This window comes from Myodes glareolus, chromosome 11 (genome assembly GCF_982192425.1).
Source record: "Myodes glareolus chromosome 11, mMyoGla1.1, whole genome shotgun sequence".
NCBI lineage: Eukaryota > Metazoa > Chordata > Mammalia > Rodentia > Cricetidae > Myodes > Myodes glareolus.
This window is the reverse complement of record NC_142036.1, coordinates 52,063,834-52,198,064: the sequence shown is the minus strand read 5'-3', so window position 1 is coordinate 52,198,064 and position 134,231 is coordinate 52,063,834. Positions and strand designations below refer to the sequence as shown.

Genomic DNA, 134,231 nt, shown 5'->3' with positions numbered 1-134,231 from the left:
TGCTTCCCCATCCGACCACACAGCTCACCTGGTTCGAACTCTTCTCTGTGTGTGTCACCCCTGCCAGGTCAGTCTCAAAGGCGGCACCAGCGATGGTGCCTCTTCCATAAGGAAGCAGAGAGGAGTGAATGCTAGCGTTGAGGTCCATTTCATCCGTTTCATTCTGTTAAGCCCAGTTCAAGGGTCTCAGAGAAGGTGTCCCTGCTCAGTGAAGCCCTTCTGGAGGCACCCTCATAGACACACCCAAAAAAGGAGTTTCCATGGTGATTCCAGGTCACATCGTGTTGAGTAGAAGAACCGTAATTCCATTCATGCAAAGGACAGATGCAGACTGTGAGTATTAAATTCAGCTTAGGATAGTTGCTGTCCTTGGGTGAAGACAGTGGTCACGAAGGACTTCTTGGCTGTGAATAATTTTTTTTTTCTGAAATGAGTATGTTACTTGGGTGTGCTTCACTGTGACAATTATAGAGCTATGCTCTTAAGAAATATCCCCTCTGCCACATATTGTATAATTTAATAAAAAGTTTGTGAACTTTTCTCTTGATCCTGCCTTTCCATCAAGCCAGCACTCCACCTATCTCTTTCCCTTTAAAGGATATATTCTAGAAAGAATGGTCTTTGCTCACACTCTTGAACCCAACCCAGCAAGGCTTCTGGCCAAGATTCTACACGGCTGACTCTACTGAGATCAGTGATGACCGACATATAACCAAATCCCATGGCCAGCGTATCAGGAATGGTCCCTACAGGATTACCACTCTCTCCATACCCACCTGGCTTCGACACTTATTGTCACTCTCTGGGGAATGATGAAGCCTAGTAGCTTGAGAAACCAGGGACATGCTGCGGTCTCCCTAATTTATATCTTTAGTCAGATTTCTTCTTGTTACACGGTACCTGTACATCCAATTGTCTCCTGAGTACTCTCATTTGGCAGCCTAACAGTCGTGGCAGACCTAATGTATCCCAAGCTAACTTCCTGATACCTAAGACAATCTTCTCAGGTCTACTGCATCCCCCTAGGATCCCAGACTCCTCTTGGGTTTCTTTTTTCTCCACGACCAAATAGTCAGAAATATCTGACTATTCAAATACCTTCAAAATACATCAGAGTTTTCCCAATTCTTACCTCCTCCACTCATACAACCCTGGTCCAGACAATTATTTCTCATCTAGATAACTTCAGCAACTTTTCAAAAAGCTTCTGCCCTTGCGGCTCACAAGGAATGGTCCTAGATGATGCTAATTCAAATCGACTCATTTGGCTGCTCCTAACGTGCTCCATCTTACTTAGAAAAAAGGCAAATTTCCAAGGGATGGACTTCAAAAGCTTGACCAGTAACCAGTCCTCATCTTCCAAAACTCTTCCCTGAGTGCTTTGTCTCGGACACACTGGGTCTTATCTGTTTCTCGGACTGAAGGGCTAAACAGTTGGGCTTCCCATAGACTGTCTTTAGAAGGCTTTTCCCCTGATACACAAGTCCTGCTTCTCCTATTTCTTTAGATGTTTACTCAAATGTCACCTATTATTTTAAAAAAAATCTAAACTTTCATATAGACTTTTAATACTCTTTCTTGGCATTATTTCTCACACTCTGTGTGTGTGCATGTGTGCATGTGTGTCTGCCTGTGTGTGCATGTGTGCATGTGTGTCTGCCTGTGTGTGCATGTGTGCATGTGTGTCTGCCTGTGTGTGCATGTGTGCATGTGTGTCTGCCTGTGTGTGCATGTGTGCATGTGTGTCTGCCTGTGTGTGTATGTGTGCATGTGTGTGTTCATGTGCTTACTGATGGAGTGACAGATTATCTTTCTTCCGAAGTAAACTGCAAGCTAAGAAGACAGGTTTTTGTTTGTTTGTTTGTTTGCTTGGTTTGGGTTGGTTTTTTTTGTTTGTTTGTTTTTGCTTGTTTTGTTTTTCCCCTTCTTACTTTTTAATGCTCTGGCCCAATGAGTAATCAGAACACATCCAAGTCAAGGTCCACCCGCCTAAGGTGTTCCAACCATTGCCGTCACCTAAGCTGTTCTTCTCCTGTAGCGGTCCCCAGAATCTTGGTTTGCTCCCGCTGGAGAGATTTATTGATTTTGATGATCAGTCCAGTTCACACTAGCTTCACCGGGACCGTTTGTCACTCTCTCAAGATCTTGAGGAATTTGCTCCTTGGCGAAGACCATAGGAAGCTGACTCAGAGGACAGTTCTTCACCTGACCCACCCACACATGTGATCTGCCAGTCCATCTGCAAGGCTCAGGGCTGCTTGCTCGGCATGCCCACAGATCGCAGCCTGACATGCCAATGCCGGGCAAATGCCATCTGCTGGGTTTATATAAGTCAAGATCTGGAGCAATGTTCAGTGTGAGATTTGCTGCCCAGATAGAATCATTTTCAGATGGGAGATTAAGCTTTCTGTTCCAGGAAAAGGAGGAATTGCCAGGAAAGATATTATTTCTCTGGGTATCAATGAACCTTATTCCAAAATACATAAACAAAGATGATAAGTTTGTTTCACTAATGTTTTCCTGCATTAAAATTGTTGTTCAATTTGCTAAGGGTAAAATACCATCTTTGAGAAGATGGACCTATTCATTGGATAGGAAAATTATTCATTTTGTTGGATTATCAGCCTGTGTGCTAATGATTCAAGCAAAATTCAGGATGAGGACAGAGAAGTGTTCAGTGCTACAGACTTGGCAAGCTTAGTAACATTATAGAACACTCTTCTCTTTCACGGGGAAGGAAGACATCTGAGCCCCCCACACCCTCATCCCCACCCCATGGCAGAACAGAAACTCTGATGTGTATTTCTGACATTATTCTGACTAACCCAGTGCCTTCTTGAGTGACCAGAGAAAATCATTACTAAAATAGCTGCCTGGAACTGAGGATCTAAACTGTCTGTTTTGTCTATAGCAGGTTTTCTCTTGCTGAGTTTACTCCCTTAGACAGACAGTAAGCCTGTGTCCTTGTTCTTGCTGGCTCTCTGGTGTCACATGGTGAGGATTTACGCTAAATAGTGCTTTTTTTTCTTCAAGGGGACTAACACCACTGTTTTCTCTAATTTATAGTCTTTGAAATAAAATCAGTCAATACAGAAAAGGATAGCAAAGGAAATAAAAATCGCTGTGATTGCTCTCTGAAGGTCAAATAGTTAAGACATTCTGGGTGCCCTTCTGTATTTTTTATAGTCTTTTTTTTTTTTGAGAAAAAAAGAGAAATGATCCTACTACTTATTCCAAATCAGATTGCCTCAGAAACCAGAACGCTAAGTTACACTGCATAGCTGTTTGAGTTTCAAAGAGAATCCAGTCACTCAAAGTGAAAGAAGATCAAGACAAAGAAGAAAGAGAATTGGGTAGACATGGGAGCAGAGACCAGTCAGCGATGGATTATTGCGAGAATCCAGAGAAAAATGCCTGTGCCGCGGAAGGGAGACACGCTTACAACGGTACTGAGGCAGGAGTGAGCCGAGAGGGTTGGACAGCAGCAGGGGAAACTGAAGAGCCAGCACAGGACAATGTGGACAAGGTGATATTGCCAATGGAAATTCTTTTTTCCCATTTTTCCACCCTTCTCAGCTTGATGTTAGCACATATTTGAGATTCTTCTAATATTTGCATTTCTAACTTTTCATGAAGATAGATTTGGGGGTGACAGTCTTTTGAGATAATTATATTTAACTATAACATAATAGCATGTAAGATTTATTAGTTATCCTTAAGTTAGCATACAAACTAACAGACTTTACTAGGGCATCTTCATACATATAAGTTATAATACTTTGTTTCAATCTATTCCTCTCTCCCATGCTCTCCCCAATGCTCCCTGAACTCCTCTGGCTGGTACTCTTCCCACATTCTGTTTCCTGTCTATTCTCACATCGCATGAATTCCATTACCCTGTGCCCCATCCCTTAAGGTATCTTCCTTCTCTTCAGAATATCCCTTCTACTTTTGTTATATACACAAATAAAGATAGATAGATAGATAGATAGAGTGAGAACATGCACATATACACATATTTAACATTATGAATATTAGAATGCACATATAGATAATGCAAACATACATAATTGCATATCTAGGTTCCACATATAGAGTAAGCATGCAGTATCTGTCTCTCTGGAACTGGCTTGCTTTGTTTAACATCCATTTTCCTGCCAAATCATGATTTCATTTATCTTTGCAAATGAATAAAATCCCATTGTATGTATACTACATTTTCCTTATCCATTCATGTGCTGATGCACATTTAGACTAGTCCCTCTTCTTAACTGTTGTGAACGATGCATCAATAAACAAGGCTGCACATGTATCTCTCTCTTTCAGTTACTACATTGTATTTGTTCAGCATGCAGGTTTGCTCATGTGCGAGCTTGTGTGTGTACAGGTGTGCATGTGCACGCACGCAGGCACGCAAGCGTGCATGCACATGAGTGCGCATGTGCGCATGTGTGTGTGTGTGTGTGTGCATGTTTGCAGACAGCTTGTGCTATTGGGTTCTCTCTCTCCACCACATGGATCCCAGGGATTGAATTCAGATCAGCAGCTGGGTAGCAAGCACCTTTCCTCACTGAGCCAGCTCACCAACCTGAGCAGGGATTTTTCTTTTTAAGCCCCACCACAATAAGATTGCTTTATCTTCAAGTTTTAGAGAAATTTCTATACTTATGTCCATAGTGGCTGCACAAATGTCTATCCCCACAAGCAGTGCACAAGTGTGTCCCATCCCCCCCACACTCCCATTGCATCCTCATAAGTATTTGCTGGGTTTTCCCCCCTCTCTTGATGATAGCCATTCTGAATGGGATGAGATAGAATCTCCAAGTGGTTTTAGTTCTCATTTTCCTCATGGGTAGAGATGATTTTTATTTTACAATTATTGTCTACTTGTGGCAAATGATGTTGGTTTCTCCTTTATAGATGTGAGGGAGGTTTTCTTTTTAAAGAAACACATTTATGTTTTTAATGAATTTGACATACAGAAAAACAGAGATGGGTATATATCATTTAGTGGTAAGAAATGTGTTTAGCATACAGATGCCCCCTGGATCTGATGCCCACCATGTAGAAGACGAGGAGAAGGAAGAGGAGGAGGAGGAAGAACAGGAACATATAAATGTGTAGAGGAGGTAAATCATAATAGTTGATCAGTGAGTACTTGAGAAACATGATTCTATTTTTCATAAGGTATTACCTCTACAGCTTATATATTTATAATGTGAAGTTTTAGTCTTTACGCTATGTAGGTTAATAAGAATTATAGGGTAATAATCATCCATGTTTGTCAAACTTACAGTCATATTAATTAGGTTTTCTAAGTGTGCAGAGATATGTTCCAAATAGGTGATTTTCAAACACTTTAATGGCCTATAGAATATGGCATGTAAAATGTTTTTATAGCTTAGAAAACTGTGGATATGAGACACATCTTCTCCTGGCAGCATCAATCTACACCCAAGAGGACGATGGGCACTGAAGACTATATAGAGTTTTTTTCCTTTTGGAAAAACTAACCTATTGAGCAAGAAACTGTTCTTGCTTCAACTGCTGACATTAAATACATTATCCATTCTGGAGCAGCAGGGCACAAAGTAAAGCAACTGCCAAACTTTTCCAAGACAAAGTAGGACAATCCTTCAACTTTCCTGATTCACAGGAAAGTCTGTCAGATATGCTAGGTTTGTAGGCCAAAGATGAATGTCCCAACTTTACAGAGGAACCTTGGGTGGCTGTCTAGGCAGCAAGATGTTTCTGTCATTTCTTAGAGGTTTTGGAAGTCATTTGCTTGTACTTCCTGCTTACTCAAGTAATATTATTTCCTTCTCAGGTCTTTGATGGAGTTGAAGATTAGATAGTTATAGTTTTTCTTAGTTATGATAAAAGGTAAATTAGATATAAAACTTTAGACTCACCAGCATAGAATAGTTAGCTGAGTGTTTTCTCTGATTTTGTCAAATACAAATAGACTGGATATTATAACTACAATTGCTTGATAACTGTTTTGCCTTATGTAATTTTACTATGTTAATTTAAAACTTTCCTTTTTGATTAGACAGAAAAGGGTAAATGCTGTGGGCTGGTCCTTCTGTATGGTGTGAATGTGTGTTGCTCTCATTGGTTGATATCAAAGCTATTTTGGCCTATGGCAAGACAGGATAAGGTCAGGCAGAACAATCAAACTGAGGACTCGGAGGAAGGGGGCAGAGTCAAAGACATGACAGTCAGCCTCCAGAGCAGCAAGATATACTAGACTACAAATAAAGCCACGTGGCAATATATAGATTAATAGAAACAGGTTAATTTAAAAGTAGGAGATAGTTAGAAATAAGCCTGAACAATAGGCCAAACAGTTTGTAATTAACATTAAGATTCTGTGTGATTGTTCAGGACTGGGTGGAAAGGAAGCAAAAGCACCGCCTCTGTTTAGTAACTAGATTTGGAATTCCTTTTAGGTTGTTAAAAATTTTGAAATGGTAATGTGTTCCCCATAATCCCCAAACTTAAGAGTTGGAACAGAGGAAAGGGTTTCAAGGCTATCCTCACATATATAATGAATTTGAGACCAGCCTGGGATATATGAGACCTCATCTCAGAAAATAAAATAAAATAAGTAAAGACATAAATCAATAAAGGACTGTTGGTATAATGTAATTAATTATGATTTTCAAAAGTTTGGTAACAGTGAACGTAAGGGATGAAATGGTCTCCCTCCCAGAAACACAAGAGGGAAAACATTCTGGCCTGGATATCAGAAAGACCCAATTTCTAGTCTCAACTCTTATCAACTGTCCCTGTTACTATTAATTAAAAAGGTCATTTAATTTCTCTGAGGTCTAGTTTTTTTTCAATCTTGAAATGAAAGGAATAGACTAGATTGGTTTTTCCCACAACAAAAAACACAATTCTTTGCAAGAAGAACAACTTTCCCCAATGTAAGTAAATTGAGCCTAAACAGACCCTGTCTCTAGGTTAGGAGTGGAAGAAAGGATGGGATAGACCAAACTACTAAAGTACAGGAAGCCACACTCATGAAAGAGATGCTTTTCCAAAGAACATAATCCCAGGGAAGTGCTAAGGTACACGTGGACCTTGAAAATCTGGAAAGGATCGAAACAGACAAGAAGAAACCACACGCGTGAGTTCAGAAGCGCACGGATGTCACAGCCCAAGCGAGCCCAACTTGTTGAACCAGGGGAGGGAGAAAGAATGCTGCCCGCTCAATGATTTGTCATCTCCAGGCCTGAAGAAGCACCTGCTCTAGGGGCCTGTGGCTTGTGCTGGGTGTTGCCACGTTCCTCAACTGAGGTCAAGAAGTGTAGGTTTTAGTTGGGACAGTGAGAACTCCACTTCTGAGTGACTTTTCTAGAAAGTGGGAGAGAGAACAACAGCTAGAAGGCAGAAGCAGGGGAAAGGATCTGAGGGCCACATTTGGCTGGTGCTATAAAAATTTGCTTGTCTGCTTATATATTAGATGGTATTCAAAACTAAATATTATAAATGCTCCCATAAAACTTACCCTGGCTTATCTTTTTCTCTTTTTGACTACTCTAGGTGGAAGCTACCATTAACTCAACACTCTGAATAAGATATGTTCATCTGAGAGGGGAAAGGATAAAAACTACTGCCCCTAAAATAGTAACAGAATAAAACCAAGCCACAATAAACTGAATAAGAAGCATTAGCCCTAAATGCCGAAGAAAAGCATAGAGCTAGCCGCTCTCTCCAGATGTCTGAGGATGGATTAAATGACTTTTGGAGGTGTTCTTTGGGGATCAAAATGCCCTAAAAAGCTTTTTGATGAACACATTTGACAGGAGAAAAAAACTGAGCTCACTTACCTATTTTTAAAGACTGTGTTCCCTGTCCATTGATGACTATGTGCGAAGACGTTTTAAATAGGTTTCCTTTCCACTCTCCATTACTTGGGAAGCAAATAGGTAATAAAGTGAAAAGCCGTGGATGGAAGGAAGTGCTGTGTCTAAAGTCACAGGAAAACATTGATCATTTTTGAGGTACCAGGAGATGCTGACGACTGGGCTTCTTAAATGATTTCCTAGTAACAGCTTCGTAAACAAAAGAAACAAAAAGCAGGCAAAACAAACAAACAAAAAAGCATGCTGAATCTAAGAACACGCTGTTCTTGACAGAGCATAGAATTCTCCAGGCTTGTATTGTAAAGGGGTCAGAAATCAATTCGGATACAGAGCTGCAGACATTCTGAGGCTGCAGTGCCCTGCTGAGCACCTAATCATTCCCGGTGGGAGAGAGTGTGCTCTTTGTCTAGGGAAAATCAAGCAAGTGTCTGTTACACAGGACAGTGGATTCATCCACCCATGAAGTAATCTCAGCTCTTGGGAGGTGGGGACAGGAGGACCAGAAGTTCCAGGTCACCCTCAGCTACTTACCAAGTTCAAGCCCAGCCTGAGCTAGCTGAAAGGTATTCTTCTTCATGATTTCTGCACAAATACAAAGATGCTGAGAAATTAAAGTAAAGCTTGTATGTTGAGCCAAGCAGCGTGTTTTTCATACCCAAAGCAGAACCCACAGACTTGCCGTGAATAGTGTGCAGGTTATAGCAATTATAAAAAGAAAATCAGTAAAAGCCTCACATATCAGAACTTCCAGGGTAGTTGCAGGCATTTTAAAATCTCATGCTATTAAATCCCTGAAACACAAAACTGAGCATGAATGTGCAATTTACCACGAATATTCATTTCTTAACTCTCTTCTTTATCAGAATTGTACACTTTTCCCACTCTCAAAGTGAGTGAAGAGACTGTGATCAATCAGATCCCCAAACATAGCCTTCTGCCCTCTACTACAGCAACATCACATCTATAACCATACATAGCCAGAACACATACACCAGAAAAGTGAGACAGAAATTCCCTGATGTTGCAGCAACAGGTTTCTCAGCATCTTCTGTATTAGATACTGAGGCTTAAAGGTGTCTTTGGTATTTGGTTTTCTTTTTCCTCAGAAGAATAAAAAAGTATCTTTATTACAGTAACTAAGCTGGCATTGCTCATATTAAACAAACAGGATGTCTGAGCCGTATGCATAGCAAATCTCAGCATGACAAGGCAGAGCAGACATTCAGAGAGTTCTAAATCGCAGGTAGATACAAGAATGAAAAAAAAGAAAGAAGCAGGACATAGTTTGTCAGAAGTGTTTTTGTATGTTAAATACTAAATCAGTCTGTGTGTGTGAGAGGGAGGGAGGGAGAAAGGGAGAGAGGCAGAGAGAGAGAGAGAGAGAGAGAGAGAGAGAGAGAGAGAGAGAGAGAGAGAGATGCAGATTCTAATAAAACAAAGAAGAGACTTGAGGATGAACAGAATCAAACCCCCTCCACATGGAAGGTGCAAATCCCAATATTTGAAAGGGTCAGACTCAGCTCCCTCTGCAGAGGTAGTTAGCAAACACCAAGTTAGACACAAGATAGACACCGAGTTAGACTCATGGTGCTCATGTCGTGAGGAGGCCCTCAGCCTTGCTCAGCTCAGGGACAGACCTGAATGTTCTGCTTTGCTAGGCCTTCGCCTAGGTCACACGGTGGTTGGATATGCTTATATACTTACTCCTGGGGTGGATGGTGCCAAGTGACTCACCTTGCTGAGTCATCCCAAACTTGCTGGGCATGTTGAATTACTGATTTAATTAAAGTGCCCTCAGGAGTGTTTAGAGCAAGGCCCCACCCTCTCCCTTCTCTGCTCTGGGTGTCAGAGACACAGGCAGGGCTCCACACCAAATGTGATTAGTATGAGACAGTCTTGAGTAGTTTCTTGTTTGCTTATTTTTAACTAAAAGGAGAGAAATCTGGCCACTTTTTATAGGTTTGACAGAGGAAAACTAAACTACCCAAATTTTCTATCTATGCAAAAGAGAACGCTGGGAAATAACCAAGGGGAAGCCAATACTCATATCCTTCAGCCCCCCTTCTAGGTGTGGGGAGATCTTAGCTACTTCTATCTTTGAATTGGTCCTATAGATACCAGAGTATAAGAAAGTTCTAGACTTAATAAGGTTTTGAACTTGTAGGGCTTCTATAATCCCCACACTCTAAAGATAGCGACAAGGAGACCGTGAGTTCTAGACCAGCCTAGGCTACATAACAAATTCTGTCTTGAAGCAAAGCAAACAGAACAAAAACAAAACCTTGAACGTCTATTAAGTCTTTAGCATTAACCAAACATGTTCACATCAGTAACTTGTTTTTGTTGTTGTTGTGTTGGGTTGGTTTTTTTTTTTTTGAGTGTGGGGGGGTGTACAGGTTTCACTATGCAAACCAAGCTGTCCTTGAACTCAAAGAGATCTGTCTGCCTTGGTCTCTGGAGTGCTAGGATTAAAGGGCTGGCACAACCATGCCCTGCTGTATATTCATCTCGCCACTTCTGTATCAGATGAGTCAGGATTATTCTCTATCTAAACAGTTTTCACTGTTCTTCACTAGTGTGGACAGAACTCTTCACGAGAAATGTTGCAATAGAAGCCACCCACTAAATCCCCAGAAATATACACTCCACCCTACTCCAAAGTGTACAGAAGAGTGATAGTCTAGAGAAAGTGAACACTCACACCTTTTCCGAAACAGGAAGTGGGCTACAGAGTAGCAGAAACAGGAAGCTAACGCCTTCCCCTTTCATTTTCTCTGAAGCGATGACGCAAGGCAGGGATGCAAAGCGTTTTAAACCCCGTCACTCCCCCTAGAAGAACACACGATTAAAAACATCAATGGCCAGAATTATAAAATAGGATTTTCTAAATGTTATAAGAGATGATATTCAGCATGTGGTATGCACACAGGTGTGTACTAAGTGATGGAGCATGGGGCTTCTTTAGATTATTTTTCAGAGTTACTCCTATTGTACCCTACTCAACAACAGCAACAAAAAAGTCTTGGGTTTTAGAACATTGTATCACAGAAGAATCACTCATGATACATCATCATATCTGCTTTGGCCATTACCATAAAGCTGATAAGCATGTGCTTGCTCTCTCTCTCCCTCTCTCTCTCTCTCTCTCTCTCTCTCTCTCTCTCTCTCTCTCTCTCTCTCTCTCTCGTGTGTGTGTGTGTGTGTGATTTTAAGATGCCCACAAGACAATTTGATTGTATTGGTTCTAGTCTCTCTCTCCCTCTTCCTCTCACCCCTGATGCTATTGACTTATCTCTCAGGCTGTTACCCCTTTACGTATCTCTCTGCACGAGGCAGTCATTAAATACCTTCTGCTTTCTCCTACTGTACATTGGCCCTCCCTCATCCCACTCCCGTTAAACCTCCACTTAGGAAATATTTCTCTCCCCTGGACGCCTTTCATATCCACTTTTCCTACAGTTTGTGCCAAAATACCTCATTACAAGTGTTTGAATATTTGCTTTAAAAGTCATTTGCTCATGGCTCCTTGTGTGCATGCAGGAGTGAAAACCTGGAGCTGATCCAAATGGTTTTCAGTGGGAGATTAGTTAAATAAATGACAATGACTTCATGAAGTGGAATACCTTAATACGGCCATGTAACACACGTCTGCTTCTTGTCATGTGAGGCTATTTGTGACTTTTCTTTCTTTTTCTTTTTTTTTTGCTTTTAAAAAGTGGGTTACAGATGGTATGCTTAATTCAAAGGCATTTATAAGTATACATATTTTCATGGACATGATTTAAGACGAATTTATTCTAAATCATCCGGAGGGGTGGCCTCCACAGAGTGAAACTAAGAATTCTTTAATTTTATTACCATTTTTTTTCCATATCTGTAGTTAGTGTTGTGACACACTGTGCAGGCTCACATTGTAAAATAATGTCTCTAAATTATAGTAATATGTGTCCCTGCTTCTCCAAGTAGGGTCCCAGGGACTGACTTTGCCTACTGCCTCAGGACGGTCCCTACTCTGTGAAGTAGGAAATGGGAGAAAGTGTCAACCACGGGAGGACAGAAGATCCATGGGACCTTTATTGGCTTCCTGCCTTCCCTCTGCACTATAGATTCTGTAGCCAACACAGACAGACACAGTCTTGGAGTCCAGTATGGCTTCTTCCTTGGTGACAAAAGCAGAACGCGTCATCTGAATCTCTCAGGGTCACCTAATTCTGCTCTTGACCTATGCTTCCCAGCGCCCGATTCCCAGTGCCTGATTTATTAGGCACAGCTCAGATGACAGTATAAATACTAGCTGAGGCTATCACTGAAGATCATGGCCGGGGGGAGTTCATTGTATACCCAAGATGAGGGTATCCCAGGTGATGTTTAACCCATTTAAACAAACCTACTAACTATAGTTCATTTAGTAATACTCTCAGTGTGTGAAGTTGTATAAACAATTGCAATAACTTCTGATTACTCTTATCTGCTCAGTAAATGATTTAACGACCAAGGAGACTTGCTGCTGTCCGTTTGTTTGCCTTATAACAATCTTGGAGGTAATAAAGCCACACGTGTTAATGAGTATTCGGTGATTCAGACAAGGAACGTCTCACATTGAATAAGCTCAATTTTATGACAAAAATGGTTCCACCAATCACTGCCACCTAGAGCAGTGCATCGGGCTTATGCACTGACTTCTGGTTAAACTGTATGGATCAGGCCTGTGTGCCAAGTGCTAAACAAACTGGTAAAATGGGGAGAAAAGATGCCGTGTACATACTTCAGGTCCTCCAGGGCTGTTGTAGGCAACAGACAGTCGAGGAAACAGTTGTCTTCTGAGGAAGTAAATGCTGTGGTGGTTACTCCTATTCTCTCTGTGCCAGTAACTCCCAGCCCCCAGCTTTCTTCCACATACTCAGATATTTTCATGATTTATTTTGTTTGTTTGTTTGTCAAGACAGGGTTACTCTGTAGCCCTTGAACCCATTCTGTAGACCAGGCTAGTCTTGAACTCACAGAGATCCACCTGTCTCTGCCTCCTGGGTGCTGGGATTAAAGGCGTGTGCCACCACTGCCCAGCATTTTTTTTAATATGTAACCTAGGCTGCCCTCAAACTCATGATCCTCCTGCTTCCACCTCCTTCAGCAAATCCTACTGGCGCACACCCCCACAATTGACATTTCCATGTGCCATGTTCCTCAGCGAAGCAGAAGAAACTCGAGTATCTGCACAGAGTTTAGGGCGTGGAGAGATGCCTTAACTGGTCAAGTGTCTGCCATGAAAGCGGGAGGGTGTGAGCCTGGATCCCCAGGACCTACATTAAAGAGCCAGGCACTGTGATGCCTACCTGTAATCACAGCACTCGGGAAATGAAGAACCTGGAGGTCCCTGGCCATCCAGTCTAGTCGAATTCTTGAACCACATTCAGGAGTCTCAAATAATGATGATGGCGGTGATGATGATGATAATGATGATATAAAAAGCAATCAAGGAAGAGACCCAGCATGGACCTCTGATCTCCTCACGCATGGGCATGAACACACATGTGCATGCAATCACACCCACACCCTCACCACAAACATAGAATCAAAAGATATATGATAAAATAAAATGTCACACAGGGGAGAGAAGAGCTCAAAATCTTACCAAGAAACACCAAGGAACCCTCACTCTAGCAACAGCAGGGACTCATCACCTCCCCAAGAGTGGAGGGACAAAACAAAAAAGCAGCTAGGGTGCAAAGGCCCTGAAAGTCCCTGGAACACAAGGTCAGGAGTCCCTGGAGGAGCCTGAAGGGAGGCTGCTCCCGAGAGCTGGAGAGACAGAGAAGGGACGTGCAGTGCTACAGACAATGCCCGAGGTCCAAAGGGAGGAGTTGCATGGGCTTTCCCTTCCTTCTGTCCTCTGATCCCTTGCCAGGGCCTCTCTTTGCCAGCTGACATGGGAACCTGGAACTAGGCAGTGATTTCCAGTGGCACACGCAGGGCAGAGACGGAGCCAGGAAAATAATCTGCAGTCATCAGGCCCAGCCATTACAAGCCTCATGTTCACCTCAAACATTCGAAACGTGAGTGTTCCATTTGAGGGTGAAATGACCTCCTCCCCCCGCCCCACAGGCTCATGACTTTGAACGTTTGGTCCCTATTGGTACTCTTTTAGAAGGCTGTGCACCTTCGGAAGGTAGAAACTAGTGGGAGGAAGTGGGTCACTGGAGGCAGGCTTTCAGATTTCCTAGTTCAGCTCAGTTTCTGTCCTCTGTCTCTGCTCCCTGATGAGTACCATGACTCAAGTCATTGCTGTGGGTCCTCCTCTTTGGAGTCACCTGCCACCGTGCCTTCCCCACTGTGATGGACTGGATTCCTCAAACTGTGAGCTGATAGAAATACTTTCTCTCTTACATCGTTTTTTCGGGTAAGCGGTCACAACAATCAGAAAAGCAACCCACTTCCTCATAGCCCAGCCCTATTTCCAGAAATCTCTTTATCGGACCCTGTTCCAATATTGCTGCCAACAATGCTCAGGTCAGAAGCATGAATATCATTCATTCCTGATTCCTTCCGGTCTTCACTTTAACAGTGAGCCGTCTAGTCCTTCAACCTCTGTGTCCTTAATCTCAAACAGTCTGTTGTCTTCCTTCCAAACCTCACAGTCTCCTCTCAGGTGACCTTCTGTACATAGAGACTGCTCGTTCATGCCCCGGCTGCCCAGACCTGAATAATCACACAGAAACTATATTAATTACAACACTGTTTGGCCAATAGCTCAGTCATATCTCTAACTAATTCTTACATCTTAAACTAACTCATTTCTATTAATCTGGAAATCACAAGGCTGTGGCCTACTAGTAAGGCTCTGGCTGGCGGCTGGCATCTTTCTCCTTCAGCAACTACATGGCATCTCTCTGACTCTGCCTACTCTCTCTATTTATCTATTTCAGCCTGGCTATATTCTGCCCTGCCATATGCCAGAGCAGCTTTATTCATTAACCAATCAAAGCAACACAGGTACAGAAGGGCATCCCACACCTTCATCTCTAACAAGAGGCTCCTTGCCCAGCCCCCACTGTTCTGATCACCTCTTAGTCTCCTGACAGTTCATTTGCCCAGAGAGATCTTTATAAAAACAAGTTGGGTGATGTCAGCTTCTTGCTTAAAGTTCTTCCTTTCGTTCAGCCTTGTCTGCTTGCTCATTCATTCAAGAAGTGTTCATGCAGCGCCTACTCTATCAGGTAGTGACTGGGAAAAGTGAGGGGATGGTCCCTACTTTGAATAGATAGCCATGTTGTCATTACCCTGCAGCCCAATTCACATCTCCCTGTTTCCTCTTCCCTAGTCACCTGCTTCCCCCTCACTACTTACTCCTCATGTAGTCTTATTTTTTTTTCACATCTAAGATGAATCTTCTTCCGAGGAGTCATTTGTCACTCTTCAAGCCTGGACTTGTGTTCCTTCTCTGTGTCCCCATAGTACCTCATCCATACCTCTTTTATGTGCTAACTGTGCCTTATTATAACTTGCTTTTACTGCCTAATTCCCAAAGTGGTATATAAATTTCCTGAGAGCAGGAGCTCTATTTTATTTGGTGTATTTTAATCACCGAACACAGTTCTGGGCATATCATATCCTCCAAAACTCTTATTAATTTAATTAACTCCTAAGTGTAAGAGTTGATGGGAAGATGCCCTGTGAGGGATGATGTCTCACCTGGACCCAAGGGGTGGTAAAGTGATAGGAAGTTTGGAGAAGACTTCTTTGAGAAGGGAATATCCAAACTCTAGCTTGAAGGTTAAGTTAGAAAAGTTGTTGGGGTTTAAGACATGATAGAGGAGGAGGAATGATGGCTCCCGGTCTCTGGAAAAGAGAGGAGGTGACAAAGTCCAAACACAAGAGCAGAGCTATGTGCTGGGGGCAGGAATGGCATCTCTGCCTAGACAGAGGAAGTTAAGGATGGACGCAGATGGCACTGGCTCAGTCAAGAGGGTTTCAGGAAGGCCAGTGAGTTCTTCTCCAAACACCTCCAGTCTCCGTGTGAAGTGCTGGCACTCATGGCCTGTGATAGGAGTAAGGATATGATAGCCGAGACAGTAACCGAAGAGGCTGGGACCACCCAGACAACAGAAATTCTTTATATACTGAAAATGTTGACCAAGTTCCTTGGCGTTACAAAACCATAAGGTAAAATACAATGAATGTTCTACAGCATGACATGGACCATAATTTAATCTTTTAAAAACTTCCAGTGCCTGTGGATTACTGGGGCCCCTCAAGTTACGTTGAGATTATAGCCCGATAAACCCATTGCAATTGGAAATACCCTATATTGTAAATGCATTTAATACATACAACCAGCCAAGTGTCCTACCTAGTGGCATGGTAGACTGGAGAGTGTTGGTTGTTCCCCTCCTGACCAGGAGGTTTTCTGGCAACTGTGCTTTGGTACTCCCTAGTCCTACAAGAGAGTGCTATATTACAAACTACTAGCCTGGGAAAGATCAAAATTTTCAGTGTGATTCCCATTGACTATGTATTAGTTTGAAAAACTTTTTTTAAAAAGAGATTTATTAATTTTATTTTCTGTGTATGAGTGTTTGGGTGCATGTACATGTGTGTACCACATACATGCCTGATGCCTGGGGGAGGGGACAGAAAAGGGAGTTAGATCTCTTAGAACTGGAGTTACAGATGGATGTGAGCCACTATGTGGGTACTGGGAATCGAACCCAGGTCCTCTGTGAGACCAGCCAATACTCTTACTGTAGGGCCGTCTCCTAGCCTCTGGAATATGCCTCACTTTTACACACTTTACTTTGTAAAATCAAACACTGCAAGGTCAAGTCATTGTGGGTCATTTTTATTTTTACAAATATCAACAAAATGACAGTTTAAGTGGCCTGAAAGTGCAAGGGGAGGACAGGAAGTGCTGGCTGTGGAAGCTTCTGGGTGAGAGAGTCATACCATCCCACTGTAAGCAAATGACATCCGGTACAATAGGAAAAAAAAAAAGCTTTTCTCCTCCACTCTTCTCGGCGCTCTACTGCTGACATCAGACGTAGGAAAACACACCGCTTCTCTTCTCGACAGTCACACCCCACAAAGAACATGTCTGTGACCAAAACGCACGAGAATGCACCCATGCCAGCAGGATTTGGGTCACTAGTTGGGTGTTCTGCACTCACCTCCGATACCATGTGATGCCATCAGATCCCAGAGATGAAGGGTTCAACCTCACAAGCCCACTCCCCACTTCATCCACAAGCAATTAGTCCCCAGGTTGTCAGAGCGTCTGTGCCGCATGTCAGCTCATCAGAAGTTCCTGCAACCCCCTTCCTTTGGCTCAGTAATTTGTTCCAGCAGCCCAGAGAACCCAGAAAATGGCTCATTTACTGTTGATTACAAAAGATATTTTGAGTGCCACAGATGAACCGCCAGATGAAAAGGTATATTAAAGCAAGGTGCAAAAGGATCCCAAGGCAGGGGCTTCTTGAAATTGTTGTGCGGTGCCCTCCTGGCACATGGGCACGTTCACCCACAGTGAAGCTCTCTGAACTTCATACTATAGGCGACTTAGTGGAGGCTTCCCATTGGCAGGGTCAGTTACCCTTCCTCCCCTTCCTGGAGTATGGGGCAAAAGTAGGTAGAAAACTCCAGACTTCTATCTAATACTATTTGATATTTCTTTGGACCATCAACAAGAGTCACTTTTTTTTTTCCTGAGATCCAGGAAACTCTAAGAGACAGGTGGTTCTGTGTCAGAAACCAGGGTCAAAGACCAAACAGTAAAACAAATGATCTGCCAAAGACCCTAATCACTCAGGAAATTACAGGGATTTTAGGAGCTCTGCCATGGAAACCTGGTCAGAAACCAGATATGTATTTTATGTAACCAAGCCCCTTGTTCACAGGTGTGAATCTGGAGTTTCCGTGGCTTAGACTCCAAAACTCCACGTGTAAAGAAAGGTTTCGGCCAAAATCATTTGGGTCTTAATTTTTAGGATTAACATGTAAGAGGTTTTTTTGTGGGTCTAAGTAGTATACTAGAAATTCTGGTCAGAAAGTAGTGTTTTTGAGGATGTTTTGTGAGAAATATTCAAAGAATTTTTTAAATTGACACAGCTTCCCCTTCTAAGCCATAAAAACCCCCAGGACTAAGAACACATTGCAGCTCGCATACACACACACACACACACACACACACACACACACACACACTCACACACCCTATCCTAAATAAGAAAGGATTGGATTTAGGGTAATCTCTTCTGTAAATTAAGTTCTTTAGTGTGGCTATTTCTGAAATATGAAGTTAAAAGTTTCACTTTGTAAAAATGTATAGTAACAATGTATTAAAAATTTTTTAATCTACTGGAGTCTTTGTGGGCGACATTCAGACCTGCAGAACTTTCGAGAGATCTCACTTTGTGTGAAGGAAACCTTTTTCTTTGTGACCTCTCTGCCCTTTCATGTCCACCTCTACTTTTTCATCCAGTTCCCTCCTGGGAGAGAAAAAGCAATCAACCCACTTTGCACTTAGAGGTAAATACTTATACTTACCCACTGTACCTGTTCTATATATGGTTATATAACGAAGAAACTTCTTAAAACATGAACAAACCAATGGACATTTACTTGCCTGAGATCAACAACAAGGATGTGACAACAAAGCTACAACCATCACCAGGCTGGTAAGCTCACTTAGTCTGGAAATTGGTGTAACTCGCTAAAGCAGTTCCTGAGACTGGCTTCCTGGCAGCATCCTTTGAGCCGGAAAGTTTCGGTAAAAAGATTTCTTAGGAGAGCTGTAAGGAGATGGACATGCAAAGAGAGGAAGGCAGATCTGGGGAGTGGGAGAAGCCAGGGCACAACCTGTTTGTCTCTGAGCTAGAGGCTGGGTTGACCTTTCCAAGTCGTTTCAGCCCCGGGGAGGCTGTGCCGTGCCATCTCACTAGCAATAGGCTAGCTGTGGACTGCAGTCTACCCCATCGGAGGTGGTACAAATTTTGCCAAGGCTCTTTTCTATGGCTAGAGACAGAGCCAGAAGCTTCCAGTTGGTATTCTCAGCAGCCACAGTTGAATGTGCCATTATTGGATGGAGAAGGTTGGGGTGGGAGCATTGTGTAAAGTAGTTCCCACGTGAGTTTCATGTAGGCAGCTCCAACTGCAGAACCCCTTGAGGCCTAGAGGTCCTATGGTTCATATGGTCTGTTTCACGGTGGCCACAAACCTATCAAGCAACTTTTTAGACGGCCTGAATTCTTTACAGCCTTGTGCCAGAGCCTCCGGAAGTCTGTGCTCTGACTTTCGTTTCAGAACTTGTCATGAACTTCAAATAACACTTTTTCCACCCCAAGTATTTCTGACATAGGCATTTTAATAGTGATATTGACCACAAGAGGCCGAAAGTATATTCTTGAGTGGAAAAAAAAAAGATAGCTCTCAAGTATTATAATGGTGCGATTCTCTCCAAAATGCAAATGATAATCTTATTTCTTCATATTTCATTTCTCTTATTGGATTTCCTTGCGCATCAGACTAGCAACATTGACATTTGTGCTTAATGGAAAATGCACAAAGGCACATAAAATCAGTGTGGGAAGCTGACGAAAGGAGGGTTGTGACTAGCCGACTTCCTCCTGCTTACCACCTGAGTTCGTGACCTTAAAGAAAAGATGTGGCTCCTGTGTGCCTGTTTGCTACTATTGGATGCCTATCGGATGCTATGCATAATTTTTTGTGCTGTTTCTCATGGACTGGATTTGGAGGATGAAATAAGATGAGTTTTAGCCAGGTGGTGCATGTCTCTATCCCAGCACTTTGGGGCACAGGAAGGAGGATTAGGAATTCAAGGTCATAGAGACTCAACAAGGCAGTGTGTTCAAGACCAACCTTAGCTACATGAAACTCTGTTTCCAAAAAAAAAAAAAAAAAGTTTTATTTAACTCTACAAGTCCTTTAACCCATCATTAATTATGTCAAGTACTAAAGGGAACTTTTCAAAATAACTTGCCATCAACAAATGACTTTATCGCAAGCACATTCAGCTCAAGGCGCTATGTATGTTTTATATTGTGATGCTTCTGTGCTGACTGATCTGATCCTGTCAAGTCATTAAGATGCTTTGGTCTGGGCTGGAGAGACAGCCATCGCTTAGGAGCACTGACTGCTCTTCCAGAGGGCCCAGGTTCAATTCCCAGCACCCACATGGCAGCTCACAACTGTCTATAACTCCAGGATCTAACAGCCTCACACAGACAGAAATACATACAGGCAAAAGACCAAGAAATTTTTTTAAAATAATGATAAAAGAAATACTCTTGGAACTTTTGAAATGAAAATATCTTGATGATGTTGGACAATCTAAAAAAAAATTCAAAATTTTCAGATATAATTTTAAAGAATGCAACACTATTTATTTCCTTAGTTTAAAAGACACACACACATACACACAATGATGATGATTTGGAATAATGGGTCTTAACATTTTTTAGAAATCGATATAAACCTTGGGAATACTCAAACAATTGCTGAGACTGCCGTATGAATGTAGAGTACGCAATCATGAAGCAGATCCAGTATTTTGAAAGAATTGCCATTGGTCTGTGACTGACTTCGGAAATGTGTCTGTGAGTTGTCAGATAACATCGAAAAGCAACTAACTGGAACATAACAAACAAAAATTTCCCCTGCTGAGTGGTTAAAGAGCTCTGACAAGGAAAGTTTTCTAACGACAACTGTTTGTTAACCCAGGAATGTCTGAAATCGCAAGGACGGGGTCCTGCCAATTCTTTTGAAACTAACAACACTATAGCATCTGTATGGCTTAGCCAGGCTTGGTGGACAAGGCCTGTGATCCCAACCCTTGTGAGGCTGAGTAGGAGACAGTGAGCTGGCGGCCAGCTTGAGCTCGAGAGTGAGGCCCTGTCTCAGACAACGGCAAAATTTTGGTTTGATGAAACTGAAGTACTACTAGGGAACTAGATGGTTCCAGAACAAACTTTGGGAACTAAGCTTTAAAGTTCTTGTACTCAACTTTATTGTACATCAACTCATTGAAAAAATATTAATTCACAACTCGGTCACTTTTGCACTACCGATAGAAAATATGACTGTTTTAAAGAAAATACAGTGTTGGCAGAAAACACTGTCCAGTGCTTGTTCTACATAAAGAAAGTCAAATAATTTTATGGAACCAATTGTCAGCAAGATTTGTAAATTTTTTGATATAATTCATTTTTTTTACTCAGTGAAGAAAATGCAGATTTAGCAGAGGAAATTAGCAAATGCAAAATACCATTTAGGTTTGCAATTGCATCTTTTATCCAGTTAATGAAGTACTTAAACAAAATGAATTTTGAGAAGGTGCATATTGGCAACCTTCATTGGAAAACTGTTCAAGTAATCGGATGACAAAAACAGTTCACGCTGTATAGAAGCTAGAGGAAGCCGATGGTTCACATAAGTTAGGAATTTCTAATCAGAAAGCATGCTGGAATAGCAAGGGTTCAAACACGCCCAAATCCAGACAACAGTACTCACTGTCTTATAAGCCAGTACAATATTTTGCTAGCAGAAGTGCTCCCTTCCGTTTAGTCAGGAGTTCCCACCCTCCAAAAGAACCCTGAGAACAGCAGAGGCGTGGCTCACATCCATTAGTTCTTTAGTCTAGGACTTTCACTTTCCTAATGGTGCCTGGGTGCTGCCAGGTAGGGGCTCTGCTGAAACTAAGTATCGTCAGCTGGAGGCAGGTTCTAGTGTTGCTTGCCCCAGGCCTGGCAGCTCACTCCCTCACTCCTGTAATCCTAACGTTTAGGATACCAAAGCATGAAGGCTCAAGAGTTCTATGGCAGCCTGAATTCAGTGATGAATTCCAGGTCAGCCCTGATCTCCATAGTTAGATCAGGCCTAAAAAAAAAAAAGTAAACTTTAAAATGCTGTCGCATTCAAAATGTTCTACACCGAGTACAGCTTCTCGCCATCCACTGCAGCTGCTTGTGATCTTGTTTGTTTCATTGTAACTATTTAGCAGTCCTGACCACAAAGTGGGAAGGGAAACAGTTTATTTCTTCTGTATCATATTTTATTAGAGTCCCTCAGCAAGACTTTTTAAGCCCTAACACATTTTAAAAGGAAACAGAATTACTCTGCTCAACTCCTTAGCTTTTGTATCTGCATCCTGTTTATACCAAGACTTTCCCCTATAGGATAAATTGCCTAGAGAGTCAGCTGGGTGCTCCCACTGGATCCTTCTCAGCATGTAGGGACCTATCGATGCCTGAAATCTGACAATTAGCATTATTCCAATTATTTTCCCTAAAAGCATAATATCAGTATCTGCATAAATCAAATTAAATGCACTAGACGCAAATAAATTTAGGTGACAAAGAAGTTGTCTGTATCTGTCCATAGCTGTGTTGGAGTCTCAACTTTAGCCTACTTAGATTGCATTGTTACATCCTCGTGATCATTGCAAAAGATGATGCATGTCTAGAAGACAAAACAAACTGTAACCAACAGGCAGAAGATCCAGACATATAGAATCCCTCTTTCCCCAGATATTCTCTTTCTGTGATCCGACTTCTCAGTGCACTCTGTCAAACACTGTAGCAAGACTGCTTTGAAAACCAAACAGGGTGATGAATATGAGAGGATATGAAAATACCAAGTATTATGATCATATGTGAAAGATTTGGGATTTTGTAGGTTAACAAAATTAATCGTGTCCACCTATCTAGTTCTGATTTTTTTGCTGTGTGTTTCTATGTCTTGTCCCTCTAAGGACTATGTGGGATCACTCTACCTATTGACTGCTGTACTTATTTAAATAGTGGTACTTGGGTTGAACCCAGAGTTCACTCATGCTGGACAAATGTTCTACCACTGAGTCACACCTTTAACCCAGGACAAACTATTTTAGAAGTGATTCATCTCAACTCTCTGATTTTTCAAATGAGGAAAATGAGGCCCGAAGGAGGGAGGGCCATTTAGATTGTGATTGGCAGAACACAAGTTCCTGGTCCACACAAATGCTCACTTTACTATATCATAGACTAGCGCTCTCCAACACATTCTCCCTCACGTTCTGGGATAGCCAACAGTTGTCCAACATGCTTACTCATCAGACCTCCAAGGAAACTGTGTCATTCTTACACCATCCCTTCTTTCTTAAGCTTCTACAGTGTTTGTGGAGCCCTGTTTTTAATAACAGCAGCACAATGAAAGAAACAACAAGATCACAAGCAGCTGCAGTGGATGGCAAGGAGCTGTACTTGGTGGAGAACATTTTGAATATGACAACATTTTGAAATTTACTTTTTTTTTTTAAAAGGCCTGGTCTGATTTTTTTTTCTCCATCTTGAGGTAATACGCAAGCTTCATATTTCCAAAAAGTGGTTCCCAGGTTTCCAAACCATGAAAGAACATGTCTATCTCGATGGATGCTAACACACACTATGAGACCCTCCCGTGTGTCCGAGGTGTCTACCTTCAATTCAGACTGTTTGCCTTGTAATATTAGCAGCATTCACTCCCTCAATGTGGTTTCGCCAGCATTTGAGCAGGGAGGAGGCAGCTTCTAGCCTCCTCTGTCTGACCTTTCTGTTTGCTCTCTCTGTTTCCGACCAGTGAGACATCATTCTGCTATCTTACCTCTCAAATTTTCCATCTTGCTTGTGGACATCATTCAAGTTGAATATTTTGGTTAGTGTAGTGATAGCACACCAGGGTTTGAAAAGCTCTGGGGGAAGAAAAAAACTGAGTGCCAGGAGTTACTCTGCCACAGACAGAACCAAGATATACAACCAAAGGCTATGGCATAGACAAAATCTGGGTGATCAACAAACTCATAGTCTAGATGTAGCCTGATAGGCTCACATCAAAGATAGGAGCAGAGGTTAGGAGAGCACTCGGTGAGTAGGAGGCAAGACTTTATATGCGATAAAACAATGTTTACTTTATGTGAGTTTGATGCATTTGAGGTATGGATCACTATCACAGCACCAATATTACCATGTTTTGAGATGCTTTCCCATTTCCTTACCACGTACTCTTGTCGGCTCCCTCTTCCTACAGGCCCTATGTTAGCTACCTCTGGGATTGTCTTTACTCCAGCTGCAGATATCAAAGAAACACTTTAGCCAGGCCTAGAGGCCATCGCCTGACCCTGAACCTAGTGACCAAAGACCTTGTTAATGGGATACAAGACCAACAGGGTTTGGAGAAATGTGACACAGATATCTGGAGTCAGAGCTTCTGCTGCCTGGTGACACGAAGGACAAGTCAGTTCAAGGGACCAGACATTTACCTTCCAAAAGCAAAACAAAAACCAAGAAACGTCAGTAACTCACAGGACAGTCTTTTGTTAGTCACTTCCGGTCTCAGAAGAGTAGACCAAAGGTGATGTGTGGAGCTGAAGCCAGAACTTAGAAAGCACTCATTAAGAAGTGGATATAATTCCCAAGGTCCACCCCCAAGCTCGGCACACAGCGTATTCTTAATTTTATTGTCTCTATCCTAATATTAAGACCACAAGAGAACTCTGCAGAGCTTTGGCTTCCTCAGGACAGTCACTTACGCAGGAGGAACCGACCTGTCTTTGCAAGTCCTGGTATAAAATTAATCAAGTTCTCGTGAACGGCTCTGGTTCTTCACAGGCAAGTTCTGACACACTTAACCAGAGGAAACTTTTTAAGTTTTCCGACGGAAGAGCCAAACAGCTAATGGTTCTGCATTACCCACCTAAAAGAGGAAAAAAAAGAAAAAAGAAAAAGAAAATCAAAGAGAAACTTTATCCACCCGATATTTGGAAAATATGAGTTGCCATTGGCTCGGGGCGCATGGAAAGAAAACCAAGCTAAGATAAATATTAAGCAATATGAATATGAGACCCTTCTTTCACTTCTGCTTTAATTATTCTACTACAAATTTTATTTTAAATGCTTATTCTGAAATCCCAGATGACTGGAAAAAGAAAAAGATGCAACTTGCAGTGGAAATTAGCATCTAGAGGAAAGATATTTCAGGATGTTCTCGTCACCGGCATTCTTAATGTTTGGGGAGTATTTTTCCTCCCGATGGAAACCATAGTTGTTTTGGGGAGAGTGATGATGTCACACAAACAGCTTTTTAGAGTGAGCATTTCTGTCCTAAGATACCTTCTGAGTTTTCCTTATTAACCTTTCATCCCCTGACTGCCTGACTTACGACGTGGAGTTGGGGAGGGGGAGGCTATCCCTGTGCCATGGAAACAGGGTTGGATGAAAATGCACAGGCATTCTGGAGCATTCGCCATCTAACAAGAGTTTATTATTCGGAGATGTCTGGCCAGATGTTCAGCAGACTGTGTGCAAAGCTTCAAGACGCTTTTCCTCTACAGACAGGAACAAATTTCAAGTTTGGCTTCAAGTCGGTGTCAACTACGTAATGTTAATTTGTATAATGGCGGTGACATTCTCAGATTCTAGCAGATGGATTGGATTCTTTAAAACTCCTCCTACATTATAAAATTCTAGAGGGGAGGGCTGGAAAGATGGTTCCGTGGTTACAAGCCCTGGTGGCTCTTTCAGAGGACCGGGGTTCAATTCCTAGAGCCCACACGGTGGATTACAACCTGTAACTCCAGTCCCAGGGGTCCCATACACTCTTCTGGCCTTCACTGACACCAGACATGCACAGAGTACACAGACATACACATAGACAGAACACCTATACGCATAAAATAAAAGTAAATTTAAAAAAGGATTCTTAGAGTGGCAGTATGCTTTTTACAGTTCACTGTAAGAAAACTCAGATTAAATTTAAACTGATTCAAACTGCATTGTGAAGTTGTCAATCATCTGCCATGAAGAAATTTAGCATTTTTTTCCAGCTGAAAATAATATGTGTGATGCAAACTCGGAGTCTTAACTCTGTGGATAGTGAAGACTAGAGAAAGTAAAAGCTAATTTTTAAACTATGCGGAAAGCAATTCTCTCTATTTGTAACTCATTTGAGGTTGAGAGCTTTCACAACTAGATAAGGAAATTGATATGGCTTGCCCAGAGGAAACTATATCAGCTTTGCCTCTCTGTAAAAATGTCTTATGTAAAATCTATCTAGAAGAGCGTATTTTAATTTGAAATCAAATTCAAACAATCGCTATTTATAAATATCAAGCTGTCTTAGTTAGGGCTTACTATTGTGTGAGGAGACACCATGACCACAGCAACTCATAAAGAAAACATTTAATTAAGGGGGCTCACTTACAGCTCAGAGGTTCAGTCCATCATGGCAGGGAGCATGGCAGCATGCAGGCAGGCATGGTGCTGGAGAAATAGCCGGGTGTCCTGCATTTTGCAGGCAACAGGAAATCAATTGACACAATGAGAGGTATTCTGAGTATATGAAACCACAAAGCCCGCCCCCACAATGACACACTTCCTCCAACAAGGCCCTACCCACTCCAACAAAGTCACACCTCCTAATAGTGCCACTCCCTACGAGATTATGGGGGCCAATTACATTGAAAGTAACACACAAGGCTTACAATAACTGTAAATATCTCTCAGCTTCACACTTCTCTTCATCAGAGGCCAGGAGTGAAGGCAAAGGCTGTGATCCTAACTTTTGGGAGGTAGAGGTGAGAAAATCAGTAGTTCAAGGCCAACCTGGTCTACTTAGAGGGTTGAGGCTAGCCTGAACTACATGAAACTGATCTAATATATATATGTGTGTGTGTATGTGTGTGTGTATATACATTATATATATATATGTACGTGAACTTATAAGAGATAATACTCAACAATATGGTGTGTAATCAGTTCACAAGTGGATGATGTGTACTACTTTATCATTTGTACATAAAGGAACGAGCAGGAAATACAGACTAATAGGTTATCTCTAGATCACTCATAAATGCTTTCCACCCTGCCCAGCACGGGCCTGATGTTCAGATCCACTTACATGTATATGTTTCCTTGTGAGATGTATGACAATTTGAAAAACCTTACAGACTGCATAAATGTTAAAGAAATTAAGCAAAAGATATGTCATGAGTGCAGAAAGTACAATTAAGCAATGATCTATTTTATCACATATTACCATAAACATGTATAAATCTTATTTAAAAGTTAGAGTAACTTTTTAATTGAGGCATATGAACCTAAAAAAGTACAGACACCATGCATGGCTCCTTCCACAGTGGAGAGAAATGTAAATAAACATAAAGATGCAAATTAAGTCAGATCTGCATACAATGTTCAGAAGTACATATGGTCCTGGCATAGCCTTGTGCAGCCTCCTGCTGCTACCGATGTGCGCTCTGGTGGCAGAAGTGTCCGATTAAAGAAAGCTATGTGAAGATGACTATCTCTATGTGAGCAGTGAATTGTGGCTTGCAATGGAAAATGGTCTTTCATAGGTGCGGGGGTGGGGGAGATGGCTCAGTGGTTATGTGGTTGTTGGATAAGCATAAGGACACGAGTTCAAGCCCTCAGAACTCATGTAAAGCCGCATGCGATACTGGATGTCCATAATCTTAGTATTCCTATAGCCAAGTGACAGCCAGAGACAGGAAAATCCTTGGAAACCTGCAGGTCAGCTAGTCTACCATAGACCGTGGTAAACAAGCAGAGAGAGACATTGACTCAAACAAGATGAAAAGGGAAGACCAATACCCGAAGTTACCATCTGATCTCCACATGCACACACCACACACACATACGGGGGGGGTATACAGAAATAAAACAAAATAAATATTTAAAAAACCGAGTTTGTGTTGGGCACCATTGCTGTCATGAGTTGGACACACCAGCTAGAGAGGTTCGGAGAGGTTTCCTGAAAGGATTTGTTCATTTGCTGTTCTTGAAATGCCACCACTTAGAAATACACCCTGCTGTTATAGTGGTGTCAAATAGTTGATAAACCATTTTAGGGTGCACCACCATAATCTGGAGCCTTGAACTTTTCCAACACAGCTATTACAGTAGCTTGAATAGGAAAGGGTGTGGCGAGGTCCAGAACCCTGCTTCTCCTGCTCCCTAACCCTCAACTTAGTTTTTTTTTTAACCTGCTTAATCATTAACTTTTGATGTATACTCTGATCATAATTTCTACCTCCTAGGGTTATCATGGAGCTTGGGTGGAAAAACAGCATGGGCAAAATGCATACCCCAGGTTTAGAATGCTTAAAAAGAAAGAAAGAAAGAAAGAAAGAAAGAAAGAAAGAAAGAAAGAAAGAAAGAAAGAAAGAAAGAAAGGGAAAGATTGCATTTGTGTATCAGGTACCAATTCTAAATTATAGAACTGCCAAGATGAAAGGGTGTTCTGGCCCTTGAGTAATTCTCAAATGGCATGCAAGCTTGCAGATTAAACTAAACTTACATTTGACTATAATCAAATGGTTTCTTAAATAGAATAGAGGGTCATAATCTAAATCTACATATTGGTGTGGTGTGGGATCGAGGACAGAAAGTGGGGAAGACAGACTCACAGACATGTTCCTTCTGTTTGTTCACATGCTACCCTATAGATAGTGAAGTCGTTTACTTTTAAAATGGGTGAATTTAGCAATTTAAAATTAAACCTATAAGTGAAGAAATATGGCGAAAGCTTACAAGTGTCTGGGCCAGGAGGGCTGTCACCTATGATTTTCAAAGATGGACCGCTCACCCCTTTCTCTGTGCCTTCCATTTCTAGAATCCTCTTCAGCTGTGGCATTTGAGAATCCCCTGGCTGGCTGTGAGGTCAGAATGATATCCAGGTATCACTTCCGTCTCCAGTCAAAGAAACATTTTACCAGGCCTCATCTTTGCAAATTTAAGTCTTCTGCTTTATGCACCAAGATTTGAACCCATGGCCTCGAAAGAATATCTCACTTTTTTCCTTTAATCATTAGACTTAGTTTCATAGAGAAAATGTAAGCTTACCCAACAATTGAGCTGAAAGTGTGGAGTTCCTACAAACTCCCTCTTCTCTCCCATATGCCCCAAACCCTGCTGAGTTGTCTTGGGTCCCTTGCCAGAGAGGGGTGACTATTTCGTGTGGGTCTGTTTCTGGGCTGTCAAGTCTTCTAGTTCTGTTTGTCTGTTCTTTGTCAACACCGCACTGTCCTGATAACAATAGTTTCACGGATGGTCCTGGTCAGGTAGCGGCACTCTTTTGAATCCACTCATCTTCTCCTGTCGTCTCTGTCCTGGCCTTTGCTGCTTTCACTTTGTACTAGTTTGCTGATAATCACGAAGTAAATTGTCAGAGGTTTTACCAAACTGCACTGAATCTACAGACCAGCTGGGTTAAAAAAAAAAAACAAAACAAAAAAAACAAAAACAAAAACAAAAAACTGACTTCTTAACAATGGTGGATTTTCCCATTCATTAAGGTGAAGCGCCTCTCCATTTCTTTAGGTTCTGTTTGTTTTCTTACATCATCAGATTTTTGTAGCCTGCCTCCTGTAAGTCATAGACGTGTTTTCTTACATTTATTCTCTGGCATAGCTCCGTGTTTAAGTGCTCGTATAAATGATACTGTTTTAAACTCAAATCTAATTGCTTATTTTTTTCTAAGCATGGAAGAGATTGTTTTTCATATTAACTGTATTCTGTAACCTTGTTATAATGGCTAATATGTTTTGGGTGTCTTTATATGTGTGTGTGTGTGTGTATGTGTGTGTGTGTGTGTGTGTGTGTGTGCATGTGTCCACCTATGCATGCATGTGTGGAGGCCAGAGACTGACACCAGGAGTCTTTTTATACTACTTTCTATCCTTTTATTTTTTTGAATTTTGAGACAGGGACCCTCACTGAGCCCGGAAATCTGTCTGTCTAGGCTAATTGGCCAGCGAGATCCCAGGATCCAAATATCTGGGCTTCCCTAGCCTAGGGTTACACTAGGGTTACAGGTGTGTGCCACCTTGCCCGGCCTGGCTGTTCTATGGGTTCTGGGGTCAAAACTTGGGTCCTCATGCTTCTACGGCAAGCATTTTATCCACTAAGTCATATCCCCAGTCCAGTATTCTACTTCAAAAATTTTCGTGGTTGCCTTAGAGTTTGCAACATACATTTATGACTAATCCGGGTCCACTTCCAAATATTATCCTGCCTCACTGGTAACGCAAGCAGCTTATACCAGTTTCCCGTTCCTCCCTTCCATCCATTTTCACAACGGTGGCACTCATTCACTCTTCCCAAAGCAAGAAAACAGAATACTTTTCCCTTTAAGAGTTCTGGTGTTAGAGCAACTAAAGGTAAGGAAAAAAGAGCCTTTTCTTCTCCTTTCCTTGGTTTCTTCTGTGCTTCCCTGCCTTGGTTTTTTTTTTGTTCTTCTTCTTCTTTTTTTTCTTTTTATGAGGTTTCGAGTTTCTGATCCGTGCTGTTTTCAAGATCTTTCCACGTTTCCCACAAGGCAGGTCTGCTGGCAGTAGCTGGCCTTAGTTTTGCTTGCCTAAGGAAGTCAGCTGGACTTCGTTTCGAAGAAAGGAAGGTACTTAGACTCTCTTATACTTTTGAAGGATAATTTCATCAAGCATAGGATTTGGGGTTGTTGGGAGGTTTTTTTTTTTCTCCCAACGTTTTAAATCTTTCATTTCACTGTCTTCTTGCTAGAATGGCTTTGACAAAAAGGTTGGTGTAGTCTCGTCTTTGCTTCTGTGTAGATAAGCTGTTTCCTCTCATATCCTTTTTTCCCAGTCTTTTCTTTCTAGCTCGTCTTCTTTTGAGTCTCCAGATTAAATACACTATTCCTGGATGCAAAGCATTTTTTTTCAATTTTTGTGGTTAGTTTTTCTGAGAATCCAGCATCTATGGCTCGATTTTTATCACTAGGTTTTGAAATTTCTGAGCTTCCGATATCCCCCTTCTGTTACAGTTTGGTTTTGGTTTCATATTTTGTCATTGTTCTATGCCTAGTTGTTGGGAATTATTCCTTTTTTATTTTTTTTGGTGTGGCATTTCAGTTCTAGAAGTTTGTATTGATATATCTTCTTCAGATCATGGATTCCTTTTTTTTTTTTTTTTCCTGGGTCCAGTCTGTCTATTGATGAGCCCAACTTGGGCATTCTATTTTCATCCCCAGAGCTTACAGTTATTCTTAAGCTTTCTTTACTATGCTTGCATTGCTCATCTGATATTAACTACTGCACATATTTTCCATTACAGTCCTTAATGTATTAATAGGTTATTTTACATTTCTAGTCTCTTTTACGTTTAAGCCTGATTCTGTTGTTTGGATTGTCATTTCAGAACTTGACTGGTGTGTGTGTGTGTGTGTGTATGTGTGTGTATACTTATAGAGAATGCATATGCATGGGTGTGCATATGCTTGCAGAGGCCATAGGTTGGCATTAGGAGTCTCCCTCGGGCTCTCTCTACCTTATTTTTTGAGACAGGGTCTCTCACCAATTTAACTGGACTTGCTAGTCAGCAAACCCCAAGACTCCTCCTGTCTCTACCTTCCAGTTCTGGGGTTACAGAAACATGCCACTTTTTGCATGGGCTGTGGGATTGAACACAACTCCACATGTTTGAGCCATAAGCACTTTACCAACTGAGCTATCTGTCGAATCCCTTCCTCTTTCTTTTTCCCCTTTTCGCCTTGGCACTTCTTATTTTAAAACAGATCTGCTATATTAGGAACGTAGTAGACAGACCTATAGTTTACAGTTTCAGTCTGACTGACAGTTAGGCTATTACTATTTGCTGTAGCAATCAGAGACTAAACTTTCCTTCAGTGTCTATGTTTTCATTTGCCATGATGTCTTTGGGTGTCCCTGAACACTCCTACTATAGGGTGAGAGGCTTGAGTTCCTTTAGTTGTGCCCTCCTGCTGTCCTGTGCTTGGGTCTCAGTCCTGTTGTTACTCTGAGCCGAGTATTTCCTCTCTCCAATGTGCAATGTTAGAACTGAATAGAATTGGTATTTTCATTTGCTTAGATTGGTTTGACTTTGTAGGCCCCAATTGGTAAGGGACTGATAAAATCATTTTTTTCTGGAGGGCTGTTGAGCCTAGTTGAGGAGAAATCTAGAATTATTTGGTTCTTATTTTTATTTTATTTCTTTATTTTCTATTGTGTTCTAAAGGTGGGCATACAACCTAAGGGTTTTATTGTGACACTTTTATACATATGTGTCATCACACTTTGTTCACCACCTCGTTGCCTTTCCCTAGCTGGCTTCCCTCCTTCCCACTAGATCTTCCCACTGATTTCACGATGCCCATATTCCATTGCCCTCCCTTGTTCCCCCTCCATGCTCCTTATGGACTCCTTTTAAATCTCTTTCTTCTCTCTCCTATACGCACCATACGTGTGTGTGTGTGTGTGTGTGTGTGTGTGTGTGTGTGTGTGTATGCATGTTTGCCCCTTTTGACAAAAGCAAAAGGATATTGCTCTCAGATTTTCATATCAAGATCTGGTTGTGTTCCTAGAGGGAAACCCAGCCAAGTTAGAACAATAAAAGTGAAGGAAAGTCCAGAGGTGAGAGCATATGGACTTGCGTTCGCGAGGTGCTTTACACTGAGCCTGGACGATTCCTGGACTCGAGTTGCAAGTGCTCCTGCAGCTGTGGTTCTGGCTCGGCTCCAGGTAAACTGTGAGCTCCCAGTGCGCTGCTGTATGGTTTTATGTCAACTTGACCCAAGCTAAAGTCATCTGAGAGGAGGAAAACTCAAGTAAGAAAATGTCTCCATAAGATCAACCTGTAGGCAAGTCTGTAAGGCATTTTTCTTAATTAATGATTGATGGGAGAGGCCCTAGCCCATTGTGGGTGGTGGTATCCCTGGGCTGGAGGTCGTGGGTTCTAAAAGAAAACAGGCTGAGCAGGTCATGAGGAGCAAGGCAGTAAGCAACATCCCTCCATGGCCTCTGCATCAGCTCCTGCCTCTAGGTTCCTGCCCTGCTTAAGATCCTGTCCTGACTTCCTTCAATGGTGAGCAGTGATTTGGAAGTGTAGGCCAAATAAACCCTCTCCTCCCCAAGTTGCTTCGGTCATGGTGTTTCATCACAGCAACCATAACCCTAATTAGGACACCTGACGAGCTGTGATTGTCTATATTTGTCCGTCTAACTTTTGGGACAGTTGTTCCTCTGTGACTTCAATCGTGATTAAATAACTAAAGATTTCAGTTTAATGAGCTTTTTTTTCCTTGTCACAAAGATGGAAATGACAGTTATGGATTTTACCTTTTGGTGTTGTTTGGTTTTAGTGGTCCTGGATAGCAAACCCAGGACTGCTAGGCAAGAGCTCTACCACTGAATTACACCCCCAGCATGCCCTTTTCACATGAGGCAGAAAACAGGAAATTCCCTTAGCATTTCTTAGTGAATTCTTTTTGAAAGAAACCTATCTGGGCTATTCAGTTAGTGTAGGGGGAAAAGCACTTGTTATGCAAACCCAGTGACACTGGGTGGAGAGAAAGAACCAACTCCTGAAAGTTGTCCTCTGACCTCCATGGGAGTTGCTACCTGAATTAGAAAGCATTACTTTGGACGTTTTCTATACGTTCTATTTGTATTGTCTATAAATTCAGACAAAAATACATCTTTCCTTTGTTTTGATTTTTGTAAAGAAAAATGTCTAATGCCTTAATTTTCTAAACACATTCCTTCGGAATCATTTACTTTTATTATTGTTATTCTTGTTACAAATACATAGAAGAAGAAGAGGAGGAGGAGGAGCAGGAAAAGGGGAGGGATTAGAGGAGGAGGAAAAGGGCCAGCAAAAGGCAATGCTCAGCCACGAATCATTCGGTAAAGCACATCTTCCCTACACAGTTGGTTGTATTTTAAACTGTGGGCTCCTGGTATATTTCGCTTGCAAAAGGCTCATTGCTCAGTATTTTTTGTAGCAATTTAAATTCCAGTTTTACTCTGACTCCCCGTGAATCACCGCAAAGTGGATTAAAGGTCAATGAAGTCATTTTGCAATGTTCTTTTAAACTCCTTAGCAAATTCTGCAAAGTGAGTTGGAGTGGACCTTGGACACTGGTAAAGATTATGAAGTGATGAAATAAGACTGCTCACCCACATGTACTTATTTGGTAGCAGCCTAAATGCATGTGTTAATAGGTAGTTTATAAAAAGAGTGATCTTCGTTTTATTCAATAAGAAAATTTGCTTTTTAGGATTCTGTTGTTAGTAGGCCTTTCTGAACTAGAAGATCATATCTGGCACCTTTGTAATTGTGTTTAAACTACTTGGCTAAATATTACTGGTCTTCATATTTGTATCTACTTATAGTCACACACAAAATATCATGTCTTATATGTTTTTATACAAGAAAATGGAAGCTTGAGGAAAATGTAATATATATTCAAAAATATCTTGTTCACTGAATTATCAGTTTAGACTTTTTGAAATAATAAAAAATACTTTCAAGTGAGTTAGACCTGCTAATACACAATGTTCATATTTTTATTTTTAAAAGATTATATTCTACAGCTATGCTCCCTGGCCAGAGCGAATTGCTTAAGAACATAAGGAAGAAAATGACTGAGGATTTCAGAACTGCCATTTTTGCAGATGGAAATGCTCCGGGAAGCTATGATGTCAGAGAGTCTAGAAGCATTTTCACTAACATGATTGGCATTTTTGAATAGTTGAAACTGGTTAAAGTACAGAAGCCCAACTCATTGCTGCTAGCAGACACATGAATGTGGGGATGGTAAAAAGAAGACCACCAGCATCCATTGATGGCTTCCTATTGCCATCTATTGTTTCCAGCACTTTCCATGTGTGATAATCATCCATAATTCTGTAGCACAAATACCATCTCCACTTCACAAGGGAGTAAACTGGGGCACAAAGAGGGCTATCAGATTTTTGAGGACTGTCACGCATAACCAAGCTCACTCTGAATTCTGGAGCCCAGAGTGTTCCACTAAAAAAATAGTTTCATGATTAAAAGCAAAAGGAAGACAAGTAAATGTTTTTTGGTCTTTTCCTCTTTTAAGATACTTCCTTTAGCTCTTTTGGAAGGGTATAGTGTTTTAGACTTCAAACAAAAATAGTATTAAAATCAATTTACATATTCTTAGCTGTTTGTTTGAAGCTAGGGAGGGTGTTGCACATGCTAGACAACTGCTCAACTCTTGAGATATATTCCCATCTGTAATCGTTTCTTCATGGGTCGATTGAGACGCGTTATGCATTGTTTATTGTCTTTCTGGACTTGGACATTATGTATATTTATAGAGGTCATTATTTTTAGATTTGAATATAATTTAAATCTACTACAGATACCTACATAAATATGCAACCCAAAGTTAGATTGTAAGAATGTACTCATAAGGCAAGGATGAGATATTAAACAGTTTAGTGTCAGATAGAAAGTCTCAAGCAGAGCCATCCAGACTCAGATGTGTGCGCGCGTGCATGTGCGTGTGTGCGCAGTGTTCCTTTGTTGGGCTCAGGACACATAAAACAACAACAGAAGCCCATGCTGACAGGCCTAGAATTATGCTTCCAAAACCCGACCAAAAGTGCTTGTTTTATTCCATAGCTCCCTGCATAGCAGGTGGGCAGTCCCCTATCTAGGTCTGCAGGTTAGGGGACGCGTTGTTCTTCCCTTAGTCTAAACAGTGAACCAATCGCAGTCTCAAACGACTCTTGCACCTTTTCTGTATCCATTTAAGATTATCTTTGTCTCTTTAGAAAGCAACGTGGAAACAAAGTCTCTTAAAGCCTTTGCTCTTCTCCCACTCCAATTCCGGCTTAGATTTCACTTATTAAAGCTGTTGCTTGTTTGTAAATGCTTAAGATAGTTTGTTTTAAGATGACCCTGCAACTTCACTTCCTTTGAGACATTTGGCAAGAAGGATTTGTTTTAAATTTTTAGTTGCTTTTGCTCAGTAATCCAACGTTGGCCCAGAAAATCGTAATGACGTGGAGACTTCCCTTGTTCTGTGACAGGGCGCAGAGCCTGAGCCGCCTCCGGGTCACCTGGAAAGGAGGGACCCCACTCTAACACCGGGGGGCTGGCTGCCACGACGCAAAGTCGGGCTTTTTTATTTTTCTGCAACTGGAAACTCAGAAGGCTTGGGCGGCAACCGGGTCCAGCCCCGCAGCTGAGGAGCGAGCCAGCCTCAGATTACTCCAGACAGCAGGGCGGTGCGAGCCAGGCTCGGACCTCGGCAGCCCCCTCTCCCGAGCAGCGCCTCCCAAAGCCAGACGCCGCTGCCGCTGTCGCTGCCGCCGAGTCCCCAGGCCCGGGCTCAGCCGCACCCCTTCGCCCCTTTCTCTGCCCTCCCCAGCTGCACACAGACAAGCACGTGAGCGGGGCAGCGCGTCCCAGCTGGGGCTCAGCTGACCGCCTGCCGATTGGCTGAGGGCAACGTGGGCTGGGGTGGGGCCTGGCCGCCTGCGTCGCTCGCCATTGGCTCTCGGGGAACCCGCCTCTGCTCAGGTGAGGCGGGTCCGCGGGCGCGCGCCTCCGTCGGGCTCGGCGGCGGGCGCGCGCCCCCCTGGGCTCCGCTCCCTTCCCCTCCCCTCGCCGCGCGCCCGAGCGCGCCTCCGCCCTTGCCCGCCCCCTGCCGCTGCCTCAGCGCCTCAGTGCACAGAGCCTCCTAGTCTGAGGGGACGCGAGGACCGTCCTCGCTACCGTCGTGGGCAGTGGCTGGCCAGGCCCTGACAAGCGAGCCCGAGGAGCGCCTAGGAGCCGGAGCCGGAGCCCAGCGAGCGCAGCTTGCAGCTCCCGCCTCGCCGTCCCGGGGGAGGGGGCGTCTCGCCTCGCACCCCGCCTCTGGACTTGCCCCTTTCTCTGCGCGTGCGGACCGAGCCAGCGCTTAGGCCGTGAGCGAGCCCGGGGGCCGCCGGCGGGGTAAGGCACCGCGGGCACCGATTCGCCATGGAGGGCGCCGGCGGCGAGAACGAGAAGAAAAAGTAAGCCGGGCCGCCGCGTTCCCGGGGGCTGGCTTTTTTTGTCTCCGCTCCCCTCCCGTCGTCCCCCCCCCCACCTCCCATGCTCGCGCGCCGGGCTCCCCCGCGGTCCACGTCGCCATCTTGGCGCGGGGGGTGGGAGTCGCGGGCCCAGCGCTCGGCGGGGCTGGGGTCTCCACCCCGGACGCCCGCCCCGCGCCGTCGCAGCCCAGCCTGCCCCGCGCGCCTATCCGGCCGAGCCGGCCAGGACCGAGTACGCCCCTCGCTTCCGCGCCTTCCCGCCGCTCCTGTCCTCCGCGGTCGCCGCGGTCGCCGCGATCAGCCGGCCCCGGGCGGACCCTGCGCGCGCTGCCAGCTTCTTGGGGTCGAGGCCGACCCGGGGCTCCCACCCCCGAGCCGCCTGGCTGAGCCGCGGCCGCCGCCGCCTTTGTACGGCGCTAGGGAGTTGCTCCGGGGGCCCGAAGATGCTAACTTTCTAGTTTGCACGTGCGGCTCTCGTTGTGATCTGGAAAAACTTGCCGCCTCCGGAGTAACGGGAATTTGGGGAAACGGCGTCATTTTAAACAACTTGCAGTTTTTACAAACTTGTGCCTTGCATCGCCTGACAGGAGAGGCCGGACGTTGTGTGTGAATGTGTATATGCCTCTTTCACTCCTGAAAACAGCTTACTGATAGTTTTGGTTCAACTTAGACCGGTAATTTAATGAGATGGCGGCGGGGGGGGGGGGGGGGGGTTATAATAAAAGCAAATGAAACACATCAGTTACAATGTTGCAAATGTGTTGGAACACCTGAAAAGAATTGTATCAGGAAACGTATCCGAAGTGAGAAACTGTCGGTGAAAACTTGCTGTAAGTTTATGAAACATCTTGTGGTTGGAGTCTGAGGAGCACCTTCTAGAATGAAGAGTGCAGCTAGTGGTAGTAAGATCGACCCCTGCCGCCAGCACATAGTTCTGTCTTCCTCAGGATTTTAACCTTGAGGAAATCATTTTAAAGAGGTGAAGGTTTATAGTAAGAACTGTGGTTAGAAGACTGGCTTAATGTACTGCTAAATCCTTCCAGTCTTCTGGAAGAGATTAATTCCCCTTATCCATAGCAGCAGAAGAGAATTGATTCGTTTTCTTGCTGTTCTGTGGGTCCCTTATCTTGGTCCTTACTCCATAGAAGGTTCACAGAAGGTTTGTATGCACCAAAGGAAGCATTTTGAAAATGTTTTAAAGTGAGCCAACAAGTCGAGACGAAACACCACGAGTTACCAGAATTAGTTGCAATTAATTTGGCAGAAGTGACTACAATGATTTTGATGAAATGATGGGGCTGCTATGATCTAAACGTTCGGCAGATTGCTATTGTGTAGTGCCAACTTACTGTCCTTATTAAGTACGGAATTATATGTAATACAATACACCAAGTTATACACCCACTGGTTATTTGCAATGTTGGTTTTTTTTTTAAATCAAAAGTAATTTTATAGTGAATGAGTGAATTGGCTGTTGTGCATTGGGCACAGTTCTAAATGGTTTTTCCCCAGATCCATCTGTTAATTAATTTTTTCCATTGGAGATGTTAGCTGCTTTAGATCAGATGGGATTATATTTCTTAATATAGAGGTTCTTAAAATCGCTAAAAGATAATAAACATATGAGTGATAGGTCACTCAGCAACTCTTAGGTGCTGTTTTTTAAAGATGTACTTTTGAAATCATAATTTATTTGAAACATAATTGAAAGATTTGGAGGTAAAGATTTTCTTTCTGCATTTTTTTTTATCTTAAATGAGCCTCTCAAGTAAACTTGGGAGAAAGAATTTTGCTTTTTTAATAGTAGGTATTGAAAACCTAAACCTTGAATATTTGGAAGAAAACAGAACAGAAAATGCATGATGGATTTAACAGTGGGTACGAGGTGTTGACTCCTTAGTTGTTGGGACTGCACTTGACTGACTTAGCATGCATATGGATTCTTAGATTTCAGAAAACATGTCACGCTCATTCTGTTTCAAACTTTGAGTAGTTATTGGCTCACTGAAGTAAAATCTCTAAGAAAGATACTTCTTGATTTCCTCTTTTAGCTTTGCCACTTAAAATCAAACTCATTTAGCTATAGTTTTTCTTATTACAATTTAGCTTTCTCCCTTGTTTGAAGAATCAGCATTCTCAAGATTTAAAGGGTAGGGATAGATACCCACAAGTTGGAGTCCCAAGCCTTTCCATTTGTGATCCCTGGCAAGTTAGCGAATATTTTTGGATTATATGCCTCCCCACCCCCAGGTGATAATACTACCTTTCTGAAAATGAGGTAATGGATTTAAAGTATTTGGGTCAACATGGAATGGGAGTCTTTGTAACATTCTGTATTCTTCAAAATTGTTGTTAACTGTTACAGTTCAGACTTCTATAACCTTTAAACCTCTCTCTCTCTCTCTCTCACTCTCCCTTTCTCCCTCCCTCCCTCCATATATATCCATCTATATCTATATATCTTCTGTGCCTTTATGTATTTTTTTTCTCTATAGCTCAAAAATTGAAAAGACTAGTATTGAATTCAAAGGTTGAAAGGGGATCTTTCCTGTTGAAGCAGTATCCCTGGGCCATGGCAACTATCATCAGTTGTTTCACTGAGCATATGACATACTCTAGGCATATGCTCATATGCCCTCATCACAATTCCTCTTCTGAGTGTTTCCTCCCTAAATAGGTCATTTTGAATTTACTCTGGACTCTAGACATAACACATACTCTAGTCGTGCTGTTTATTTCAGCAAGAGAGACCTAAGGTAATGTAGCTTTAGGTTTTAGAACTGGTACCTTTTTTTTTCTGTTCTGATGCCCTAGTTTTGAGCAATTATAAATGCTGATTTCTGTAGGAACTCAGTAACAGTAAGGTGCTTTGCTTAGCCTACCTCAATAGTTACGACTATTGACCTTCGTCTCAAGGCAAGGCTTTGAGTTTGTATTGGTCAGATGTGTGCAGCTCATTTGTATGAAATGTGGGTTAATACATTCTCCCGTTTAGTGTTTACTGAGCTGACAGGGTATTTTAACATTCACTCCTGTTCACTCCTATAAGCACCTTGTGCAGTCTAGAGAGTGCCCCAACTTTCTGTGGCTTAACTTCTATTGTCCTTGTGGCTCTGGTGTCCATGCTCAAGCTTTTAAATATTGTGCTTACATTCCAATTTTTTGTATGCCAAGGATGGTGTGTAGGAGGCTAAGGCAGATTAGTCTCTTGACTTTTTTTAATATAAGAATTTAGAGTAGTTTATGTTGTTTGGTTGTAAGATTATTCCCATACACGAATATTAAAGATTTAGGTTAAACCTCTAAAAATAGTTTTTAAAAAGATGGGTATCTGAAACACTGCATCACTTTTTTATCTAAGATTGTTAACAAAGATCCCTTTCCTTATCAGGAGAAAGTAATCCAAATATAGATGTGGGGCTGAACTGCCTTTCTACCAAGAAACTGATTTTAACTCAGAAGGAAAAAGGTACTTTGTTTCAGTCCCCCACCCCCTTTGGGACTAGATAGCAACAGGTGGGTTTTATCTAGTTTTTTGCTGCTTGTGGTATAGATACTTATTTGCATGTTTTCTGCTTTATTCTGAAGGGTTTAAGAAGGAATTTAACCAGCCAATATTGTCATTGCTGAGCGTTTTTGATAAAAGTGTAGTGAGAATGTTTCAACTAACCGTAAGGTTTTAATTTTTAACAATTTTTGTCTCCGTCTCTTGAAGTGAAAAAAAAAAAAACAACGAAATACTTGGTATGTGCATTGAATTTGATTTAACATTCATGTTTTCTCCAATAAAAATTAACAAACTCATCTGTTTCCTAGGCATAATCTTTTAGACAAATATAAAGAACTCAAAATTCTAAAGCAAATTTAAAGATATTATTCCAAGACAATCTCCCTATAGCGTTTGAAGTGATTGTGTATGTTTTATTTAGTTCTTTAAAAAGACTTAACATTAAATATACTATTCTAGCCATTATAAAATTTATCAATGGCAAATTTTGTCATATGACCAATCGTCTTGCAAAACTGAATCTTTAGCCATTTTACAACTCCCAGCTTCCCACACTGGTGCCACCATTCTCTCTGAATCACAAACCTGGCTGCTCTGGATACTGCATGTAACTAGAGTCATATGGGTTTTGTCTTTCTGTGAATTTCATTTCTGATGATGTCTTTTCATTCATGTAGTGGTATGTACACAGTTTCCCTTTAAGACTTTCTGTTTATGACTATGCTGCATTGTTTGTTCACTGATACTTGGATTACTTCTCCTTTGCCTCTGTTGTGCTGCTGAGAACATACATGCAAATATCTCATGAAGGACCTGTTCCCGATCAGTCCCGCTAAATTATAAGACAACGAATAAGTTTTTGAGGAAATATTCTTTTCAATAGTACACAAACATTATTTCTCTAGTGCCTCCCTAGCACTTTGTAGGGTTGTTTGTTTGTTTTTGTTTGTTTCTTTCTGGAGAGGAGGCAGGATATTTGTTCTTTGTGGTGGTCACCCTAATAAATATATTGAAGAGATTTTTTTATTGACTTGTGAATGGTCAGTAAACATGAAGCTACTTACAACAAAACAAAGCAAAATGTCAGAGAACAGAGAAAGCTTTAAAGAATAATGTTAAATACTTTTAAAATGGGAGTGAAATTTTTCTAGTAGCTTAGAAAGAGTTGATCTACTAAAGTTTTCTCAGAAAGGAATAGTTAGTGTCAACTAGTGTGTGCTTGTTCTTTTGAAGATAAAGCCTCTTTTAAGATAGTAATTGAAATGGTACCATTTTTATAAAACAAAATGTTCTCATTTAATTGTTCTGCTCATCTCCACTGTCGTTTATTAATGTTTTCCCATTAAATTCTTCTTGACCAGAATACTTAATATAAAGATTATTTTAAGGTATCATGTTGAAATTTTATTTTCTTGTTAATGGAAAAAAAGCTAGTGGTGGAACATAGCTTCTGTCTGCTGTCCTTGGTTGATTAGAGCTGTCATAATTAGACAAATCAAAAGTGTTCTTTAATGTTGCTGTTGTCACTGAGTTCCTAATAGTTTGTGAAGATATGTTTGTCCAGCTAAAAACACTGGTAAAAGTAAGCAGTTTAAGGGTGGGAAATTGGAGTCTTAAAATAGTTTGATATGTTGTATGGGTCTTATAAAAGTAGACACTAAACAAGTTCCTGTAAAGAGACCCCTTCTTTTATCCACTGTAAAATTGGGTATATTTTTCTATAGGCAAAATCTTAAATATACTGGATTTGAAAAACATCTAATAGGAAATACAGTTACCCATGAGCCCTAAGTATTTGAATGAACAAATGAAGGAGCTAATGAATAATTGAATGAACAAAGAGAATACGGAGGATTTTAAAGGGTGCTTTTTTTCTTTTTTGAAGTCTTCCTATATCCCTTGATTATTTTTTCATAGGAATCTTATGATTTGGAATCCTCATGCTACTTTTTCAGTCTTCAACTTTAATTTTCTCTCATCTTTTTGATTATGTTTTTATTTATTAGAACCAAACTAGAGAACATATTTTGTTAATAAACATAGCTGTGCAATATGTTCAAGGCCTGGGAAGTAAGTTAGTATCCTTTAAAGTATGTTAAAAATGTCTCTTTGTTCTGTGTTCTGAGTAAAGCAGGCATCTGTGTGTGGCTGAGTACTGTCTGCCAGGTAAACATGTGGAACGTAGTCACTCTTGTCTCATCTTTAGCAGACATTTGTTATGTGCGGTAGTACATCTCCATTTCAAGTGGATAAGTGCGTATTTTCTGGAGACTGACTGACAAGGATTCCATTATGTGCCACTGAGTGATATTTAATTTCCCATGCCTCTTTTTACCATGTTACAAGCATTAAACAAATATGCCCTTATAAAAATATGATACATAATAAATAGAGTATTAATGATTGTTGTTAACTGTGCAAGTATTTTGCTGATTGAATACAATGACTAAAATAAAATTGCTCTTTTAAAAATTTCATCTATTGGAAGGGTCATCCATAGGACAACCTTAGTGTTACAGGCTTAAAATTAACAGGCTACTGTTGGATTCTGTTTGCTGCCATCAAGAAGGCAATCAATTCAGTTCTGCTATAGTAAACAAAGAACTTTCCAGAATGTCTTGAAGAATTTGGGTAAGACTTCAGATCTGGCCTTTAGGTTTACATGACCGGACTATAATGCAAGCCTTCTCAAAGAACATTTGAACTTTTTTCTTTTTAAAAAAAATTACACGATTACTATCTATTTCTGTTTTCATTATAATTATATAAATATAAAATTATAGAATAGAAGAAAAACTGAAAGTTCCCCTCTTTATTACAAGTACTACCAGCTTGATGAAGCAATTGCTCCTAAAGTTCAAAGTGTCTCTGGGTTAGGGATAAAAAAAAAAAAATACGTTTAATGTGTCTCTGATAGATCATTTTAATTCACATAATTCCCCACTTACATAACTTAAAATATATTTGTTCTGCCCAGCTTTGTTTTATATATATTCCTTCATTTAATTTTGTTTTCCTATAATACTATATCTTAACTATCTTTCATTATCTTTCATTGCTAGTTATAAGAACTACTTTATTCCTTTTAACTACCATAATATTTAGTTAACATGGATGTACCATTACTGTTTTGCTGTTATGAACAAGACATAATGACCAGCCCTGAATTTAAATGTGTAATCTTAAAATGCTTGTTCAAAATCATAGCAAAATATAGTGAAATACCTAAAAGTATATGGAAAATATGCTTGTAATTTTGTCACTTAAATATTACTGTTAACACTTAATATTTGTCTCATGTATATTTATGTGTGTATACACAAATGCAGGTATGCTATTGTATTTATATATGTATACATGTGAAAGCCAACCTCCAGAGTCATAGCTCAGGAACTGTGAGGCAGGGTCTTCTACTTGGGAACTGGGGCTCGCAGATTAGGCTAGGCTGGATGTTCAGTGAGCTCCAGGGACCTGCCCATCTCTGCCTCCCCAGCACTGGGATTACAAGTATGCAATACCAAGCAAGCCTGACTCTTCTGGGGAGTGAATTTGGGTCTTTATGCTTATATTTCAAGCACTTTACTGATTGAACCATTTTCCCAGTCCTCCCCAATTTGTTTTTTTTTTTTCTTTAAGCACACAGATATGATTTCATTAGCTAAATTATGCAATTTGGTATACTTTAATATCCTTTTTCACTTTCGTTAGCGTTTCCTGTTTATGTTTTAATCATGTTGTAGTGTAGGTACCCTAGAGAGGTGGTATTTCTTATGAGTTAAAGCACTCCAGTTAAGAGTATCTGGGTTTATGTGGGGTAATGTGCACACCTGTCCTAGCACTCAGGAGGCAGAGGCAGGCAGTTCTCTGGGAGCTACCCTAGTCTACATAGGACAGCCAGAGCTATATAGAGAGACCCTCTCTCAAAACAAGCAAAACAAAACAAAAAGAATGCCTAAGTTTAAAACTCAGTTTTATTACTAACTAGCTGGTGTGACCTAATAGTGGTATGGTAGTTTGCTGTTGTTATTTTGGTATTACGGGCAGTTGCCTTTTGTTAGATGTTGTCTCTAGATTGTGTTACTATTAACTGATTAATTGTAATTCATAACTAGGAATGCAAAGACTAAATTGACTTGAGATAATCCCCTAATCATTTCTTCCTTTAATTTTAGGCCTTTGAGGTGAGTATAAATTTATTTACAGGATAGAAAGACTTTGGCTTACAGTTATAAGAAAGTTGAAAATAAAATTATTTGCCAAAAACTATTTAGAAATTGGAAGTGGTGGTGTAAGCCTATAGTCCAGCAGTCTGGAAGCTGAGGCAAGAGGATTGTCAAGTCTTGAGGCCAGCCTGGGCTATATAGTGGCCTTGTCTCGGGAAATCAAAACATGAAATAGAAAAAAAAAATTTTTTAGTAGAGACTAGCATATCATCATCATTATCCTGAAGCATATACAATCTTTAATAGTTTTTACCTTTTACCCCCCAAAACATTAATATTCAGTATTTGATCCACTGAATTTTCCCTTTTCTTGAGTAAATATGATACAATTTTGAAATTATCTTTTCAAAAGCACATGTGCCTTTAAATAGTGCAAATAAATACCATTTAATATTAATATGAGATTATACTCCTAATTTTGAGCTTTCAAACCGTACAGCATATTTAATGTTGAAGTTTTACTTTGACACATAATTGATGACCTTTAGCTAGAGATCAATTCATTTCTATCAATGAGTAAACATAACCCACAGTGAATAAAGATTTAAACTCTATTGGAGTCTGTTTACTTTTAAATGTGTATAGTAACATAAATCTTTTGAATGCCTTTGGAGTGCCAAATTTCTACTCGGGAATATTAGTTACATGTTTCAAACCTGTAATGTATGTATCTAAAGACAAAGATGATGGCACCTGACCTCAGCAACTGCTGAAGTATAATATTTCTTCAGTTTTGATTGATTGTCTATTACCATGCAAAGTCCATAAGCTGTTCCCAGCCCGGAGTTCTTGGATACTGCTGAACCTTACTTAAGTTCTCTTCCTTCCTATCTTCTCCACAAATTTTACTTAAGCCCTGATAAGGGTAACAGATAATGGCAAACTACCGCCTCCTCCTATATTCATAGCAAACATTAGCATTACTTTCTCCCAGTGGTCTCATGGCTGGTTTCAGGATTTTGTTCAGTAAACTGTGCTAGCATTTAAGCCAGTCATGGGGGTGATTATACTTATTTGTCACCCTAGCCATACTTTGGTATTAAAATTAATATTTAAAAAAAGCCTTTGGGCTAGGCAGATAGCTCAGTCAGTACTCTTTGTAGAGAATTTGTATTTAATTCCTAGAACCCCTGTTTAAAAAGCTGGCTATGGTATATAACACATACTTGTAGTCGCAGCATTTGCGAAACAGAGATAGGAAAGTCCTTGATGTTTGCTGGGCCAGCCAGTCTAGCCTACTTGGTGAGTTCCAGGTCAGTGAGAGGCCATGTCTCAAAGAAAAAAGTTGGATGGTATTTGGGGAACTACATGAGTTTAATCTTTAGCCTCTACACACATGTATACTCCCACACATGTGTACCTACACACAGACATAGAAAACTCTGGACATTAGGTACAGATATATTATAATAAAACATAAAGTTGGGGTTTGATTATTCCCTTTGACATTTAAGTAGGAATTCTCTGGATATATTCAAAATCATTTGAGTTAGTTAACCCATTTTAAAGATATTTAATGAAACTTAAAAGGTTTTGATGGATAGAAAAGATTTGAGAACAATACAAATACACAGAAATTATGGTTAATTATTTCACTACCAAAAGACCCTTGTTCACATGAGTACATATGTGTGTTTAAAATGTAGAATAAGAGTATATCTTTTGTTTCAATCAACTTTTAAAAAAATCTGTATTTTTTTTTCAGTCTTAAAAATGGAGAAGACTTTAGAATTGTGTAGGAATGGCAGGGTTAAACACGATAATAGTGTTGCGTATGTAGCCAAATATATGGCTTTCACTTTTCTTTTGATATTTGATATAGTCTGCTTATCGTTATCACCTTCATAGCAAAGCCAATTCTAAATTCTAAAAAAAAAAGAAAATAAATAAATTAAAAAGACAAAATCATCAGAAGGGTAGATGCTTCCTAAAACTGTAGCTAGGATGTAATTTACAGGGGATTATTGAAGGTTAACTAAAAATGTTTGCTTTGATGTGTGTAGTAAACAAATACTACCAATAAATATTGTTGTTTGAAAGGCTAGATGAATATCATTGCACTGTATAAATGTCCTTATATTCCCATTTGACACATCTAGAGTAAATCTAAAGCTCCCTGTTACTAACAGAGGTAGGATTAATAATAGCCTTTAATTTACATTTCTTAACTCTAAGAAGTGGAATTACTGGATCAAAAATATGTCACTTTATAATAGTTCCAATTGCACTATTTACCTCTGAGAAAGTTTGAACTAGTTTACACTTTCCCCATTTTCTTTCTTTACTTTTTTTTTTGATATGTGTTTTGTCTGTATATATGTTAAGTACACCATGTATGTACAGTGCCCATAGGGGTCAGAAAAGGGCATTGCATCCTCTAGAACTGGAGTTGCAGATGGTTGTGAGCTGCCATGTGGGTGTTAGGAGTCCAACCCAGGCCCTCTCTAAGAGCATTGACTGCTCTTAACAGTGGAGCCATCTCTCTAGCTTTAAGAATGCCATTTTCATGAACTTTATCATCTTTAATATTTAATTTGAAACCCTAGCAGTGTTCTTTTTATTGCATTGATGAAATGCAACTGGGGCTAATGTAATGAAGAGAAAGCAGTTGTAGCTCAATGCAGCTTAGCTTGGTTTAAGAAACAGTTAAATTGAGAATCTCAAATTCTGAATCTTCAGAATTGTAATCCCTGGCTTTATCTAATTGTTACTTGGCATGTGTACTTCTGTATTTGCGTGTTAGTGTCACACTGCCCTTCACAGACTGCTTATGTAGAATTAGAGAATGTAGCATTCTCACATCTACATGCATATAGTTTGTGATTTAAAAAAAATGAAAAGAAACCCCTTTCCTAATGTTTGAATATCAGATTCCTGGAAGAATGCCAGTTTGCCCTGCTTGAGTTATTCATTATTAACTGTGTGAATGGGATTTTCTGACTACATGAGTCAAGTATCTCATTGTAGGTTTTTGGTTGTCTGTAAGATTATTATCACCTCATACATAGGGCGAGACTGTGACCAATACTGGCATTGCAATAATGGGCTGTGGGTTTTTGTCGCAAATGAGCCAAATTTATATTCTGCAAAGTGTCTGTCAAGCATAGTATTGTGCAGCTGTTTCTTTAAATATTTTTTCTTATGATTAGCAGACTTACCAAGCCTTTACTGCTATTCCATCTTCTTAGGAATTAAAGTGGCAATAACATACAGTGCTTTGTCTCTCTAGGGTTTCACTCTTTTGTACTTTGAAGATTCTGTTTAAAATCATTAAAGCTTCCCCCCCCCAAAAAAAAAATCCCAAAAGAATGAGGCTCTTTGAGCCAAGTTAAAATGAACTGTAACCATGGTAAAGTAACTAATGCTCTTCTTCATTTCCCATAAATATCTAGCTTTTGTGTATTAAATGAAGGTTTGTTTTGTTATGTAACATATCCTATATATTTTCCATAGTGATACAAATAAGGGGGGAAATTCTTAGTGGATTTTTGGCTGTTAGAGGGCAGGAACTTAAAGATATTTTCATATTCTTTTAGTATCAAGAATCCCATCAAATAGCTTTTAAACTTAACAGTAAAGTTGGAAATTGCCTGTCTTTATAGATAACACAATTACAATAGTATTTTAAATGAATTCTTTAGTCCGTCTCCACTATGAATGGAGTAAGAGATATTACCTTGTTAAATATGAATAAGTTTTTGTGTGTTTTTATTTTTCTTTACGGACTGGAGAGATGACTCAGCAGTTAAGAGTGCTTTGCTTCTCTTTCAGAAGACCTGAGTTCAGTTCCCAGCATTCACATTATGCGCACTCATGTCACCTATAACTCAAGCTCCAGGGATTCTGACATCCTCTTTTGGCCTCCTAAACACACCTAAACACAAACACTTGTGCACACTGCTGTGGGAGTATCTTCCGCTGCTTCAGCCAATAGTCACTGAAGCACAAGCCCACGGTGCTGTGGGAGGGCCTTCCGCTCCGTCAGCCAATAGCCGCTGGAATACCAGCCCACTGGGGCGTGGTATATTTCTCTTTTAAAAAGAGCCACAGATCTCAGCTCGGGCCTCTTGGTTCCAGCGCTTGGTCCCGGCTCCAGCGACTAGGCTCCCTTCCTGACGGTTTATGGTGTATGTAAGTTTTACCCCCCAAAATAAATAACCCCTTAAAGCATAACTGGTGTGGGATTGATTCGCCGTTATTTGGCGCCCAACGTGGGGCTCGAACCCATGACCCTGGGATTAAGAGTCCCATGCTCTACGGACTGAGCTAGCCACTCATGTCACCTATAACTCAAGCTCCAGGGATTCTGACATCCTCTTTTGGCCTCCTAAACACACCTAAACACAAACACTTGTGCACACACATTACAAACACACACACACACACACACACACATCTTTAAACAAATGTTTTCTATACCTGTTGATCACAAAACTACTATGGCCTGTATTAGCTATGAAATTATTCATGTATTACAGATATTTGTATTTCAGATTCATTGATAAACTGAGTTATTAATTAAGCTAATAATTTTGATGGCTCAGGCCACAATGGGATAATTTTAATATAGTTATTTTTACTATGTTCTTTTTAGCACAGTTTTATTTTTAAGCTTGAAACATAATGACCTGGATTTAGATTTTTGACATTAGTTTTCAAGATTTTTCAAAATATATTTATACAGGTGTAAGAATTTTCAATAGTCAATTTTTTGACTCTATTATTAGAATTTTCTTAGAGACATTAAAAGCTTTCTAATATGACGAGTCTCATTTTTGGAAGCTGTTACTAGGAAGTTTATTCCCATATTTGTCAATTCTGACAAATGTTCAGTTGTCTTCTGGAAGAAAAATGATCCTTGTGAATTTTTCATGCCCAAGGCCATCAGTCTAAGTATACTGCATTTTTAAAAAATGTGTAATCTGGAGCTGAGTGTAGTGGTACATGACTGTAATCCAAGCACTGAGGAGGCCGAGCTGGGAGAATTTGACGTTCAAGCCCAGCCTGGACCCTATCTCAAAAGTATGGGCATGGGGGTGGGGATCCCAGATTAACCTGGGCTAGAGCATGGTACTGTCTCAAAGTCTCTGGATGGATGTTGGTGGTCATGTCTTTAATCCCAGAATTTGGGAAGCTAAGGATTGCCACCAGTTCAAGGCTACTTTGGGCTACAGAGTATATTTCAGGTCAGCCTTATGAGACCCTGTCTTAAATAAACAAAGTAGCCTTTTTAGTAATTGATACCAGTCTGATCACCTCAAATAGACTTAATGCAGGGACATAAAACTATGTAGAAATCGGACTGGAGAGATGGCTCAGTGTTGGAGGAAGGCCGCTAGTTAGTTTCCAGCCGCTTAGTTCCAAAATAATCACACAGAAACTATATTATTTAAATTACTGCTTGGCCTATTAGCTCTAATTTCTTATTGGCTAACTCTTACAGATTAATTTAACCCATTTCTATTAATCTGTATCTGCATGTGACTGTGGCTTATTGGCTTAAGTTCTGGTGTCTATCTTCAGCAGGGCTACATTGCTTCTCCTCTGACTTCTCCTCCTTTCTTCCAATATTCAGCTCAGTCTTCCCCGCCTAATTAAGCTCCGCCCTACAGGTCCAAAGCAGTCCTTTATTAATCAGTGATATTCACAGCATACAGAGGAATCCTACATCAACTCAGCAGTGAAGAGCACTGACTGCTCTTCCAGAGGACCTGGGATTTATTGCTAGTGCCCACATAGTGGCTCACAGCCATCAGTAACTCCAATTCCAGGGGTTCTAACACCTTCTCATCTCTTCAGACACCAGGCATGCATGTATACATGCAGGCAAAATATCCATGCACATAAAATAAAAAATAGGGATCACTTATAATCCAGAATATACTTAATTGCCACCAAAATGAAAGCAGTTTTGCAACTCTCATAAAATTCACCTTTAATGCTGCTTTAACTTCTTTGAATGAAGTCCTGACATGTTGTAATTTCCATTATTCTCTGAAGTTACATAAGTTATCAGATCTGTCTTTTAAATGTCTGAAGGTAACTCTTGTGTTCCTTATTGTTAAAGGAGGGGGGAAGTCCTCTAATTTTTTTTGATCTTTTATCTTAAAAATTACATATTAAGTATCAGAAATGTAGAAAGGCATCGACCATTTTACTAATGGAGGCATCTGTTTTTCACATGGAGTCTGAGACTACTCATTTGATAATGTTACCATTTTCACAATCAAGAAAATGAGATCAGAGGGTTATTACTCAGAAAATTTACTAACATTGTTTGGGAGCAATTAGTATAGATGGTGAGGAGAGACTCTTGTATTATAAGAACTTCTTTGTCATCATTTATAACATCTTCATCATGGTTAACTTTTAGAACTAAAATGGGAAACAGTTGGTGGTGGCACACGTCCTTAATTCCAGCACTCAGGAGGCAGAGACAGGTGGATCTCTGTGAGTTCGAAGCCAGCCTGTTCTACAAGAGCTAGTTCCAGGACAGCTAGGTCTGTTACCAGAGAAACCCTGTCTCGAAAAACCAAAAAGGGGAGAAGTTCTTCAAGGTATGATTTCTGTGTGTATACTTTTAACATCATATTCAAAGAAATTTTAAAGGACATATCTTTTGGATATATACACAAAGTTTAGTTTCTTTGATCTAATCCTTTACTGTGTCATAGTATATAATCAAATAAATTGAAAGAAACTGTTTGCTCTCTGTATCCGTGGGTACTGTATCTAGAGATTCGGCCAACTAGGGATTGAAACGTTTGGGTAGAAATAGCATGTCTACTGAACAACACAGAATTGGTCATCCTACAGTGTAAATAGGCTTAGATACCTACTAGTGGCTATTGTAAATCATCTAGAGAAATGTTAACATTTTATATGAGGCAGGAAATTCTGCAGATAATTGGTATCTTTAATATGGAGGTGGAAGGTTTTTTTGGAAGCAATTCCTTAGACTAATAGAAGGATGACTTTTATGCAAGGGGGTGCTGTTTGCCCTTTGTAGCCTTGGGTGCACATCTATAGATTCAACCAACCTGGAATTTAAACACTAGGGGCCAGGTAGCCTCTCTACTGAGCTCCCACTGTTCAGTGGGGAGTAGCTAGAGAACTGTTAGCACAGCTGTTACCAGTGGACCACCAACTCTTAGACAGTTGCAGCATTCATAAAGGTGTTTAAAGGTGATTTTGTTTTTAATTTAAATCTTTGTGTGTAAAGCCCTTTCTTCCATCCCCAGCAACACACACACACATAAACAAACACACATGAGTTTCAAAGAATTGGGGGAGGAACCCACAAAGTTATTTATTTGAGGCAGTGTGGTAGTGGCTCATGCCTTTAATCCCAGCACTTGGGAGGCAGAGGCAGGTGAATCTCAGTGAATTCGAGGCCAGCTTGGTCTACAAAGCGAGTTCCAGGACATCCAGGACTGTTACATAGAGAAACCCTATCTCAAAAAAAAAAAAAAAAAAAAGTTTTTGACTTCCTTTGAACCCTACTTATAAAATAATATTGCCTCATATATTTTATCAAATACACATACATTCTAAACTGTTTTTGTCATTGAGTGTTTTTGTAGTGTATTTCCAGCAATTAAAATTTTACACTACATAGTATTTTATTATATATTTAGTTGCCATAGTAAAAAATATTTTGTCATTTTTCAAAAATTAATGGCCTATCTCTGTTCAATTTGCTATAAAACTGGTTCTTAGCTAGTAACTATCTTACCTAGTTAATAACCACCTGTTTAGTTTTATGCCTGTTGAAATTTGATTTGTAAGATTATCTTTTTTTGGATTATTACTAAATAGTGACACAAAATGCTTCTTGATCCATAGTTATTGAATCACTCAACAAATCTTTGATCCCTGGTTTACTTATCCCCTGGAACTAGAGTTACAGATGGTTAGTTAGCTGCCTTGTGAGGTCTTTGAATTGAACACCAGGCCTTCTGCAAGATCAGCTCTCAACCACTGAGCCATCTCACTAGCCCAAGAGATCAGATTTTTAACGTGAATCACAATCCCCTGAAAGAATTCTTTTAAAAGATTTCTGAACTTTTCTCCTCAGTATAAGAAGTCTGGTCAGTGATTGACCTTTGGCATATATAACTTATTTTTTTCTTTATTCAAATAGTTCTGAAAAAATTAATTTCAAATAATACAATATTTTTCAAGATCTTAAAGTTAGATTACTAAATTTCTTGTCTTTCTGGAAAGGTGTAAAAGGTTAAGTTACTACTTTGTATTTTTCAGAAAAGGTCTTATATGTCACCTGACAACTTATCAATTTTGGACTCAAATGATTCGTGTAACTAGGGAAGTATTCTATTATGTCTCACTCCTTCCCTTCTTAAGATTTTTTTTTTGTTATTTTTAATTGTCTGTGTGTGCATGTAGGTATAGCTGCATATGATTGAAGATGCTCTTGGAAGTCACAGGCTTCTGATCCTCTGGAAGTACAGTTCTTAACTGCTGAGCCATCTCTCTAGCCTTCTTTTTACTTTGTGGCAGTAGAAGAGGAGGAAGATAATAAACTCAGCCAGCATCCCCTCTTTGTTTGTCTGTTTTTGAGACAGGGTCTCACTGTGTACCCTTGGCTGGCCTGGGACTTGCAGTGCCTCAGACTCACAGAGATCCGCCTACCTCTGCCTTGAGATTAGAATTTAGGGCCCAAACTATAATTTGTACCTGTGTTTGCTGGATTTTCTCGTTTAATTAAATGGTTTTTTATTAAATGTTATTAATAAATTGAGATATTCTAGTTTTATTAACAGATGAAAATAGTCTGTTAATAATAAAAATACTCTTTAAACAAATATAAAATACTTGCTTAAGAGTAACCTCTATCCCTTTTTTAAAGTTAAAAATTGATATGGAATCAATTTGCTGAACACTAACAACACTTTTGGAAAAATATTGTAGAAAACAAAATCCAGTCATGTTTCTGGCTGGGTTTAGGAGGTATACTTATAAGATAATAAAAATTTCGGGGCTAGGGAAATTACTTAGTGAGTAGCGCCACTATGCGAGCATGAAGTCCTCAGTTCAAATCTTAGCAAGAGACCCTGTCTCAGAAGAACGAAGAATGACAGATGAAGACACCAGCCTTGTCCTTTGACACTCTAGTGTGTGCATTCACACACAGATGCTGATACTTTAACATTGTAATTTGTACATTTTTGTGACCACATTAGCTTAGGACAAAATAGTCAAAGATATGAATGTTGTGTTGTAATCCAGCACTTGGAGAGCTGAGGCAGAAGGTCCAAGAGTTTGAAGCCAGCCTAGTCAACACAGCAGGACCTTGTCTCAAGAAAAAAAAAACTAAAAGCACAGAATATGGAAATGATACGCTGGGAAACGTCTTAAACATTGACGCTCCTTCAAGATGTTTCAGTATCTCAGCTCTATCCTTCTCTGTAAACCTCTTTTTTTATATATATATAAGATTGCTGTTTGTGTTTACGTTTAAGAGGGCATTTGCTTGCTGTTGAGCCTGGCTAATTTATAGATTTGCCTGTGTTCACATTTATTTCATGATTTGCTTACTGAACATGTTTTTTTCATGCGTTAGAAATCTTCTAGGTAAATAAATTATTAAATTTACATGTAAAATTAGCTGTCATGGTTGGTCATTATTGCATTTATTCTGGTAATCATATACATATATCTGTATCTATTTCAGCCAAGCAATAAAATTAAAATTAAGCTAGATGTTGTGACACATGCCTATAATTTTGGCTATTCAGGAGGCAGAGGTAGGAAGATTGAAGCAAGTTTGAGGCCAGCCTGGAATACATAACACAAAAGAAAGTAAAGAAAAATTTCTCAAAAAAGAAAGTAAAGAGAACAACTTAATAATTCATGCATTTGTCCAGCAGTTATCAAATATATTTTGAGTCAAGAATGGTTCTAGGAACTTAGAATGTGTAAGTTGAATAGAACAGATTTAAAAAAATCCTGCCTTTGTAAAAGTAATTACATTTGAGTGTGAATGTGCATTTGTGGGATAGAAAATAAATATTATGAACAAATATATTGATTTACTATATTTAAGTAATTAAGTACTTTTGGGAAAATAGAGCAGGACAAGAATATCGGAAAGGAGGCAGTAGTTAGGGAATCTCATCTCAGTGAGAATGTGAAGCTGAAATAAAGACTTGACAAAAGTGGAAGGGCACGCTGTAATGAGAATTCTAATTGGCCTTAATAATAAAAACCCGGAGTTAGGTATTAGGGGGTGCAAGCTGAAAGATCTGAGAAGCAGAGCAGCTATTCACTAGTTAGCTCTTCGAAATCCTCAGACTTAATGGTGGGAGATCCTGTCTCCACAAGTCCTCAGACTGAATGCCTTGAGCTCCTATTTCCTCCCACCTTATATTCCTCCTCTTCCTAGCCATATCCTTTCCTGTCTCCACCTCCCTGATGTTGGGATTAGAGGCATGTGACTCCCAAGTACTGGGATTAAAGGTGTGAGCCACCACCATCTGGTTCTGTTTCTCTTTTGAGACTGGTTCAGTCTAGTGTAGCCCAGGGTGGCCCTGAACTCACAGAGCTCTGTCGGGCTTTGCCTCCTAAGTGCTGACATCAAAGGTGTGTGCCACCACTGCCTGGCCTCTATGACTAACTAGTAGCTCGCTCCACACTCTGATCCTTAGGCAAGCTTTATTTGTTACAGCACAAACAAAATATCACCACAGCAAGCCTTGTTGGGGATTGAGGAGCTGTGGTTCAGAGCAACTAGTGAGAAGGTCCTAGAGGGAATGTGTCTGACCTTTTAAAGAACAACAAGGAACTGGTGTAGTTAAGAGCAGAGTGACCAGTATGGTGGCGCACACCTTTAATCCCAGTATTTGGGAGGCAGAGGCAGGCTGATCTCTGAGCTGGAAGTCAACCTGGTCTACAGAGTGAGTTCCAGGACAGTCAGGAATAAATAGGGAGACCCTGTCTCAAAAAAAGAAAAGAGAAAAAGTGGAGTAAAGGAGGGAGCTAAGGTAGGTAGAAAGTGAAGTCAGAGGCGATGGAACAAATCATGGGGCACACAGGGCCGCTATATAGACTTTGACTTTTTAAGGGCCAAACAGTTTTAAGCAAAGGAGTTTATGACTTTACTGTTAGAAGAATTATTCTGATAATTCTTGTATGAAAAAAAGACAAAGTGAGTAGAAAAGGAAATGAAAGACTTTAAGGTTTGTCAGTAGATGATGCCAGTGAATCCCAGTCAAAAACGCTTTGTTCCTAGTACTGACTTTGTTACACTGGACTTCCAGGCATGGTGGCATATGCCTGTCATTCCAGCACTAAGGAGATGAAAGCTTGAAGGGTCAGTAGTTCAGTGCCGGCCTGAGCTACAGGAGATCCTATCACAAAAAAAAAAAAAAGCTGGAAAATAATAGGAGCACTAACAGAGCACAAATTTGAAGATATTTAAAGGAATGTTGAAGAGGCAGTTCTTGCTTGAAATCAAAGTCAAATTTATGCATATTTGTGCACAGAACACAGAAGTTGTCTTCTGGAAGAAGCTTGAGCGTTATGAAGAATATGAATAAAGATATCAAAATAACTAGAGGTCAACAAAGGAGGACCACTTTGGGAAAATACTAAACTAAAAACAAAACAGACAACATGATGTTTGAATGGAGTCTTGAAAGTTTCTCACATAAATTTCCCCAGTTGTGTTGTTGGAAAGGGTAGAGTGAGCAAGCCCAAAGAGATGAGATGAAACACTTTTCAGGAACTGTTTGAGTGCTGAGAATTGTGTAGTAAGCAGTTAAACAAATAGGGAGTTAGGAAAGGTGTGCTTTTAAAATAGTTTAGACTTTAAACAGGATATAATATATATTGTTTTTTCTTTGTTTTAAAGAATCCTTGCCATGGTACTTTGAGGGCAAAATTACGTCAATTAACAGTGACAAAAATTAGTCGGTAACTCCCAAATAAATATATTTTTCTTTGGAATAAAAAATTATCTCTGCCTCAAATCTAGTACTGAGTCAGAATTTATAAAGATGGGGAAAGGGTAGTTGAAATTTATATCATCTCCCAAGTGATTGATGGTATAGCTAGACAAGCATTTGTGAATATTGTATTAAATCACCTTAATAAACCTTTATCATTATATAGTCTTAGTCCCTAAGCACAGTCCTGGTACATATATACAGTCAATACTGACATTTATCTATCTATTTCGAGCAATGGAATAATAGATTTATATAATACGATTCTGTAGTATATTGAATACATATATATATATTTTAATTTCTGGTCTGTTTTCTTTCTACTTTAATAAGATGTGTTTTTATGTGTATGAATGTTTTGCATATATGTAATTGTACTATGTGTATGCAGTGCCCTCCAAGACCAGTAGAAGGAACTAGAGTTACAGGAAGTTGTGGGTTTTAGAAACTGAACTCTGATACTCTGTGACAGCAGTGAGTGAGTGCTCTTAACTGCTGAGCCATCCCTCGGCCCTTCTCAGTATTTCTTGAATGAGAGAGCAATTTCTGTCATTCCAAGGTTCAAGAAGGCCACTTGCCTTTTGGTGGGCGGGAAGGAGTCTTCTAAATGAGCTAATAACATGAAAAGTACTTTAGACAGTGCCTAAATATAAGTGTTCAGCAAATAGTTCTTTTAGGCAACTAGTGATTATTGATGCTTCTTGCCACATATTTAAATCATTTTACCTGTACAAAGTATGAATTTTTAATAATTTTAAATAATCTAACTTAAATAATTTTAAATAAAATCATTTAAAAAATGGACAAAATAATGTGTGTCAAAAGCAAGTGATGGTTTAATACATTTACATCAAAAATAAGCAAGGAAAAGGTTTAATTTTTAAAAGGGTTTGAACTGCCTGATTAGAGGAAAATAAGCAAATGAGAGAAAATAGATTCTGGAAAAATTAACTTTAATATGACAAATGGTTACTATTTCTAAAATATAGAAATGTATATAAATGACCCAAAGTCAAATAAAGTAAGTTAAATTAGCTGAGCAGATTGTAAGCTGAGAACTGTATGCAAGAAACAAGTTTATCTTCATGTAATGCTGCGCCAAACTGAGTGCTTCCTGGATCGTCCAAAGCTCTGGTTTTCCTGTTACAAGAGAGCACACAGTGAAGTCGGGAAACAGTCCTGTGCAAGCAGCAACACAAATTCAGTCAGTCGCTGACTGATTCTCATATGGATTGTGAGGTGTTATATAGCAAGTAGTGATTTTGTTACAGGGTTTTTTTTTTTCAGATTTTTTTTTAGCGATTTATTTTTAATTTGGGGCTGGTGAGATGGCTTGGCAGTCAGGAACACTTTCTGCTTTTGTAGAAGATTCTGATTTGGTTCCCAGTATACACATGGAGGCATAACAATTATCCAGATCCCAAGAATTTGACACCCTATTCTGACCACTGGGGGTGGGTCACAGCACACAGGTGATGCATAGACATGCACCCATACATATAAAATATTTTTTAAAATTCCCTTTTAATTTTTAAGTATGGGGGAGTATGTATATGTGAATGCAAGGACTTATAGAGGATATCAGATCACCTTTCTGTACTACTGACAGGTGCTGTGAGCTGCCTGATATGTGTGCTGACAACCAAACTCGGGTCCTCTTCAAGAGCAGTACACTCTCCTTGAACCATCTCTTTAGTACCAGTGGTATTTTTTTTAATCCCCTTAAATGTGTTGTAAAATACAAACCAAAGACTTGGTAAACTCTCCCCTTGTTCTATGGAAATTATGGCATTAAAACCTTTTGGTGTTAAAATAGCATACTCCTTCTTGCTTAAATATCAGACTTGGGATACAGGGATACACTTCATTTGCAAATGTATTTTTAATTATATTGTGTTCATTATCTTAAGGTCTGAATTGCTTTGGGATTTAAAAAAAAAAGGGAAGGAAGAAAGAAAACCTTAGCCTTTATTCTTTAGTTTGGCTTTATATAGTAAAGAAAAACTCTTTAAAATTAGTGCAAACAGAATGAGGACGTTGCTGTAACAGATGGATACTGAACAAATAAAAAACTAATAGTAAAATAAGATGTTTATTTTACTGTGAAGATACCTGTATGCAGGAATACATAGTGTAGATCAGCCTATTCTCTCTTCATAGATGTTGGCCAGTACCCATTTTAAAAGCTGTCATTCTTTGAAGAGTGGTCAGTAGTGAGCCACTCTGATTGCCATCAGAGTATGTGCTTTTCAAATTAGGTTATGAGTCTGGTAATGAATCCCTCTGAATAGCTTAGCGTTCAGTCCTATACTCCAAAGCTAACCCTGTAACTTATTTATGCATATGGATTTTTTTTCTTTTTTTTATTGATATTTATTGAGCTCTATGTTTTTCTCTGCTCCCCTCCCTTCTTCTTCCCTATCCCCTTCAACCCTCCCCCAAGGTCCCCATGCTTCCAATTTACTCATGAGATCTTGTCTTTTTCTATTTTCTACTTCCCATGTAGATTAGATCTATGTAATGTAACATGAGGGCCGGCTTGTTGGGGTATCTGTTCCTGCTCGGTACCCCACAGCCGGCAAGTCCCAGAGAAAATCAATCTCACAGAGATCTCTGTAAGTTATAATGCTGATTGGTCCATTAGGTCAGGCTACTTATTAGTTCTTATGACTTATCTTAACCCATTATTCTGATCTATGTTAGCCACATGGGCTCAGTACCTTTCTCAGTGTGACAGCTCACATGTTGCCTCTTCGGTGGTCTGCGCAGGAATGGCTGAGGGAGCTTTCTCCTCCCTAGCCTTATCCTATTCTCATTGCCCCGCCTCTACTTTCTGTCTGGTTAACCCGCCTATACTTCCTGCCTGGCCAATCAGCGTTTTATTAAAATACATGATTGACAGAATACAGATAATTCTCCCTCACCATTTCCCTCTTTTTTTTTTTTAAACAAAGGAAAATACCCATAGTCCATTTGTTGGGATTGTGGGCGTAGTATTCCAGGCTACTTCCTGCTGGTTGGGGGCGCTGATGATCTTATGGGGACCTAAAGAAAATTTAGAGTTATAATCAAGTCCTGACTGGAGTATCCTGTGAGTCTTGAATCTGTTCTGGATGTAGAACTCAGGCATCTGGGTCGTCTGTTCCTACAGGAGATTTCTCAGGTGGTCTTCCTTGTTCAAACTGGATTTTTCTTAACTCAGAATGAATCCACAGCCTCTCATTTTCTGTGGAAACAAAAGTAAAATCTCTTCTCCAAAGTAACATACCTTTTGACTTCAGTTTTGAAGCCAAGGTATTTTCAAAATACCTATCTTGGGTTAGTTCAGCAGCATTTATAAACAAAAGTCTTTTAGTAGCTGTTGCTCCTTCCTCAGCATTCAAACAATTCAAAGAGAGCATAATAACATACAGTATCAAGATTCCCTGTTTATTTTCCATCTTTATGCAGCTTTATTTCAACCTCTATTTCTTTTATTTTTACTTTTAACTTTTCGAGACAGGTTCTCTGTATATCTTTGTCCTGGAATAACCCTGTAGACCAGGCTGCCCTTGAACTCACAAGATCTGCCTGTTTCTACCTCCCCAGTGTTGGGATTAAAGGCGTGTACTACCACACCTTGAGGTCACACAGGTCAGTCTACCTCTGCCTCCCTTGTGTTGGGATTAAAGGTGTGTACCACCTCACCCAACTACTTTCTTTCTTTATTTTTACTTTAAGAACTAACTTTAAAACTTTTATCCTGCATATATTTTTTAACACACTGTAAACCATTTAGAGGTTTTCTTTGTCTTTGAATCTCTCTTTACTACTACATATCTCTCTTTTTCTGATCACGTGAGTCTTTAATGGGTAGGACTAAAGCCGTGGCTTTGACAGTTAGATCCAGCCCATTTCTTAGCTTTCCAGCCTCACGGCTGAGATACCAGCCAGAGCTGTGTTCACTGCCACAACTCTATGGCGTTTCAAGGTCCTTGCTAGCAAACAAGCTGCAGCATTCTGCTCACAGACCACACTCAGTCGGACTGCCTGCCTGCCTGAAAGAGTCAGAGTTTGCCCTGGCAGGACGGCCCAGAAAGCCAGCATTTTAAAACGGCGCAGCTTTTTTCCTGCAATGGCTGAAAACTGAAAAGCATGCGTTCAGCTTTTCATCAACACCATTTAAGTGTTTCATGGCAGGACCTCTTTAAAGAGCTGCAAGGTTTTGCAGCTAAAGCTGAGTCAGGAAGCCTCTCTTAGATGAGAGCACTTGCTTGCCTCTAGCAAGCAGAGCAGACCCGAGAAATTGCTGCTACCAAGAAAATATGCTTTACTCTATTCTTTCCCAAGCTTTCTCAGGCTTTCTGTGAATTCAGTTATCCACGTTGGGCACCATACGTAGCATGAGGGCTGGCTTGTTGAGGTTTCTGTCCCGCCCAGTACCCCACAGCCAGCAAGTCCCAAAGAAAATCTCAGAGTCTACATTAGGTTATAAACTGATTGGCCCATTAGGTCAGGCTACTTATTAGTTCTTATGACTTAACCCATTATTCTGATTTATGTTAGCCACATGGGCTCAGTACCTTTCTCAGTGTGACAGCTTACATGGTGCCTCTTCGGTGGTCTGCGCAAGAATGGCTGAGGGAGCTTTCTCCTCCCTAGCCTTATCCTATTCTCATTGCCCCGCCTCTACTTCCTGTCTGGTTGACCCGCCTATACTTCCTGCCTGGCCAATCAGCGTTTTATTAAAATACATGATTGACAGAATACAGGTAATTCTCCCGCACCAATGTAAGTCTCTCTTAGTGTCCTCATTGTTTGCATTTGGATTTTTAAGTCAACAGAGTTTAAACTTTGTAATAATAGCCTAGACTTATGAATAATTTGTCTTGGTTATTGTTATTAATATAGATTCTTAGCCAGACTGCTTAACCTGGAATATAGATAGTTCTTATATCATTAATTTTGTAACCCTAGTAAGCTCTCATTGTGTGTGTGGGTATGTGTGGGTGTGTGTGGTGCATCTGTAACCTGATGGTGAGAGTAAAGATTAAATAAGTTAATAGCTGGAAAGCATTTAGAATACCACCACATAAGTAATAAGTACCAAGGTAGAATTTTAGATTAAAGCTACAGGCAAGCATGCCAAAAAGGAAATATGAAAATTCCTTGAGATTTTCTTCAGACTGAGACTTTAAGAAGTATGGGAAGGGGGCTGGAGAGACGGCTCAGTAGTAAACAACACTTCTTCAATCATGAGGACTGAAGTTCAGGGCCCAAAACCCACATAACAGGCATTTCACAAGAGGCGTAACTGTAGCTCCAGGGGTTTCCGTGCCCTTTTCAAGCCTCCATGCATGCATACCCACCCCCACACATGTAAATACACAGATACTTACACACATAAATACATGATTATGAGAACTGAAATGAGATATAGTTCTCATCAGTTTGATTAAAATATATATATTTTAAATTCATAATATACTACAGAGTGCATAGGAAAGTTGTGTGTGTTGTGAGTACACATACATAGATATATTTGTGGATTGGCAGAAACAAAAATGGGTACAGACCTTTTAGGAAAGCTACTAATCATTTAAGTGAAGTAGTCATTGTCTTGAACATTTATTTCAGAATGTTTGTCCTGTAGAAATACAAACACAATTTAAAACAAAACAGAAAGAACAACTTATTTTTTAAAGCCACAGTGTTTTATTTTGTTCATGTCAAATAGTAGAGTTCAGGGATAATTTAAAAATTTTATACATCAACTATTTTAGTAATAAGTCTTATCATCTGCCAATATTTTTAATGTTGTGATTCAGTTTTAGGGTTTCTATTACTGTTCATTTGTTGTTTTCCAAGACATTTTTTGCTCTGTAGCTCAGGCTGACAGCAAACTTGTTATCTCCTGGCTCAGTCTCCATAATTTCAGTTCTTTAAAAGATTTTATTTTGTGTGTGTGTGTGTGTGTGTGTGTGTGTGTGTGTGTGTGTGTACATGTGTGCAAGCGTCTGTAGGCAGCTAGAAATGAGTGTTGTATTCCTGTGGAGCTAGAGTTACAGGCAGTTGTGAACTGTCTGCCATAGGTGCTGGGAACAGAACTCAAATCATCCACAAGAACAGCAGTCACTCTAATCCCGTGTGCCCCTAATTTCAGTTCTTAAAGTCACATCCTTTTCTAGTCAGGGAGCCAACAGACGTCTTGTAGCTAATAGACAGTACAAGTATATGTCTTAAAACATCTGTACTTATTTTGTGTTCTTAGCCTAAAGAGTAATAGGGTCTCATCATAATATAACAAATTTATTCACAAACTTTGTATGTAAACTTTAAAAGGCAGTAGTTTAAAATACTTCCTGGAGTTCTATACAAAATAATTTTTTTAAAGCAGAAACCACAATGCTACAAAGACTTAGCTGTTTTACTAATTTGTATTATATCTAGAATAGCTGTGGAAACTGATAAGCAAATTATTCAAAAGACAGAACTTTATATACCTGGCTGAAATACCACTTCACACAGACATAGAAGAAGCAGAAGTAAGATCTGTACTTAAAATCATCAGAAATGGAGTTGATCATTTGCTGGATACAGTACTTTGCATGCTGCAAATCTGCCCATTTCCTTTGTGAGCCCTGCAGTTCTGTGTAGATGAGTGATACAGAGCCTTCCTGGGAGTAGATAAGAAGGTATGTAGTTGAGATTCTAAAACCCTGGAAGCTTTTATCATTTTTTTTCCCTTAAGTGTTTGATTTGAGTGACTGGTTTTCAGTAGTTTAGGTTGGTTAAGTGGTTTAGGAAAGGGAGCGGAGTTAAGTGTTTCAAGTTGCTTATAAGGTTCTCTATGCCTAGACTGAGTTAATATTTAGGTTGCTTGCTGTTCATTCAAATAGAGTACTGCTTCCCACGGCTACCACTAAGTATGAATTTAAAGAGGTGATGGCACACATGTTTAATCCCAGAGCTTGGGATCACAGGCGGATAAATCTTTTGAGTTTGAGGTCAGCCTGGACTGCATAGCAAGTTTCAAGTCAGCCATGGATAAGGGTGAGACCCTGAAAGAGAGAGAGACAGAGACAGAGACAGAGAACAGCATTTCGTCCATTATAACCCAGTAGATTTGGGCTAACTCCCTTACCCTCTCCCAGAGTATTATATCAATGAAATGAGTTTCAAAAACTATTTTATTACACATTTTATTTCAAAACTCAAATGGAAAACAAAGTACTTTTAATGCACTCAAAAATTTTCAAACTGTCGACATTGTGGCGCTCTCATGTGGCTTCAATATATTTTTATTGTAGAATACTAAGAATATACTGATTTATTAGGTAAGGAGCTCCAAGTGATGTTTCCTTTATATAATATTTTTATTCTTTCAAAATTTTATACCTGTATGCAGTATATTTTAATCATATCCACCCCCTATTGGTGACAAGTTTCTTAATAGCTGTACTTAAAATCTTAAGGTTTTTGAGTGAAATTGCTATAGAACCAGGTGTGTCCAACCAGTGGCCTGCAGACTACATGTGCCCCCACAATATCTATAAATGTGGCTAGCTCAAGTAATTGTAAACTTACATAAAATGTAAGTTAGAGGTTTTAATGAAAATTTTTGTAGCTCAGTTGAATAGTTCATGACAATGTTGTGTCCCAATGTCAAAAAGTTGGACACATTTATTAAATGTCTGAATTGAATTTTTTGTATCACAGTTTACAATCTAACAAATATATACATTCTTCATTAAACTTTGGAAACTGTAGAACGAGAGTTGCTGAGAGCTCTTGACAGTTTCTTAAGAAGGTGATTTCTATGCTTAGAGCTTTCAGCCTCACATTCAAAGGAAGGAGACTTGAAGAAGAGGCGATTATGTGCTTTCTTCACACAGTAAAAAAAGAACTGAGTAAAATAAATTCCTGGTATATGGCTAAATGTTTAGCAGATTCTAAGAGCTATTTTCAACATTTAGCAAATATCTGACCTAATAAGAATGGAACTTAGGAGTAAAATAGTGGCAGCATTCTCCATTAATAGAGAAAACTGTAGAAGAATAAAGACAAACACTGGTGCCCCTATCCTATTGGCTACACAGTTGCTGTTTTTAATCTATGGGGCCTCAGTTTCTTTTCATAAAATGGGGACACTGTTTAGTTTATTTATAAGTAGTTATGAGATAACTATGCACTTTGTTCAGAGTAATATTTGATAGTGGCAGACTTACAGAAAGAAGCAGCTAAGAACAGAGCCAGGTTTTAGCCTGACATTCAAGTAAGAAGAGCATGTTGCTAGGCATTTAAGCAAAGAAGACAGCGCTGCTTGATGACTTAAATTACCAGGCTTTTTCTCTTTTGACCCACTAACCAGCTCCTAAAGCGTGACATGGAGACTTAGTATTAGTTTTGAATGCTTGGCCTTAGCTTAGTCCTTTTTCTTGCAGACTCTTATATAAAACTTAGCCTGTTTCTCTTTATCTATGTTTTGCTTAGGGGCTTTTTACCTTTCTTTCCTTCTATGTATCTTATTTTCACTGCTTTTTGTGTCTGGTGACTGCCTGGCTTCTGGCCCCACGTGTGTCCCTCTCTTTCTTCATCATTCTCTCCTTCTCTCTCCTTTCTCAAGCGTAGATTTCTCCTCTCACTTAATCTCTTTGCCCACCAGCCCCACCTATCCCTTTCCTGACTAGCTATTGGCCATGCTGCTTTTTATTAGACCAATCCGGTGCAGTAGACAGGCAAGGTGAAACAAATGCAACACATCTTTACTTCCTTAACAAAGGCAACAGAAATGAATGTGACATGCCTTCACACAGTTAAAGTAATATTCCACAGCATCAACAAATGTAACGTATCTTTACCTGGTAATCTGTTTTTGGCAGACTCCTCAATGTGTACCATTTATTGTATTGATGCTTCTATCACCTTTACTAGCGCACCCACCCATGGGTTGGTATTATGATGCATCTTTATTTCTGCCACATTCCTGCATTTATTTGATATCCATTATGCCAGTGATAGATAAGGAGCCTTTAGGGACGTGAGTAACCTGAAAGTGGTAGCTGTTCTAGCTGCTAATGTAAAATCCATGGTCAGAGAGTAGGTGGGAAAGCATTGGTGTCAAATGAAACTAATAAAATCATGTATAGCTATTATCTTACTGCCCATAAAATTATTACCTGTTTTCAAACTATTATGTGCAAGTGTAGTTTCTTCAAACTTATTTAGGGTTTTTCTATGCTAAGAATACTTTGGAATAAGTGTGAGACATTAGATACACAGGCTGCTGTAATTTGGGGATGAACACATCTGCTTGGAAATGTTTAAAGCTTGGACATCTTAAAAGAATTTATTATGTTTTCAGTGATCCAAAATTTGTATAGCTTTCTTATATAAGATTTTGTTCATCTCCCATACAAGTCTTATATTATTACTTAATAAGTCTTATATAGTATACCAAAAATGCAAATTAGTTTTATTCAAGTTAAGGCAAACTAACTTATACATTCTTTCTTTTTCTTCCGTTTTTTTTCTTTTTTCTGTTAAGTAGGATGAGTTCTGAACGTCGGAAAGAAAAGTCCAGAGATGCAGCAAGATCTCGGCGAAGCAAAGAGTCAGAAGTTTTTTATGAGCTCGCTCATCAGCTGCCACTTCCCCACAATGTGAGCTCCCATCTTGATAAAGCTTCTGTTATGAGGCTCACCATCAGTTACTTACGTGTGAGGAAGCTTCTGGATGCTGGTGAGTTCTACAGGGATATAATAGACCTAAAAATTAGAAATTAAAGACAAATAGAAATTATTTGTAAGAGGTTGTGTGTGTGGGTCTATGTATGCATACATGTTCATGAGTGTGTGTGTTAATGTGCTCATGAAGGTGCCTATGAAGGCCAAAAGAGGGTGTCAGATCCCTTAGAGCTGGAATTTCAGGTATTTATGAGCCATTATTAACTGGAGCCATCTCTCTGGCCCCACAATGCTGTATATATAGTTAAATTTTTACTATGTGCGTGAGTGTTTGACCTTCAACATTTGCATGCCTATCTAGTACCTCCAGAGGCCAGAAGAGGATGTCAGATTCCTTGGAACTAGTTACAGACAGCTGTGAGTGCTGAGGATTGAACCCCAGTGCAGTACCTAATTATGTTGTGATATGTATACTTTATCTTTTCAGTATTCTTTACACCTTTAATCAAACTTAGGTTTTCTTAGTTACCTTTGGGAATAATTCTTTTTGTACTATAAGTTGTTTTGATTTACCCATTACTTTTAAACATGCAAATATAACTCTATAGCTCCTGGTACAGTAACATGATCAATAAGTAGACATAACCCAATATGTTTCATCCTCTAGAACATGTTCTCGATTCTTCCACATGACAGAATCCTTTTTCTTATTAGCTTTTGAAGCTTCATTCAGACATTTTCAAGATACTGACCTTTTTCCTCCATTTCCTCCTGTTGTACCTACCCCCCCCCCTCCTTTTTTTAAAGAAGGAGTCTCACCATGCAACCTTGGCTGGTCTATATATTCCTATGTAAACCAGGCTGGTCTCAAACTCACAGAGATCTACCTACCTCTCTTTACCCTTAGTGCTGACTATAAAGGCATGCCTGTCTTCTTAAAGTATCCTTTTTTTTTCTTTTTTTAGTGATATGCCTGTTTGCAAATTAAAGTTATGTAAAACAATGGAAAAAATCTCATGAAAATATACAGAAATAAATGTTTATACTATAAATATTTTAAGGCATCTTAGATAAAGCCTCATTTTGTTTATTTCCTCTGTGCCCTTGTAGGTGATCTGGACACTGAAGATGAAATGAAAGCACAGATGAACTGCTTTTATTTGAAAGCCCTGGATGGCTTTGTTATGGTGCTGACAGATGATGGTGACATGATTTACATTTCTGATAACGTGAACAAATACATGGGGTTAACTCAGGTAAAGTGCCCACCATGTATGAAGAACCCTTCTGGGTACTTTATGATTATATGATATAGATCTAATTTTTTTTAATGTGTTTACAGTTTGAACTAACTGGACACAGTGTGTTTGATTTTACTCATCCATGTGACCATGAGGAAATGAGAGAAATGCTTACACACAGAAATGGTGAGAAGGAAAGTCTATTGTTTGATTTAATATGACAGTCAGTCAGACACTGTTACTAATTTTATTTTTTTTTTTTTGGTAATGTACTGATTTAAGAGAGAATGTTATTTTACATTTAATGTTAATTCTGTTCTTTGTTAAAACTGTTATTCTACATTTCAGAAAATCTACAAAAAAGTTTTAAAACTGGTTGAATTAATAAGTAATTACACAAGTAGACAAAATGAAAAAATAAATTAAAAAACAAGACCAAGGCAGTTATAAAAGAAAATACAGTATTAAGCCAAGAAGTCATAGCACAAGTGGCAGGTAATAGGATTTTAGACAGTTAACTGAAAACACAGTAGTAATTTGAGTTCAAGCTTTCTCAATGCCCAAAGGAGGGTGGGGGAGTTGACCAGAATTTTAAGTGCTTTGCCTTCTTAGGATGTTTTCAATAACTTGAGACTAGCTGGAAGGCCCACATGTGGTGTTGCGCATCTTTAATCCTAGCACTTGGGAGGCAGATATAGGCAGGTCTCTTGAGTTCCAGGCCAACCTGGTTTATGTGTAGCTAATTTCAAACCAGCCAAGGCTACACAGTGAGACCCATCTCAAAAATAAAAGTGTTATATTGTGGGTGCTCACACATTAACAAAAGTAGTAAGAGAGGCCTGTAACTCTTGAGTTTTGTGAAGTAAGGTTTTTCAAACTAGTGCCTTTTTACACAGTATGATGGTCTCTTCTTATTTTCCTCTGGCACCATCTAATCCCTTTGAACCTTTCTTACTAAGCCTTGACTACTTTACACTCTATTGCTATTGAGCCTGCTGTATCTATTACATGCTTAAAGGTATTACATCTAATTATTTATCTTTGCATCACTCAAAGTATACACATTAGATCCTGAATAATGAGTATTTTGTTTGATTTTTTTCTAAGATTTTAGTTTTATATACCCTAAATGTATCCTAAATTTCAAATATTTCAATAAAAATTTATTTATTTTTTTGTTTGTTTGTTCTGAGGTAGGATCTCACTATCTAGGCCTGCCTGGTCTAGAAATCCAAGTAGACCAAATTGTCCTTGAACTCATAGAGATCCACCTGCCTCTGCCTCCCAGCTCCTGGGATTAAAGGCATGTACCATTGTACTCAACGATTTTAGAAATTTATCATTGCCTCAAAAAGAAATTCTATACCTTTATATCATCCATCTCCTTCTACCTATTGTTCAGTCCTAAGCAACCTCTTATCCACTTTCTCTGGGCATTTCATATAAATGAAACATTTGTTTCGAACCAAACTAAGCAATGAAAGTAGGAAATCAAGATGATGTTTAGTCGTCTGAGTGTAAGCTTATTTTTCAGTTACAAGGTTTGGCATAAGACTAAATAGACTTGAGTCAACTTATTTCTGTGACTTTTTCTTTTCGTGCCACTGGGGAATCAAACCTAGGGCTTCCGTGTATATGCTAAGGAAGTACTCTTCCATTGCGCAACATTCCCAAGCCCCATTTCTGTAACTTTAAACAAGGTCTCATTGTGTAGCTCATGTTGGCCTAGAACTCTCCATCCTCCTTTCTCAACCTCTAAGTGCTGAGAGTATTGACATGTACCACTATGGCATGATTTTTATAACTTTCGATAAAACATTCTGTCTGGGTTTCACACACAGAGATGCTATTTACTACCAAAAGGTATTTGAAGTTCTATAAATATATTGCTGCTTATTCAAAATTGAATTATCATATTTGGTAAAGGACATGAAGTATTCAAGTTCTTTTATGGGGGACATGCTTATATTCTGACAGCACACTTAGGGCAAGCTCATACCATTTTCATATTTCTACACCAGCACAGATGAATAACAGTCATCTAATTCTATAAAGTGTGGACTTTCCTCCTGCAATTCAAAGAATCTCTGTAGTCTTATAAACATTGCCTCAGGGTGGAGCTGTCAGACCTAATGGATGTGTTGGAGTGGGTGAAAAGGGAGCAACTATTAATACTGAGATCATCACTTTGCTACTCTTATTGTAACAAATTTCTGTTTAGCTATGACTTAAAACTTTGCTTCTTGCTTTCATTAGGCCCAGTGAAAAAAGGTAAAGAACAAAACACACAGAGAAGCTTTTTTCTCAGAATGAAATGCACCCTAACTAGTCGGGGGAGAACAATGAACATAAAGTCTGCAACGTGGAAGGTAAGTCAGCTGAGTGGCACTTGATTTATAGATCATGAGCTTTCCCCAAGAGTGGCGAAAGTGACCTGGGAAGCAGAGGCCTGCTGTAAGTCTGAAGGCAGCCTTGTCTACATGGCAAGTTCCCAGCACTTGCTTGTCAGGGACCTGGTTTGGTTCCCAGCACCCATGTTTCAGCTCACAATCATCTGTAACTCCAATTCCTGGAGAACCAATATTTTTTTCTGATCTCTTCTTCAGGCACCAGGTACACACAAAGTACACACACATACATGCAGGCAGAACACCTACACACATAAAAAAGAATTATTAGTGGCTAATTATATTTGTTCTCTTTTGCATATTTGGACTTGCATCTAGTCTGTGCAATCTCCATTCAAAACAGCATAGTAATTTGCCAGTTTGGGATATAAATTTAAATTATGTAAATGTGGCATTTCTATACCAAGCTAACTTAGTCAGTTGGCTTTGGCAACTAGTATTTAAATCTTGTTTTAAGTTTACTTTTCTATCCATCACTGTTTCATTTTCCTGTTCAGTACTGAACCATTGTCACCACAGCAAAATCAACTATAATGATGACTGTAGGAGGAAAGACAGCCCAGACTTACACAGGGAACCTTTTTGTTTCTCGTGTGTGTGTGTGTGTGTGTGTGTGTGTGTGTGTGTGTGTGTGTGTGTGTGTGTTATTTGAATGTATGTAAGTGTACCATGTGCTTGCAGTGCCTTCAGAGGCCAGAAGAGGGCATTTAGATCCATATTCTGGATTATAAATGATCCCTAGTTTTTCTTTTATGTGCATGGATATTTTGCCTCCGTGTATGTCAGTATATACATACATGCTTGTTGTCTGAAGAGCTGAGAAGGCATCATCAGGAATTAGAGTTACAAGTGATTTTATTTTGAGCTGCCATGTGGGTGCTAGGAATCCAGTCTTGGTCCTCTGCAAAGTAGTCAGTGCTCGTAACCACTGCCTCATCTCTCCAGAACACCACCCTCACAATGCTTTATTTAAAAAACTACCTAATTATATTATATCTTAACTGCCAGGCCATCTCTCCAGCTCTCCACTACCCCTTTTCATTTTATAATAACTGTGGTACACAGACTAGATCATAGATGGTGTCATGGAGAACACATTCTTTTCATTTTCAAAGATACACCTTTATAAAGTTTGTCAGATTAACTCAACTACTAACCTGCATTTCTTTTCCCCCTTTGAAAAAAAGGTAACTGCTTATTTTCTTGCTCATACACAGGTGCTTCACTGCACAGGCCACATTCATGTATATGATACCAACAGTAACCAATCTCAGTGTGGGTACAAGAAACCACCCATGACATGCTTGGTGCTGATTTGTGAACCCATTCCTCATCCATCAAATATTGAGATTCCTTTAGATAGCAAGACTTTTCTCAGTCGACACAGCCTGGATATGAAATTTTCTTACTGTGATGAAAGGTAAATTAATTCTATTTTATACTTTAAAAATTTAATTTTTTCTGTAGCCTTTTCATACTCACTGTAGTAAAAAACTTTATGTTATGGTATATTGCATGTATTCATAAAGCTGAATATAAAGATGCGTCCTGGGATACAAAAACATAAGATTAGCTTTGTAAATTCACATTAAGCATTGAAATACTCTGCCAGGTGTTACACAAATCTATTAAGATGAGATTCATAGTTGGATCTGGTGACACAATCCTATAATCTCATCAACTGGGAGACTGAGGCAGGGGAAGGTGAATTCACAGTCAGCTGTCTCATAAAAAGTAAAGGGCTAGGGGCATAAGTCAAAGAGATGGATTGCTTGTCCAGCATGCGAAAGGCATTGAGTTTATACCTTGGTACTGCAAGCAACCACAAAAATCATGACGTCCCTTTTGCTTTAGAGAATCTTGCTTAAATTGAGAACATAGATTTCAAAGGCAAAGGTTAAAGAAATGTTGTTTTCTTCACCTTCGCTCCACCCATGATTCCTGTCACCATTTCCTAAATCTGTAACTGCTCATGTAGTTGCCAACTTGATGTTTCTGTCTCGATCATTTTCTTTATAATGAAGTAAATACTTCTGTTCCTGAACTGCACCACTGCTGCTCCCAAACAGCACAACTCGCTGCTCCTCTTGTGATGCCTAGCATTAATGATATAGCTCTGTTGAGACCTTACTCCAACTTTTACCATAAACTATACTTAGTTGTTTCTAAATGTCGTAAATGCACTGTTCAACTGTCCTCCCCATCGTTCTTTCTACCTTGTGCTTCTGTCATTAGTTCTTTACTTCATTACCTTTGGCCTGAGTTGTTGCATAAACTCATGAGCTGCATTTCTATCATCAGATTTGTGCCTTTTTACTCTTACATCCAATGTGCCCAAAAGAGGGCATCCCAGAGTGATGATCAGATCATGCCATTCTCTTGTTAGAAATATATCAGCTGCTTTTTTAGTATTGTATTTGGGAACAAGATTTTTATTTATCAAAGATGCTGTACATCCACCATGTGGGTCTCAGACACTGAATTCATGCTGTCAAGTTTGGTAGCAGGTGCCTTACCTGCTGGCCCATTTTGGTGGCCCTGAATGTTAGAAGTGTGATATAAAGATTTTCTTAAAATTGGACAAAATTTTTCCCACCTCTTGATTCTGAGATGTTATAGAGCAAGAAATTCCTATAAAACATTTTAACCAGAAAACCTAGTATGCACAAGGTTCTTGGTTCCATCACCACCAGCACAAAACAAAAAGGGGAGGGGGTGGACTTTGTCCAGCATTTGTGAATCCCTAGATCAGTAGTTTTCAACCAGTGGGTCATGACCCCTCTGAGGGTTGAACCACCTTTTCACAAGGGTTGCCTAAGACCATCAAAAAACAGATATTTACATTACAATTCATAACAATAGGAAAATTACAGTTCTGAAGTATCAATGCAAATAATTTTATGGTTGGGGTCACCACAACATGAAGACTGTACTACAGGGTGGCAGGATTGGAAAGGTTAAGAACTACTTACTGCTCTAGGTCCAGTCCCTACCACCATTCTGGGATGGAGAGGAAGCATAATTTATTTTCCTTTTGTAATGCTGCCACCTAGTGTTGGTGCATTTTGGTATATCCTTTTTTGAAGAAGCAGAGTTTGTTTTATGTTTGAATAATTCTGTTTTATTGGTTTTAGAGTAAATAGCAGATCTTAAACTGTGACAACATAAGCTATTTCATTTAACATACTGTTAGAACAAAGCTACCTTGCTTGTGTCCATTCTGTAATTAGGGGCTTTCTTTTTGTTTACATTTTGGGCATGAGTATCTCTTACTTGCACCTTAGTTTTTCTCTTTTGTTTTTGTTTGTTTGTTTGTTTGTTTTGTTTTGTTTTGTTTTTAAGCCCTTTGAAATCTAAGCTGAGCAGTCTTAGCATTTGGTTCGTGTTTGTTCCCAGAAAGACTTCAGATGAAAATGTTTGTGATTGGCATTGTGTGATTGAGGACAGCCTTCTTTCTCATACAGTGGGTTCTCATGGTTTCTAGGCTGATACAGAGAGTCATCTCAAGTATCCACCCTAAGGGAACTGCCAGGGACCAGTCAGGCTACCTGAATTAGTTTTCAGCCCATTTTCATGCCATTCTTTCATCTGAAAATAATTCTTATAATTTCAGGTAATTTATATGGAAACCAACTAAGTTATTTTCTAAAACATCACAATAGTTAATGTTTTACTTTCCATTTAGTATGGGTGTCCTTGGCTTAATGAAAGTGAAATTTTATAGTTGATATTTAAATGAGACCTTACCAGGGACTTAAAGATTATAAGGTGAAGAATTTGACTGAATGAAAAATAAACTGCTATAGATTTAAACTGTATTTTAAGGTATTGTGACTATGTATAATTAAATGTGTTTTTTAAAATATCAAATATCAAGGATGGATCTAAATGACATGGAAACCTTGCTATTATACTAAGTATAGAATTGGGATTTTTGTTTGGTTGGTTGGTTTTGGGAGGTATTTTTTTGTTTGTTTTTCAAGACACGGTTTCTCTGTACATAGCCCTTGCTATTCTGGAACTCTCTCTATAGAACAGGCTGACCACAGATTCACTGAGCTCTGTCTACCTCTGCCTCCTGAGTGCTGAGGTTAAAGGTGTGCCCCACTACCACCTAGCTGGAGTATAGAATTGTTAAGGGTGAACTGTAAACTTATTAAGCAAAAAATAATCTTTAATTTTTTTAAACAGAATTACTGAGCTGATGGGTTATGAGCCAGAAGAACTTTTGGGCCGCTCAATTTATGAATATTATCATGCTTTGGACTCTGATCATCTGACCAAAACTCATCATGATAGTAAGTACAGTAGAAGAACTCAAAGAGATAGTCTCATTGCTCAAGTCCTACAGTCTCTACTGTTTGTTACCACCCAGTTTCCTTAGACCAAGAACGTTCTACAGCCCCTCATAAAATGTCTTGATCATGAAATTATTGTTTTGTTACAAATATTATAAAAAATAATTTAATGATACATAAAGCTTCCCATAAAAGTCAAGTATTATAGATTATATAGCCCACATATCTATATACTGAAATCAGTGGATGGTCAATAGGAGGTAAAAAGCATTTCTTCATGCATCAGTGAATGGGGTTAGTGTCATACACACATGATTGCTGTCACCCTGACATATACTAGGCTTCTGAATTTTACTCAGATGAAGTCTGTGATACTTAAGTAAGTCAGATTTCACAATTTCTCATTTGCCTGTTTAATCTAGACCTAACTACAGAGTCTGGCCTTGAACTACAGAGTATGCCTACATCATAGTTGGAGCATGGATACTCGTGATAGCATTGTTATGGTTGATTTACTATATTCTCTTAAATCAGTAATTAATTCAGACTGCATGAATTGTTACAAGACTACAGTATGATATGAACTTATACATTCAAATGTTCTGTATATAATTTTTTTAGTGATTTGATTATCTGACGCTTAAAGAAACAATAGTACCATTGTCTTGAATGTACCGTGTGATCAGTCTCTAGTTGACACTTTGACCATAGTCACTAAAGGAACTGCAACTACTCTGTCCCTCACTCCTGGCTTTCCTTCTTTTATAGTAAGATAGGGATTTTACTTTGGGGTTATTTTCAAGTGTTTGGCCTTTGTTTATCAGTTTAAACAGTCAGAAAATTTTATTTAAATATCTCTCCTTTAAAAAACAAACAAAAAGCAATGATCCAGTCATGCGTGGCAGCGGAAGCTTTTATCTCCAGCACTTGGAAGGTAGAGGCAGGCAGATTTCTGAGTTTGAGGTCAGCCTGGTCTACATAGGGACAGCCAAGGCTCTATAGAGAGACCCTGTCCTAAAACAAAACAAAACCCATCAGGCAGTGGTAGCACATGCCTTTAATCCCAGCTCTCAGGAGGCAGATCTCTGTGAGTTCAAGGCCAGTGTGGTTTACAAGAGCTAGTATCAGGACAGGCTCCAGGCTCCAATGCTACAGAGAAACCCTGCCTTGAAAAACAAAATTAAATTAAAAAAATAAAATAAAAACCAACAATCTACACTCAACACTTATATGATTAAATATTCAGTTATGTTTTCTTTGTGATGCTTTCTTATCCCTAGTGTTTACTAAAGGACAAGTCACCACAGGACAGTACAGGATGCTTGCCAAAAGAGGTGGCTATGTCTGGGTTGAAACTCAAGCGACTGTCATATATAATACGAAGAACTCTCAGCCACAGTGCATTGTGTGTGTGAACTACGTTGTGAGGTGAGATGGGGAAGAGACTTTTACATTTATGTGACTTCATTAAGACGAGATAAAATATAAAAACTTAGTTTTATTTTTACTTTCCTTTTTCTACTGGATTATGATTTATACTCTGACCCACCATTCCAAACTAGCTATTCCAGTGATCTCACAAAACAGAATCTATTTTTTTAGTCAGTCTGTGGATCTGTTTTCTTGGTAGTTCAGTTTTAAGCAGATACTATCTTATGGCCAAGAAGGTTCTATGAAGGTTAAACGACTGTCTTCTGTGAGGGCACAATGACAGGCTATATGATGTGACGCGGGGCTGTTGCTATGTCCATGAACTCTGGAACTTACTCCAGTGGGCTTTGTCCCATTCAGTCACTCTTAAAACATTACCAAAACTTAATTGCCAGGCAGAGCTCTCTAGTGTGGATAGCTCTTATGTTCTCTACCCTTTACTTTTTTTCCTGTCTCACTGAGTAGGCCTGGCTGGTCTGGAACACACTTTAGACCAGGCCAGCCTTGAATTTTCAGCTGCCCTGTGTAGGATTGCAGGGCTGTAGCAGCATTCTCCAGCACAGCTTTCACAGGTGCAACCAAAATCCAGGTTACCCCTCTTCTGAAGACTTTGGCCATTATTTTGTTCTTACAACTTTTAGTTTTCTGTTGTTTCCTTAGGGGGATAATTTTAGTGCTAGGATCAAACTCCATGCCTTACTACTTCTAACCCCAAAGAAGCATCTCAGTTCTAAAGAGTTCTGTGATATTTGCCTTTGTGTAAAGCTATTCTTCCTCTCCCCGGTCTGCCTCACAAATGTTACTTGAGCCCAAGTTTCTTCAGCTTGTTCACCTTTCTGTGAAAGATCCTTTTTCCATTTTAGGAGTGATCAGTGTATTGTAATTGTTTGCTTATGCATTTAACATTGTATTATAAACCACTTGAAAGCAAGGGTTGTATATGTCAGTCTTTATGTTCTTTGTTCATTTCATATATTAAACATGTACTGTGATAGCTAAAAGTACCTTGATGCCAGACACAAAGCTGGGTGGTTATTCATCGTTCCTCTTTCTTTCTTCTTTCCTATCCTGTAAATGACATCACTATATCATTTACACCAAAAAAATATGACTTCTCGCATAAAAACTGTGGTCATTATCGTTGTATTCTAATATCATCTGTAGACCATGCCTCGTGTGTTAGTGCTGAAGAGTAATGTTGTGTCCTTTTCATTGTGTGCATGAAAAGCACATCTTACTCTGCTGTGTCCTTCAGATACTTTATTGCAAGTGTTCTCAGAGTGTTTCAACTCAAATAAATTGAATATTTTTATTAGTAAATTTTATTTAAATTTTTATATTTTCATATTGGTGTTTTAAAACAATGTACATTTTCTCAGTAATAGAATGCTTGCCTAGCATGCACAAGGTCTTGGGCTCAATCATCAGCACTGGGTTAAGAAGAAATGTGGCAAATACGCATGAGAGATTATTCATCTTAAGAAATGTAAAAATCCTTTTTTCATATAAGATATAATTTAAGAAACAAGGTCATTTTATAGTCCCTCTCACTGTCAAGTGCTAATTTACAAATACTAATCTCTTTTTTTGACAGTGGTATTATTCAGCACGACTTGATTTTCTCCCTTCAACAAACAGAATGTGTTCTCAAACCAGTTGAATCTTCAGATATGAAAATGACTCAGCTGTTCACCAAAGTTGAATCAGAGGATACAAGCTGCCTTTTTGATAAGCTTAAGAAAGAACCTGATGCTCTAACTCTGCTGGCCCCAGCTGCTGGGGACACAATCATATCTCTGGATTTTGGCAGTGATGGTGGGTACTTAGTGAGTCTATCCATTTCTTCAGCTGTGTCGGCTGCTTCCTGTCCCAGTTCACCTGCACTGTGCTACATTTCTTGACTTAAGCATTTGTATGATGCTTGCACTTTTTGTATAGTTTTTCAAAAGTATTGTTTGATATGTTTGTTTCTGAAATTTCATAGCTTTTCTGCTTTTATTTTTGTGTTCTGTTGGAAACTGTAGTTAAGAGTATCCTGAAGGTATTTCTTGATACCTTCTAATAGCCTTCCTACCCCCTCACTGCACCATTCAGTAGAGTTAAACTGCAGTAGATATAATTGGGTAAGTGATAAAGGATTAAAGAAGCAGTATTACCAGAAAACAAACGTGAAAATGAAAAATGTTATTTCAAATTAGGCTAAGTTTTAGCATATAAAAAGATTGGAGTTACACATCCTAGGAGTTGTCAGTAGTGAACAAAAAGATAACTCAAACGTAATGGTCATACTGTGATGTCTGTAAACTTTTCAATTAAAGACTTAAAATCCTCATGTTCTCTAGACTGATGAAATTTTTCTTTTGCAGACACAGAAACTGAAGATCAACAACTTGAAGATGTCCCATTATATAATGATGTAATGTTCCCCTCTTCTAATGAAAAATTAACAAATATAAATTTGGCAATGTCTCCATTACCTGCCTCTGAAACTCCAAAGCCACTTCGAAGTAGTGCTGATCCTGCACTAAATCAAGAGGTTGCATTAAAATTAGAGCCAAGTCCGGAGTCACTGGAACTCTCCTTTACGATGCCCCAGATTCAAGATCAGCCAGCGAGTCCTTCTGATGGAAGCACTAGACAAAGTTCACCTGAGGTGGGTACTACGACAGAAGAAAAGGTCAAGGATAAATACACCTAACACTGATAGTTCTCTGACACCCAACAGAAATGGTTTTTGAATATCTAGGTTGGACCAGGGCTGAAAGTGTCACAAAAAGCTGTTTCCAAATCCAGAACAATTCATTTCAGAGCTTTCTACTACTAACACTGAGCTTCAGAGCAGGACAGTTTAGATCTGAACTATATGGTATCTCAAAACCTTTTGAAGAATATGTTCTTTGCTTTGATGGTTTGACCAGCACAGAAGTGTTTGTCATTGATCTAACAAAAATAAGTCTGATGAAAAAAGAGGAAAAGCAAAGTCTTATGTCTAGCATACCAAGCTACAGTATTCTTTATTGAAATTCTTGCCTATAACTCCTAACGTAATAGAATAGACGTTTAAGATTCCAGGGAAAATATCTTCTAGTTAATTGGTACTGTTGTAGAACTTGAATTGCTTAATCAATTTTAATCTTTTTTTTAATATTTATTTATTATGTATAGAATATTCTGTCTGTGTGTACTCCTGCAGGCCAGAAGAGGGCATCAGACCCCATTACAGATGGTTGTGAGCCACCATGTGGTTGCTGGAAATTGAACTCAGGACCTTTGGAAGAGGAGGCAATGCTCTTAACCTCTGAGCCATTTCTCCAGCCCAACAATTTTATTCTTTAGAATAAATAAATTTCTTTTTGGGGGCAGGGTCTTGGTTTTTGGTTTTTTGTTGGTTTTGTTTTTTGGTTTTCTGAGACAGGGTCTCACTATTATTAGCCCTTTTGGCCTGGAACTCACTTTGTAGATCAGGCTGGCCTCGAACTTACAGAGATTCTTTTGCCTCAGCCTCCTGAGTGCTGGGATTAGAGGTGTATTCCACCATAGCCTACCAAATATAACTTTCCATTGTATGAGCCTGAAACTTCTTAACAAGCAAACCTAGCAACTTCTTCAGGAAGAAGTAAACACTCCTAACTCCTTTCACAGCCTAACAGTCCCAGTGAATATTGTTTTGATGTGGATAGCGATATGGTCAATGTCTTCAAGTTGGAATTGGTGGAAAAACTATTTGCCGAAGACACAGAAGCAAAGAATCCATTTTCAACTCAGGTGTGTTGCCTTGCTTATTTTGTACTTTATTAATTTTTAAGCTGAAATGACTGGGTTTAACTTGTTTTTTTTTTATTGTTTGAAAGGACACCGATTTAGACTTGGAGATGCTGGCCCCCTATATCCCGATGGATGATGATTTCCAGTTGCGGTCCTTTGATCAGTTGTCACCATTAGAGAGCAGTTCTTCAAGCCCAAGTGTGAGCACAGTTACAGTGTTCCAGCAGACCCAGCTGCAGAAACCTACCATTACTGCCACTGCCGCCACCACTGCCACCACCACTGCCACCACCACTGATGAATTAAAAACAGTGACGAAGGACAATATAGAAGACATTAAAATACTGATTGCATCTCCACCTTCTTCCCATGTACCTCAAGAAACGACAGCTGCTACAGCATTAGCATACAGTGCTCCTCACAGTCGGACAGCCTCACCAGACAGAGCAGGAAAGAGAGTCAGAGAACAGGCAGAGAAAGCTCATCCAAGGAGCCCTAACGTATCTGTCACTTTGAGTCAAAGGTATTTATATGGAACATTCAGTCATGTTCTAGTACATAGGTGACGTTAAATGATTTCTTAAACATACAGCCATCTTTCTTTAAAGTACTGACATGTACTTTAAGGAACATCAAAGTAAGTCCAGCTGCCAAGTTATAAATGCCGGACATTTCTTCATGTTCCATTTAGAATGGGAAATAACTTCTTCCCTGCTTAGAGCCTTCTATACCTGAAGAAAAGCCCTTTAGCTAAATGGTTCTTTCCCATCCCAGACTGAGCCTGGTTGTGTTTAGTTCTCACAGGAAAATATGGATATTTGCAGACCTTTTAAAAATATTGCATATAATTGCGAGTCTCAAACTTCTATTCTTCATTACATATTTTTGTGTTGTCATTATTATAAAAAAGTTAGCTTTGTTTAGATCTACCAGTAGTCCTAGAATGATTTACATTATTGTTTCTATGGAATGAAGCAATGTTTGAGCAAATATTTAGAATTTCTGTATATAATATATAATGGTATTTGGTGTGTTTTAAATTTGAGGCCACACCTACAGGAAAGTAATTGTTGCTAATTAGTTGGTGGAAGAAGAAATGATTCCTTGTGTTCTGTGCCTGTCAGCCCCTCCGGGAGCAGAGGAGAGTCTGCTGTGACTGGGCAGACTTCTATCCCCTTCTAACCCCTTCACCTGAAGTTGCTAGAACAGGCCTGCCATTCTCTTGACCTAGGAAAAAAGTTTGAGTCTTTAGATGAATTCAGTATTTTTAGTTTGGTATAGTAAAATATGCTCTTAGTCCAGGCTCTCAGGCAGCTGAGTCAGGAGAATTACAGGCTTAAGACCAAAGCTGAGTGTGGTGGTGTACACACACACCAAATAAACATAACAGAAGCACAACTACAGATGATAGTTACATGATAGACTGAATTATATTTTGTAAATATAACATACTTGATAAAATTTCAAACCAGCTTGCTTTTATACTACATGGTTTATAAATATTTTAAAATTAAAAACCCATATTTATAGAAGGGCCATATATGACTTAGTCATTTGGCTTTCTGTTGGAAACTGAAAACAAATACAACAAGCTTAATTGACTTTATAATAGTTCCTTGTTGCCTAATATTTCAGATACAGCAACTCGGATATATATTGGTTATATATTGGTCAGTACTGAGGCCAAACCAGCAGAGTGCAAAAGTCACTGTGGAGAAGATAAGTATGTGAAGGCCTCACATGTGCTCCTGTAGCTACAAATAATTAGCAGTGGGACCTAGAGCAAGCTACCTAACTGGCCTCAGTTTCTCATTTATAAAATTTATGAAAGGTACAAAGTACCTGTCATATCTATCCTTGAGTGCTTGAGTGAGGTTAAAATGAACATAAATTTTGTTTGGTTGCAGGTTCTCAATATGTAGTTCAGGCTAGCCTTAAAATGTAGCCAGGCTGGACTCAAACAGGGATTATAGGTGTGTAGCTCTGTGTCGAGCTGAAACATTTATAAATGAAAATACTATACAGAAATGAACGTTGTCTTGTATTTCAGTAGTCCCCCAGTCAATCCACTGAACATGGTGGTCTTAGAGAGAATGGTTTGCTTTTTCTTTTCCAGAAATACTGTTACTGAGGAAGACTTAAACCCAAAGATAATAGCTTTGCAGAATGCCCAGAGGAAGCGAAAAATGGAACATGATGGCTCCCTTTTCCAAGCATCAGGAATTGTAAGTGTGTGTGGTGTGTTGTCTTCTGAATAAATACTAAAATTGTATTTTCAAAAGCTATCATTACTAAATAGTTGTTTATTGTTTATTTATGCGGTATTTTGCCTGTAGGCCAGACGAGGGCACCAGATCTCATAGGTGGATGTGAGCCACCATGTGGGTGCTGGGAAGTGAACTCGTCTCTCTAGCCCCATTAAAAAAAACAAAAACAAAAACTTATATTTAATAAATAAATTCTGGTATGAAAAACCCAAACATGGCAGTTAAGTTGAGAAGAAGTTTGCTCATCACTCCACCCTCAGTGTCAACACCACTCTCATTTTCGTCTCAGTAAATTATTTTCCTTATTACTAAAGAATTGGGGCTAAAGAGATGGCTCAGTAGTCAAGAGTACTGACTGCTCCTCCAGTGAATCCAAGTTCAAATCCCAGCACCCACATGGAGGCTCACAACCCTTTGCCAGTCAAGTTCCAGCAAATCCAATACGCTCTTCTGACCTCTGCTGGCACCGTACACTATGATGTCCACACATAAAATAAAAATAAATCTAAAATGTAAAGTATTTTTAAGAGATGCACTATTTTAAGGATAGTTGAGGCTAGCTTATGGTCAGAACAGATCGATTGGAAAGTATTTAAAAACACATTAACAATAATGGGGAGGAAATAACTTTATCATACTATTATAAGAATAAACAAAAAATTATTACATTAATACAAGACAGTTTTAAATTCTAGAGCATTGTTTAAGACACTGGCTTATTGGTTGGTACTAAATGTATACTGACTACAAAGATTTTTTATTGTAAAAAATTCAATATACTAAATATTTACTTAATTCTTTTATAGGGAACATTATTGCAGCAGCCAGGTGACCGTGCTCCTACTACGTCTCTTTCTTGGAAACGTGTGAAAGGATGCAAATCTAGTGAACAGAATGGGATGGAGCAAAAGACAATTATTTTAATACCCTCTGGTTAGTTTATTCTTTGTTCTTAACCAGTATAAGAAAGAGTTTAAATATGAAATAATTTTAGGAGTTTGTCCCCAAGTGACAGTGATTTTAGTTCCTTAGGAAGAGTAAAAATTGGCCAGGTGGTGGTGGCACACCAGTAAGGTCTGCAAATACAAACTGAGACCCTGTCTCAAGATGAAAGAGAGAGGGAGCACAGAAAGGAGGGAAGAGGAAAGGAAGGAAAAAGAAAGAAAGAAAGAAAGAAAGAAAGAAAGAAAGAAAGAAAGAAAGAAAGAAAAAGTACACTAGCATTTTGTCTGCTGGCCACATCTGAAATTCAGGGATTGGGCATTTCAGAACAGACTTCATGTAATCATTCTGACAGCAGAAATAAACTTGATTACACTTATTTGCATAGTGGAGGGGTTGCCCCATAGGCTAAAACCTTTCCAGAAATTTATTTTACCCAATACCTACTGCACAATATCAATTTAATGATACTTAGGTGTCTTTGTTTTTCAGACTTAGCATGTAGACTGCTGGGGCAATCAATGGATGAGAGTGGATTACCACAACTGACCAGTTATGATTGTGAAGTTAATGCTCCCGTACAAGGCAGCAGAAACCTACTGCAGGGCGAAGAACTACTCAGAGCTCTGGATCAAGTTAACTGAGCTTTTTATAATCTCATTCCTTTTGATTGTTTTTTGTGTTCTTTTTTTTTCCCAGTTATTGTTATTATTGTTTGTTTGGGTTTTTGTTTCTGTTGGTTATTTTTGGACACTGGTGGCTCAGCAGTCTATTTATATTTTCTATATCTAAGTTTAGAAGCCTGGCTACAATACTGCACAAACTCAAATAGTTTAGTTTTGATCCCCTTTCTACTTAATTTTCATTAATGCCCTTTTTAGTATGTTCTTTTAATGCCAGATCGCAGCGCGTTCACAATCTCCTCAGTATTTCCACCATTGCATTGCAGTAGTCATTTAAAATGCACCTTTTATTTATTTATTTTTGGTGAGGGAGTTTTCCCTTATTGAATTGTTTTTAATGAAATGCCAATATAACTTTTTAAAAAGGCAGTAACTCTTCATCATGATCATAGGCAGTTGAAAATTTTTTACTCATTTTTTTCATGTATTACATGAAAATAATGCTTTGTCAGCAGTATATGGTAGCCACAGTTGCACAATATATTTTCTTAAAAATACCAGCAGTTACTCATGCAATATATTCTGCATTTATAAAACTAGTTTTTAAGAAGAAATTTTTTTTTGCCTATGAAATTGCTAAGCCTGGATCATGACACTGTTGATCTTGTAATGATTCTTAAACTGTATGGTTTCTTTATATGGGTAAAGCCATTTACATGATATAGAGAGATATACATATATCCTGAAGGTATGTGGCATTTATTTGGATAAAATTCTCAATTCAGAGAAGTTATCTGATGTTTCTTTAGTTATTTTACCAGCTCAAAAGAAAACAGTTCCCTATGTAGTTGTGGAAGCTTATGCTAATATTGTGTAATAATATTAAACATAAATGTTCTGCCCACCCTGTTGGTGTAAAGACATTTTGACTATACTGTAAACAACAAAAAAAAATCATGAATTGTTAGTAAAATTGCCTAGTCTGTTAATTTGTTCAAAATATGATGTTTGGTTTTATGCACTTTGTCGCTATTAACATCTTTTTTTCATATAGATTTCAATAATTGAGTGATTTTTTTAGAAGCATTATTTTAGGAATATAGAGTTGTCATAGCAAACATCTTGTTTTTTCTATGTACATTGTATAAATTTTTCATTCCCTTGTTCTTTGTGGTTGGGTCTAACACTAACTGTACTGTTTTGTTACATCAAATAAACATCCTTTGTGGACCAGGCCCCTTTGGGTCAGCTTTTATGTTTAAATTAACATTTGTTTCAACATTTCCAGCTCATTTCTCAGAAGTTTAAGTTCTTTATAAAAATTACATTGTGCATTTCTACATTCATTATTGCCATTATCTAATGTATTCCCGAATGCCACATTAAATAATGACAAATCATAATATTGCACTGTAAAGATAAATTTTTTAGAAATTTGCCATTAAATTTATAGTCTATTAAAATATAAAACACAAAACTTCAATATTTTCAGTATGAATGGAATAAGCGAAGCGAACCGTGAAACATCGTAATTATGCACTGTTGGGAGGGTCTTAGGCCCTTTGCGTTTCTAACCTGTTCCCATCAGCAGACAAAGATAGAGCTGAAATAAAGACCGTTTCCCAACCTAAGCGGCAGGTCAAAGAATGTTACGTCATAGGACATTATCTTGGTGGGTTTGGTTTCAATGATAGGGTATATGACACATTAATATGCAGGTGTGTTTTACAGATAATCATACATTACCTGACGTTCCTTTTCCAGGTCAAAAGAAAACAGTATCCTGTAATTGTGAATTTTAGAAACTTCCAAATAACACCACATACTCTCTAGCTATATGCTTGTCTTTCTATATCATGTATCATTTTTAGTATTCTAAAAACATTTTTAAATAGCTTTATTTTTCCCCTGTGTTTTCTTTTATAATAGAGCTGTTTTGCTTTCACATTCTAAGTTTTAAAAGGTCAGAAAGTCTAGAAAGATCTAAACATAAGAAATGATGGAGTAGGGGAATGCTGGTGCACTCCTGCAATCCCACCACTTAGAGGTAGAGGCAGAAGAATCAAGAATTACAGCCTGTGTGGGCTACAGGAGAACATCTGTGGGTCAAACCTGGGGCCTCACATGCACACCAAGCAAATGTGATACCACAAGCCCAAAAACATAGCCTCACTGACACTTACATAACCAGTGGAGAACCTTGTCCTCTAGCCTCTGTATAAATCCTAACCAAAGTGAGCAGTCTTTATCTTAGGATGAACCTGTGATTGCAAATAACAATTTTAACACTTTAATAAAACTGTTCCAAAATTGGGGGACAGTACACCATGAGCCAACGTGCTTCCACACTTAATTACAGACAGTGATAGAGGTGACATTTTAGTATAAAGTGGTTGCTTAATATTCCCAGTTCACAAGATTTTAAAAATGTTTAACAAATTAATTTCAGTTGAAATTTACATAGCTTTCAAGTATTTGTAAATTTGTCAATTAATATATAATAGAAATCAGGAAATGACTTGTGAGCAATGGTTCAGAAGGGAGCTGGAAGGAAAATTTAGTACTTACATGTGATTTCTCAGAAAAGAAATCACCCGTAGTACACTCCAGGTAGTCTGCCACTCCATCCCAGCATTGCCCACCATCTTGAATTTCTTTACACTGCCTTTAGAACCCTGCTGTATCATCCTAAGCATTGCTCTCCCTCAAGGAGAGCCTACGCCGCCCCATTCTCCGGTGCTGCTATGAATGCATGACTAGTATTACTTTTCCCTGACGAAAGCACAGCAAAAGGAATTGACATATTCTGCTCATTTGTTCGGTGCCTGCTAGGCCTAGAACTGAAAATGGTCACCATTACCATAGCTGTTGCTAAAACGCTCTGCGAAGTCTGTGTCTAAATGACCCTAATGTCTGTTATATAACTAATGCTAGCATTTTGCACGTTAATTCACAACCTCTATGGACTATGCTTGTATCTCATTTTATCCATTGTAGATTCTGGCCATCAGTAACCCAGAGCCTACAGTCCTGACCACCAGTCCGCGGAACATACTGGTTTCCCATTGCTGAATGTTTAAAATTGGCACACAGGAAAACACAATGAGAGTAAAAAATGGAGGTTGGATGTCACTTGGGAAGAACTGAAGTGGCATGTCCAAAAAGGGGTGGCAAGAAACAAATGAACAACGTGTTTTTAAAGCTACTTACTGAGTTTTGAGCTTGAACTAAAACTTAAGTTCTCTCAATACAGAGACACTGAAGTGATTAGATGTGTAACATAAGACAAAGCACTTGACATATAAAAGGCTTATAAACAATGCCTGTGGCTTTCACAGAGCTGTTGGAATTAATGGCATAATAGACGTGGTTAAAACCTCGTAATTACCATTCCGAATCCTAACTTCCTCCTCCAAGCTTCGATAAGAGGTTTTTAAAGTTCAAAGTTCTAAACTCTTGTCAAGCAAAGAGTTGGGGGGTGGAGGGCTTTTGCCTTAAAGTTTACTTCAATAAAACCACAAACATGTTGCTGGCTGGAATCAACAAAAAAGTAAGAGTAAAAAACCTATGGCAGTGTTTCAGGTCTGCCCCCTGACCATTTTGCTCTTATTTCTTCCCTTTATGTAGCGTTGAACCTGTTATCCAGTTAGAGTTCGAGCAATTTGTAGAATATGATTCTACATAGCGTCCTGTCAGATAAAAGCGACACCTCACCACACCCGCTCCTCTGAATGCCTTCTGGAACTTTGTGTTCACACCCTTCAGGGGTTTGGGAATAATTTAATTCTTACCTGTCATGGGTGGATTTTATCCAAGACGCTGCTCAGACACCCGATCTCCGCTTACTGTGTAATTTCCTTTATTCCGTCTTGGCTGAATTCCGGAACGCAGAGAAAAGCAGGTGCCTGAGAGCAGCGCAGCCTGACCCTAGCTGGCAGGCGGGGAGCCTGCTACTCCTGCACCGGGCAGGCGAGCGCGGTGCTACCTGCTGCGGATGGAAAGGCTGCCTCGGTCTCGCTGGCCCCGCCCCTGTACGTGCCTGGGCGCAGCGCCCGGCTGCTGCCGGCCGGTGTGCGGGGTGCGGGACCGCCCGCGGCTCCCGCCTACGTGTACGAGCGCACGTGCGAGGTTGGCGGGGGCAGCCGCGCCTCGGTCCCCACGCAGCCTGGGCGACCGAGATCCCAGGTCGCTTTGGGATGGGGCCTGGGCTGTCCCTATCAAGTGCTTTCGACTGCCAGCTGTCCTTTGTTGGACAGAAATTTCCGAGGCCTCTGAACGTGTTGGATCATCGCAGTTTTTAATGAATCTTTATCTAATCTAGCCAAAAATGAACAATTCTAGCGGACACAAATCCCAGCCCCTCCAGAGGCTGAGGCCAGCCTGGGCTACCAAGGGAGATGGTGTCTCAATAATAAATAAATAAATAGTTGCTTAAACAGCCCCCTGCCCCAGCCCTTTAAGCTTATTTTGAATAAATCGCATTGGGATGACCGATTAAGTCAACGAAAACTCTAGCTGCCCCACATGATTGAATTTTAAAATTTGGTTTGGTTCCCCCCCCCTTCTGTTTTGTTTATGCTAATCGTTGAGAATCATTGGGAGAAGATAATCTTGTTGGACAGACCGAGAAGTGTTTACAGACTATGGAAGCACTTGGGCCTTAAATTTAATCTTAGCGTTTGTAGTTTGCTGGGAAGTGAGCTCGCTCAGGCTCTGCGTAGCCATTGCTCCCTATGCTTTGCATTTAATTTTCTTTAGGATTGTTCGTGTGTCTTCATTGGACGTAAGGGTTCAGTTTTTTTAAAAAGTGGCTGAGGTGTTGTAAATAATTTACTAATGAAAACTGATCTGCAGCACGTTTTTAGCAGCAGAGGTAGGCGCCATTTAAAGAGAATCTTTTGGGTTTTGGGTGTTTAAATATTAAAGTGGCTATTGTCTACTGAAATATTTATCACAAAGTCATGATATTTTGAAAGTTGAACAATATACATTATTGCATCTATATCAATACATATATACGTGTGTGTCTCTGTATACATGCAACTGTATCTTGTTCGTATATGTAAATTTTATATACATCCTAATAAGAAGGCTAGAATTCTGTGAAGTCAAATTTATGTTTAGAAATCTTTGAACTAATCAAGTTAATTTGTGCCGCTTTGTACAAGGAGCCTTTCCAAATGCTTTTTTTTCTTTAAACGGATTTTCAAATAGTTCTGTATGCAGGTGTACCACAAAATCTTCCACAGGAATGCAAACCTTGTGGTGAGCAATATGAACTGGCCCGACTCCTAATCTGCCCCAGAACCTTTAAAATGAAGCTAATCCCTGTAAACTACAGAGAGAGCTTCACACAGCATGGGCCGGTGGCCACTCTGCATATACCTGCCGCGTGGGCGGACATCTGCAGCCTTTCTCTTTAACTCCCCCCGCCCCCACCGTTACCTCTCAAATCTCCTATGAGGATTTTTGGACGTTGTCAGTCCCCTTCCCTCATCCCTTCAGCTCTGAGTTCTTGATTGTCTCACTGTCCTACTTGGAATACACAAGGAGCAACACGTGATTGAAGGGGTGGGGTGGGGGGGATGGGGTTTCTTATGTAACGAGAGAACCAGAAAGAATTCCAGTCCTAGGAATAAAGTAGCGAGAACTAGACTATTTTCTAGCTCATTTCATTCACTGACTGACTGTACAAGAACATGATCTCAAACTGTGGTGCCTGCTGTGTGCTTAATTCCCTGGATGAGGTACCTTCTGCTATCATTTATATAGAGATGGTGGGGCGCCAGCCCACAAGGGGCTGCAGCGGATCACCCGAGGCCTCTGCGGGTCCCCTGGCGGGTGGCCTGAGGCCTCTCGGTGCAGAGAGAATTTGGGTATGGTTTATTTAGTGGGTTATAGAGGGAAAAGGGAAAGGGAAGGGGAGAAGAAAGAGAGGCATAAACTGCCTCTCCAGAAGAAGGGCAGACAGAAAGGGAGAGAAAGAGAGAGGAGGTAAGATCGCTGTGAGGGGGAGGTTGGGAGTTGGTGGGCGCTGTCCTACAGGGACAAGGTATCCAGGTCACAGACAAGGCCACCAGATTACACCTTCAACTGTAGTTGACCAAATATTTGTATTTCCTTTCTCTCTCTTTCCCTCCCTCCTTCCCTCCCTCCCTCCCTCCCTCCCTCCCTTCCTCCCTCCCTCCCTCCTTCCTCCTTTCCTTCCTTCCTTCTTTCCTTCAAGAATTTTTATGTGTTTAAGTGTTTTGCCCGCATATGTGTGTGTGTGTACGGTATGCATGCCTGGCGTCCAGGGAATTGAGAAGAGGACACTGGATCCCCAGGAACTAGGGAAAAGGACAGTTGTAAACCCCCAGGTGGATGCTGGAAACCAAACATGGGTCCTGTCTCTGCAAGAGCAGTGAGTGCTGTCTCACTCTAAACCATCCCAACAGTCCCTAGCAAATATAGGAAAAGCCTAAGCAGAGATTAGAGTAGTCAGTTGGGAAGTCCCGGCTCGCTGTCTACATGAGCTGTCCTCTTGCTAATCTGATCAGTATCATCAGCCTAGACTGTTCATGTACTAAAATTGGAAGGATTAACAGAACACCTAAATGGCCCTTGACGGAAGAATGGATAAGGAAAATGTGATACCTGTACACAATGGAGTACTACACAGCAGGAAAAAAATAACGACATCTTGAATTTTGCAGGAAAATGAATGGAGCTAGAAAACATTATTTTGAGTGAGGTAACCCAGGCACAGAAAGACAATTATCACATGTACTCACTCATAGGTGGTTTTTAAACATAAAGCAAAGAAAGCCAGCCTACAAACCACAATCCCAGATAATTTAGACAACAATGAGGACACTAAGAGAGACTTACATAGATCTAATCTACATGGGAAGTAGAAAGTAGAAAAAGACAAGATCTCCTGAGTAAATTGGGAGCATGGGGACCTTAGGGAAGGATTGAAGGGGGGAGGGGAGAGGCAGGGAGAGGAGCAGAGAAAAATGTAGAGCTCAATAAATATCAAAAAAAAAGATAAATAGAAAAAAAGAAAATGCCATTTAGCGGGATCTTATGGAGGCATTTTCTCAATTGAGGTTTTTTTTTCATTTCAGATGACTCTAGTTTGTGTCAACTTGACTTTAGACTAGCCAGCACAGAGACCCTGTCTCAAACAAACAAAGAAACAAACAAAAAAGCTGTCCTCTGACCTCTTCATGTGCCCCATGGTACACATAAACCCACAGTCATGCACACACATTATGTATACACAGCACACTCGTGTACTGCTGCTATCACCCATAGCGATGTCGATGATGACGAGATGAAAAGCAAGCCTACTTCTCCTGTGTCTTTCAAATCTCTCTTCTCGCAGCCCTCTCTTGAGGAAGAGGATGAGCAGCCCCACTTATGCTCAGAAACCTGAACCCTGGATGCCACTCACTGCCATTATCTTTCTACCACACCCAGTCGGATCCATCCTGTTCTTTTTTTCATTCTTTAAGTATTCGTCATGGAACATGGAATGTGGGCTGTAGTTGGAATTTTTTTGGACGTCCAAACAACAACCAAATAAAGACACAGAGATTTACTATTAATCAGGAAGGCTTGGCCTTAGCTTAGGCTTGTCCCACTAGCTATTCTAACTTAATTTAACCTGTATCTATTCATCTATGTTTTGCCTTGGGACTTTTACCTTTCTTTCATTCTGTATGTCCTGCTTCATCTGTGTCTGGCTGGCTGGCCCCTGGTGTCTCTCTCATGTCTCTTTCTCTTTCTTTCTCTTGAGCCCAATTTTTTCCTCCTACTTACACTGCCCAGAAGTCCTGCCATTGGCCTTTCATCTCTTTATTAGACCAATCAGGTGCCTTAGGCAGGCAAGGTGGAACAGCAACACATCTTTACATAAATAAACAAATGCAGCACATCTTCGCATAGTTAAACAAATATTCCACAATAGTGGCCTGCCCTGCAAGGCCATGGTAGTTCCTGAACTGAAACAGTCCCTAGAGGACTGACCCCCGAGAGCCATTCTGCTGGGCTTCCTGTGTCTGCCCTTCCTGAGAGAGCAAGGTGTCTCATTCCAGTGTCACCTGGGCCGAGCTCAATATTTACCAACTCTCACCTACACAGCCAGGCCTTGAGATCTATACTGGTCTAAATTTTGCCAACTTCTTACATTGGGCACTGGTAGACTCTCTGTCTTAGTTATGGTTTCTATTTTGTGAAGAGACAGCATGACCATGGCAACTCTTAAATGTGAAATTGGGGCTGGCTTACAGTTCAGAGGTTTAGTCCATTATCGTCATGACAGGAAGCATGGAGGCGCTCAGGCAGACATGAACCTGGAGAGGAAGCTAAGAGTTCTATGTGCAGATCAGCAGGCAGTAGAAAGAATGACGTTTGAAAGAAACCTCAAAGCCTACACATACTGATACACTTCCTCCAACAAGTGTATTCCACACCTCCAATAATGTCACTCCTATGAGTCTATGGGGCCATTTCCACTCTAACCACCACACTCTCTAAACACATTCTCTGTCTTTTTTTATACTCCTGAACTTGCCTTTCTCTGTGTCTGCAGAATCCTTCCTATCTCATGTCTGTCTCCATAATAATAACTCTTTCTCAGAACTTCATCCTTTTATTAATTCCAAGATTCTCCTAGATGTTCTCTTATTGAATTATACTTAACTCTGCCATAGTACACTAAAACTGTACCGTCTACTTGTCGTGAATGTTTGGCACTAGCAGGTTAGTGTGGGGGCCAGCCATGATAAGCTAAGTCTAGGCAGGTCACACAAAGGAAGTGCTTTACTTCCAACCATTATCACCTGGGACTCTGGCCATCGATGAATTTAAATGGAGTCTGGAGTCTCAATAGTTAACCCTGAGACAATGCCTGGCTGCAAGACACAGGCTGAGATTGCCTGACCAAATGCCATTCACCTGGTTACCTAGGAGACAGAATGCTGGTGTATTTCCCACCCAGTTTATGTTTTGGTATAAAAGCTGTTTGGAGAATAAATGAGGGGATTTCTTCAGGATGTGAACTCAGGACTTCATGAGGGACCACTGAGAATCTCCCTCCCGAAAAAGCCACATGAGTTGTGTCTTTATTCCCACGCCTCCACACTGGTCTAGAGAGAGTTTATGTTGGGGTCTGGTCAAGAGAAATAAGACACCCCACCTTTACTATAAAAACCCAACTCTGAGCTCGGGGTTCTCCCGTTATTCCAATATGTTGAACATGCAGAGGGACCGAGTTTGCAAACTTGACTAAAATAAAAACTCTTTGCTTTTACATATGGGTTTCCTTTGTAAAAGGAGACATGTGGGGACCCCGTGGATTTGGGCTTAACAGTTAGCAAGTCTAGCATAACGACCATGACTTTAAACACATCCCCAGCAAACTAGCAACATAAAAGCTCCATAGATTCACTCCCAGTTTGAATAATTTTATTTTTTTAATTTTTATTTTTGTTTGTTTGTTTTGGATTTTTGTTGTTGTTGTTGTCAGCTTAGCCTTTAAGGGCTGAACCATCTCTCCAGGTCCTGTTTTGGATTTCTTTGCAAGAGAGAGAGAGAGAGAGAGAGAGAGAGAGAGAGAGAGAGAACATGAAACTGAGCAGGTAGGCAGGTGAAGAGGATCTGTGAAGAGTTGAGTCCAGGAAAAAACATGATCAAAATATATCATATGAAAAAATTTTACATGAAAATAAACAGTGGGGGGGAGTGGTGGCGCACATTTTTAATCCCAGCACTTGGGAGACAAAGGCAGGTGGATTTCTGAGTTTGAGGCCAGCCTGGTCTACAGAGGGAGTTCTAGGACAGTCAGGGCCACAAAGAGAAACTCTGTCTCAAAAACAAACAAATACATAAAATAAACTACTTTTAAAGTAATCATTTGAAGTTTCTTGAAATCCCCCAAAGGGAATACAGAGAATGTAGCATGAGGGCCAGCTTGTTGGGGTTTCTGTCCCACCCAGTACCCCAACAAGCCAGCAAGTCCCAAGGAAAATCACATGGAGATCTCTATAAGTTATAAAGCTGATTGGCCCATTAGGTCAGGCTTCTTATTAGTTCTTGTAACTTATATTAATCCATTATCATTATCTATGTTAGCCATAATGGCTCAGTACCTTTCTCAGTGTGACAGCTTACATGTTGCCTCTTCAGTGGTCTGCGCAGGGGTGGCAGAGGAACCTCCCTGCTTCCCAGAATTCTCCTGTTCTCATTGCATCACCTCTACTTCCTGCCTTGTTTTCCCGCCTATACTTCCTGCCTGGCCAAAAAGCGTTTTATTAAAATATGATTGACAGAATACAGACAATTCTCCCACACCAAGAGAATACAAAAATGGTGATTCAAGAACATCTGCTAAACTTTAGCAGTCAGTAGCATCAGTATCTCTTGAGTCCTGACATGGTACCCACCTCTCAGGTTAGCAAACCTGAGAGGTACTCCTGTAAGTGGGGTCAAGAGGTCGGCACTCCCTTCATCTCCAGATCCCAGTAAAGGACTAGGTCTTTCCCTGGGAGGGGCAGGCCCTCAACATAACTAATCAACCCGAGCTTATGTTGGGAAGATGCAGAAGGAGATGTGATAAATGTCTATTCGCTGCAGAGAGGGCACAGATCACCAGAGAGAGACCTTAGAAACAGTGCTGCCCGGATCTAGCCTGGAGAAACGGTAGCTCACTGGGTTGATTTACAGGAGCGTGAGTAAGGGTTTGCAGAAACACGAGTGATTCAAAGCAGCTACATCACCAAAGCCCCAAGCCCAGCATGGGTTATTACTCAAACTCCCTGCCCGACTTGCAGGGAAAGTCTCATCTCGGGGCTAGCCACTGCTTGTTGCTTATTTCCGGCCGTGGAGGAGCCTGGAAATCATGTCACTTCCTGAGTCTCTGCACATTTCGTGAGACTGTTGTTCCTTTAGTTTCCAGGAGTCATAGTTTCCACTTATGACCCTCCACCGCCCATTCCTTTCAGGGGGATATTTCATTTAGAAGGAAACAGCTACATAAGTGAGAAATTAAATTCGAAGTAAGCGAGTGTGCCTTGGAGATGGGAGAAATTAGCTACTCCTCATTTACTTAGATCCCAGCTGTCACATACAGGCTAGGGGTTCGATGACTCCAAGCAACTTAGAATGACAGAACCATGGTGCCTTCCCAGAGTCTACCCATAAGACAGAAGAGACGCACTGAAAGAAGCTGCTGCCTCTATCCCCAGCTCTGAAGCAGTGACTCAGAGGCTCTGCCCAAGGGGCTTCCATAAGAACAGGACGCTGGCATTGTCTCTGTAGAATCCGACTGTATTTGGACCAGGATATGGGTGAAAACTAAAGGCGTTCTTGCAAACTGTGCTTACTTGGGTGATAATTAGTAAGAGAAGGTTGGTAGCTCTCTAGAAAGCCACAGAGTATTCAGCAGGCAAGCCAGTTTATCAGCCAGCCAGGCTGGTAACATAGTAAATTCTGGAACCTAGTTTTCCCTAATACTCTCGCATGTGTTAGCATTCGTGCATTATGCTGGCCTGTCACCTGGCAGGAGGCACCTGCCATACTCTGGCAGTACTCTGACCGGCTCACCTGACATCATCACTGACATCAACTGTGGCACATGCACTATGTCCCCTCATAAAAGGCGGGCCCCGCCTGCCTCCTGTCTCTCTCTCTCCCTCTTTCTTCTCTTCCACAGCTCTTGTCTCCAGAGGCCAGTCTTCCTCCTCCCCTCCCCGCTTTCCCGTACCCTTCCCCCAATTAAAACAACAACAACAACAACAACAACAACAACAAACCTCCACAGGCTGGGTGGTGGTGGCACACACCTTTAATCACAGCACTCCGGAGGCAGAGGCAGGTGGATCACTGTGAATTTGAGACCAACCAGGCTCCAAAATTAAAAACCCTGTCTCGAAAAACAAAAAACAAACAAACTAAGAAACCCTCCACGTGAGCCCTGTCCCATGATGGTGTCTCTCTTCTTCTTTCGCCGTTTTTTTAAATTTACAACACTGGTTTCATTGTATGTTGTGGTTCGTTCTCACTGCTGCCAAACTACAACAATGTACTCACAGGGGCCCAGTTGACTTTGATGATTGTGTGGGGTTGTTCTCTTTTAGAAATAAGTTTTTATAGTCTGTGCCTCAGTCTCTCTCTCTCTCTCTCTCTCTCTCTCTCTCTCTCTCTCTCCCCCCCCCCCCTCTTTCTCTGTGTGTGTGTGTGTGTGTGTGTGTGTGTAGCAGTGGTAATGATGGTGGTGGTGGTGGTGGCAGTAGTTAGTAGCAGACAACTGACTACAAAAGGGTTAAAGAGGCCACAACAGAGATCAAAGAAACCTACTGATAGAGGCAGAGGCAGAAAGCTGATAGGCTGTGGGTGGAGGAGGATTGCTGGGTGATAAGTCCGTGCTGAATCTCAGGGTTGACTTGAGTTGTTGGAGCAAGGGGGCCTAGAGTGCCGAACAATGGGGACCATTCAAGTTGGTCACATCAGCAGCACTGACTGAAGTGCCTGGGACAGTGAGGAGTCCTTGGTCAGTCCCCTGGCTCACAGTGGCGGTCAGGTGGTTGGTTGGCAGAGCTCCACAGTATCAGGTTTCTTCCACTTTTCGGGGTGTTGATGAGGGTGTTTTATCTGTCCTTGGTCTGGTGACGCAGTAAGTTCTGCTACCTAGTTTTCCTGAATGCTCATGTGCTCACGTGGTCCCAATTGACTTTGATGATTTTGTAGGGTTTTCCTTCAGAGATGAGCTATCAGTCTGTGCTTCACGCTACCACTGGACAGATGATGCTGTTTGTATATATGTGGATATATATAATATACTATTTATTTATAAAGATATTATATAATGGGGGAGTGGGAGGGTATTGGGAAGAGGGGAGGAAGTGGAAATTTTTATAAATTAATAAAAAAAAAGAAAAAAGGGGGGAGAAAAGGAAGAAAAAGAAAATAAATAAAATAAAAAAGATATTATATAATACCATATATTAGTATCACACACACACACACACACACGGCAGGGAGGGGAGCAGAGAAAAATGTAGAGCTTAATAAAAATCAATAAAAATAAATTAAAAAAAAGAGTTACTAAGAAGCCTGAGCTCATAGGTCAACCAGTTTATAATTAATAAGCCTCTGTGTGTTTCTTTGGAACTGAACGACTGCAGGACCGGGAGGACCAGAAACATCTGTCAACAGCCACCAGTCCATGGGGGAGCAGAATCAGGGAACGGGGTGTAGATACAGTGGAGATAGCCCTCTGAGCGAGGACTTCAGCAGACAATTGTATTCCAGAGTATAGGAAATATATAGGACTGGGAAGCCCGGGAACAAATGCTAATTTGTATTAAGTGCCTTGCTCCTATCATATAGCCGGGTTAGTGGTAACAGTAACCTAATTATCACGTGGGCAGCAGGGAAGAGTGTTTGCAGGGAACTAAGTCAAAGGTCATCCTTGAGATCAGTCAGGCATCCTGGCCTAGAGACGTCCTCAGGACAATGGTTAGGTAGGGAACAGGAAGCCCCCTGGTGGGGAAGGGAGTCCTCCCTGTTACCAAGCTTAGAGAGAGCTGTAAACTGAAACCTCTGAGCAGCAGGGCCTCCCAACAGTCAGAGGACCCAGTCGGTCTTTCCTATTGTTTGATTTCCTCTCTCTCTCTCTCTCTCTCTCTCTCTCTCTCTCTCTCTCTCTTTTCTCTCTCTCTCTCTTCCTGGAGCTGAGGACTGAACCCAGGGCTTGCTAGACAAGTATTCTACCACTGAAACTAAATACCCAATGAATGTCGATGTTAGTTGAGTATGTGGTAGTTTATACCTTTAATCCTAACACTTCAGGAGCCTGAAGCAAGAGGATTGAGAAGATTGCCTGAAGAGCTAGGCCTGCCTGGGCTACGGAGTGTGATCTTGTCTAAAAACAAAAAACAAAACAACAACAACACAAAAACCCAGAAAGCCTGTTAGTTAACGATGTCTTTATTATGGTAGGCACCCTTTAATGTTTACTTTTCCTTCAAATGAGCTAAGCCATTTGGGATGCAGTATCCTTGATAATTGTCAAAACTTTTACTTGTGCCTGTCTTGAGCGGAAGATCAACTAGACACTCCTTTTGTGGCTTGGCTGCTTTGAACACTTGAACCTTCATGGACATCTTGAAGAAACCACACTCCATCTTCGAGTAGCTCTGCAACCTCGGACGCCTGCACCTCCACTTCTGCCGCAGTCTTGACTGTGCCAGCCAGCCTGCACCTCCTTTGGAAGACTTCACCAGGACAAAGCGAGCTTTGGGGAATCCTCCAAGCCTTGTCAACTACCATTTCTTGAATTAGAATGGAAAGAGTTTGCCTCTGCACTGCAAGAAAAAGGTGTGATAAGTGCAATGTGAGGATTGTTCATGTTCACTATGTAAGACCTTTATTATTATTACTATTATTATTAATGTTATGATTTTTAAAAAATGCTGCAAGATCCCCAGCGGCAGTAGGCAGCAGAAATGCTGTAGGTCCCCGAATGGTGGTAGCGGGCCATTGTGGTGGCAGGCAGTGGGTCCTGGGAGCAGCCAGTACCAGGCAGAGACGGCTACCGGTACCCAAGTGGTGGTTGGTCCCAGGCAGGGAGACACATGGCTGGCAGGCAGGAGACAGAAACATGGATAGACACGATGTGTAGAAATGAGGTTAAATATTTATTCAGGGAGCTATGGAGGGGAAGGCAAAAGGGGAGAAGGGAGGTGGGGGGGGAGATAGAGACAGAGAAGGGAGGGAAGCAGAGAAGTGGAGAGAGAGAGGCAGAAGCGAAGCTGCCTCTCTGAGAGGAAGACGAAAAATAGAGTGAGCTCAGGGAAGAAGCTGAAGATCAGCCTGCCTCAGCGGATGGGGGAGGGAGTGGGAGTGGCTTGTATGAACAATCATAACAATTATTATTATTATTTTCTTAATTCCATTTTATTTATTTCTCTGCCTCTGTCTCTCTGTATCTCTCTCTCTCTCTCTGTGCTTGCCATGGTGTGCATGCAGATGTCAGAAGACAACTTCTGAAAACTGGTTTCCTTCTTCCATCACGTGAGTCCCAGGAGTTGAGCTCAGGGCATCAGTTTCAGCGGGAGGTGCCTTTTCTCACTGAGCTTCCTCACTGGCTCTTACGTAAGACTCACGATGGATATCTAAACAAGGTTGGAACTGGAGGAGCTGAAAGCTTTGCTGCTATTAATGCAAGTTAGAATCCTGCACTTTTGCATTCCACCCACACCCATCTGGCTCTACAACTAGGCTGCTCTCTACACTTTAAAAATAGTTTTTTGAAATCACATTTATTTATTTATTTATTTATTTTGGGTGTATGTGAATATGCACATGTAACAGTAAATATGTGAAGGCCAGAGGACAATATTTTAAAAGATTTATTTATCATGTATACAGTACTCTGTCTGCATGTATGCCTGTACCACTAAAGAGGGCATCAGTTCTCATTTTCTATATGGTTGTGGGCCACCATGTGGTTACCGGGAATAGAATTCAGGACCTCTGGGAGAACAGCCAATGCTCTTCACCTCTGAGCCATCTCTCCAGCCCCCCAGAGAACAATTTTTAAGGGTCAGTTCATTCTTTTCTCCAACTGGATTCTGGGAATTGAACTCAGGAGGCCGTGCTTGGCCCAGAGTGTTAAGGCTTCGTGGTAAGTGCCCTACCTGCTGAGCCATCTCATTCTCTCTGTCCCTCTCTACTCTTTGGTTCAATGAGGAGGTCTGGTCCCATGTGCTGCGATTCAGGGAGGAGGTCTGGTGCTATGTGCTGTGATTCAATGAGATCTTCTCCCATGTGCTGTGGTTCAATGAGGAGGTCTGCTCCCAAGTGCTGTGATTCAGTGAGGAGGTCTGCTCCCATGTGCTGTGATTCAGTGAGATCTGCTCCCATGTGCTGTGATTCAGTGAGATCTGCTCCTATGTGCTGCGGTTCAATGAGGAGGTCTGCTCCCAAGTGCTGTGATACAGTGAGCAGATCTGCTCCTATATGTTACTCCTGAGAATTGAAGCATGAGGCCTGTTGTGGTGGCAACAGCAGTGACAACAGCAATAGCATTAAGAAGGGGACTAAACTGACCCAGAGAACAATCAGGGAAGAAACTGTGGTGAGCAGAAGCAGTTGAAATGGTGAAGGAGAAAAGGTGAGAGAAGCTGGCCATGACCACAGAAGGTGGAGCGTTCTGCAAACCAAAGGTGAAAAACTGCAGGCCGTGGTCATTGAAAGAGTTCTAGGGACTTTTCAAACCTTAAGAGTGGAAGACCCAGCGCTCAAATTGCTGCAAGGAGTTACTGTTGGGTACTGAGGGCTCCAATGCCCAGGACTGAGAGTTGTAACAGCAGCTACTGTTAGGGACCAAGAGTTTCAACTCCCAAGACACAAGGGCTGCAGGCTTAACTGACACTAACTGCTGCGGAGAGATGGGCAGCAAGCTAGCAGTGGCGAGCCAGACTCAGATAAATAAGTCCCTAAAGGAACTATAAGTCTCTGGCTTCTGAGGCTCAGAGCTGTAGAGGACCGCAACCACATACTCCATTACAAGATGGCGCTGGCATCCGGTTTCACCACCAGGTGAACAAGGTAACGCACACGTGCTTCGTAACTTTCCACTGCTGTGTCCCCGCCTACTCCCGAGGCATCATCTGGGATAATAGACAGCGGACCAATCCAAGGGTGACACGTCCGAAGCAAGGACTGTTTCCTATATAAGGGATGGGTTCCCTCATTTAGGGGTCTCCGCTTTGGAAGCTTACGGTCTCTCTCTCAGGATGCATGAAAGCTTTTCTGCAGAAGAATCCTAGTGTCCCGCGTGGTTCTTGCTGGCGAGACGGTAGCGTGGGACACAGAGCCATAGTGACCCCTGAGCCAACTTTGATCCAGGAACCTATTGTACTCATGAGTTACAGAGACAAGCTTCTGAAGCTGTTGGACCAATTTGTAACCCTGGTACTCAAGGGCCTGGAGGGCCATATCCTACTCAGGACTTCCATCCAACTACAGCAAAAGGACCAAGCCAGCTGATTGGTAACAATTATGTCAAATATTTGCCACAGCGATGGAAGGCTGACTATCAGTTGAAATAAGAGATTCAGAGCAATGTGCATTGCTGTGAGGCGTCCACCAGAGAAGACCACTCAGACATAGGATCGAGTCAACAGAAAATCTTTATTAGCCAGTCGACAACGACACTGGACATTTACCTCTCAGAGCCTTTCCAGGGTGAGCTTTGAAGCCCCCAAACCAACATCCTGGGTTGACACACCTCAGTTAGCAAGAATAGTTATCCAGAAGCAGAGCTACAGAAGCCAAAAAGCAAGGTTGGTGCATTTAGAGACTTTCCCAGAGCTGTGTGCTTTGATGGGTTAGGTCTTCGTTCCTGCTGGTAGGTGTTGCTGCCTATGGGCTGGCTCCTGAGGTCTGAATGGCACTTCCATCATGGTGTCAACTGTGCTAAGGTTTAGGGGTCTGTTACAGTATGATCGTCCTTTGAAGGAAGCAACTTCTATCGTGGGGAGATCAGCTATGCCTACTTGCAAATGATCACCACCATATATCATACGCAGCTTTGGCCTATTTGAATTTTATGGCCTCTGGAGGGGCTGGAGTATATAGGCTGGGGAAGACTAGGGGATAGTGGGGTGCTCATTCTGCCGGTTAAGACTTTCCAGATATGGCCTGATGTGGAATGCCCTTCTGTATATGTGTTGCTCTTATTGGTTAATGAATAAAGCTGCTTAGGTCTATGGCAGGGCAGAATATAGACAGGCTGGAAGATACATGGAAGAGAGAGAGAGAGAGAGAGAGAGAGAGAGAGAGAGAGAGAGAGAGAAGCGGAGTCAAGGAGATGCCATGTAGCTGCTGAAGGAGACAGATGCCAGACCCTTACCTGTAAGCCACAGACTCATGTTGATATATAGATTAATAGAAATAGGCTAATTTAAGTTGTAAGAGTTACTTAGTAAGAATCCTGAGCTAATAATAGGCTAAGCAGTGTTGTAATTCATATAGTTTTTGTGTGGTTATTCTGGTCTGGGTGGCCAGAAATGAAAGAGCAGTCTCTGTCTACAATGGCCTCGGTGGGGAGGAGTATCCTCAGCTCTGTAAGTAGAAGTAGCACCTCCCCCATACTCTGTAAGGAAGTTCAATAAACTCATTGGTTCTCCAGTATAAACTCTGATGGAATTGTGCCTCAATTTGTCATTGGAACTTTAAGTTGGGGTGAATTTTGTTTATATTTTCTACAGGGAAGGAATTTCAGCAACAAAGAAATCGAAGGAGATCCAGGCATGTTAGTGTAAATAGAGGCAGGTATTCTCTGTGTATATGAGGCTAGCCTGATCTACATAGCAAGTTTTGGGCCAGCCAAGCTATATAGTAAAACACACAAACACACACACAGACACACACACACACAGACACACGGGGGAGGGGGAGGGAGATAGAGAGAAAGAGAGATTGATTTCCATCATGATATGATGCAGGCAGTGTAGGCCTTTACTAGGAGCTGCTTGCATTGGCAAGCTTATTACAGAAACAAAATGCCTGAGATATTGAACTGAAAAAGAGAAAAGAACAGCAGTACTTATGATATGAAACTGAAAGAGAGAATATGAGGAGGAGGGTTAAACTGGCAATGGGTCCAGGAAGACAAGGAGAGGAGAGGGGCAACCAAGTGTATATAAAAATGCAAAAAAAAAAAGTTTAAAGTAGGAGATGGTAAATTGGCCCAGTTTGATCATCCCATAGTATATACAAATATCAGCGTATCATATTATATCCCAGAATATGTAGAATTATATATAATAAAAATTATATATAATGCAAGCTAAAATTTGCCAGGCATTGTAGTGAATACACGCAATTCCAGGACCCGGGAGGCTGAGGCAGGAAGATCTCAAGTTCTCTCTCTCTTGAAATGGATAAATAAATCAACTCCAACTAAAATATATGTATTCATACCAACTTCAACCTCTGGCTTCCACATGGGCCTGCAGGTGTGTTTGTGAACACACACACACACACACACACACACACACACACACACACACAGAAACAATAAAAGAAATGCACCAATGTATGCATACCCCAGAATATCTTTTCTAAAGATTAGTATGACTTCCAAACAGAAAGACAGTTTCAAATACGGAATGCTTAACCATCATAATAAGCTCCTGGGAGAAGCTAAGAAGTCGCATGTCCCGAGAGCCAATTCAGCCAAACCGCAGTATATCAAGTACATGCTCTCTACTCAGTCTAGTGCTAAATTGTTGGCAACAAGGGTGAGAAACAGCAACTGTTTCCGGGAGAGGTTGCAGATCACAACAAAGTAGCAAATTAAACAAGTATAGACTGTAGGGGAACTTGGCGATCAGGAGGAACCAGGTGAGTTCCTTTCCTAAGAAGTTCTCTTTAGATCTGCGGTGCTTGCTTGACTTGTCACTGGAGGGTCACTTAAAAAAAAAACAAAAAAAACCCAAAAAAACAACAACAAAAAGAACCCAGGCAGGCAGGGTTAGGCCAAATTATAAAAGCTAGGTGTCGATGAAGACTTCTGAACTTTTTTGGGGCTCACTGCTCACTGAAATCAAAGATCTTCATGTTCTACCGAATGAACTGGCAGGTACATAAATTAATTAATTTTGAGACAGGGTCTTTTTATGTAATCCTGGAACTCGCTACATACACCAGGCAAGCCTGGAAATCAACAGAAATCCTCCTGCTTCTGTCTTCGGAGTGCTGAAATTAAAATTAAACCACGCCCCGTTTCTTTGCGGAAATTGACGACATCTGCACAAATGTCAATAGATTTCAGATAGTAGATGTCAACAAACAGAGCCGGGTAGTCACGCACGCGCGACAAGGGCGGCAGGAGCAAGGAAAGGCCCGGATGGAGGCGGGGCTTGAGGTCGCGGATAATACGTCACGGAGCGCGCCTGCGTGACGTAGCTGGGGCGGGACCTCAGGACCTGGTTCCTGGAATTTGCCAGCCGTGAAGGAACATGGGGACCCCTGCGGACGCCGCGACCCGTCCCGTGGGCGCGGGGGCGCTTGAAGGCGTGGGGATCCCGCCGGGCTTGCAGACTGACTGCGAGGCGCTGCTCAGCCGCTTCCAGGAGATGGACAGCGTGCGCTTCGAGGACTTCGCGGAGCTCTGGCGCAGCATGAAGTTCGCGACCATCTTCTGGTGGGTGTGCCTCGCCGCCCGGCGGGAACGCAGCCTGGGTCCCCAGTTTCCGCCTGGGCGCTCTCCCTGGGTCGCCCCTCTGCATCTCCATCGCATCCAGACCTTTGCCTCTCGACCTCCGCCTGTCTTGTTCACCCGGAATGAATCCATGCTTAGAAACAAAGTAACCACACCGAGACCGGGTCCTCCACCAATGAATCCATTTAGCACGCAACGAAGTTGGAAGTGCGGATGTGAGCCCCTGTTTAGCTCCTTTAGGTGGACAAAGCCCAAATTCAGCCCTGGGGCCGCCTTACCCCTAGCTCCAGCCTCATTTCCAGCTCTCACCTCACACCTTGCCCTCACTTTCTTGCCCCAGCGTTGCCTTTGGTCCTTCGCTGGCACTTCCTAGCCTGCGAGTTCCCTCTCTCTTTTGGCTTGTCCGTGTCTTCAGTCGTATTTAAACCCAAGTGACAGTTCTTTAGGGAGGTCTTTTGGTCTTCTGGACTAAGTGAGAGGTTCGTGGTCTATCTACCCTCCAGCATCATGTGCTTATCTCACCTGCCACATTATATTGCCTGGCTGAAGATGCAGTATTGGATAATGGTGAAGAGCACAGATGATGGGCCCCAGGTATTAGAATTCAGCTCCCCAACCCTCCCCCACCGAAATCTGAGACAAGCTTTTTTTTTTTAATCTATAAAATAGAGACAGATACAGTACTTCATGGTAGTGTGAGGATCAAATGAGCCAATATATTTGGGGTGTTCCACATTCAAAATTAATGTTCAGTGTTATTAGTACTTTTTGATTTCCCCTTAGACTGACCTTTGTGGAACAATGGCTCGATAAATGTGGTATTTCTTCTTGTTTTTGTTTTTTGAGACATGACCTCATTGTGTAACCCTGGCTGGCGTGAAATTTTTCAACAAGACCAGACTGCCCTTGAGATCTGCCTGCTTCTTCCTACCAAGGGCTGGGGTTACAGGCATTCATGACCAAACCTAGGTTTGAATATGATGTTTGTATTAATTAGCATAGCATATTGATTATTGAAAAGGCTAAGTGATTGAATAAAACTTTACTAGAACTTTTTGCTGAGTAAAATAGTAAAAATAAAAGTTCTACTGATGTAAACTAATTATTATGTAGTTTGTAAATTACAGGGATGAAGGATAAAGATATTAACTGGTCATGGTGCTGCGTACCTCTAAGCCCAGAATTGGGGGAGGTAAAGTCAGGAGAATCAAGAGTTCAAGGCCATCCTTAACTACAAAGAGACTTCCAGATGGACTGGGCTACTGGATATCCTGCCTCGAGAAACCAAATAACAGCAAAAACTATTTATTGTACAACTACTATTTTACACCACTAACTGTAATGCATCCACTGTTTAATATACTTAATTTATAACAGAACTCTGAAAAGCAACTATAATTGTCCATATTTTGGAGCTTAGAAAATCAAAGCTTTCTAAGTTTTTCGAGATAAGAGTTTCTTTGTGTAGCCCTAGCTGTCCTGGAACTCACTCTGTAGACCAGGCTGGCCTCTAACTCACATAGATCTGCCTGCCTCTGCCTCCCAGGTACTGGGATCAAAGGCATATCACCACCCAGCTGTAAAATTGAAGCTTAAGAAAGAAAATTTCACCAGGTGTGGTGACAGGCTGGTAATTATTAGAGTGATCAGGAGGATTGCAAGTTTGAGGTCAGCCTGGGCTGTGAAGTGAGACCCCCGTCTTAAAAATATCTAAATCAATGTCTTCCCATTCCTTTTTAAATTTAATTAAATTTTATTTATTATTATTATTATTTGAGACAAGGTCTTACTGTGTAGTCTTGACTGGCCTGGAATTTATTGTGTAGGCCAGACTGGTCTCTAATGAGATTAAAGGTGTGCACCTCTGGGCTGGAGAGACGACTCAGCAGTTAAGAGCACAGGCTGATCTTCCTAGAGGACCAGACTTTAATTCCTAGCACCCTCATGGCAGCTCACAGTTGTCTAAACTCCAGTTTCAGGGCATCTGGTCCTCTCATACAGTCAAACATACAGTTAAAACACCAATGCACATAAAAATAAAAAAATAAAAAAAGAGTAAAAACAGGCCACATGAATGAGGGTACTCATGGATCCCAATTATTTAAGCCTTTTGGTGATGGCACTCGCCTTTAATCCCAGAGGGATTCATTTGGGAGGCAGAGACAGGCCAGCTTGGTCTACAAAGCAAGTTCCAGGACTGCCACGGCAACACAGAGAAACCCTGTCTCAAAAATCCATAAACAAACAAACAAACAAACAAATAGATAAATAAATAAATAAAAGTACACATGACCTTGCCCAGCCTAATTTCTATTTTCTTGTCTTTTCTGTTTCTAAAATCCATACTCTCTCACTGTACTAGTACAGGGGTACAGGGCACACACCAAGGGGATTTTTCTGGGTTACTCTACTAGAGGGGTGGTGGGCTTTTTTCCCTCCCTCCCTCCATCCCTCCCTCCCTTCCTTCCTTCCTTTCTCTTTCTGAGACAGGGTCTCTCTGTGCAGCCCTGACTGTCCTGGAACTCAGCATGTAGATGAAGCTAGCCTCATACTCACAAAGATCTGCCTACCTCTGCTTCCTGAGTGCTAGGATTAAAGGCGTGGGCCACTACACCTGGCTAGATATTCTTTAGGAATCATTTTGGTCTCACTGTGGTGGGTAGTTCATGTTCCTTTACTGTACTTACTTATTGTTTGAGAGCCAAAGTGGTCTCCTTCCCATTTGTAGTGAGGTGTAATAGATTCCTCTAGCTAAAGGGCTTAGGTCTTTATCATTTTATTTTGCTGTTATTAAATGACAAGGGCAACATATTTATAGTGATATGAATGTCAGTTACTTGCATGTGTTAAGTGTGTTTTGGGGCATTTTAACTAAGATTGGCTCTGTTTTTTCAAAGTAGGATCTGGTTATGGCCTTGCATTTTCGGCAGTCCTGCCTCCTGTCTTCTGAGTGCTGGAATTATAGTCTGGGCCACCATTCCCAACTTGTTTTGACAGTGGCTCTCTTATAGCCCAGACTGACTTTGATCTTAGTACGGAGCCAAGGATGACCTTAAACCTTTTGATCCTTCTGCCTCCAGTTCTCAATTGCTGGGAGGGAGTTCAGAAGTCTTCTACTGTGTCTGGCTTTTAAAAGATGGAGAACATTTTTAATCTGCTAAATTAGGGTCTATCCTAGAACACTAACATGATGAGTTCAAGGTTGCTTTCCTTGTTTCATTCAGTTTTAAGAGGATTATCACACTGGCTTTTGTGTTCTGGTGAATGGGAGCATGGATGATGTTAGGCTGTCTCTCTTAACTTAAACCATAAACCTTCTCTCTGTTTTGGAATATTCGTACACTGTGTGAAGATGTGTTGTAGTGATTGCTGTGATAAAAAGCTGAATGGCCAATAGCTAGGCAGGAGGAGATGGGGAGAGAGAAACTTGGAGGATAAATCTAGGTGCGGGATTTGACAACAGACTTGGAGCAAGTCGGGCATGCTGTATTGAGGAAAGGTAAAAGCCACATGGCAACGTAGATTAATAGAAGGTTAATTAAGTCATAAGAGTAAGTCATAATTGGGAATAAGCCTAAGCTGAAGGCCAAACTTTAATAAGAAGTCTCTGTGTTGTTATTTGGGAGCTGGCGATCTAAAACTAGTCTGACAAGAAAGCTTGGCAGCCTTCCAGGGACCGAAAGCAGTGCAAATCCTGGAGACTCTTAGGAAATGTTTTTGTTTCTGTAATGACCATGATTATTTTAATAGTAAGTGTTTTGAATACTGAATCTGAATCTGAAGCCTCTTCTATAGTCATCATTTTGGCAGCAAGGCTGGTGTTTGGGTGGCAGTGTCACGGTTCCCAGACTGAGTGGTCAATGCACGGTAGAAAGTGAGTTTTTTCTCTTGAATCTCAAGAGGGCCAGGTGTGGTGTCTCCATCTAGTTCCCAGCAGTTAAAGAAGCAGGGGTCTCAAATAACTTTTGTCTGTGTTCATGTAACAGTGGGTATATATATATATATCCTTTTTGCTTTACAGTGGCAAGATGAGGAACCTAAAAAAGAACCTGTTTACAAAAGAGGCTTTAGCTTTGGCCTGGCGCTACTTTTTGCCTCCATACACCTTCCAGATCAGAGTTGGTGCTTTGTATCTACTGTACGGGTTGTACAACACACAGTTGTGCCAGCCAAAACAAAAGGTAAGGTTGGGGGATTAGTTTCCCCCTGTAGAAACCTGAATCAGGCACTGTATTTTAAAAAATAATAAAGGACTTAGGTGGACATATCAGTGTTTGAGTTTACAGTCATGAAAAGGGATCCAGTCCGTTTCACACGGTGCCTTGCTTTTCTCCTCCTGGTTGTAGATCAGAGTTGCCCTGCAGGACTGGGATGACGTTATTAGATTTCAGCAAGACTTGATAAACGCACAGCATTTCGATGCAGCTTTTGTTTTCAGGAAGCTTCGGCTAGACAGAGCCTTCCACTTCACAGCAATGCCCAAGCTGGTATGTTGCCTTAAAAAACATAACAAAACAAACCACTATGTATTTTCGCAACAAGTTACATTTCCTTGTCCATTGCTTGCTTTGTTTTCCTGGAAGTGTGTAGTCTGTTAGTGGTGATCAAAACTGTAGCCCTTCTTATGATTGTTTTATTTTCCCTGCAGTCAGAATAGAATCTCTGCTCTTGAGTCAGGGTGTTTGTGGATGCCACACCTGAAGCCAGTTTTGAGTGGGAAGAGATGTGGCGTCTGGATCTCTTCCAGAGTTGAGGGTTCAGTCCTGAGCTGCATGCACGTTAGGAAGTTGTCAGTCACTCAGCTGTCTCTCTTGTCTTTCTGCTTTTGCGTAGAAATCTGTCAAACATGCCTTTCTACATTTAAGTGTCAAGAGGGCTTGACAAAGGAATTTAACTCTCAGTTGGTAAAAAATTGAAATTTCAAAAAGAAAATCCACACCATTTCTTCAGTTTTGTGACATTTAAGACACTGGATCAGAAGAGCAGAGATTCTCCTGGAAAATCGTCTGACTTTTCAGAGCTGGGCAGACTCTGTAGCATGCAGTGTGGCCTCTGATACTTAAAGATGCCTGCTAGGCTCTGAAAATGGGTAGCTAAAAGTGTATTGTAGAGCTTTTCTTCTTCTCGTGTGGTTTTACTTCTAGCTTGTGTTTAAGCACTTTAAAAATATCCTTTAAAAGGTGTTCATTTAACATTTTTGAAAAAAATTTTATTGTTGTGCATGTGTAAATCTTCCACTGTGCACATGCCATTGCACGTGTGTAGGCGATAGGACAGCTTTGTGGTGGTGTTCTCCTTTGCAACCATGACGGGGAGTCTAGGGATCCACTCAGGGGACCAGACTTGCTCAGCCCGTGCCTTCGCTCACGGAGCCATCTCTCCAGTACCAGATGTTCATTGTAAAATACATTCTTTGTATTTAGCTTTCATGTAGAATGAAGAAAAAAATTCAAAAAACTGAAGTGACACAAAAATTTAAGGACCCAAATGATCGTGTAATGAAACTTATCACTTCTGATGTATTAGAGGTGAGTTTGTTCTTACACTCTTGAAGTTGGAGAAAGTGGTCTTATTGACAATTATGTTGAGGTTATAACTTTCATTAACTGGGTATTGACAGTTTCTCTAATTGTTTTAGCATGTATCTTGTCAACGCAGTCATTTTAGAAAGTAATTATATTTTGTATTAGTTTGCCTTTAAGATTGTCATCAGATGGAAATAAAGGACCAAGTATGGTGGTACATGCCTACAATTGCAATACTAGCCTAGTTTACACAGCAAGACCCTGTCTCTTAAGATAAAACAGTCTCACACCCACATGATGTGTGTGTGTGTGTGTGTGTGTACGTATGAACCTCAATATACATACAGGAAATAAAGGACCCCTCTTTTCACTTTTAGGAAATGCTGAATGTTCACGATCATTATCAAAATATGAAGCATGCTATTTCAGCTGATAAGACCATGCCAGACAAAGCTCTCAGCCTGGTAAAGGAGGATTTTTTTGACAACATTAAGAACATAGTTTTGGAGCATCAACAGTGGCACAAAGACAGGAAGGTAATTACTTATTTGTTGCTGTCCTACCCTTGTACTGTGTACAGATGTTAACATGTGGGCTCTGCCAAAGAGAGGCAGCCTGTCATAGTGGCTGCATTGCTGTCCAATGAGGATTTAGAGGGTTTAGTTCTTCTAGTTAGGGCTCTGTCACTTAGTAGGCATGTGATGTGACTTTATTCAGCATTACAGATAGGGGTGGGGGAGAGTAAATCTTGTGTTTTTAGACCAAACCCAGCATATAGATTACTTTTGTTTGGTGCAATATTAATTCCAACATCGTTGTAAAATTTTGAATTCATTTCCAACATGTAAATATTAGTGGACTGCGTGTTCTTATAAACCAGAGAGTCTGGTTCCACTGGCTGCATTTGCTGCATAGTAGGGGACCCTGCACCCCAATGGAGGCTTTTCTTTTTCCAGCATTGTCTCTCTGTGACTGAACCATTGGTTTTCAACCTAGCTTTCTTTCTTTTTTATTTGTTTGTTTTTATGCACATATACGCACACATATTTTTTGTTTGTTTGTTTTGAGGGCAGTTCTTTCTCTTTAGTCCCTAAACTCACTATATAGACCAGGCTGGCCTTGAGCTTCACATAGGTCCTCTTTCCTCTGCATCCTGAGTGCTAGAATTAAAAGTGTATGACACCACACCCAATTTTTTTTAAATACCAAGGAGTATATTTTTCATTTGTTAAGGAGGTTTAGGTAATTTAATAATATTTTCTACTTTCTAGAACTATTTTGAAACTTTGTGGCCCTTTAAAAATATTTTTGCCTGTGTGTGCGTGCGCGCGTGTGCGTGCGTTTGATTGAGGGCTCGTGGCAGTCAGAGGACAGCCCCTGGGACTTGCTTTCCTTCTTTTAGCTTGTGGATTCTAGGGATTGAGCTTGGGTCATTGGCCTTGATAGCAAAGGCCCTGACTCACTGACCATCTCTCTAGCATGAAATTTTATGATCTTTATCATTTGTTTTGTTTTGTTTTGTTTTGTTTTTTTCGAGACAGGGTTTAATTGTGCAACAGCCCTAGCTTCCCTGGAACTGGCTCTTGTAGACCAAGTGGGCCTTGAACTCACAGAGATCCGCTTGCCTCTGCTTCCCAAGTGCTGGGATTAAAGGCGTGCGCCACCACAGCCTGGCTGAAACTTCATAACGTTAGACAGTGTGCTGGTTAGTTTTCTGTCAGCTTGATGAATGCTAGAGTCATTTGGAAAGGGGGACCTCAGTTGTGTAAATGCTTCCATTAGCCTGACCTGTAGCAGCTCTGTGGGACATTTTCTTCATTTCTCCATGATTGGTGTGGGAGGTGCAGCCCACTGTGGGTAGTGCTGCCCTGGCAGGTGGTCTGGCATAAAGAAGTAGTTCGAGCAACTCATGGGGAACAGTCCAGTAAGCAGAGTTCCTTCGTGGCGTCTGCTTCAGCTCTTGTCTCTAGGTGCCTCCTGAGTTCCTACTGATCTGCAGCCACATGGACTGTAAGCTAAAAGGTGAAATAAACCCTTTCCTCCCCAAGTTGCTTCTGGCCGTGGTCTTTATCACAGCAATAGGACAGGTGGTGACCCACGCTGCAGTAATATGACATGACCTAATTTTTCAGTAATTAAAAGTAACTTCTTCATTTTTAAAATTGTAACCTACTAATTATCTGTAATTAATGGAAATATAAATGTGTATATTAACACATTAATAACATTTCTGTTCTTTCAGAATCCGTCCTTAAAACCTAAACTTAAAGATGGAGAAGAAGAAAGCGAAGGCATTTCACAGGAGCCAGAGGTCAGCAAAATGTTAACAAAGGCAGTGTCTGTTCCTTTTATGTGTGACTGCTTCCGTTTTGTACATGTTAGAACACTTAGCTCACATTAGTAAACATGGGAGAATTCTGCTCTGTGTATTCTGTGGTAGCCAGTCTGTGGTAACCTCAACTGTGCAGGGCATTCCGTGTCCAGGTTGGCAGTGAGGGGTTAACAGTTCTGAGCAGGTCGGGGCAGGGTGCTGGGAGGTGCTCTTAATTCTTAGGGGAGGGGTCAGGCTTGTGTGAGAATGTCTTGCTTGTCAGCCTTTGACCCTGTGAACTGGGGTGCTTTTTGCAGGTCTCATGTTCAGTGTTTCATCTCTCTTGTGCTGCCATCTTCAGGCAGATGAGGGAATGGCAGTCAAGAATTCTGCTTAGTCCCTAAGGCTTTTGTCCCTACTTTCTTCATGAGTCTTGAAGGAAATGGTCCACCACTGTGAGGATGGCAGTATGACACTTGCTGTGCCGGCAGGCAGAGGTGTCGTGTGTGATTTTGTATAGATGCGTGTCTAAACATGTTAGTTTCTTTTGTTTTACCTTAGTCCTGACTATAGATCCTTAGATTTTTGTAATAATGTTTGAACTTTGTTTTCCTTGTTTATTTTCCTTCCAGAGATGTGAAAGAGCAGAGTCTTTAGCAAAAATAAAAGCAAAAGCCTTTTCCGCTGTTGCTCAGGTAAGTTTCTTGTTTAGTACACCAACGTACAGCCTGCTCTCTCTCAGATGGCAGTTTCTGTCTATGTAGTCCACACACAGTTTAGGAGTCTGTCACCTGGCAGGTGCGTCTGCACCCCAGCAGCGCTCGGCCCTTCACCTCTTGCCTCTTGCACCAGACCCAGAGGGAGAGGCACCATGTGGCTTCTCTTCTAGGTCTTCCTTTTGCCCATTGCCTAGAATGTTGAAGTCATGTTCTCTATCCTCTTCCACCCTCTGGGACCCCAGTCCAGGAGCAGTGGGAGTGTGCTGTTTGTCTCTCAAGTTCAGGACCATTGTTGGCCTTCAGGTGGCTGTCGTTTCAGCCTGAGACCTTTGTGCCTAAAGAATTTTTTTTAATTATTATTTTTTATTATATTTTTTTTCTTTACCCGTTTTGTTTTTTCTTTGCTATTTTCAGTCTGTTTCTGTTAGTGTGTTTCTTAAATGTTAATTTCTTGGCCATTGATTTTTATTGTTTGTTTTTTAGTATTTGTGCTACATTTTTTTCTGTACTGAGAATGTCTGTCATTAAGGACATTAATTTAATTAGTTTTTGATGTTTCCTCCCATTTTCTTTGAATCTGTTTCTCTATTTATTTTGATCTCTGTTTTTCATTCTCTTGGCTTTGTTCCAGAAGATTGGAGCTCCTCAGATGCCTCTTTATATATATAGAGTGACTAACAGTTGAGGCAAGCTTTTAACTCCTTCATTTCCTTTTTTTGGATCTAGTCATTTTGACTGAAGAGCAAGCTTCCATTTCCTTTCCTGAGAGAGGAGGGTAGGAAGCAAGCCTGGCTGCCAGTGTTTCCTGAGCTTCCAGTCAGTCAGGAGGCTCAGAGTCCGTGCTCAGACTGCCTTCTACCACCTCCTCCACTGTACCGTCTTTGTTTCTTTGGTTTCATTCATTCATCCATTCATTTATTTATTAATTATTAAAATCCTAAATATCTCTGATTCGTTCTTCCAGAGGACAGACTCCTGTTGTCCTGGTGTCCTGGGGAGGCGGTCCATTGCCCAGCTTTGAGGCTGAGGAGCAGAACTCGGTTCCCCTGTAGATTTTTGCTGTGTCTCCCTGTGGTTTTGATGCTTTTGGGGTAAACTGTTCTGTAGTAGCTCTCCCTTGTGGCCATGTGATTTCTAACCTTCCCTTGTTAAGGCAGTTGTCACTCACTTTCCTACTCAGAACTATAATTGAGTTGTTCTCACCATATGTCTTTTTTGTGTGTGTGAGTGAGTGTGTGTGTGTTTGTGTGTGTGTGTGTTTATTTCATTATTTTACTCAAGTTTTAGGAGAAAGCATGTAGATGGAAGTTTCTGGCCTGCCCGGTTCACAGCCATTCAATCCAAATAAACACACAAAGGCTTATATTAATTATAAACTGTTGACCTGTTAGCTCAGGCTTATTACTAATTAGCTCTTATGACTTAGATTCACCAATAATTTTTGTCTATGTTTAGTCATGTGGCTTAGTACCTTTTTTCAGTAAAGCATTCTCATCTTACTTCCTCTGCATCTGGCTGGGGCCTTTCCTCTTTTCAGAATTCTCTTAGTCTGGTTGCCCCCACCTATACTTCCTGCCTGGCTACTGGCCAGTCAGTGTTTTACTAAACTAATATAAGTGACAAATCCTTACAGTGTACAGCAGCATTATACCACAGCAGAAGCAAGTTCTGATAAATTCATTTTTAATTCTATATGTTTTTCTTAGATCTTTTTCCTGACTATTTTATGGGAAATCAAGCTATCATTTTCTAACTGTAGGAATAAAAAGGAATAGTCGGTATTTAGGATGATTCTCTATTGGTATTACACCTTTGCTGCATACCGTCACAGTAAAATGAGTATAAGACATTGAAAATATACCAAGGAAGATAAATGGATTATATTCAGTTCTTTTAAACCAGATTTCTCTTTATTTATGGAGAGAATTTGTTTGAAAACCCAATTGCATCATACCCCACAGATTGTTCCTCGTGTATCAGTATATAGCTGCAGCTTTTCCTCTCTTACGGTGCAGACCAGACGTGCAGACGGTGCAGACGCAGACGGTGTCTTAGAATTGCCTTGAAGACTCACTGATAAGGCATATCTCTGAGTTCAAGGCCAGTCTGGTTTATATAGTATATCTAGTGAGGGCTATGTAGAGGGACCCTGCCTCACAACAACAACAGAGCCCTTGGTTTGCTGGTCTTAGATACCAGTAGGACCAGAACTTCTCTCCTCACTTTTCTTCTCTGTCTTTTCAGTACTGTTCATGCTCCTGGCTTTGGTTTTCTTTCCTGGTAGTTACAGTTCTAAAACCCAGTGAACAAGTGGGTGTGTGAAACCCATCTTGACCAGTCTGGGCCTTATGGTCATACCTGGAATGAGACAAACAGTGGGAGGTGCCTTATTGTGAGTCAGACCCTACTCTTCTGAGATTCTAGATAACCCAGTGTGAGCGGATAGTGAGGCAGCAGCGGGACTTGGTCATACAGGTGAAAAGTCTGTGTCTGCATACAAACTGTGTATAGTACAAGCCTGGTAATAGTAAGGACATGATGGCATGTGTTTCTGCTTTCCTCACCTTCGTGGTCTGTCCTTTGGACTCATTGTGTTATTCATCGTGAATAATTGGGTTTCTCTTAATAAGGTGTCCAAGTCCAGGAGGCATCGCCAAGCCAAACTTGACTCCTCTGACTCTGATTCTGGGTCTGGACAAGGGCAAGGCAAAGCAGCTAAGAAAAAAAGAACCAGAGAGACAGCAGAACCAGCAGGAAAGAAGAGGCCTTCCAAAAGCAGAGGTACTTTGCTTTAAAAGTCTTAGTCTTACTAAGGCCTGGCAGGGATGAGTAGTCCTTACTTCTAGGATGGGATAGAGCTGGGTATGATGGGGAGATATCTGTAATACAAACATCCAGGAGTCTGAGGCAGGAGAATTGCCAGTTTAAGGCCAAGTTGAGCTACATAGTAAGATCCTGGCGAGGTGGTGGTGCACGTCTTTAATCTTAGCACTCGGGAGGCAGAAGTAGGCTAATCTCTGTGAGTTTGAGGCCAACCTGGTCTATAAGAGCTAGTTCCAGGACAGGCTTTAAAGTTACAGAGAAACCCTGTCTTGAAAAAACCAATAACTAACTAACTAAATAAATAAAAGATCTGTCTCAGAAAAAAAAAGATTTGTGTGGGAGCATCATGGAATTTAATATTAAAGATTAACCCATTTTCATAGCTTCTTGGACTATTGTTGCTGAACAAGACTCTAGAGATTATATCAAACATATTATTCAGTGTTACTTTATTAGTAATGATGTGTGAGAATTAAATTACATCTAGAAAAGGTCAGTAAGTAATGCAGTCTATAAACTTTATCTCCTTCAGTTAAATTCATTATCTCTGTTTCCTTTGTAATAGAGTGTCTGCAAAATGACCTTACTAGATGCTTAAATGACCATGTATTTTAATAATTTGATTTTTCAAAAATTGAATAAATGCTTTGTATTCAGCACAGCTATGATTGGAATGTGTTAATGGCAGAAAGCACACTACAAACATTAACACATACTTAATAATTTTACCAGACACACTGCTAGCTCCTTCGGGTTTGTGAAAGTCATTTATGGCCTCTGAACGTGTTTCTTTTTTCCTGTATTGAGGCAGTGAAGGGTGGGTTGAAGTTAAATAGCTTCAGTGTATGTCAGATATGGCTCTGTGCTGTGATAGTTGCTGTGAGTGCAGTAAGAATTCTGAGGAAGACGCCCATGGTGGTTAAGGGTAGCCAAGTCGTGATTTAAAGGGAAAGCTTGCTCCTCAGAAGCTGGCAGGCACAGGGAAGACAATTCAGTTCAAACTTGAGCATTGAAAAAAAAAATCCTAAAGTGCAAAAACAGGCCCCTAAAGCAAAAGCTCTTCCTGAATCTAGTCGTTCTAGGATGCAGTCATGATTCAGTTAACTGGAATCTACTAATATAATTTATCTTATAGTAGGCTAAAGGGGAAAATATATATTATAATTGATAATGTCTAATATCCATCCTTGATTTAAAAAGTCTCTAGAGTAGGGGGTCATCAGACTTTCTATAAAGGTTCAGATAGCAAGTACTATAGTCTTCATAGGCTATACGGCTTCTTTCATGGCTTAGCTATAATGTAAAAGAGCATTCAAGTATTCTGCAGTAGAAGTAGGTGATGGGTGAGGGTCACCACAGACCGTGCCAGAGGAAAGAAATAGATGCTTCTTTATTTTTTAAAGGCAGACAGACAGACAGAGAGCCTAACATTAGCAATGATACATTAGAAGAATGTTTTATCTAACATTGTGCATAGAGAGCTAGGTGGCATGATTGGGAACGTGAACTTGTACATTATCAGAGAAGCTACACAGTTTCCATGGTGTGTTAGTGGCCAGTGCTATATGTAAAATGTATTCTGTACTTAGCTGAACAAAAATTAAGAGCAAAAGTTTTAGTAAAGTAAGGGACCCTACTACAAAAATTATAACTGGAAAGATTCATAAAGAGAATCTGAGATAGTTTTATTGATCTAATAAGTTAATAGTGATAGATTATAAATTTCTCATAAGACATAAGATAGGAAATCTGAATAACCTTTTATTTACTAAAGGAATGGAATTTGAAGATACTCTACTGGACATCTCTGTAAACTTGTTCTCTTCAGTCCTGGGCCCTGATTGGCCTGTGCACACCTGCACAACTGCTCCAGCCTCTTGCCGTGTAGCTCAGGGAGGCCTTGACATCTCGGTTGTCCTGCCTCAGTGCCCTATGTGCTGGGACTAGTCATGCACCATGGCATCCAGAGTGTAGATGTTTAGGTCAAGAGTAATGTTGCTGTACTGATGCTTTCAGGAAGTAGAAGAGAGAACACTTTATAGCTTGTTATTATTGCCAGAAATGAAAACTAAAGACCTCTACCCTTCATGAACAAAATTCCTTGCTAGATAAAGCAGATCAAATCTAGCAACCTATTGGAAGAGCACAAACACATTGTGAGCAATTAGACTCTATCCCGGTAATGTAGGAAATAAGCCAATGTAAATCATATTAGCTGATTAAAAGAGAAAACCTCTCATGGGTAAGGATATTGACAAATACATGAACAGGTATTTGTTCATGATAGAAACAGTGAATTACTATTAGACGGAAATGGACCTAATGGATTTGTAGCAAACACATGACCTTGACATCTATCCATAATGGTAAAGCAACCCTCTCCTAAGGCTGAGAATAAGGCAAGGAAGCCCACTTTGATTCCTATTAAACATCATGCTGGAAGATCAAACCAGTAGAGTAAGGCAACAGTTTTTGCTTGTGCCTCTTGGCAGTCAACATATTCTCTTGCCTCTGGTCCCTAAGTTCCTGCTGATGTTTTCTGCCCCAATACACTTTCCATTTTCAGAAAGGAATATGATACACTATATAGCTTTTTTTTTTTATTTGCACAGTCTCCATAAAGTCCTAGCTGTTCTAGAAGTCACTATGTTAGACCAGGCTGGCTTTGAACTCAGAAATCCACCTGTTTCTGCCTCTGGAATGCTAGAATTAAAGACATGTACCACTATACCTGACATTGTATGCAGTTTTTTCTGTTTGGGCTTTCATTTAGTTAATTCATGTGGGAGTCACCTATATTCATTCATATATGTATATATATGGTATATATATGTATACACACACAAACACACACACACACACACACACACACACACACACACACATATATATATATATATATATATATATATATATATATATATATATATATATATATATATGCTTCTTCCAGGCAGCAGCTCTGGCCTCAGTCTTCTTGGCAGCTCAGCTTGTCTGAGTCTCTTCTTTGAAGCCTGGCTTCCCTCCCTCTGAGAGCCACTCTTCAGGTTTTAGTGCTTACTCTCCCAGGGAGGAGCCTAGTGAATCTAGTCAGTTTCAGGGACTTCCTGATGCTGCTTTGAGTTGTTTACCTTCCTGCTTGCAGGGTGGAAGTTTTGTTGTTTTATTTTTTTTTTTTAAGATATATTTATTTATTATGTTCTCAGGGTTCAGCCTCCATGTGTGCCTGCAGGCCAGAAGAGGGCACCAGATCTCATTACAGATGGTTGTGAGCCACATGTGGTTGCTGGGAACTGAATTCAGGACCTCTGAAAGAGCAGTCAGTGCTCTTACCCTCTGAGCCATCTCTACAGCCGTGGAAGTTTTAGTTTTAGTCTCTTAGGAAACTTATATAATACCATTCCAAATTTCTACCAGAAACAGGTAGTTGTCACTTGATTTCAGAATCATCAGTTTTGACTGTTTCAGTTTTTTGTTTTCATAAGCATTTCAGGTACAATACAAGGTTAGTTTGGTTCCAGTTGACTTATTTGTAATAACTAGACATGTGCACTTATAAGTTCCCCATTTTTAATGAAAAATTTAAAATTTTCTTTTTTAATTTTATTTGTATGGGTATTTTGCCTTCATTAATGTGTTCCACATGTTTGCAGTGCCCACAGAGGCCAGAAGAGGGCATCAGGTTCCTGTAGTTATAGATGGTTGTAGTTATAGATGGTTGTAGTGTTCATGTGGATCCTGGGAATTGGACTCTGGAAGAGCAGCCAATAATTCCAGCTTCTGATTTTTTCCCAATTGAGTGGGTAGTCACTATTGAATGGAGAGGGTTACACATTCTGTATAGGAGATCTTTATCAGTAATAATGATTGTATTTTGCATATATTTTTTTCTAGGCTGTAGCTTGATTTCTCTCTCTCTCTCTCTCTCTCTCTCTCTCTCTCTCTCTCTCTTTTTATAGCAATATCTTACAAAGATTAGAATTTTAGTGGATATGGTAGTACATATCTTTAATCCCCATGCTAGGGCATCAGAGGAAGGCAGATCTCCATGATTTCTAGGCTACACACGGCTGCATAATAAGACTCTGTCTTAAGGGGGGGAAAAGAAATAATTTAAATTTTATTTGTTATGTTTGTTTTTGTGAAGATAGGACTCCTGCAGCCCAAGCTCACCTTGGCTCTCTTGGCTGTCTGTGTAGGCACAGATGGTTTTAAACCCCTGAACCTTCTGCCTCTACCTTCCAAGTGCTAGGATTGTATACACACACTACCACACTGGATAAAGAATTTTAATTTTGAGGAAGTGCAGTTTGTCATTTTTTCTTTCATGATTCATGCTTTTTGTGTTATGCATTAAAAAAGCCTTATCTGAGAATAGTTCTTCAGTGTTCTCTGGTATGTATTTTGAAACTTTCATGTGTGGCACATTTGAATTATTTTGTTACTTATGCAAGCGGAGGGATTTTCTGACTGTGGATGGCAAACTGTCTCAGCGTTGTTTAAGGCTACCCTTTCTCCACCAGATGGCTTTCCCACCTTTGTCAGAAATAAAACCAAGACCATCGCAATGGCTCAGCAGGTAAAGGTGATGGCTGCCAAACCTGTCAGCCTAAGCTCAGTCTCCTGGGCCCTCTGGCAGTAGGAGAGAGCCAGGTTTCAGCAGCTGTCCTTTGACCTGATGTGCCTCAATGTCACATGCACACTCACAAAAAATTTACTGTTACTGTGTAAGCATGATGCATGTGTTTAAGGGGTACTTTGTACTTATTTTAAAAAACTGGCGGGGCTGGAGAGATGACTCAGTGGTTAGGATCACTGTCTGTTCTATGGGACCCAGGTTCAGTTCCAGCACACACCTGCCTGTAACCCCAGATCCAGGGGATCTGATGCCCTCTTCTGGTCTTCTTGGGCATTAGGCACACAAATAGTGCACAGACATATATCCAGGCAAATCCCCCATGCCATAGAATAAAAATAAAGAAATCTTTAACAACAGAGGAATCTTTAACTAAGAGAAGCAGGGAGATGACTTGGAAAGGGCAGTATCTGGGGTGAATAGAGTGAGGTCTGCTTTGGTTCATAGGGAAACAGTGTTAACTTTTAGTAATTCTGGAAAAATATGCTGAGTATTATCTCACGGCCTGACCTCAAAAGTGGAGTCAGCCGCCTAGGCTGACCTTGGTCGGCAGAGGTGAGTGACAGGACTAGTGTCTCCTGGAAACCAGGGGAACCCGGGAGGTTTGCGTTAACAGACCTAAGCGGGCTGCTGTGGGGCTCAGGAGGAGTGCTAGGTAATGGTTGCGGGTGTAGGAAGTAGAGGGCATCTTGTCAGCTCTGCAGGTGCAGGAAGAAGCTGATGCGGGTGAGATAAGCTGAGTCTCAGCATGTGGAGGACGCTGGTGGTAAATGCTGGGGAGGTAGAGGTGGCGTGATGAGGTTTGCATATGGGGGAACATTTGCTCAGTCCGTCTGGCTAGATTCAATTCCTGTAATGTCTGTCTGTCCTTGCTACATATAATCAAGGAAGGTCTTGAACTTCTGGTCCTCCTGCTTCCAACTTCCTAGCGCTGGGGCTGTAGATGTGGGCGACCATGCCTGGCTTATGGTGCTGGGTATCAAACTTATCTATATCCTATGCTAGGTTAGTGCTCTACTGACTGAACTACATCCCAGCCCAAATCTAGTGTTTTTGAAAGTGGAAATTCACTGGCAGATATGACTAAAAAGTATGTGAGCATGTGTCTTGTGTAGCAAAAGAAAATGTGTCTGCATTCAGAAAGGAAGCTGAAGCTGTTCAGCTTTAAATTACTCGAAGTAACACATGATCAGACCCTCTTGACACCCTTTTTGTGTGATCAAGGTCAAATGAGGTGTCTCTCACTAATTTTATTTCTTCTCATTCTCCACTTCGCCTAATAGAGGAATTATGTGCTGTATTCAAAGCACAAACTTTTGTTTTGTAGATGCAGGGTTTCAGTATGTAGCTCAAGCTGGCTTGGAACTTGCTATGTGGCCCAGTCAGTCCTCAGACTTGTAATCCTGCTTCAGCTCCTTGAGTGCTGGGATTAAAGGTTTTTCTACCTATTTATTTGTTTGAGGCTGGAGCTCACTGTATTCCAGGCTGACCTCAAAGTGAACCATCCTCCCAAGTGCTGAAATTATAGGTGTGTGCCGCCATGCCCAGTGACACAAATATTTTAATATTTAAGAAAAGCTTTGTGGGCGAGGTATCAGTCAAGGCTAAGAATGAGAAAGAAGTCATAGGAAACCTGGTGATTGGTACATTAATTAGAAAAGAAACATTTAAAGAATTTCTATTCTGGAATGCATGGTTATGTTATTATAATTTCAGTGTTATAACATTTAAGATTAGCATTCTTTGGTTTTATGTACAGTAATTTCTCACTATCTCTAAACATTCCTAGGTAATGTTCAGAATGACCAGAAGGAAGAGAAGTCTTTACGCCTGAGTATGCCCATAATTGCGGAAGAGGCAGAGGAGACTGAGGAGACTGACGACTTCAGCGAAACAGGTACAGGAGCATCTCATTGGTTATTGCGGGACTTAGGTTTGCAGAGCAGCGGTGTTAGAGCCCTCTCGACAGACGGGGACTCAGTCCTCTGACCTCTGTCTTTGACTCATTGGAGCCAGTGACTGTTACTTTGTGACCACACTTTTCCCCAGCTAGTGAAGATGCAGCACATGGATGTGGTTGTCTGTTGGGGAGTCCGTGGTGTCACTGTCTCAGAAGCTGCCTGCAGACCTCTGCCCTGCCCTGATTCTCGTCCTGGCACTGTCTTCTAGGAACGGTTTTCTTCTTCTTCCTTACCCCTTCCACCACCACCCCCTACCCCGTCTTCCCCTTTTTATTTTTCATTTATGGCGAATATTTCTTTTCTTTTCTTTTCTTTTTTTTTTTTTTTTTTAAAGACAGTTTCTCTGTAGCTTTGGAGCCTTTCCTGGAATTCGCTCCATAGACCAGGCTGGCCTCGAACTTACAGAGATCCACCTGCCCCTGCCTCCTGAGTGCTGGGATTAAAGGTGTGTGCCACCACTACCTGGCTAGAATATTTCTTTTTATCACATCTTTCTGAAGTTATTGTTTCTGTGTCTTGTATTTAATGATGGTTATTTGCGTGATAGTTATGCATTAGCTGTGAGACACAGAAAGACAGACCATGTAAGTGCTGTATTTCCAGGTTTCCTTGTAATGGAGTTGAAGTCTTTCTCTTTTCATTAGCCAAGATAACGCTCAGTTATTAGCTCTGGGTTTACACTAATTATAGGGAAGGTGTAAACCTGGAGAAATTTCAAGCAACTTAATAATTATGAACTAAGATTTGGAGTGACAGAGATCTCCTATCTTATTGGCATCTCAGTAAGATTGAAATATTGCTGTCTCATTGGAGATAGGAGTTTCTAAACCACAGTCTCCTTGGAAAAAAGTCACGTGTGTCAGAGCTAAGATTTTTTTTTTTAATTTTAAGTTGGCAATAAGCTAATGAGTTCCATTGTATTTTTAAATATATATTAAATTTTAATTATATGTTATATGATAATATATCGATATTGTAAGTAATTTAATATATATTATACATTTGTGTGTGTGTGTGTGTGTGTGTGTGTGTGTGAGATTCATCTCCCTCACTGCCTCCCTCTTGGATCTTGCCTGTGAGAACATTGTTGGGTTAGAGGAGTTAAACTCTTACACAGGTGAAGTGTGTATTTTTACTTAAGTCTGTCATTTAAATGTCAGTTTTTTAAAAGAACTGATGGACTTCTTAACCTTGTATCCATAGAGTTCACTGCTCCCAAAAGGAAAAGAAAGCGCTGACCAGGAGCCTGGTGGAGTTTAGCTTCTGAGCTTTCTGACAGAAGAGAGGTCTGATTTTGTTGTGAGCTGGAGGCTGGCCAGCGAGGACTGACATCTGAGAACGAGTTCGTTTCTGTGAGATGGGAGAGCCCAGCGTTGGTCAAGAGCTGGAGGAGGCGCTGACTCTGAAGCTGTATAATTTTCTGTTCAGTGTCTGTGTGGATGGAGACAAAGTCTACATTCAGGTGTGACAGAAAGCCGTGCGTTGTGTGCTAGCTCCCGAGAGTTCTGGGGCTTCACCTTCATGCGGCACTGTAATATTTACTACTCTAGTTTCCAGTTTCTTAAAATACTATTTATATATAAGTGACTGGTACCTGTCAGCTAGCAATGGACTGGGCTGTGGGTTTTTTTTTTAATTTTTTTAATAGTTTATATGTTTTTGTTAAGTGCAATAAAAGTTTTGTCCCACTTGCTTTGTCTTTTAATGCGTGAAATTTGCATGGTCAGTGACTTGACTGATAACTTAGGAAGTTAACACTCTTTTTGTACTGAATGGTGTGTTCCTGTTTATCCATTTACTAGACAGGGTCTTGCTGTGTATGGTAGGTTTACCTTGAGCCTTCCACACTCCTGCCTCAGCCTCCCCACTGTAACATGAGGGGGCTGGCTTGTTGGGGTTTCCGTCCTGCCCGGTACCCTACAGCCGGCAACTCCCAAAGAGAAATCACACACAGGACTCCATAAGGTTATAAACTGATTGGCCCATTAGGTCAGGCTTCTTGTTAACTCTTATAACTTATGTTACCCCATTATCCTTATCTACATTAGCCACATGGCTCTGTACCTTTCTCAGCTGGGCAAGTTACATGCTGCCTCTTCAGTGGTCTGCGCAGGAGTGACGAAGGGAGCTTCCTGTGTCCCAGAATACTCCCAGTCTCTTTGCTCCTCCCCTACTTCCTGTCTGGCTTTCCTGCCTATACTGCCGCCTGGCCAATCAGCGTTTTATTAAAATATGATTGACAGAATACAGACAATTCTCCCACACCATTTCCCTTGACTTCAAAACTGAAGTCAACAGGTATGGTACTTTGGAGAAGAGATTTTGCTTTTGTTTCCACAGAAAATGAGAGGCTATGGATTCATTCTGAGTTAAGAAAAATCAGCTTTGATCAAGGGAGGCCACCTGACAAATCTCCAACAGGAACAGATGGCCAAGATGTCTGAGTTCTTCATCCAGAACAGGTTCAAGACTGCTGCCTGAGATGATCAAGACTCACAGGATATTCCAGTCAGAACTTGATTATAACTCTAAATTTTCTTTAGGTCCCCATAAGATCATCAGCGCCCCCAACCTGTATTAAGTAGCCTGTATTTAGTAGTACTTATTTACAGTAGTACTGTATTTAGTAGCCTGAAATACTACGCCCACATTCTCAACAAATGGATTATGGGTATTTTTCCTTTGTTTAAAAAAAAAAGAGAGAGGGAAATGGTGTGGGAGAATTATCTGTATTCTGTCAATCATATTTTAATAAAACGCTGATTGGCCAGGCAGGCAGTATAGGCAGGAAAACCAGACAGGAAGTAGAGGTGGAAAAAAGAGACTGGGTGTATTCTAGGAAGCGCCCTTTGCCAGTTCTGCCCAGACCACCGGAGAGGAAAGATGTAAGCTGCCCCGCTGGAAAAGGTACTAAGCCATGTGCTAACGTAGATAAGGATAATGGGGTAAAATAAGTTATAAGAGCTAATAAGTAGCCTGACCTAATGGGCCAATCAGTTTATAATCTTATAGAGTCCTGTGTGTGATTTTCCTCGGACTTGCTGGCTGTGGGGTACTGGGTAGGACAGAAACCCCAACAAGCCAGCCCGTCATACTACACCCCACTGCTGGGGTTGTAGACCACACCACTGTGCCTCACTTGCAAGCTTCTTCAGTGTTTGCTTTGAAGTACCCTTTGGTCTAATGCATGTGAATACGTTTGTACGTGTGTATCCTCACCTACACATATGATTAGATAATAAATTGTCTAATGCTTACATACTATCTTTCTAATAAGCCTTGAGGAGCAGTCTTAGAAATTTTAGAATGCGTCTTTGTAAATCACAGGAAAAAAATTCTATAGCATCATGCGTGTGCTGCTCTTTTAATTTCTCAGTCCAGGAGTTTAAATGGAAATTGTTTGAATGCTGCCAGAAAGAAGTGGATCACCTCCATGACGTGCGGCTAGTTCAACCTAACGTATAGCTAATTATTAAGGTTCAAAATCTGGGTTGAAGAGGAAATTTCCAAATCTGATATGATTGAAAATATGTATCTTGTAAGTACAATATTTTAAGATAAAAATATTAATGTTGACTTGGGTAAAACTTGGGTTTGCTATCCTTTAGCTAGTAGGACTCACTTCAGCTCTCTCTCACCTGGGTGGGACACTCCAGATGTATATAGGCCTTGTCCAGTTGCACCACTGTTTCTCGGAGAGCACTTGTAGACTCTGGTATCGTTTCGCAGGCACGTGACGGTGAGTAGTGGTAGACTACTCGATGCAGTTCTTCTTGTCAAAATAACCGAAGGTCCATGTTTACGCAGACCAGTGAGTTGATCAGACTAAACTCCTGTATCATTTGACAGCTGAAGGGAACCCTAATTTCCTTGTGTTAATTTTAATTAGGTATAATGTATACCCTCTTGTCAGCCTACCTTGGGTATAGTGAAAAGATTGATACCTCTGCCTGCCTGCCTGCCTGCCTGTCTTATCTCTCTACCTGTCTCTTGAGAAAATATCTTAAAAACGAACTTTATGCACTGAAAATTCCTTTCATTTTTTTTCCCAGGTTAGCTTAGGGAAATAACCATAGTTCCTAACACCTTCCTTACCCTTGGTGCTTGAATTAAATTATAGTTTGAAGAAGGCTTACTTTTTAATGGCTTAGAAAGAACTCCGTGGGTGTTAAACTATTCACATTTCATTTATCTTTTGAACGACTGTGTAGTAATTTTCATTGCACATTTTTCTTCTTCTCTGTGTTAATGTAAATGTCAAAGCCCAGACTCGAGGTTGTATAATCTCTTTTATGTGATATTTTTAAATGCCTGAATTATTCATTCTACTGTGCTGTGTATTACAGGTCTGAATTTTTATTTCAAGAGACGTTTGAGCAGGCTTCTTTCAGTCAGAAGAAACAAAAGCATCTTCCTGCTATCTTAAATGCTAGAAGCTTACCGGAAGAATGCTGCTAAGTGAGTAAGGGACTCCATCAAAGACACAGCTTCCTCAAAGACTTGGACAATAACTGTAGGCCTCCTGTACATCAAATGATGGTCTTAACTAGGATAGGGATCCCTGATTCCTACAGTTGTTACCCGTGTACCATAGGGCACAACAGATGACAGAGAAGACCCCATCTCTGGCAGCTTTCCTCAGAAAAGGTGAATGGGCAGGCATTCAGAGTCTTAGGATTTCCCAGTGCAATCATGATGTAATCAAGGAGGGACAGATACTCCCTTCACAGACAGCCACACTACACAGTGGTGAAGAACATCTGCTCTGGGCAGTCTGGGTTTACTCTGGCATTTAATACATGCCATCCTCAATAATTTGGGGCTGTGTAAACTCTTAACTCAGAGGTATTTTGGCAAGGGCTCCTCCACTGAGCTATATACTCAGTCTGTTGTTTTTCTCGCTAAGTTTCACATGCTGGGCTTGGAATTTATTGTGTAGCCCAGGTAGGTCTTGAACCTTCCATCCTCCTGTCTTAGCTTCCCAAGTCGATGGAATTATAGACTGCCACCCAGCCTAACTATTCCTGTCTTTGACAAACACGTCTGCGTTTACTCACAATTGGACCTTGCCCATTGCCCATTGTTTGTGAAGGTCTTGTTTCTGGGAATCAAACCCACAGCCCTTCATCTGCTAAGCACAAGTTCCCCTCTGGCTGCCTGCAGAGAGGTCTTTTGTTGTTATTGTTACTCTGCAATTTGGATGTGTCTGGTGTGGTTGACTTATCTAACCCATGATGTCTATTGCACTGGCCTCACTTGCTTCTCTTTCTGGGACCTTATTTTTGCCTGTTAACTACTTAGGACTGTCTCATGGGCTGTATTTTTCACCTATAGCACTTTTTCTGTGCTCGAGAGAGCCTTTTGATCGGTCTTCAAGTTCATGATCTTTCCTTCTCTTGTATTCGATCTGCTTTTGACTTTCTCCAATAACTTTTAATTTAGAGGCACCAGTTTTTAGTTCTGAAATTTCTCCTTGATTCCTTTTCATGGGTTTCTGCCTTGATTACAGCGACTCATTTGTCGCTAATCATTATATATATGTGTATTTGGTGGGGTGTGGGAGGGGTTGAGACAGGGTCCCTTGCTGTTCTGGAACTTGCTATGTAGACCAGACTAACCTGAAACTCACAGAGATCTGCCTGCAGCTGTCTCCAGTCCTAGGATTAAAGCCGCACACCACCACAGCCTGTTGGTACCGCTTTTACTGGGTCACATAAAGTATTGGTCACATGATTATACCCTTTCAGGACTTGAACTTTGAACTCAGGAGCCCCACACATGAGTGAGAAGCTGCTGAAAACTCTGCTCAGTCTTTGTGACTTCCAGCTAGTTTGTAGCCCTAGAACCACTGAGTTGTGTGTTGCCACGGAGATGAAGAGAACTTAAATTCAGGTTTGGGGCGTGTCGCTGATGGCTCTTTTTGGGGGTTCCCCATCTTGACTTCTGACCATGTTAATAGCCAGAGAAAGATGACTCGCTGTAAGGTGGAATAAATAACCCTTTCCTCCCAAGTTGCTTTTGGTCATGGTTGCTATCACAGCAGCAGAAAGCCAGCTAATACACCTTGTAACCAGAGAAATTAAGAGAGCCATGGTAGCCTCAGTTGACTCCTTGGAGAGAGGACAATGCCCATGAGATATATTAAACATGAATTTTTAATGGCAAATGTATTTTTAAGTGATGTGAGCTTTGCTAAAGCCTCAGAAATTGCTCACTCTTTGTTAAAGATTTTGGGTCAATTTATCTTAGTTTCCTGCAGCATAATTGGTATATTGCCTCCCTTGGTAAGTATACACAGTTAAACAGTTAACTATTTCCCTTCCAGCAACAGTGCTCTGAGAAGGAACTTTCTGTATCATATTCAAAACTGAAATACTCTTGTCTTTTTTCAAAATCTGTATTTCTAGAAAGCCATCCTGTTTGCAACTTGATACAAACCAAGCAAACAAAAAATTTAATTTGTCTCTGGTATAGGACAAAACATTGAATCATCATGCTCCCAGTGAATAACTCTATTATTCTTTTGACATATTTTTCTTAGATTTGCAAATATGATTTACTCTCAAGACTACAGTCTAAGGAGGCAGAACACATCTCTGTGATGTTTCTGCATCTATGTAATTAGGATTTAATTGCTTCTGAGAGGAAAATGAAACTGTAGAATGATTCCTCAGGGCTGTATTGTCAGAATTTCATTTTCTTTTATTCTTTGGTGGATTTATATCCCCCCCCCCTTAATATCAACCTTTAATAAAATGAACAGAGGATTCCAGCCAATTTGTACAGTCTGGGCAACCACAAGAAATGAAACAAGGCAGTTGTGGACATCCAGGAAGAGCTCGTTAAAACCAGAACTGGTGGCTCCAGAAGGAGGGTCCAGGTCCAGGCAGGGTCATACTTCTATCCTCTTAGTTTTTAGTTTGACTTTTATTTATATTTTAATTTTGCTTGTATTTATTTTTTTTTGAGAGTTGTAGTGATATTTTGTTTGTGTTTTAGCAAATAAAACTTGTCCCGCGCTACCGTCTCGCCAGCAAGAACCACGCGGTACACATAGGATACTTCTGCAGTAAAGCTTTAATGCCCCTTGGGAGAGCGGGCATCAGCCAACATGGCGGAGACCCAGATAAGATGGAACCCATCCCTTATATAGGAAACAGACCCTGCTTTGGACGTGTCACTCTTGGATAGGTCCATTGTTCATAATCCCAGGTGATGCCTCGGGAGTAGGCGGGGACTCAGTGGGAAATTACCGAGCACATGTGCGTTCACCTGGTGGTGAAGCCGGATGTCAGCGCCATCTTGATAATGGAGAATGTGGCTGCGGCCTTCTACATCTCCCCCTAATTTTACTTCTTTGCAGAAAGGCAACTCCCTAGGAAGGTAAAGATAGAGGTCGCACTTCCCAAAATGAAAACATTAAAATGGGCTTACACGGAATCTGTCCCTAGGCTCATGACACCTGGAGCCTATCCGGCCTGCCCTCTGCCAATTTTCTGGGAAAGGGAATATACGGCAGAAAACCCTTAAGCAAAGCGACTTATCTCTCAGAGAGGGCCATTCTCTGTGCGATGCTCTTCAGCTCAACAACCTTCAGGGCTAGCTAAGCCAAGCACTCCACCCTGTGCAATGGACCACAGTCCTAGGGGTGCAGGAGCTGGTTGGCTTAAACCTTACTGCTTTAACATAGATAACCACATATCAGTAGAGGCCCCTGTTCCAGGGCAGCCAGCGCTTGTGCAATAACCACTTTGTCCCTACGATTTTGGGATTTGAGTCAGCAGACCATCCAGAGGAGAAACACTATTCCATAGCAGGACCGTTCCAAAACATTTCCACCCCCACCCATTCTTTGAAGTAGGGGAAGAAAGACACGACCCAGGACTGTAATCCTATGGCCAAGCTTATAAATCATCTCTAGGACGGTAGGGGGAGGGGGCCCAGAGTCATATTGGTTGTAAAAAGTCAAGGAAGCACCGCCATCCTATGGCTGACTGGTAACAGCTTCGGGAAAGCTGAGAGTGTCCTCCATCGGTGCTCTGTCATCCATCTGCAAAATGGCAGGAGGAACAGCAGCCAGGTCCTCAGGCGAATCCGTGTGTTGTGGATCACTCTTCACTGTTCGGGTCAATCGCTCTGGCAGCCAGAATGGGCTTTCTTGATCCTGTGGGAAGACACAAACAGCTCCCCTGGATCTCAATAAGATGGGATCCGGGCCTTTCCATTCATTAGAAAGCACATCTTTCCACTTAACCAAATCTTTGGGCCGCTGCGGATCCGAACAATGTCGTGTTGCAGCATTTTGGCCATTATCATCCAGATTTAAAAAATTTATGGTGAACAGAGCCATGGCGATGGCCGTTCTTGGCATCGGGGGCAGTTCCTTTATATTATTCCCCCCCTTTTTGTTTAAATAGATATTTATCCAATTCTTAATTTGAATAACCATGGCATTCTGTAACCTGTCTTGAAGATACCCATAGTGTTTAGCAGAAATAACTGACAGGATAAGGGAAACTGATAGCAAGCAATAACTGACAAAACAAGGGGAAATCTAGCAGCATAGTAATGGCATAGCAACAACAACATTGCAATGTACAACAACAACATAGCAATAACTGACAGACCAAGGGCAGGAGCTGGACCATCCCTCAGGAACCTGCCAGCTCCGCAGCAATCAGGCCAGACAGCTCCATAGCAGAGGCTTTGTCCTCAGGCCTCTGGACAGATGAATCCACAGCATGAATAGTAGCATTTCTAGAAAAAAACAAACAAACTCTTCTCCCAAAATAACATTTAAGAGTATTAAAAAACTCAGTGTAAAAATTTAGCACAGTCAGTACTGGAAGTAGGCTGGTCTTGAACTTAGAGACCTATAGGTCTCTGTTCTAAAGAGCAATCTTATTTGTCTGTGTCATTATAGTAGGCCTTAGAATTAAACCATTTTAAATCTGGCACAGATGAGATTATTGTTTTAAAAATATGAGAAAACCGTTTTCCTGTTTCCAGCCTGGAGTCCTAAGATGACGTGGCCATTGGGGAACCCATATGGGGATCTCTGTTTTTTACGGTATGGGCCGTGTTGCCCCAGTGGCGCCTAGGAAAAACCCAGGCCCTGTTTGTTGATATTAGATTTAAGATTTATTGGCTCCCGTATTCCTTGCCGTATTCCTTGCCGGTATGGTGGCCTTGGGTTCCAGAGCCCGCCCGCCATCCAAGGGCTGTGTGCGGCCCTGGGCCTGCTCGCTGCGCAGCTCCCTGTGTCCCAAGCCAAGAAGTGGCGGCTCCACCCCCAGGCGCCCCTGCCTTCCCCGCGGGGCTAGCCTCATTCTCTGAGGCTGTGTTGGTGGCGGAGTGTGGCGGGAGCCGACACTCAGACCAAGGCTGCACAGGCCGGCAATAACTCAAGGTCCGCGCCAGAGCTGCTGCGGCTCAAGGGGCCGATGGGAGAGGCGGCGAACAGGGCCGCTTCCCTACTAGCCAACTCTCAACACCTGTGCCACAGCAAAAGCGGCTGTAAACTCTCACAGATCCAGCCAACGACCCAATCACCCCAAAATCCAAAGGCCCTTCGCATCCATCTCCCTGCGGATCCTGAAACACCAGACAAGCCAAGCGTACACATAGCAATCTTTCAGGAGGACTTGAGTTCTTAAAATGCTAAGCAGTTCTTAAAAACTTAAGTCGCACTATGTAGATGTAATACGGTACTGCCTGTTTACTGCATTTAAACCTTAATTGCGCTTTTATTATGATAAATACGACCAGCCCTGCCTGAAGTCAGCATCGTTTAGCATAGCCAAATGGAATCAGAGCCATTTTACCCTCAGAGACCCTCACAGTTTTAGGTACATTGTAAGCCTTCTGGCCCAGCTGCCTGTGGCACCGCTGTGACATCCTCCAGGCCAGGCACCAACCAAGCTGCACCAATTGAGCCGGCGCAACGTGCTCCCCACCATAGCCATAGAGCAAAGCTCCGCTCCAGCCGCCCTCCAGCCCCAGCTGCACCCACTCCGTGCCCAAACCGGTGTACGGAGCAAAGCGGAATTCAGAGAAGCAGGCTTGCTGCTCTGTAAGGACCTCATTTAATCTTTTAGGGAATTTGGGCGTCGTTTAGTCTCTCTGGCTGCTTCCTGCTGTTATTGGGCCGTTGTATTCTTAGGGGTATACACTACAACATTTCAGGAGGTCTCGGTGATTCAAACCACGTGGATCTCAAGCACGTACTTAGGCTCCCATCCTCCGTGGAGGCGAAAACAGAACCTCTCTCCCAAAACATCATATTCTTAAGCCCATGCCTTAAATCTAAACTACCTTTTTTAGCAGCTCCCAAATTCAAATATCCCTCTCCTGTCCAGTACATAAAAAACAACACGAACAACACAACACAAAGCCTTCGACCCTGCAAATCAGCCTTCTCCCCCATCTCCACTCTCCCAAAATCACCGGGAGGTCCTTTTTAACTTATTTTCTTTTCTGTCTCCCCCATTCTTTACCGGAGGGTCCTTTTTAACTTATTTTCTTTTCTGTCTCCCCCATTCTTTACCGGGGGGTCCTTTTTAACTTATCTGGGTGCGCGCACAACCTCCCACTGCTGCTCAGTTTCTGATATGCTCTCTGGACTTTAGAACGTACCTCTCTGAGCACGCATTCCTGCAGTTCTGAATCCTCCTTGTGTCCAAGGGGTCTCCGGCGGTGCAAAGTTCTTCTTTTTCTTCTTCTTCCCGGGTATCGGCACCAGATGTCCCGCGCTACCGTCTCGCCAGCAAGAACCACGCGGTACACATAGGATACTTCTGCAGTAAAGCTTTAATGCCCCTTGGGAGAGCGGGCATCAGCCAACATGGCGGAGACCCAGATAAGATGGAACCCATCCCTTATATAGGAAACAGACCCTGCTTTGGACGTGTCACTCTTGGATAGGTCCATTGTTCATAATCCCAGGTGATGCCTCGGGAGTAGGCGGGGACTCAGTGGGAAATTACCGAGCACATGTGCGTTCACCTGGTGGTGAAGCCGGATGTCAGCGCCATCTTGATAATGGAGAATGTGGCTGCGGCCTTCTACAAAAACTTGCTTGAAGATCAGAGTGCAAAGCTACACCACTGGAAGCCAGGCAGTGGTGGCACAAACCTTTAATCCCAGGACTGGGGAGACAGGCAAAGGAATCTCTGTTATTTCAAGGCCACACTGGGCTACACCAAACTGATCCAGTCTGTAAGAGAAACAGCTAATTCAAAGGTGCTCCCAGCACTGGGGATCCCACACCTTTAATCCCTGCACTAGGGAGGTGGAGACAGGAGTCTCCCAGGTAGCTAGGCCCAGGGAGGAGTATACAGCAGGAAGAGACAGGAGCTCATTGCAGTCTGAGGATGCAGTCTGAGGATGCAGTCTGAAGCAGTCAGAGGACAGGATCACTCTTTTGGTGTGAGAATCAGTAGAGGTTAGAAGTCTCTAGTGGCTGGCTGCACTGCTTCTCTGATCTCAGCTTTCACCCCCTAATATCTGACTCTGGGTTTTTATTAAGAACGATTACAATTCGTGCTACAGAGTTATTGTTAATTTCTCAGATGATTTTGATGTTATTCTTTGATAAATATTTTCATATTTCATTAAAAGATTGTAGTTATTTTACCCTATTTCTGATCTTGCAATATCTGAACTTCAGCAAGTCAACCACGTTGATCTGTGTTGAATGAGGTTTTTCTGTCCTGCCCAGTTCCCACAATTGTTAAATCCCAAAGAAATCACACAGAGGTCTCCATTAGTTATAAATTGATTGGCCCATTAGCTCAGGCTTCTTATTAACTCTTATAACTTATATTAGCCCATTATTCTTATCTGTGTTAGCCACATGGCTCAGTACCTTATTCAGCAAGGCAGTCACATCTTGCTTCTGTGGCAGGTCAAGACTGCAGAGGAATGGGCTTCCTCCTTCCCAGAATTCTCCTGTTCTTAGTGACCTGCCTGTACTTCCTGCCTGATTGTCCCACCTATACTTCCTGCCTGGCTACCGGCAGTCAGCGTTTATTTAAAATATAATTGACAGAATACAGACCATTCTCCCACACCAGATCTGTAGTCTTCATCCCTAGCGATTTCTAATGGGAGCTCATATTTTCTTGACCTGAGTGCTGGGGCCTTATTTGATGCTTTCCTTTAGAAAGGATTGGTGCCTGTGTTTATTGTACACCAGAAATACTATAAACTTGGCACCTTCACAGTCTCTCTGCCTCTGTTCTCCCCTGATGGGGTCTTACATGCAGCGGCTCTGAGATCAACTCTTCATCCGTCTCGGCTCCACTTGTGTCCTGCCTGTTCTGGTTTCAGTTCCATGTTTTCTCTTTTCTTTGGAAATTCTCCCACTGGTATCACACACAGGACACCACTCACGGTCACTTCTGCAGCAATTTATCCTGGAGGGGCAAGAAGGCCTTTTGTTGTGTCTCAACCTTCTTTCCCTTTAAAACATTAATTTGAGGATGTCATACAAAGTGGGGCCTTTAATAGTATCGGATCTGGAGCTGGAGAGCAGGTTCAGCTGTGAAGAGCACTTACTGAGTGCTTGAGGAAGACACAGGCTCCATTCCCAGTACCCACACCCCAGCTCTGGAGATCCAGTGCCCTCTTCTGGCCGCCTTGGGTTCTGCATGCATGTGGTACACTAAACATGCAGGCAAATACTCAAAACAAATCCTTTCTTCTCTGCTCTGTCACACTGTTAGTCCCAGAAGTCATAGTAGGCAGTAGGAAGGAAAGGCACATGGGTGTTATGTGACTTGCCTGGGATCATGCTGCAGAGTGGGGAGGCCAGTACTGGAATCTGCAAGTCTAACAGCACCACCTTCACTTGTAGCCACTGACCTAGAGTCGTTCTTCAGTGACTGTTCCTTCTGAGAGGGAGGACCAGCGTATGAAAGGGGAAAAAGAAGAACATTTGGAGGCTGAGGTCAGGAGATCTTGCATAAACTATGTCTTATG

At 40.9% G+C, this 134,231-nt stretch overlaps 2 protein-coding genes and 3 long non-coding RNA genes across 6 annotated transcripts; 2 read left to right on the top strand and 3 right to left on the bottom strand.

Annotated features, from left to right (window-relative positions):
• Positions 1 to 20,241: 20,241 nt before the first annotated feature.
• LOC146892368 (uncharacterized) lies at positions 20,242 to 26,217 on the bottom strand. The gene is made up of 4 exons (XR_015004424.1): positions 26,097 to 26,217; positions 24,442 to 24,590; positions 23,502 to 23,589; positions 20,242 to 20,512 (listed from the first exon to the last, which is right to left on the bottom strand). It is a non-coding gene; the product is annotated as an uncharacterized LOC146892368 (long non-coding RNA).
• Positions 26,218 to 36,362: 10,145 nt separating this feature from the next.
• Positions 36,363 to 84,289, top strand: Hif1a (hypoxia inducible factor 1 subunit alpha). 2 transcript variants are annotated; one of them, XM_085697535.2, is made up of 15 exons: positions 36,363 to 36,699; positions 65,941 to 66,134; positions 67,190 to 67,335; positions 67,422 to 67,506; positions 69,577 to 69,689; positions 70,946 to 71,148; positions 73,920 to 74,026; positions 75,307 to 75,454; positions 77,052 to 77,272; positions 77,824 to 78,110; positions 79,100 to 79,222; positions 79,309 to 79,745; positions 81,339 to 81,447; positions 82,296 to 82,422; positions 82,924 to 84,289. In XM_085697535.2, exons 1-15 carry the CDS (start codon positions 36,665 to 36,667, stop codon positions 83,073 to 83,075), a joined length of 2,487 nt encoding a protein of 828 aa, XP_085553661.2. In that variant the 5' UTR covers positions 36,363 to 36,664; the 3' UTR covers positions 83,076 to 84,289. The 2 variants fall into 2 exon arrangements, with proteins under 2 accessions (XP_085553661.2, XP_085553662.2); XM_085697536.2 differs by having other exon boundaries at positions 36,364 to 36,699; positions 65,944 to 66,134.
• Positions 57,309 to 87,070, bottom strand: LOC125387693 (uncharacterized). Its single transcript, XR_007227965.3, has 3 exons — positions 86,846 to 87,070; positions 61,970 to 66,160; positions 57,309 to 57,554 (listed from the first exon to the last, which is right to left on the bottom strand). It is a non-coding gene; the product is annotated as an uncharacterized LOC125387693 (long non-coding RNA).
• Positions 87,071 to 103,027: 15,957 nt separating this feature from the next.
• On the top strand, positions 103,028 to 122,938 carry Snapc1 (small nuclear RNA activating complex polypeptide 1). The gene is made up of 10 exons (XM_048415755.3): positions 103,028 to 103,257; positions 107,297 to 107,456; positions 107,622 to 107,762; positions 108,699 to 108,803; positions 109,178 to 109,336; positions 111,043 to 111,111; positions 111,744 to 111,806; positions 114,461 to 114,611; positions 121,079 to 121,186; positions 122,454 to 122,938. Exons 1-10 carry the CDS (start codon positions 103,073 to 103,075, stop codon positions 122,486 to 122,488), a joined length of 1,176 nt encoding a protein of 391 aa, XP_048271712.3. The 5' UTR covers positions 103,028 to 103,072; the 3' UTR covers positions 122,489 to 122,938.
• Positions 122,939 to 128,309: 5,371 nt separating this feature from the next.
• LOC148120506 (uncharacterized) lies at positions 128,310 to 131,879 on the bottom strand. The gene is made up of 2 exons (XR_015739236.1): positions 129,878 to 131,879; positions 128,310 to 129,414 (listed from the first exon to the last, which is right to left on the bottom strand). It is a non-coding gene; the product is annotated as an uncharacterized LOC148120506 (long non-coding RNA).
• Positions 131,880 to 134,231: the final 2,352 nt, after the last annotated feature.

What these genes read in the sequence shown, in the direction of transcription:
- Hif1a (XM_085697535.2), top strand. Translation starts at nt 36,665, where the DNA reads ATGGAGGGCGCCGGCGGCGAGAACGAGAAGAAAAA. An exon ending in GGCGAGAACGAGAAGAAAAA is followed by an intron (nt 36,700 to 65,940) that starts GTAAGCCGGGCC and finishes TTTTCTGTTAAG; the next exon opens with TAGGATGAGTTCTGAACGTC. An exon ending in TTTTCCAAGCATCAGGAATT is followed by an intron (nt 81,448 to 82,295) that starts GTAAGTGTGTGT and finishes ATTCTTTTATAG; the next exon opens with GGAACATTATTGCAGCAGCC.
- Snapc1 (XM_048415755.3), top strand. Translation starts at nt 103,073, where the DNA reads ATGGGGACCCCTGCGGACGCCGCGACCCGTCCCGTGGGCGCGGGGGCG. An exon ending in TCACTTCTGATGTATTAGAG is followed by an intron (nt 108,804 to 109,177) that starts GTGAGTTTGTTC and finishes TTTCACTTTTAG; the next exon opens with GAAATGCTGAATGTTCACGA. An exon ending in GCATTTCACAGGAGCCAGAG is followed by an intron (nt 111,112 to 111,743) that starts GTCAGCAAAATG and finishes TTTTCCTTCCAG; the next exon opens with AGATGTGAAAGAGCAGAGTC.